The sequence below is a fragment of the Schistosoma haematobium genome, chromosome 4, assembly GCF_000699445.3.
Source record: "Schistosoma haematobium chromosome 4, whole genome shotgun sequence".
Classification (NCBI taxonomy): Eukaryota; Metazoa; Platyhelminthes; class Trematoda; order Strigeidida; family Schistosomatidae; genus Schistosoma; species Schistosoma haematobium.
Genome location: NC_067199.1, coordinates 37,106,402 through 37,212,603, shown reverse-complemented (window position 1 = coordinate 37,212,603; position 106,202 = coordinate 37,106,402). Strand labels below are relative to the sequence as shown.

The window sequence follows — 106,202 nt, the reverse complement described above, 5'->3', positions numbered from 1 at the left end:
ATGCCCACTGCTCATTGCACTATATAGCCACTATGTCGTATCAGCCACCCTTTGCAGTTTGTCACAGTCTAAACAAGTGTCAACTACAAACTCGGCAGGTCATCTACTGTGTCCCGGAGTACATGATTAAGTTTGCGACATGGTTATATCTAATTAGTGTCCAAACATTTAAATTGACTTGATGTTCTAATCCTCATTCTTTTATGCTGTGTGTAGGATTTTTTTGCGTGTCCTTCTCTATACCTCTGGTACAGACAACTATAAAAGGATTGTAGTAATCAGGGAGAACCAAGCTCTCCGTATGTACTGGTATAAGATCTTTCGGTATGCAATTGTGCATATATGTGTGACAACGAAAAATACCTACTATGTAACAACGTCAGCATTGTTTCTTTTTTATTACAGTGCTTCCAAACCAATAATCTGTTTTTTGTATGACATGTTAAACCTTTGATCTAGGACTGGTTTAAAGCTGGTACCTAGTTAAAACTGTCTTTTATTGCAATGTTATGACTGTTTTGTTATCTTATGGTTGATAGCTACTTTGCATTACTTGGCAATTGATCATAGCGACCGCCATGTTGATTAACCGTCTTCTGACCTCACTTGTTTGAGTTACTTGATATGAATTATTTTTGGAGTGAAGTACTTCTTCAGCCTATTGGAACAGCTTTTTAATCTATTTACTTGTTATCTTCCAGATTTGGTTTTTCACCTTTGCGTGGGTTAAAATAGACTAAACTTCACAAGACAATTCATTCTCTGAAAAGTAATAAGTTCTGGAGTTTCTAAGTATATCTGCAATTGATGTTTTACAATATATTTATATCAAGTTTTGAAAATATAAAACTGTTCAGTTAAACTGTTTATGTTGTACTTTTTTATGCTTTGCATCAAATTAGTACCAAACCTTTTAGTGACCTACTGTGTTTAAGCTATGCTAATCGATGTCCACCAGCAACCATAAAATTAGTTGCGCTGCTTCCTGTTAAGAAAGTCGAGCGTTTGTAGTCATTACAGCTAATATAGATGGTGCACCAATGAGATACACGCTAGCCAGAGCATTGTAGTTAATTCAGGAGTTATGTGATCAAAAATACTGTTTAAATTCCCAATCAAGCATTTGGTTGTGGACATAATAGTGAAATATCAATGGTGACTGGTCTTTGTCATTGTTGTACACATTTATGCTATGACGTTTGTTACTGTATCTATTCAAACAATAAGTCAACTTTCTCCCCTTGATATTTGCCAAGTGGAGCTCGGCTTAGTATAGTTGTAACAGCTTAGGTTGGTTGGTTAAGAGTTGACCTCAAACAACCAAGCATATGCCAAAACAGTATTGTTCAAGTATTCATTCACTTCCTTGTTTTGTATAAGCGTTATATTCCCTATTATCTTATATTGAATGTTGAGAGCCTTTGTTTGTCTGAACAGATAATCCCACGCTCCACTGTGACTGCGCTAAGATCGAAATAAAGACCTATTCACTACTTGTCTGGTTTCTTCTATCAATAGCACGAGGGTTACCTATAGACACGAAATTGGTGAGCCCTTTTGAACACAAATTTAACCTCATTTTTGTTATTAATATTATATTTTTTGTACTCAATCGTAAAAGTAGACCTGATTATCCGTAAACTAAGTTGGATATATAAATAGTTTTTTCTTTTTTTTAATTACCTTAAGTTATTCGTGTTATAGAAACCATTTTTTCGTGCTAACTTTATTGCTATATTTGTCACATACCTCATGTCAGACTCAATAGAAACCCATAATCTGGATGATTTGTCACCAGTGGAGATAGACACTGTTATGACTACGAAATCCCGACTTCCAGAATTTGATCGTAGTGATCCTGAGTTGTGGTTTGCTCAACTAGAGCATTATTTCACGAGACACAATATCAAATCTGAAGGGATTCGCTATAGAGGTTTGTGTTCTATCCTTCCTCCTTCAGTCGCCAAAGAAGTCCGTGACTTGATTTTAGATCCACCATCACCACAACCATACACCATCTTAAGACGAGAGATAATGAACCGTTTATCATTATCAGATAGTCAAATAATTCAAAGACTTGTAGCGGGGCGTCGAGTTGAGATTAACTATGAACACCGCTACCAAGAAACACGTGCCAAATAGATCAGAAGGCGTAAGAAGCTCGTTCCAAATGACTCCATAAAATCCTCGAGAAGCCAAATATCAGAAGGCAATTAATGGACCAAGTCGAGTTATATTTGCTGGCGATCTCGTGGCATCGAAAGGGTACCGAGATCGTGCCAGGATACAATCTTGGTTACAGAAGGTAACCGAATTCGCGCGAAGTTACAATCAAAGTGTAAGTATAAGAATGGAAGCACAAAATAGCTGTCATTAGCACAGTCAAACAAAAGCACATTAAAACAAACACTGGTACAGTTGGTCATAATAATAATTGTTTTTATTAAACCAGTCGCGTTCTCGTGATAAATGTGAGTCACTACAGGAGCCCCCCGCTAGAAAGGGTTTACACTTTCGATAAATAGCGGTTTGAATCGTGGGACTGATCGGCTGACGAGCGATTGTAGGACGGAAGAATTGGCGAACAGGAAAGCGATCGTTGGTCGTCGAGTTGCCAACGAAGGTCGTTTTCGGAGAACAGTACCAGGAGCGATGTGTTGTATTTATTGCTCGAGTTGGCATGCTACACCAGAGTGGTTTGTATCCAGAATCTGAAGAGGGCATTCGTAGGGGTCCGGACCAGAAACGCTGCAGACGTAGGACGAAACCATGTTGAGCCAAAAGACCAGAAGCGACCGTAACGACCAAGTTCGAGACCAAGCGTATGCCAAGCATTCGAAACCAATATATCGACTGAGTGCGTTGACAAGAGCATGGGTGATCAGGCCAGCTTTCGCCAAAGTTGACTGAAGTCGACGGAACCAAGCGGAGATGGTCGAAGGCGTGGGCTCAGGAAACAAAAAGAAAATCAAAAAAAGAAGAGTGTAGCATGCGTGTAGTATAGGAATAATCCTACACCGTATCGGTTGTTGACTGTGCGACTAGTCGCGGAAGCGTACGGGCAACCGTACTCGGCGACCGGAACGTGAGACGGCAGTCTCGTTCGTATCGCGTGAGCCTGCAATCTCATCCGAGGTCAGAGGCGGAGTGGTCTGCTGATCTGGACGTGAGACTATCGTCTCGTCCGTAGACGGTGCAGATGACGCGTGCTGTTGACCGTGACGTGAGAATGAGGTCTCAGATGTATCTAGCGTGGGACCTGAAGAAGATTTAAGGATCCCGCTAGGTTTAATAGGTCTAGCATTGAATCTCAGTGTGTCAGATAGGGCATTGTCATCGACGTGTGCTGGTTTGAGACGATCAACGCTGACGATCTCGACGCGTCCATATCGATCAACCTTGAAGGTCTTTTCGTGACGAGCGATCACGTGAAAAGGGCCTTCGTAAGGTTGTTGCCAAGGTTTGCGTACCGAATCTACTCGTACAAAAACATGTGAACAGGTAGATAACTCTCGAGGGGGAGCGACCTGTCGATGTTGTATTCGAGTTGACACCGGAGACAGCGTTCACATAAATGCAGACAGTCGACGGACGTTGTCTGATTTACCGAAATTAGGTCTGCTCCGTGGTGTGAAGAATTCTCCGGGCAGACGCAATGTCGTGTCGTATACCATTTCAGCGGCGGAACATTGTATATCTGCGTTCAAGCTCGTTCGAATACCTAAGAGGACGAGCGATAAGGTTTCGTACCAGTTGTCGTTCTCGTGTGCTCGTAGAGCACTTTTAAGTTGGCAATGAAACCGTTCAACTTAACCATTTGATACTGGGAGGTAGACGTTAATGCGTATGCGAATGCATTCCGTACCAAGCAGCCGGGTCAGCGAGGAGAATAGTTAATAGGGGAAAATTTCTCGAATAAAGCGTGGAATTCATCGTCACGCGAATAAAAAAGTAACAAGGATTCGGTACACATACATGTGAGTCTATTATATTAATACTATTCTTATCGTTATCCGTCATGTCGAGTATATTATATATCAAATATGAAAATATACGACAGACGTGGATAGATAAATCATAGACTCACCGAATTGGCTTCTTTGGAAGATTTGACCAGAAGCAGAGGCGTGTTCCAAAATACGGGTCACCAATTGTAGCGTGGCGTCGAGTTGAGATTAACTATGAACACCGCTACCAAGAAACACGTGCCAAATAGATCAGAAGGCGTAAGAAGCTCGTTCCAAATGACTCCATAAAATCCTCGAGAAGCCAAATATCAGAAGGCAATTAATGGACCAAGTCGAGTTATATTTGCTGGCGATCTCGTGGCATCGAAAGGGTACCGAGATCGTGCCAGGATACAATCTTGGTTACAGAAGGTAACCGAATTCGCGCGAAGTTACAATCAAAGTGTAAGTATAAGAATGGAAGCACAAAATAGCTGTCATTAGCACAGTCAAACAAAAGCACATTAAAACAAACACTGGTACAGTTGGTCATAATAATAATTGTTTTTATTAAACCAGTCGCGTTCTCGTGATAAATGTGAGTCACTACAGACTTTTTCAAGGTGAAACACTAGGTGATCGGTCGCCGTCACAGTTTTTACGTCACCTCCAAGTCTTAGTGGGTGATAACACAGTGGGTGAAGCAGTCCTAAAACAAGGATGGATACAAGCTCTCCCATGCCACGTCCAACACTGTTTGGATGCACAAGATCCTGAAACCTCATTATCTCATTTAGCGCGTATAGCCGACAGAATAATGGAAAGAGGTCCTCCAACTGGATCAGGCACAATAAATCACACACAAAAAGTAGAATCAGCAAAAGACCCCGTAATAGAAGGACTCATTGCGAGTGTTAAGAGTCTCACTGAGGCTGTCACCAGAATGTAAATGGGTCATAGAAACAGGAGCAGGTCACCACAACGACCACGAGCCAAGTCACAAAACAGGTCACAAATGTCCAGACAATCTGGGCAGTTTTGTTGGTACCACCGGAAGTTTGGTGTCAACTCAACCAAGTGCATGCGACCATGCGCCTGGCCTAAGCATAATCCTAAGGCAGCGGGAAACGAGTAACCCCTCCCCAGGTCGCGACGACTGAGGAGGGGCGCCTAAACAGTCGCTTGTTTTATGTTAGAGACAGAAACTCTGGCTTGAATTTCTTGGTGGATACTGGCGCTGCTCTTAGCATCATCCCTCAAAATAAAACTGAGATTAGTCGAGAAACATCATCAATTACACTTCAGGCTGCAAATAAAACTAAAATCGCGACATTTGGGCAGAAAACTTTAACCCTAGATTTGGGGTTCAGGAGGCAATTCCCTTGGGTTTTCACGGTAGCCGACTTAGATCTGGCAATACTGGGGATGGACTTTCTAGAGAGATACGAATTTCTAGTTGACACCAAGAAACGGCGATTAACACTAAAAGAAACTTCGTATTACACAAAAGGCAAAGAAAGTCACATCAGCTCTCTTAACTTGATTCAAACTCCCCCAGTAACAACAGCGAAATTCCAAGATATACTCGCGGAATTTCCAAACTTAACTAAACCAAACCCACAGCCTTCTAAAGACAAACTAAAAGTAAGTCACACCATCAAAACCGAAGGTGCACCGGTTTTTGCAAAACCCAGGAGACTAGCACCAGATAAGCTCAAAATCGCTAGGGCCGAGTTTGATTATATGCTACAATTGGGTATTATCCGTCCCTCTGATAGTCAATGGGCATCCCCTTTGCATATGGTCCCAAAGAAGAATGAAGGTGACTGGCGACCGTGCGGGGATTACAGAGCCCTAAACCGTCAAACCGTACCAGATAGGTACCCAATACCTCATATCCAAGATTTCACAAACGGTTTACAGGGTATGAACATATTCACTAAAATTGATTTAGTCAGGGCATATCACAATATCCCAGTGGCTGATGAAGATATTCCCAAGACAGCTATTACTACACCCTTTGGCTTATTCGAGTTTGTACGCATGCCATTCGGCCTGAGAAATGCGGCACAGACATTTCAAAGATTCATAGATAACCTACTTCGAGATATGCCATTTGCGCAGGGGTATATAGACGACTTGTTAATTGCCAGCCCCGATTTGCAATCACACGAACAGCATGTACAAGCAGTGTTGAAAAGACTGGATGAACATCGAATAAACATACATCAAAGTAAGTGTGTTTTCGGTGTTCAAACTTTAGAATTTCTCGGTCACACAATAAGCCCAGAAGGGATTAAACCTATCAAAAAAGAAGTGGATACCATCAAACAATACCCCGTACCTAGTTCTCTAACACAACTGAGAAGTTTTCTAGGTCTAATTAACTTTTATCGCAGATTCATACCAGGTTGTGCACAATTAATGCAACCTCTGACAGATTCACTTAAAGGAAAACCAAAAGAATTCAAACTGTCTTCTGACGCCATCGAAGCTATTAAACAGCTTAAAGATAAACTGGCTCAAGCAACTACGTTGACATATCCGAATTCTCTTTCCCCACTTGCTTTGATGGTGGATGCTTCAGATAAAGCAGTAGGCGGTACCCTTAACCAACCGGTTAAAAACGCCTGGAAACCAATTGCTTTCTTCTCGAAAAGACTCGCTCCAGCCGAAACAAGGTATTCTACCTTCGGGCGAGAACTTCTTGCAATCTACCTGACCATTAAACACTTCCGACACATGTTAGAAGGTAGGGAATTTATAGTCTTTACGGATCACAAACCACTGACGAATGCATTAAAAGCGAGAGCCGATAAATACTCACCTCGAGAAGTCCGACACCTTGACTATATATCACAGTTCACAAGCGATATCCGACATGTCAAAGGTCAGGACAATCAGGCGGCAGATGCTTTATCCAGACTAGAAATGAACGTGCTACAGCAGTCTACAGTAAACTTCGAAACGTTGAGACACGAACAAGAGCAGGACCTAGAATTACAAAACCTACTTAAAACAAACAATTCAAGTCCTAATTTAAAACAATTCCCATCACCTATCGATGGTATTCTAATTTATTGTGACACGACCAAGGCAATGCCGCGACCTTTCGTTCCCAAAAATATGCGAAAGTTGATATATAATAACTTTCATTCTTTGTCTCATCCTGGCGCAAAAGCTTCAACAAAACTAATCAATGCCAGATATATATGGCCGAATTTACAGAAGGATGTACACAAATGGGTTAGAGAGTGTTCAGCATGTCAACAATCAAAGATTAATCGTCACACAAATTCACCCATAGGTGTTTTCTCGCAACCAGATGCACGTTTTGCCCATGTGCATATCGACTTGGTAGGTCCTTTACCACGTTCAAACGGTTTCAATTATCTTTTTACATGCATAGATCGATTTACCAGATTCCCTATAGCCATCCCGATAGCGGACATCACAGCGGAAACAGTAGCCAAAGTTTTCATGCAGAACTGGGTAACCATTTTTGGTACACCCATAACAATAACGACGGATAGAGGAGCGCAATTCGAATCCGAACTATTTAATAACTTGGCTAAACTTCTAGGCTCCAATAGGATACGCTGCACTGCATATCATCCTCAGGCTAATGGGATGGTAGAACGTTTTCACCGTCAGCTAAAAACCGCCCTTATATCTCACTCAAACCCCAATCAGTGGACAGAATTCCTACCGTTAGTTATGTTGGGAATACGAACATCTGTCAAAACTGACGCACAGTGTTCAGCTGCGGAACTGGTTTTCGGAACAACTCTGAGACTACCAGGTGAATTTATTAACCCTAATACTAACAGTCAAAAACTTAATTTAGAAAATTATGTAGATCAACTACGGTACCACATGTCTAAAATTAAGCCGATTAATACTCGTGAACAATCGCGCGCCGTATATATACCTAAAGACCTAAGCAATTGCACGCACGTCTGGATAAGATGTGACAAAATAAAAGCACCACTCAGTCCTCCATTTGAAGGTCCTTTCAAAGTCATCTCAAGAAAATCTAAATATTTCGTGATAGAAAAACATGGAAACATCGACACAGTAAGTATTGATAGGCTAAAGCCGGCTTATCTAGATCATGAACCACCATACGTGTTGTTAGATCGTTTAACTGACAAATCCATTACGGAATCGAAATGTAAAGATAATAAATCTTTACAAATGACTAAAACGGTTCGCTGGGCACATCCAATTAGTCAGTCAAGGATGTTGACAGTTTCGGCTGCAGGATAAAATCTAACCACGCAGCTAATCACACCCTGCATCTACTTAAAAATATTTTTTTTCCTCATTCCGCCTCACCGACAACTCCCCAGACCTTTTACCTTTGATATATACGTGTTGTTAAATATTTTTTTAAAAATACTGGACACATAAGCTAGGTATTCCGAAACGATGGCTGAGGATTTTAATCAAACTCATACAACTAACACTGGCAAATACAACGAATTCTAAAAGCAACCCAGGCGAGTTTTATAATTTCTTTTTCTGGTTAATTAACTATGTTGGCTGTACTTCTTATATATTTATATACATTTTTCACGTAGACTGGCTATACAATATATACCATATGAACTACTTCTAAAAGTTTTCGGTTGAGGATATGTTTAGTAGCTTGATACGATTAATACTACTATTAATAAGTGGTTTTCTAGACAACATTTTGGATTAAACCATGGTCAAGTGCTTATTAAAGTTCTCATCATTTTTTTTTCATGTTTAGGAAACTTGCGTAATGACTTAACCAGTTTCCCTGCAGCATGCTTTTTAGTGTGATCATATAACCCATCTTTATTGGCAATATTCAGATTTTTTTAATTTCTGACATTTAAGAATCAATAACCGTGAAGATATAGTACAGTGCGTTACTGTAAGGTTACTATGTCAGCCGCATTGATTCCACATACCTAATTTTAAACAACTTATAAGGGAACTGTTTAGTAATCATAACATTGAACTGACAATATGAATATCACGACTATGCTAACGTTAAACCAATTATTATTAGTGGCCCATACAAAGTCCTGGAACTTAACATTAGCGTTATAAAAAAGACATTTTATGCCAATAACTGATATATATATATATTCTTTGGTTTAAATATAACGTAAAATGGAAATTTGCTAAACTTGTAGTTTTTTTTTTCTATAGTAATAATATTCATGTAAACAAAGAACTTATACTTTTCCAATATGGCACCTTGATATATCAATCTGTCCTCTTGTCATTTTTTCTCTCATATGTGCGCGACTTACGGGCAACAAACATCGTAATGAAGGTGGGTCTGGTGAACAAAAACGCAGGCCCCACACGCACTCGAACCTCTGCCCTCCTGAATGCCAGACCGTGCTTAGCCGTTAAGCCACATCAGACCACGGAGGAAGTGACTTCAATATTTCCTTACACCAATTAATCACTCGTAATACTAATGAGTAATAGGACTTACACACTTCTGAGGTGCAAACCAATTCGTTACTTGAATGAACTGACGAAATATTGCTTCAATATATCATGCATACCTAAATCAAACCAGAAAAGGGTATTTGACACAACTGTACTTGATCCGCATACTCTACACAATTTTTTTTGCTTCTTAACCGTGTATTCTTTTCCGTTTTGTGGAGTACTCTGATGCACCCTCGGTTACGCACCTAGTTGTAAAACGCGGTCATCACAGGCTCAAGGTCACGCGTTTGATCGATTTTGTTAAAGAGTCCAACTTCTAGCAAGTTCACCCTTTTACATATATGCATTACAAAAGAGTATTTTTTACATGGTTTTTCGTGCACAAGATATCTACACTATGTCTATTCCCTTCCAGAATACCAATCCGTTCTGGAGACCAAGCACTTACATGGAACCGAACAATTATCAATTACATTTATGTATTTCCATTTTGTATCTTATTATTTTATGCAGGCAGTGGAGCAGTTCTTCAGGTTTGCTTGATTTTCACCATTATTTTTGAAGTAGATTCTTCTTTACGTTTTACTTGAGGGCGACTCAAGAGGCAGGTGAGTAAACACCTGATAGCCGGTCTGAGCATGGAAAAATCGTACCTCACCAACATGGTGTTGGGTAGCCCGCTCGCGGCACTTCCTCAGATATTCTTATTCCACATTCTCACACTTTCTCTTGAAAGCACGCAGCAAACCGTCGGCGATAGTTGTAGAAGAAATCACGTGCTACAAAATAAGATGACAAGCTAGTAAATAAGAGACATCCATGGACTATCGTTGACAGCGTCAGTCGTCACTGATTGTAAGTCAAACAGTGAGCGAGTTGATAATTTTCCCTTGGGACGAGAAATAGAACTAAGGTGTTTTCGATAGTTAGGTTAATCGAACCGACGTTCCTACGGAAGTCGATTCTAGGGGGAAGCTAATGTAACAGCTTAGGTTGGTTGGTTAAGAGTTGACCTCAAACAACCAAGCATATGCCAAAACAGTATTGTTCAAGTATTCATTCACTTCCTTGTTTTGTATAAGCGTTATATTCCCTATTATCTTATATTGAATGTTGAGAGCCTTTGTTTGTCTGAACAGATAATCCCACGCTCCACTGTGACTGCGCTAAGATCGAAATAAAGACCTATTCACTACTTGTCTGGTTTCTTCTATCAATAGCACGAGGGTTACCTATAGACACGAAATAGTAATCCAAGTTTAATTCATTTCGCATTTTAAAGGTTGTGATAATAAAATAAAGTCTGAGACAACTGATAGACATTTCTCGAATAAAGTATTTACTGTATGGATCTCAGACCTCACTAAGAGATCCTGAAGTACTGTATTTAAATACATTTGGCTGTGCCGACTTATGTTCTCATTCATTACAACTCCTGCTAAAGTGTTAAACGTGGCACTTGCGTTAAATTAATTCAACTTGGTTAGCTCCGGTATTATTTGATGTTACAGAAGTGAAGAAATTTAACTGATTAAAAACTGTAATGCTGAATATGATTACTTTCACTGTGTTTTGGATTTATTTGATTTATTCAACTTATGAGCTTGTTTGGCTTCGGAAATCTTGGTTTCTTTTTGTCTTTGGCTTAGTATTTGAGTTTTTGCACCATGAACCAACAAATTAAAGGTTTGTTTCGTAATTATTATGACCATTTTTAGGACGATATTCGAGTTAATCATTTATAATTTTTGGATAAACTTTGATGCCCGAAATTGATTTTGGTCCTATTTTAATTTTGGAATCGTGATTTGCAAGTAAATCTATGTACTTTGGTCCAGTAACGAGTGAGAGCAAAAACTCTGACAACAATTCAGAACCTTCATTCCTCTGTATTTTGAGACACACTTTGTGCCACCCACACTGGTCAAAGTGATGAGGATCTTTTGGAACCAGTCTAGAGAATTTGAGCATAATGTTTTGGAAAATCAAGGAAAAAGCCTTGTGAAGATAGACTTCGTAGCGACTATAGTCCTCAAACGGTGGGAGGATAAGAGGTGACGCTTTCATGATAGACAACAAAATGAGTAGTCATGGCACGCAAGTGCGTTTCGTGGAGCAACTACTGAAAATCTCACTATAACTCAATAAGCATCGATAGCCTCTGGAGAACGGTGGATAAGGTCTTATGAAATCATCATATATTCTATTTCTCGTTGATGGCAATTGGATGTATGCGTACTAAGATTAGGAGGTCACTGTGCCCAATGATCTCTACCTCAGTTTGTCTTGTGAGTGATATCTCATCATGCTCTGTTGCCACCCAATAATCTGGTGAAATCACCCAAACCTTGGGCCAATCACGATCAATGATTACATCAAATCACAAATTCTGTTGCTAATTTGCATTACATTAAATTAGTAGTAATAAATAACATAAAAAACTTTTGAACTCCTCGACAATGCCGCCCACCCACTATGCAGTCAGAAGTTTACATGGCACAAATAAAGTACTGTGAAGCAAAAGGTGGTAAATAAATACAACTGTTAAGCACCCTAGAATCGGAAATAATATTCTTAGCAGAAAGTGATCAAGTTTTTGTCTCTAAGATTCAAGACAAACTGTAAACGTTTTCAGCAGACATTCTAAGATCGAAAAGAAGTAACTTCTTTGCTCCACAGCTTTGAGTTTAGACAAAAGTGACTTTATTACCTGTCGTTCTGAGCTACACAAATATAAACATAATGATAATCTTAACCAGAGTCAACTGGTAAACTTTCAGTTTAAAAAGCACTGAAAAATATGTAACAACTTAGGTTGATTACTTTAGAGTTGACCCCAAACAACTAAGTATATGTCAAAAAAATGGGGCTCAAGTATTCACTCACTCCCTCATTTTGTATGGGTATCATACTTCCTATTATCTTATTTCGAATGTTGGAAAGCTTTGTGTGTTTGAACAGATAACCCCCGATCCACGATGTGCTATATAAGGACCTACTCGCTACTAGTCTAGTTTTTTCTACCAATAGAACTAGGGTTACCTACCGGCTCGAGAAATGTGGTTCCACAAATGAAAATTTCACAAGAATAAATTCTAGACAACGGTTCAAGAAATAACAATACCAAACGAAACGTTTTTGAGGGATTTCCAGGACAATCATTCTGTTTCAATTCATGCGCACTTATGAAAATCCTCCATGTATACATTCTGTTTTGCTTCCGCCTATGTCTAACGTTACTTCCTTAATCCCGTTTATTCACGTATATCATGTTCATAAACTAATTAAGGGGGTTCTATTTAATTTTTTGTTTAGTTTTTATTTTCCAATGGTTTCCTTGATATTGTGTTTTTGATGAGTGAGTTAATTTTGTCTTGTCTGATTGGCTGAATTATTCTATCCAGTTTGTTGCTAGTGGATAAGTACGTTTGGTTCAAGTCAGGATCCTCTCGGTCACAATATATTTGTGTTATGGTTAAACGAGTCATATTAATCTTATCTCGCTGCAGACCGCTATACACATAAGTCGTTTCATGTGTAAATTAAATATTTGACGTTTATACTTGGTGGCTTACACCTTATCGTCTTGTGTTTGATTAGTATTTCTTATATATTTCCCTACTTGTTATTTTGTAGTCTAGCTGTAGTAATTCTTAAGGTAAAAGTCAATTCCTCTGACTGGCGGGAAACTGCATGGATTCGGGTCGGATATATGCAGAACAAAGCTGTTTAGATAACAAATAACTGAACAGTTACGTGTATCTTTGAGCTAGACAGTACTGCTATCATAACCGAATGTTTTTATTGCGTTTTCTTGGCGGTTTAAGCACTCCATGAACCAAGTGTATAAGATATAGAAATTTGTGATAATTAGGAGTATTTGAATTATTATGCAAGCTAGGAAACCCAGAAATAATACAACCCAACCAAGAATTACTAAGTAGACACGAACGAACGTATTGTATTTGGAATTCGAGATCAGGCAGATCAAGTACAAAGGAATCATTAGTTCATACAAACACCGCATACGCAAGAGCTTAAATGAGAATTCGAATTTTCGTAGTCAATTGTACCTCTTCTACCCAGGTTCATCATAAATCTATCCAATCGTGTACTGGATGTAGCCTCTGTATGATCTAGAATATACTCATTAGTATTAGAATTTACGCCTAAAGTGGGAACGGACTCGCCTGGGTCCTGGAGCCGTGTACAATCAACCTGTCGGTTGTGTACTGAAACAATTGATATCTAGAATTTGAAGCATAGATTTTCCTCCTTCATGAAATAATGTTGTATCTTCATATCCCTAAGTTTTCAATAATGTTACTTCATTTAAAACATATTTCTCACATTGACTTGTGTTCATTAGAAGTGACTTCATGATAAGGAGTAACAACAGTTGCTACTAAATCATCCTTATCGTAATCAAAATCGAGCTCTCTCGATACTCATGCTTCGCATTGAACACGTTTCCCACAAGTACCAAATACATCATGAGGATAAATAATATCTGATATGACATCAGGACGTGATTCTTCTGAAATATTTTCCTCAAATTTACTGAGAATTTATCAAAGAATAATGGATCGCTAGAAAAATCAGCATCTATCAAAAATGAATCAGATTTTCAATCATGACTTCATTCACTCAACATATTCTCCTCAGATTTATAAGAAATCTCATTAGAAATATGTGAATCGTTAGGACATACCATATTTGGTGTGTAGAGGTAAATAAACCTCCAAAATAAATTACCCTGTAAATCTTCGACACTGGATGCTCACAACATTAGTTTTAATGGACTCACCTGGCTGAAGGCTCTCGTTCATGCATCCGCACCGGGGCACGAGTGGGAACACCATGCTCAAATCATGCAATCGCTGGCCAGTTTGGATCGGTCGCTTCTCGATATACCAATATCCTATCAAACATATCACCGAGCCTCCTTGCTTCTGACATTTGACTTGACTATGTGGGCACGATTCATAGCAGGTATTACTGGTTAAAACGTTGTAAAACTCCAAATCCTGTGACATCAGGTGCAATAGCATGAAAAATCCGACAATAAGTTAATTAACTACAAGCATTTGTTTCACAATAACTCTGAAATTCATTCAACTCTGGACAACTCTATGACTTTGTAGTGACCTACTTTTATGAAAAGAACGCGACTGGTATAATGAAAACAATTAATATTACAACCAATTGCACCAGCGATTGTTTTACTGTACCCGTTTGTTTAACTGTACCGAAACCCTACATTCTTCCGTTGATTGTGACCTTGCACGAACTCGGTCACGCTCAGTAACCCCATTTGCAAAATTTGGCACGATCTCGGTAATATTTCAATACCACGAGATCGCAAACAAATATTTCTCGACTACAGCCATCAACTGCCTTCTGATACTTGGCCTACGGGGGGTCTGACGCAGTAACTGGCACGTAGTCTTCCTGTAGTGGTGATCAAAGTCGACCGCGAATCGATACCACACTACAACTTTACGCTGTTTCTCTAAGTCGAGGATAAAGATGATTGATCGTTAGAAACACACAACTTATTAGGACCAGAATCACAAAATTTATCATTGCTTGTATCGAAAAGAGTAGTAGTATAAGAAACTGCCTGTGTGTGTCTAATCATACCACACTTCAAGCATTTACAATTACGAAATACGCATAAATTACATGGGTGAAACTTACCACAGAACAAGCGCTTACCAAACTTGTGGTTATCTTCGTGACCTGCTTCGCAACTTCTCAATGAATAATCTTGATTACGCATTGGACTGGTATGACGTATAGATGTGGTGGAACTCCTGATGTCCTGACGAATCGTTTCTTCACTGTATTCGAAGATGTGTACACTTTACATGGTCTGAAAGTTACTTGAGAGTTGCATAAGGGAGTGAAATCGGCTTTTCTGGGATCGCCAAACTGTAGGCTTCTTTTCTTATGAATGTAAGGTAATGAACCACAATATTAACATCCTGAACATCTTCCTTGTCAACAGTTCAGGTGACTAAGTCAAAGATGTAAATTTACTGGGGTGAGGACAAGTTGATTAATGTCTCTTACTAGATACATAAATCTGGTCTGAGCTTTTTATTGCTACTACTCTGGCAAACCGAAGAGACACCGTGTATCTTCGTCTTATGTTAACTTCGGAAGATCGCAGTTATTGTAGGGAGATACCTGGTATGTCGAGTAATTGAACTACTTGAGGCTATTTCGACTCTCAACCTCAAATTCTTCCGAACGAGGTCCGGAAGGTTAACATATTTTTCTTCTCTGTTCTACCAATGTATGTGCTTTGGTACGTGCAAGTTAATCGGTAAATATGATTGCAAGTATTGATAAAAGAAGGCCTATCCAGCAGAATTTATTTAAACTACGACATCTTCTGTCCAATAAGCTGCCACAAGGGGATCTCATGAACCCTTTTTGGACACACTAGTAAACTCTGCGTGAAGGAAAACCTTAAAGAAAAGCATGCTTTCACTAATACATGTACTCATGTAAACCTATATTCGCCGAAATTCATAGAGAATTATACCGAAACCAAATGACATGTTGAATACAATTCAGGTGAAAATAAAACCCGCGATTACTTCAGGAGGAACATTGCCCTCCCGGAATATGTACAGAGACAAGTACTCAAAAGTGTGATCGAACTAAAAAGTAAACCCAATTAACTTGATGAACTCCTCACCGAAGATGATAAAGAAGATACTTTATGCAGAACCTTTCAAAAGGAGGCCAGACGTTTACGTCAGTTCCGTATGTACAGAGAATGGTTAGTCCAAGTGTTGCTTGCCGATCAGTTTCGCTACTAACTATTAACTTATTATACACCTCGGATCCAGAATCGATATGATTAGGACCACACTATTTCATTATCAAGAGTGCTTCACTACCATGAAGATGCATATGGCGAGTGATAACAGTTCGCTACTTCTGCCACGCGCTGTTTGAATCTATTGTCACACCAACGACACGAAGTGTCAAGTTTCAACTGCCAGATCAGAATATTCACCCCTCCGGAAGACACAAACTGCTTCTTTCCTTACTGGTAGACAAGCACAATGGCATATCTGTCAACCGTAATCATACCAAGGTTGAACCATTGTGTAATAGGCCTAGCCATGTCAATCGACTGCTCTCTTCTTAACTGTTTCAACTGTGAAATGTAGTGAGTCTCATTCGAACATACAACCTATGTAAAGTTACTGGGTTCACGCGAAGTTGTTGGGTAGAACAGTTAAAGGTTGTGCTGTGATTTTAAGTACCCTTTAAGCTTCATTCTTATGTAGCCTATATCCATTTGTTTTCACAATTTTCTATTTCGTAACTTAAGCCTTGTGCACTCAGTCCCTATACTGTTTCACATTCGACCCTTAGTCTACCGAATAAACCGCACGGTAATAGCATTTCTACCAGTACCTACACTATCATTACAAGGACGACTAGTGGAGGTTCTAATGCATGGGGCAAATAATAATTTAAAAAATCCCTTTTATCTGTCAACAAGCTTATAAGCAAATCTAAAATGACACAAGGTGACGAAACGTATAGCATTGTATACAGCATTGATTGTTCAACTCGGGCATCATAAACGAGTATCCAACTAATCACCCAAATCACACTCATACCTGGATTCCTACTCTTAGTCAGAGCAGTAAGCAATGACAAATTAGGAGGAAAGGACGTCACATACTCCGGTTAACACAGTCTACTGGGAAAACAAGACGGAAAAACGGTGGCGACTCAGCATTAAAATGCAGTTTGCGTGATAGCTGAGCTCACCGTTATTGTAATTTTTCGGTTCCTAGGCAATACGACGGGTTTATGCTAATAGTGTCGAAGGTAATAGAGGGACCAGTCGATGAAAATCTGAGAGAATACATGTATGAAAACAACATTATCCATGGACCCAACACAGGCTTAGTAAATGCAAGACCTGTGTGTTGAATCTCCTTATAACATGGGACAGTTGGTCGACCTTCTTGGAGTAAGGAATACCGATCCGTGTAATATTCCCTGATTTCACAGAGTCTTTGACACTGTCACATGTACTCCTTATAAGGAAGATTGCGAAAATGGGTTTCACTAACCCACTTCCGTTTTGGTAACGAAACCAGCCAAAAAACAGAATGTTCTGGACATAGGTGAATGGAGTGCACATCAGCTGCAGGCTTTTGAAACCAAGAGTTCCACAAAAGACAGTCTCTGACCTACCTCTGATTGCGATCTTCAACAACGACCCTTTAGCTCAGTAGCATTACCCTACACGGACTACTCAAAGATATGGACACCCACAAGAGGTGAAGGGGACTCATTTGAGCTCATCAAGATTGTGAAAACAACCTGTAATTGAGCAGTGGATATTGGGTTGAAAATCAACCTGTTGAAATGTCACATCATGGACGTTTTGCACCTGTGACATAGAGGACTATGTCCTCCGTGGAAATCCACTCCCAGCTGTCTCTTCAGAGTACGATCCTAGGCTGGTAATCTTGGAAAGCTTGTACACTAGTTCAAACTACACAGTGGAGGTAACCAAAGCAAACCCAACTCTTCAGTTTGTAAGAAGACAATCATCTCAAAATTGTTCTTAACTCTTTATAACGTACTCACGGCGCCATTGTGAAGTCCACTATACTGTCTCTCCACTTCTCTCAAAGAGAGACATAAGTCTCTTAGGAACAATGTAAAGACTGGCAATTAAGTGGATAACAGAGCTAAAGAGTAAATCTTACGAAGACAGACTTCAACAAGTCGGATTATCCTCTCTGAGCTACGAAAGAATGAGGGGTGACTTGATATTAGCAGGTGATGTACTAAGTACGCCAAATCACGCCAGATACGAGTATCCTACCAGAAAACCAACATCACACCCCTTAAGACAACCCTCAAAAGACTGCACATCAAAATGTGAAAACCAAGTTACGCTACCACTTTATCACAGCCGAAGTGCCCACGGCCCCCACAATGGATAACTTCAAGAAGAGACTTGATAAATATTTACGCGCTTATGGACTACCATCTCTCGCTTAGACCAGGTGTGCCTCACCTGAAGTTATCGTTGTAACACAAAACTAACGTATTCTTAACTCGCTTACCACCATCACTGTTTCCCATTTGTATCCTTATAATTCCTATATTGCATACCGTGTCTTACCAGGTAATTAAGTTACTTATTTATCTGTTTGCTTATTATTTCTTGGAACAATCGTCTCCTCTAAGCACTCTAGTTCTTTCCATTGTCACTTTTCACATTACGACCAACCGATCTTTTGCCTGGTAACATGATGGCTGCTGGTATCCAGAATTCCTACAGCCCTGAGACAAACCCACTCAAAGTTTAAACTATACATTTTGATAAATAACTAGTGAACTAACTAGAATTATTCCAGTCGAGTGACTAGACTACCAACCGTTGGGCATTACGGAAAATCTGGAACCGTACAGAAACAACAAGAAGTGATCCTAAAGAAATCAATCGGTCTATACAAGCTCTTAACAAAGGTAGTAGGTATTAACTGTTATCTTCACTTCACTTCTCTGAACTATACTTTATTCCTCAGCAAACCAATTTTAATCTCAGTAATGTGGCAGTTGCTGATCTTAGCAACCTTACACCCCTAGAACAAACCCACACATTTATATCCAAGAGAAATTAATCCCTTATCACCTATCAAATCCATTGGGGTTAGTGCAGTCGAATGGCTGGAATATCCACATTGGATGATACTAAAGGCTTGAGACCGTAGCGTAACATCAGGAAGCGGGCGCAAGGTAACCGGAATGTTCAAGCTGGATATAAAGATATTGGATACGGGCCTTTTGTTCACCCGCCCGATATGTTCACACTGTCTACAGTTTGGCGTAAATGCATTGTGACGAATTTAAGATCTCATACTAGCTTTCCTAGTTGTGATTGTCGAATTGACTTTGGTACATGCTGTTATTGATTGCTATCAGTTGTTTTCACTTATAAATGTAAGTGCATTCTACGAAATATCTGAGTCGTTGGTTCACTTTTTTGTCCTATTCTCAGATTCCCTCACACACACTGCTCCAAACACTTCCCTAAAACCCAGATTATTTAAGGCTAAACACGAACCAATATAGCATATTATAGTATTTCTTATAGTGAATTTGGGCTTGGTTTGTAATATATACTATAAAGGCTTCTTCACTGGGACAGTCACCGAAGCGCTCATGACTAAACCTTCAGACCAAAATTGCCACATGGAGACGAGAATTCAAATATCTAGGTTCGTATGTGACAATTTTCACATAGTATATGCACATCATAATGCAGAGAGCGTTTACTAATAACTTTGGGAGAATCATTGGTTGGCTGTGTTATGACTTAATTCTTTATATCTTACGAAAATACCAGAGACTACAAAAGGACTGTTTACGTGACTTGTGGTATTCCTGTGGAAAAACCCCTTTGGTAAAATGGACCTTAACTCACCCATGGTTCACGTAAAAATGGGCTGATATATCCAATCGTCTCTGCTTACTGATATTTAAAACTATCTACTTATCTATTCCCTACACGTCGTGCATAAAGAACGAATTAAGGTTACGAAGTAATCTGTATTTTTACTTGCTATATTTATGTTATTTTGGTCTAGGTACAAAGATGTGCTTAGCATTGCACAACCTCTTTACTATATCGAAAATGACCTCCAATACTAGTCAGCATATAAGATCCCTCTGTAAACTCAGTTGTGAAACGTTCATCAGAGCGTTCCATAGTTTTGAGCGGTTACTGATGTTCCGACGACTGGTAGTGTCCCAGAACTTTTGTTTCGTATTAAAATTAGGCTTATCCATTTCTAAGGGCAGTGTCAACTGGCCATATAGGCCGCTGGAGTTATTCTCAAGCCAATACATTAGCTATTAAACTAATCCATCTTCCAACTGAAGGTTTTTGCATCTATCCAGTTCACTAGATCTGAGTACTCAGTCCAACAAAATAGCATTTATCTCGATAACTGAAATTTATCAAGCTAGAACATTTTACGATGGCATATCGTAGTTAGCTAAATTGAATTCAGCTCTGTCCCTTTATGTTTTCTGTAGTTGTTTGTGTACTGCATTAGGCTCCGAAGATAGAAAATAACATCAGTGGCAGATACAATCTATCTGTCTAAGTATTCTCTGTTGGACAATTCAGTGACAGGCAAAAACAAAAGTAAGGAATGTTTATAAGAGTGGTAATACAGAACTAAAAATCAGATGGAATAGCATCACAAAATGGTAAAATTATTTACAGACTTTATTTGACCTAAACACAAACATTGGTACAAGGAGGCACCAAAGAGATATGCACCACATAAGTCATCCGATTTGTGTGAGGGCTGGGATATTGTCTGGGTGCCCAAACCGAAGCAAGTGGGTTTCTTACGGGAACACTTCCTGAGCCTTTGAAATAAAGGTCTAATCCACAAGACAGTGGAGCGAAGTTAGAAGATGCAGTCCCGTGGTAGCCGATGACCTACAATAGGTTCATACGCTTTTTGTTCCATCGGAATCCTGGAGCCCATCCACTCTATTGGTCTGAAATAAGTGTTTCCCGACTCCCCTAGGTGGATCCTCCGTACCCACCGATCCGGTTCAAGCCCCAAACATTCTCTTGTTGTCCTCTCAATTTCGTAAACAACACCGCTGTCGTGAGAAGGTAGTGAGTAGGACTTCCTTGGCAGTAGTTGTATGCACGTGGCCATGCGAGGTTATTTGGAGATGGAGAGCTTATTCTCCCCACTCTCGGTCGTATCAGGGCATTTGGGGTCTATTTACAGACTGATAAAGTATTAACTGTTTTAAAATTGTGAATGATGCTATGTAGACCAGTGCAATCAATTTTTATCCCAGCTGCAGAGACTTTTAATAACTTTAGCAGTCTCATATATACATCCAGAAAATCCAGTAACTAAAACTGCTAAAACCCTACAAATTGGTCTCAGTCAACCTTACATACCTATATACACAGATATGGATTACTTAATCTGCTACACACGCGTGTCACATTTGCTACATTCCTTTTTCCAACACATACATGACAATTTACGTTCACAAATTTCATCATTCCCTGCAATTTACACTGTCGATTCGTGTTCGTGTTCATGTTGATCTTAAGAATGTACACTATTGGTTGCCTCGGAGCTCACTAAAGTCATAAACGCTTGACGTCAAAGACAGTTTGAATAGCCTTTATCCTACCTCAAATTGTTCAGTAACGCAGTAATCCTAAAATATGAGTCGCTCACCAATGAGTGTAAAACTTCCAGATAGTTCAGAGTTTGATTGAATCGAGCGAAATGCTCTTAGCTAATATCTCTCTGGAAGGCTGAATAATGGCATACAACAGTGTGAAGATATTCACTTTCTAGTTGAATGTACTAAATCTGTTCTTATCATTATGGCATTTTTTATGAGTAATTTAAGGCTTTTTTCAAATATTCTAACATAAATATGTAACTATACAGAACTTATCGTCGTAGAATTGTACCTACTTCATTTGAATTTTCAGGTGTCATTGTCAGATTGCTTATATTTCTCACTCCTATCAAAACAACACTACAACTTGATTTCTTCCATTCATTAGAACATTAGAAACCACCTTACTTAACTATCAAGTTGAGTACACTCTCAATGGACTTTATATTGAAACCAGTTATTTCATGTAAGTCATTCGTAATATGAATTTCTCCACTAAACAACTGGTTAATATTATATTCCCAGAATTTTGTTACATTTGTTTCAAAGACTAACTTTTTAATTGATGTTTATTTTATAAATCACCTGAAGTAGAACTCACTATACTGTTTGTTTGCTTGCTAATTATATAATTTGTCTGTAATTTTGATGTTGTATTTCATCAGCAGTTGATTTTAGCCGGTAAACCTGTAAAAATCAAAATTTTGATAGATTTATTTTGAAATTTATCTTATTCTCATTGGTTTCACAATAGAGTCTAAATAGACTAGTGAAATGCTATAACATGAGCACTGTGGCCGAAACTCGTATCATTGTGTAAGATGGAAATATTGCAATGTTCCCCTCCTCTACAATATAGAGTTCGACACTAAGTAATATGGAAATATTACAAATAAATAAAACAGTAAAAGTAGTATGAAGTTTGAAATACAGATTCAGTAAGAAGTAAGTCTAAACCCTTACTGAATCATGGTTTCTACTATGTTCAGGCACCTTAATATATCACAACGTTACCATTTTGTTAACGTAGGTTCGTGTACTTCACAAACCTTAACACTTGCACCTAGGATTCATGAAGCAAGTGTAAGTACTATTCATAGGACCAACCTTTAATAATCGGTCCTTGCATGTGTGTGAAGGTAGTGTCACTGAAGTTGCTTTTTACTTGTGAAGAAGACCACGCTGCCGCCATTTTCCGCTACAACTTCACCGTCGGAATCGAAACGTGTTGCTTCTTGCCTTATCTTCAAGAAACCCCAAGAAGTGTTTGGTTAGGTCATGGCGATGATTAACCCCATCTAGTTCTTTAAGACGGTAGTTGTTTTCGGATCAGATTTTCATGAGTGTTGCTTGAGCTTTGTTGGAAAGGATGTCATTATTTTGTCATCGTTCATTTAAATTAATTTCAACTCATAAATACCTAGAGATCTATATTTATTTTAAATTTAGGTGCTGGTGATGAAAATCTTTTACCTTATTTCGAAAGCCGCTGTTTATCGACTTTGGGGAGTCAGCAGGTGGTATGGAAGCATCCCAAACTGTCAATGGTTCATTCTGTACGATTGGGAGCATGTTTTACAAGATTTCGTGTTAGCCAGTTACAGTCTAACGTCAAAGTTTTATCAAGTGGAAGACCTATTCGACCTGTCGGTACATTTCAACCATTACTTTATATTTATGTGACTTCAAATGTAAGTAACAATCACTGTTTTTATTCTATTTATTGTGATTCGCCTAACTTAAGTGGCTTTAGTAATTGCCCTAGTCGAAGCCTGAAAAATTGTTAAAAACCTAACTGATACAAATCTTTTAATGTGTTTAGTTGATCATGTTTAACTACATTTTAAGTGTGCCTGGAGATGCATTTTCGGTAGTGGGATGAATATTTGTCGACGTATGGGGTTGATAAAATGTGAATGTGCTCTACGTCTAATTAGATATCAAATCATATGACCGTTTGGTTAATTAAGTGGATAGGTCATAGTAAAGTACTCCGGTTCATTAACTTAAAATTCCTCTTTTATTCGCATAGAGAAGAGTGAATACTAAGTTCAAAGGTAAATATATGATTCTTAACTCAAGTATTACTCTTTTGTACATCTTAGTTTCTAAGAATGTAATACACTTTAAAGTGTAAAGAGAGATTTTAATCAGCTAAATCACGTAGTTATCCCACTAAAGTTGTATATAAACCTTTCTTTCTAGTTTTAGTAGGCTCAGTTAACTAATCACACATCTAAAGTGTTGGTGACCTAATGGTAATATCGAGGCAATCCTCACTGGGTGCACATATGTCAAGAGAGACTAACATCACTGGGAAGATTCGAATAACCAATACAAATGAAAATGTTTTGTTTGAAAAAAACTTTATCGTTTTGTTGGTTTAATGATGGACAACAAAATCTTACGGAATATCCGAACTGTATTAGTGATTACTAACAAGTTTTCTATTAAGATTCAAAAACCCTTTCCAACTTTTGGCCTTGGTTATTTGTACATATTCTAGCTGAATGTCATATGTGTTGTACATTACCGATCATATGTTGCGAATGTTCAGTTAGTGTTTATCTCGTAATGTATTATCATTTACAGTAAATCCCTAATAGTTATATGATTAAGTTGTATCATTCTATGAAGTAATTGACTGTAACTGGAACAGTATGTATAGAAGTATATATTTTCTGACCCATTTTTACTAGACAGTAGAAAGACTAATGGTGGAATAAATTAGTTGATGGCAATTGGCGGTAGTCAACAGTAAACCTTGGACTAGTGATTACATTGCAACTCAATCAATGCAATTCGATAAATAATAATAAGAATTTAACATACACGATATTGTTCACTATTCAATCAACTGTAAATTATTTGATGTATGACTAAAGATAAGTGGAACTGTTCTTCTATAATGCATTCTGACTGCTGACTATTTTACTTTTTAATATTCTGCTATCCATAATCTCTTCCCTTCCATTTTTTGATTCTGGCTTTTTTTGATGATTCTTTTCCTCAATCGAAGATTTCTGTGGTCTATTTATATGGTAGAGTTTTACGGATGGATAAAAAAATTTGGATACTCTGAACTATTCACGTTCAAAACTCCAGATTTGAATTCTAAAAAGTAAACTACCAACACATTAATGTGGATGTATGTTGTCAAAAGGACAATGTATGCTTCGAACTTCAAATATGTCATTATTTTTAATACTGTTATCATACATTGTTTTTGTTACTAAATGTTCAACAATTAACTAGAACTTTGATGTTTTTCGATTTTTCATTGAATATTTTAGGATGTTTCTCATTATACATCACATGGTGGACGGAATGCTATCGGTAGTTGGTTAGGCCATTTACGTGCCAGAAATGTATTTGACTGGCTTATTATTATGGTTAATTCTGATCCACAATATAACACACCAAAAATTCTACAAAAATCAAATGTACTTGACAAAATTAGAAGTGATTTTAACGTTCGTACAGGCGACCGGTAAGTCTTCTGATTGATGTTTTTCACTTTGTTTAATGTGTTATATCCAATTACTCAATATGTTAATTTCGAAGGAAAAAATATTTGAAATTAAAGTATTGGGTGTTTTTTTTCTAAAACTCATCAGTTATACCGTTCCCCGTGATTATCCCTCTTGATGTCAGGTGAACACATACTATTTTTCGAACGTTGATTGTATCAGTTAACACCTGCAATATCAGAACGCTCATAAGTATAATGATATTCGATTTACCAGTTTAAGATTCTGAAACCGTAAGATTATACTGTAGTCCATATTGTGTGTATATCTCATCTTGGATTATATTGGTCAAATGTGTATTCCATTTGCTGTCTTGTTATAGGACTGTGGAACTGTACAAAAGCCTGGTAATTGTATAGTTCTGTAGTATTTCGTGTGTAACGATAGATAAGAGTAATATGCTGGTTGCGTAGTGTCAAAAAAGACACTGGATTTTTTTTGTATTGAATAGAAATGATTCAGAAATGTTGCTGAGTTTTAATAACGGTCGATCAACCTCTGTTGCCATACATGTATCCTCAGCGAATCGTCTGTAAATTGTCTTTTTGGTATAGGACAAAAAACTTATCATGGGCTTTACTGCCAGCCACAGTTCAAATATACTGCCCCCAAATGCCCTGGTACAGCCGAGAGTGGGGAGAATAAGCTCTCCATCTCCAAATAACCTCGCATGGCCACGTGCATACAACTACTGCCAAGGAAGTCCTACTCACTACCTTCTCACGACAGCGGTGTTGTTTACGAAATTGAGAGGACAACAAGAGAATGTTTGGGGCTTGAACCGGATCGGTGGGTACGGAGGATCCACCTAGGGGAGTCGGAAAACACTTATTTCAGACCAATAGAGTGGATGGGCTCCAGGATTCCGATGGAACAAAAAGCGTATGAACCTATTGTAGGTCATCGGCTACCACGGGACTGCATCTTCTAACTTCGCTCCACTGTCTTGTGGATTAGACCTTTATTTCAAAGGCTCAGGAAGTGTTCCCGTAAGAAACCCACTTGCTTCGGTTTGGGCACCCAGACAATATCCCAGCCCTCACACAAATCGAATGACTTATGTGGTGCATATCTCTTTGGTGCCTCCTTGTATCAATATTCATGTGTTTAAATAAATAAAATAAAATAAAAGTTCAAATATACTAAAATATTTGTGCTTATTTCCATATTTCCTTGATTATCTGTCTACCTTATCTGTTGCTACTATCTCATGTACGGTGAAGTAATCAGTAACATCACTTCAAATTTTTTGACTAAATAGGTATATAAATCAACATTCCAGTTTCTCCAATTCGAGACATTAAACATATATTGAGAACTTTATTAGATCTTTGACCTGAATTGTCATAAGGTTTTACTTGCCAACATCGCATGATATATGTATTGTTTACGTTCTTGAAATTTAGTAAATCAGTCATTGAGAACTTTTGTATATAGACATAGTGAGACGAGAAACGGATATCCAGAGATCAGCATTATTTGAATCCAATCCACATATTAATGTTAAAGTTACTACTCAGCTGTATTCGATTGACTAGGCACCTTGTTTGTTTGGTGCTTTCTTCATTAACCATTTTGCTTCGAATCACTTTTGTAAACCGAATTTATTGCTATTCTCAGCCCAAAGAATCTGACTATTTTTTTAATTCTTCATCTCACGTAAGCTTGTTTTTACTTGACTACTTGCTTAGATAATCAGTTTATCAAAGCAAGCATATATTAATATGATATAATCCATGTATACAGTTTTTATATCTTTTAAAGACAATTTTTAGAAGTACCAGCACCTAATTCAACTGAAGAAAAACTATTCAATGAATCATGGGATCAGTTAACTTATCTTGTTCGTAAATCTATCATATCGGCTTGTATGTCAATTATTGCTGATTATGATATACATTTACAAATGCTGACCGATTCATGTTCAACCTTTACATGGGATTATTTTGAGTATTTAGATAGAAAGGTAATGACGATTATTGTGAAATTATACTATGATGATGAGTTTAAGTCAACTAATCAGATTGAAGATAACGGTTTTTGAAAATCGGCACGAAATTTAAAGCACAATCACGAATAGCCTATTACTCAAAGCAATGGTGTTTGACTATATTTCGTATTTTGACTGATTTTGAAGGGGATGTGATTGTATTGAAATTGGTTAGACCGTTATCCGTAAAAAAAGGTATAATAGAGGTAGAAATGTAAAAGTAGATTGGGCAAGTAGTAATTTCTTTAATTTAATTAACTGGTTTTCGAAATATGGGATAGGACGTTGCAGAAAGGTTATTTTGAGTATACTCCAAATAGAGTGACGTTAATTCTCACATCCATTACTAGAAGTTATATCCGGCTTGAAACAATGAAGAACATGGGCTATCAGATTTTTAGAAATGTTTTGGTTGTCTAAAGGCTCCATTGGAAGAATGCTATGAAGTCATATGGACAAATTCCTATATCGTTCTTACTATGAATTCAATCCTAATGGACTTAAACTTAAGCTGAATAAATTCACTGATCTTGTGGAAACTCTCTATGTATATTTCACTATTTCTGATTTTTTGTGGTTAATACTTCATTGTTATCACCTGCATTTTAATCGGGTAATAATAGTTTATCAAAATACTACCTGCTCAATCCGCTTTTACTTTTCTACCTCTATTATACCTTTTTTACGGATAATAGTTCCATCAATTTCAATACAATCACATCCCCTTCAAAATCAGTCAACATACGAAATATAGTCAAACACCATTGCTTTGAGTAATAGGCTATTCGTAATTGTGCTTTAAATTTCGTGCCGAATTTCAAAAACCGTTATCTTCAATCTGATTAGTTGACTTAAACTCATCAGTATCGTATTGTTTTACCTAATGTTTCTACGTATCTCCTCATTTATATTTTTATTTTACACAGTTATTGTTATTTTCTATTACTATACTAATGTCAAAGTTGAATTAATTTCTGTATAAATAAATAGGAATTATTCTAATAAGTAAATGCTTCTTGTATTTACCATTTATCCCTGTTATTATTCATTAGTAGTAACTTGGATTAACTAGAAATGACTAGTTCAATTGAAATGTTTCTTCTACTTTTTCCATAGATTATTAATACTGTTACTAAAAATTGTTTTGAATTCCCCCCCACAGATATCTATTTTGTCATAGTGTTTAAATTAAGTATGCTCATTTTCCAATATCTGATAAAATTCTATCTTGGATTCATAAATTTACTTGGAAGTGATAGTGTTTACCATATACATATAATTTGCGTTAATTATTGAATTAATATCAATTTATGTTTTGATGCATACCTATTTGTATTTTATATTGTTTAACAATTACACAGGAAGAATTAGCGCATATGTATTTGTTTCTTGGTGGACATGAACATGCTTTACATGAGTATCGTGAAGCAACCGAATTACTTTCTAAATGTATTAAAGCGTCAACACAATTAGGTAAGCAATTTTTTGTTTAAATTTTCAATAATTTTCTGGTGTTTTTTTTATAGTTTGATATGTTTATCTGTCAAAAGGATATTAAAACAGTATTGTGATGTTTACTGATAGATCTGTTAACATTTTATTTATCAAATAATCTGAATCTAATTTTATATTAATTAACGTATTCATTTAAACAAATATATAGAATTCGAACAAAAATGTAAGCAGTACGAATTGCCGAAAAGTGAAACGATTTGTAATCTTAACTTGTATCTACGCTATTCATGATTAAGATGAATCTCAAGAGACAAAATAATGTAATAAATGAACTAAAACTGATTTATCTTCAATACGAAATACAATAATGTTAAACTGGGCACTCGATCCATACATTACTTAATTAGTCTTAATTCATATATATATTAGTTGTTTAATACCTCCTATTGATGTTCAGGACTGCAATTGATCAGTCTTTTTCGGAATATGTGCATTCTGTATGGACCGTTTCGATATTGCCAGTAAGTCACAAGCATTTTTGGGCAGAGATGGATGGTGGATAACAGTGGAATCCAAGATGTGATTTTCGCCTTGTTTTGGACTCGTCAGCTGGATGTATCTGCATCCCAGAGTTGGTGTTCACTCCGGGACTTGAACCCGATACCTTTCACTTCAAACTCCATCGCTTTATGTACTGACCAATTGTAAATCCAGATGCTTAAAACGAAATTCTTAGTAAAAACTACACTTCAGTATGTAGTAATGATCCACTAAATGAACTGGAAAAATCACTACCAGTGCTTGGCACAACACACTAAGTGATCATTGAACACGTTGCAGATTATCCCAGTTCACTTGTAGATTAAACAATTTTAAAAGTATCAAATCCTTTTTGTTGATTTTCACAATCTCATGAATTTCTGTCTGCATCTGTCATTCTATTCAGGATCTAAACGTCCTCAATGGTTAGATCGATTAACACAATTATCATCATCGGATGAAGTATCACATTATGTGTGTGATTATTCTTTAGATGTGACTAATACAGAAATAAAACAGTCTAGTCGTTTAAAAACCCGTAACGCTACATTATTCGAATTGAAAAATTACCTTTTATCCAGACAAGCATCAATATTATGTATATGTGATCGATTAAATGAATTCCCTGCATTTGCTTATCATACCATTTGTTCTACATTGACTGAAATAAACATATTAGATGTAAGTAAATTCTTATTCTAACGATATAATAATTTCCGATATATATATATATATATATATCAGCCAAGACCTGATATGTCATATCCTTTTTCAAGACTACGTAGTATTTAAAAGTCAAGTGAGTACGGACCGTTGTGAGTTATTCATCTACACATGGTCGCTACCTACACATCCCTGTTCAGATAAGTTTAACTAACTATATATCTGTATACATATACTTGATTTGCAAGCATAAGTGTTCGGGCCTTGGCAAGAAAATTTCCTATTCAGTTATGATCTTTTTTGCATAGCTAAACTGATTAAGTATAAAGTGTAGCACACAACGTTTGTTAGTTTATACATAAGTCGAGTTGCATTGATGTGCATATCTGGCACGATACTAAATTTTTTATCCATAAAAATTCAAGAACTTTAACAAATGGATATCTGCAAATATGTTTAAGTTGTAGGTCTTCTGATTATTTCGCTCTAATATTAAAGGGTCACTTAGATATATTATGTATTCAATATAGTTGAAATAAGATCCAAGAAAAATGCGACAGACAAATCGATGTACATGTGATATTCAGTTTCTATTAAACAAAAAAGGAGAAGGCATGTAATAAACGAATACAACTGCCATGGAAATGTTTATTTTCTGCTCTATATCCAATCTATTCTCTCTCCAATGTTCAATTTTCTCTTACTAGTTATTTTCACTTAATACAATGGCAAAACGCTCAGCCAAAGTTTAAACAACATTATAAAATAATACTAACCTCTTCATTTTTGTGATTGGCTAATAACTAAGTAGTGATCAATGTCATGTTTGTTTAATCCCTTAGTGCTGAGCGTATGTTGTTGATCGAGTTGCCAAGTCACTCACCAGATACCTTAGTGGTAACGTCTCGAACTGTGAGGCTACAAAACACGGGTCCTAATCCTTCAGGAAATATCAGTTCTCTCAAGATCGCATGTACATCTCGCTGACGAGTGTCATCTATCACGAAACCTAGGTTTAAGGTTTTCTCCTGACTACTTCCAACTAACTAACATATTGATTTCTTGATAACTGTCGAATAGTGTTTGATTTGTCACTTGTCGCTAATATCTATCTCACTAGTGTCATTAGTATATCAAGAAAATCACCTGTATAATAACTGTATCTTCAGCCAACTTATTTTTTCTCAGTGTTTGTTTGATATGATTAATCTTAGTTAAAAAATTACTTAGTAAAACACCAATCATGTTAATAAATCGTTTTATTACTTTTTTTTCCCGATTTTTGTAAAAAAAATTCGTTTACTTTTGAAAAGTAGATTCAAATGGATAATTTATTTCGCGCTGTTTGGATTCTGTGTATTTGTTTAAATACACTGACAAATATCCGACTAGATTCAGATCGTTCAATGGATGATGTTAATAAATCAATTATTGAATTATTGGATACAGCTTTTTCATGCAATAATATTTTAGAGAATATTAATTTTACACGCCTTTCAAAGTTATCATTTAATAGGCAGTTGTCGTCGTCGTCATCATCATCTTCATCACCGACCATAACAACACAAAGTGTATTTATCGATGCTAACAAAGATTCAAATGTTACTATTTGGTATATGAGTCATTTAGTGGATAAAATTTTCACACATTTTCGTTGTTATGATTATCCATTATTACGTAATACTTCTCATTTATCACCTATCAATAATGTTACTAGTTCATCAACAGAAAATTCATCAATAATCCATAAATTTTCATTCAATAAAATCAATAATGAAAAAGATATATTTTGTTCAGAAAATTATTCTATTGAATTATGGTTAATTGTATTTAATTATATAAAACAAATTGGACAATTCATTGGTTTATGGTGTATCAAATCGAATTTATCTATTCATCGTGAAAAATATTCATTATTCAATAAAATAATTACTGATAGTTTAATTAATAATCAACAATCAATAATTAAAGATTCTATTCAACAACAACAACAAAATGATAATGGAAATCAATTAAAATTAGAAATAGATCAAATTAATATAGAACAAATACAATTAGATCATTCTATATTATTTGCTCATAATCATTTAATTCCATTATTTACATCATCATTAATTTATTCACAAATTTTTACATCAATTGGACAAACATTAATTGGCTTTTTAAAATTAATACATTGTCCTAAACGTGCATATGAAATTGTTTATGATTTGGCGGATTTCTTATTGTAAGTTCATGTATATATATATTAGTGATATTTTACTCTAGATTCATTTTTCAGATTGATCTCTGTTAGTAGGTATGACATTTGATATAAATGTTTTTTTATATGCTTGCTAAACCAAATTTATCCAAGTGAAAAGATTAATAAATAACTAAGGAGATGTAGTTGGAAAATTTGAACAAAGAGGTGTACATATCATCGATATATCTATATATATGTTTACACAATGTAGGTGGCCGAGTACTTAAGGCGATGGACAGCTAATCCATTCGGGTTTTCTCGCGTGGGTTCTAATCTCATCCCCGTCGAGTGTCGCGTTGCCCCCATATTCCCTGGTATGGCCGAGAGTGTGGAGAATAAGCTCTCCCTCTCGAAATGCTCTCACATGGCCACGCGTATATAGCCTCTGCCAGGGAAGTCCTACTCACTGCCTTCTCGTGGCGGGGGTGTTGTTTACGAAATTGAGAGGACGAAAAGCGAATACCCGGCGCTGTAACCAGGTTGGTTATAAAAAATCCACCTGGGGGAGTTGGAAAACCCTGATTCCAAACCAATGGTGCACATGGGCTCCAGTATCCTGAAGGAACAAATGGTGTATGAACCAATTGTTGGTCACCGGCTACCATGGGACTGCATCTCCTTACGTTCCTCCACTGCCTTGTGGATCAGACCCTTAGGTCGAAGATTCCGGGTGTGGCCCCCTAAGAAAACCACCTGCTTCGGTTGGGGCACCCGGGCAGTATCATAGCCCTCACACAAATCAGATGAGATTTGTGTGGCGCATATGTATTTGGTGCCTCCTTGTACCAATATCTATATGTTAAAATAAATAAATAACCCCTTTTTCTCCCTCCTAGAAATCATATTGTTCCTAATTAAACTTTCTCCTTTAAGCTTTAGATTGCGCCTCGGTTGTAAAACCACAAATATCACCCCCTTGTTTTAACGCTTCCATATTTTTGATTGGAACAGATTACTTTGTCGATCTTCTAGGGTCATGTAAGTCACAATTAAACGCTACTGTTTGCCTTTATTTTGGCATCTAGGTGCTTAGTTAGTTTTTTTCCTCAGTATTTTTTATTTTGTAGGGTTCTTTTGCTGCCTATTACAGTCGTATTATCATAGCTTACATCATAGACTAATCTTTATTAGACAACCATTGAAAGCAGATAATCACTAGATGCGTTGTTCCGTCCGAGTATTGGACTCTTCGATAATGTTCATCCATGACCCCACCGGCGATGAAACCCAACACTTTTAGTCTTGCAGCGAGCGCTTCACCTCTAGACCACTTAGCCAGCATCTAATCTTATTTTTTATTTTCTAAATTTTTAATGATCATTTAGTTCACAAGGAGCTCATGAATCAGCTTCATGGTTATATGAGTCACTAATAAATCATTATGATGAATCTTCGTGGATTGGTTTAGTAACAAGTACACGCATATGCTTGGCATGGTGCTACCATTCCTTATGTGTAAAGAAGCATTTTGAAACTAAAGATGATTATGAAATTGCTCGAAAGTAGGTGAACACGTGAAGTTTGTTCTTTTTCCTTTTGTGTACCTAAATCATTATCATATATTCAATAATTGTGCTTGTGTTTTCTTAGAACGGAAAGATTATTTCTGGTAGTGAAACCCACGTCTCGCGTTTCGTTCTTTTTGGGACTCGTCGGCTGGATGTACCTATCAAATCCCAGTATTGATATCCGTATTAGTACACCTAGCAATGTTAGCTACAATCCGTCTATTGTGAAAGGGGATTTATGTCAAAACGGCTATATCAGGCCATTCAACTCAGGGGATGCACATATACCAACAAAAAGATTGGTCAAAATTCAGTCCCGAATATCTACATTGTGATATTTCAAACTCTTACTAATAATGATATAAACTGCGTTCATGTTTATCGTTTGGTTAGAAAAAAATGTGTTCAATCTGTTTCATATATTGATTTATTTCTGTTGTACAATAAGGTCGAAAATTACATATCAAAAAATCAAACAGTGATTTAATAGCTCTTATATACGGTGTAATAATAGGGTTTTCCACCACTAATCTAATTTTTTTTACTTCGGTTACTAACGTTGGATCTTATATATTCAGCTCTATATTATTGTCACATTCTGTCACGTTTCATTTGGTTACAAAAAACTCACGCTTCCCATACGTTTACCCACAAAGCAGTGAAAGTGCAAAGACTAAGAAATTACTAGGAAGCTTTAATTGTCAGAACTGAATGATAATGTACACAAATAAATTATTTATACATTTATCCCTTCTGAACGAGATAACGACATGTTGGCTGAATAGGTGGATAATTAAATCCATCCAGTAACAAGCCTCGTTCATATTTTGTCGATTATCACCTAACTTTGAGACAGTATATGCGATACCTGGCTTTTGCACAGTCACGTACTATTACTTAACTCTCTCAATCTATCAGCCTTGAGCATTGGCTTATTGGTTAAGGTGCTCAATTTTCGACGACTAAGTCCTGGGCTCAAATCCAGCTACACCTGCTTTAATTTGGACAACTGGATAGTATCATTAGTTTTCACACTTAGAGTGTGGTTCATACCCAAGTAACCCAGTAAATAAGTTAATTTAATACATATTAATGTATCCATGTTCATCGAATTTTATATTCGTCTTTTTCTCTTAACTACAGCGTATGTGTTTAAAACAAAGAATAATTATCTGATTTGACAGTTAACTTCTCACGATATAAAACATGTTACAAATAGTAATAAATGATTATAGTCCAAAAGCATTCTTTTTTTACACTGTATAAAACTGGGAAACGAAATTAGTCATATTTATTTATGACTTAGTGAATTAGTGCCAGTCATTGCCATTTTCTTAAACACTACACAACATTGTATTAGTGTTTTGTAGAATAAGTACTAATTATATACTTACTTACTTACGTCTGTTACCCCTCGTGGAGGGGAATAGGCCGCCCATCAGTATTCTTCATCGAACTCTGTCCTGGGAAATCCTTTCCACTTATTATTCATCCTTTTCGTATCTGCTTCAGATTTTCGACATAGTGTGTTCTTTGACCTTCCTCTTTTTCGTTTCCTTTCAGGATTCCAAGTTTGCGCATGCTTCATGATGCCGTTTGGTGATTTCCATAATGTATTTCCTATTCACATTCATAGTTTTTTTTCCTAATTTCCTCTTTATCTAAGCGGGTTTGTTCTCTCCCATAGTAGGTTGTTACTGATGGTTTTCGACCAACGGACATTGAGTATCTCGCGTAAACAACTGTTTATAAATACTTGTACTTTGTTGATGATGGTTGTAGTAGACTAATTAAATAGTTTAACTGGAAAAAATATTTCATTATTAACATTTTCTAAAATGAATGTATATTCATTTTCAGTTTAATGATTTTCCTAATTTATATAGATACATTCAAATCTGTTTCATCTTAGCTGGTACAAAACACTCTGTATTACGTACAGCTGCTATTCATATTTACAATAAAATTCAATTTTGGTATCAAACAATAAATTTTACACAAATTTTATCGATACCATCATTTAATGATTCAATTAATCCAAATTATTGGTGGAAAGAAGCTGTTGAATTTCGTAATTCTTTATTAGCCTATCATCAATGTATTGTTTTGGATCCTTATCAAATGTCACCATTGTTTCGTTTAAAATCTGTTGAATTGGAAGGTGTTTGTAATTGTGGTTATCAATTGATTTTTATTCAATTAAAGTCTAATTCAAACAGAACATTTAAAGCATCGTATGTTATATTATGTTTAGTTTTTTTCCTTTAGAATAACTATTTTTCCTTTTTTTCTGAAATCACTTATGAAACACATCTTACTATTTCTAAGAGTTGGTGTTTATCGAAATTTCGGCACGGATTCAGAAAGCTGGGTTAATCTTTGCTAATTCGTGTCATATGTAGCATAGTTCAGATGTCTATCTGGAGATCAAGGGGCAAATGTACTGCTCACCAGTCCACTCTGTACTGTTCTATAGATGTGAAAAATAGTCTATATGAATAGAATATATGCATATACTGGACTTTTTCAAACCATTCATTGGGCATCACTAGAACGGCTGAGCTTTAATTAGTTCAATTCATAAAATGTTTATTTTTGACTACGTAAAGCAGCTATTAAACGTTTACCTAAGAAATGCTTAGGTTACAGTCCATTTTCCTCATAATCTCTAACTATTCACCATTCCAATGATCTGTATTCTTTGAAAATGTTTAAATCATCGTATTAACCGATAAGTCCTGTTTAATTTGCTCCCTGTCTATTCATAATTTACATCTGTTGCAGAGATATTTGTATTAGTTTATTGGGAAAAGGTAAATTGAATGAAGAGATAATTCATTTGAACGCTGGAATAGAAGTATGCTAACTGCTTTATAACAAAGATGTTATTTGAATCTATTTGTTGTGTGTGGAGCTTGTGGATATTGAGCATTATATCTTAAGTTGAAGTTTGACTCAACATATTTTCGTGTTAACGGTGTTATGATATCTTTAAGATTCAGATAGTAAATACAGCTGAAAACTTAGTGCTATAATTTGCTTTAGTTTCTCTATTTCGCCAAGGCTTATACTGTTCTTATGTTGCCACACCACCGTCTTAATATACGATGTTTGAGTATGGGTAGTACATGTCTCAACCACCTCATTTGATCAAGGTTCACTACTTCACTAAATGATTCGCCAATCTTTACCTTGTACTCTCCATCTTACCCCAGAATTGCTCACTCAGTGGTCCCAAAATACACAAGCGATATTTCTATAACGCTTATGATCGGATACTATGACATATGCTACTTAATTCTTAGTCTCTAATGATAAACCACAGATTATTGGGTGTATTAACAATATGTTCATTACTTCGACTAACTTCAAGTTGATAAATGTGAAGTAGGTACTGATAATTTTGTCCAGAACGACAATCGAAGTTCAGGAATTCAGTCATCTTTCTCAGATAACACAACACTACTTAAAGCTGCCATCTGATCTCCAAATCTCCATCATTTCAAAAGTGTTCATTGGTTTCTGTTTCCTGTTTGTGTAAACTCCGTTCAAATTAATCGTATCCCAAGAGTTTTCAATCAGTTTCTCAGTTATTCACGATATCATAAATTGTTTATGCATTATAAAGTTGTACACTTTATATATAGACAACTGATATTACTGTACAATTTTTTCTATGACTACAGAGTACACATTAGTGGATCAGAACCTTCGTACATTGACTGGCAAACATTGTTGAATCCAAATGAATTTCTGCCTTATCATGTAATGGATAAAACTAATCAATTATTGATACCACAGTTAGATAGCCAACTACATTTGATCAATTTGACTACTGCTCCTAGTATCTCTGTTGTCAAAAGCTTAGCAGGTAGTAATGTGAATAACCCGATAATTATTGGTAGTGGTAATAATAATAATCGTAATAGTAGTAATAATATTAGCACTGGCAGTCATAAAGTTATCTTACGTGGTCAATTCTCTACTTCATCTGAAAAAAATTCAAGACAATACAATAAGTACCATTTACCAACAACCGAAATAACTGTCTCGACACGTCGAAGTTATTCCAGTATACCAGATAGTTCTAAAGAATATCTGAATAAAAATTTAGCACTTAAAGGAAATCAATTGAAAATTAGTAAAATGAATAGTCAGTCACGTTTAGGTTCATTGTTAAACGTTGCTGCATCATTGGCCAGTAGACCAGCATGGAAATCTCAAGATACTATAGGCGTTATGAGTGATGAGCATAATAATACTCCTATTTCTACCCCACATATAATACAGAATGGCAGAATTACACGGATTCCTTCTGATGGTTTAATCGGTAAGCATAAAAATTATGAAGGCATTATAAGCATACATTTATACTATTTTATTATTTAAAATAAAATTTTAATGAAATAATGACTTTCGAAAATGTGAAAGGAAAAACATGAAATATATAATAACTATAACATAATTTATGGTGGTCTAATCAGAACTTGATTGAATTGAATACATTTGTTTTGCTACACGTTTATCTTATGAAAATATAAATTTTCTGCAGTGTCTTCATCATTTAAATGTATGACTTATTGGAAGCAAATAAACAAATTCTGATGTATTAACTTATACTTACATGACAAACATAGCTTTTCATTCTTTCGGTTTGTGCTTCCAATTCATGATGCAGTGTTGTTTTTTGGTCTACCTCTTTTCTTTTTGCCTTGACGATTCCAAGGTAGGGCTTACCTTGTGATACAGTTTGTTGGTTTTCGTAAAATCTGACCTATCCACTTCTAGTGTCTTTTCCCAATTTCCACTTCAACTGGAAGTTGTTTTGTTATCTGCTATAGTAGGTTATTGCTGATGCTGTCTGGCCAACGGATCCGGAGTGCCTTGCGTAGACAACTATTTATGAATACCTGTACTTTTTTGATGATGGTTGTGAACTAGAATATATGTAGGGATAACCGAATGTATTTCATTGCAAAATTACAGATTGTCTTAGTCAAGTCTGAGAACCACGTGCGAGCTGCTGAGGAGTCTCATACTAGGAAGAAACGGTCGTACAATACTTTCAGGTTTTTAATGGTTCTCTAACCTCGATTGGTTTATGATTCTGATGAAACTAGAATACTGTTCGATCTTTGAATATCATTTGTAATTTTAGGCTGTTCGGCCTGAAAATCCCTCATTAGAAGAGAGTTTCTTTAAGGAAAATATTAAATTAAGCTAATTTAGTCAACAGCGGAACAATATCACGAGTTACACTCATATGATAACTATTTTCCATTGGAATTTCATACATCATCCCGTGTAATCATAATTATGAAGTCCATATAGAGTTTCGCTGTTTTACCATTCCAGCTCCCAATTCTTTTTAGTTTCACATAGAAATTAATTCATGGATCGTATTCTTCAAATTTTAGATATACCATAATTTATTTCTTAAAAAAAAATGATTTCAGCAAAGAATAAGTTCGAATAATCTCTTAATAGCTAACTGATACTAGTCGTATGATTGCTAGAATATAACAGATTCTCAACAATATTTTTCGCGTATATTTAGCAATTATCATCTGTTAAAATAGATATTCTTATAAAACCATATATAATATTATTATTAGTGGCTTTATTCAATATTATACTTTTGGTACAATATATAATTCTCAGCACAAATTATTTTAACCAGTTTCTGTTTCCCATTTCTTGATCGATCTTGACGATCAGTATTAAGTGGTCGTCAGTTAGATATTAACATTACAGGAATCGATATTTGAATAATGTTCATTCTTTTCAATCCATATTGCCAGCAATCATGACGTCTCTGATTGGGCTTTTTTTGTAACTTGTAAAGCGAAAGGTCGTAAACTTTTCATCAACACACCTGGATACGTTATGAGACTAATAGGCATAATGATGTGTTAAGACAAACAAAAACAGATAACTTGTTGAAATATCTAGATGGCAGGAACAGGTAGCCCAGGTATTCAAACAGGCCGCCTTTATTATTAAATAGAGAATATTCATTATGTATAACTTAAAAGTTACTTTTATTCGTTTACTGTAATTCATCTTTTAACTAGTTGACATTATAAGTTACATACAATCACTCAATGTTTTTTCTTTCTTTTTGATTTATAGGACTACTATTGTTAAACCTCATAGGCCAACTGTTTGCATCATTAAGTCATAGTCATTTAAGAATCTCGGTCTGTATTCATCAAATCTAATGACTTATCCATTATTGTTGTGTTTTTGTTGTTGTTGTGTTAATTCTAAAACTATTTTTATACCGTAAATAATCGGGTATTTACATCCTTAGTGTCAGATTCTAACAATATTTCATTTAACCTGTTTAGTTAATGAGTATGCAATCTTTCTCGAATTGTGTGAAAGTTTCTTATTCGTTTTCATCAATGTCTTCAATCAAATATTTACTTTTGAATTGATAAACTAAAAATTAGTCATTCAATTCACACGATTAAACATTGATAATTGTTCCCTATTCTTTGTTGATGTAATAAAATATATCTTATTTGATTCAGACATTTTGGTGCATAATATTAGTGTGACCTTAGTCCTCTATGATTGAACCAAAAATATCAATGTCTCGAATAAGTTATCTGATATGCTAACACTTGTTGGTTCACACGAAATCCATATTCCTAAATGCTAATCAGAACAAAAGAATAATACAACCAATGTAACTATTGTTTATCCTAATCCAAAAACACAATCATGTAAATGAATTAAAGTACCACAAAGCACGATAAATAGTAAACTACAACGTTTACCAATCTGAATAAAGCCCCTAAATGCTCTCGTATGGCCAAGAATGGGGAGGGTTCACTCCTCATCTCGAACTGCTTTCATATAGCCACACGTATATGATCATTGCCAGATAAGTCCTATTCACTGTCTTCTCACAACCATGGTGTTGTTTACGAAATTTAGAGGATTAGAAGCGAATGTCTGGCGCTTAAACTGGGTTAGTGGGTACGGAGAATTCATTTAGGAAAGTTGGAAATCAGGCTTGTAATTAATTTACAATAATTTCAAGACAGTAAAAGATATGATAACAGTTGACTAGTCAAATCAAGATTTACAATTAAATGAATATAAAATTACAGATTGTTCACAAATTATCTTCTAAATTATCACATGTATTTGTTTCATTTTAACCGACATAGAAATGGAGTAATTCAGAGAAGTTTAAAATAAATACAATGAATGAATTCATTCGTTCCGACTAATATCTCTCTTCGTAATAATAAACTTTATGTATAAAGTTTAGTTTGAATGAATTAAAGAAATACCTGAAAAAATTTCATAGTTTGATTACTAATATATAACCATCTGACTAATTCATATGTCTTTGTTTTTCTTTCCAACTTAACTCTACTATTAACTATTTATCAAGGTGCTATATGCTTTGAAATTTGTCATTCATTTACAAAACCATAATTTCATGAAACATGTATACTTCATTTATTTGAAATCTTGTATGTTCTATCTTAACTTACTTATTTACGCCTGTTAGCCTTCATGGAGGAGCATAGGTGTTCGCACACCAGCTCGTTCTAAATGGACTTATTATAATGTATGAATGATCAATCAGTAAATTAAATTATACATGTATGTAATGAATAATGAGCTCATGAAAATCAAACAATGCTATAAAACATTCTTATCATATCTATGCTTAGCTCTTCCATTTTATCTTATAAACTAACTTGTGAATCTCTACGCTTGTAAATTCATCAGAAACCTTTTTTTTTAAAAAAAAACTTTATTACGTTTGATTATTACTTCCTTACAAAATCTATGCTTTACGAAAGTGATGCTATAATGTTGTTAGGAATGGGATCCAGAATGCACGTCTGAACCTATTCAAACTTGTCGTTAATATCAATAACAGGGAGACCTGAATCCGTACATCTGACTTAAAACTCATTAAACAACTTAAAGGTTTTATGAACTCAAATAGGTCAGTGAATAACATTGGCGTTTGAACTAAAAGGTACTGAGTGTGAGTCCCAATATGGATACCAACACGGGTATTCAGGTATATTCAACTGATGAGTCTTGAATAAGGCGAGAAGTACTTGCTGAATTCCACTAGTAGCTACAATCCAAATTTACTAAAAATTTACAACTAAAAGGCAATATCAAGGTAATCATCTCAAGATGTAAATATATATCGCAATATCAAGTTCAGTCCTTATTATCAACAACAGAAAGATTCAAACCCTTATATGTATTTATTTATTTTCTCTTTCAGAACCAAATATCCATAGTTCAGTACAAATTTTAAGACAACATTCACTCTGTCCAACGAAAAAACGATCACGTATATCATTCAGTATTAATGGTAAACACGATATGTTTGGAAATGAAAATAGGGAATCATCTACTCCTGTTTCAACTAAAAATCCACTTTTTATTTTAAATCATGGAGATTCTTTTGTAATGATAAAACCTGGGTTAAATAAATTGTCATTTATAGCTAACGTAAGTCTATTTGTTCTATTTTCTAATTCATTTGACTATTTATATCAATAATATTTTGTGATGATGTAGAGGATTTGTAGTTCAGCTGAATGATTTAGGTTGAATTTTGTTTTCTGAGCTGGTTGTTTAGTCCAGCTCAGAGAACAAAACTACATTTAAATGGTATTTTGTCTTTGAGAGAATACATTGTCAACTGACTGACTGCGTTGAAAATCAGTTATAAATTACAAAAAAACTAGTATGTTCGATCAGAGTAACCCGTGACTGGCTAATGAGTTTAAATAGACATACTATTATGCATCACATATATGTAATAATCGGGTCCGTCACCTGTCTCAACTTTGTGTCATTATACTCTTTTAATATCAATATATAATTCCTGAATAAACTGTCAGACTAATTGGCCGAGTACACGTGATTTAGACGACACTAACATACGTAGATTGCTAGTATTCTATCATAAATACTTTCGAGATCTTGCTTGAATATGATGAAATGATGGAATGGTGAATATGGGAGTTAGGTGTAAGGTTTTAGATGGAAGTACCAAGTTGATTGACGTGGCCATTGAGAATTTCGCTTGGATAACACACTCGAGGTCGGTTAAGTCAAATAACTATTTTTGCTGCTCAGAGATATTTATGTGTAGAACATATAAGAGATTATTTTGCAGCAAATCATAATTAGCATATGTTAAACTCACATTCAATGTGGTAAAAACAATTACAACGGTGTATTCGCAAAGCAGTCAAGCCAAAGAATGATAGGTTCAAAATGACTGCCCAAACAAAATATTTGTTAACCAACAAGAGAACAGTAGTTGATTTAACCAATAAGATGCAAGAAAAAGAAACAAATACTAATTACTGATAAATAGCAATTATAATATTAGAACTTCACAGTCTATACCGCCCAGAGATGAAGAATCTCTGAGTACTTCTGTCATTTCATCTTATCACTATTATCTTTAGTTTATAGATTGAGGTTAGAATTATGATAGATTCAATCACTATAATTTTAGTACGCAAGCTGATTGGTCTACCAGGGATCTTGGTACCAGTGAACTTGTACTCCAGGGTTAAGCTGTGCTATGCAGGTTATGTGAAAACCCAGAGTCTTTCGTTCTACTGAAAACCAATTTCAAATAATCCTATTGCAAGGTATATTTAGAACAAGCTGATATTCTTCGATCTTATGTTCGGACAAATATTTTATTGTTGAATGCTTTGTTTTTTTGATGTTCACGTCAGTTTTCGATTAGATCCTCATCAGGCTTTACTTTAATATACAGTATTGTATTTATATGCATATACGAAATTATTAAACCAATCAAGGTAGTTTATAAGTCAATGATAACAATGAAAACCGTTACATAATAAGTGAAATGGGAAAAGTACAAATTGATGGTATGACAACAGGTGCATTAGTTTTGATAAGAATAATAAAGGCTCAAATCAATGTTACATAATCGGAAATAGGTCAATGATTAGAATAATATAGAAACTGAGATAACATTATGAGATGACGTAATAAGAAATGTTCAGATAATTGGACCGTGAAACGTATAGCTGAGAGAAAATAAAGTGGTAGGAGGGGGTGAAGAAAAATAATAAACGAAGAGAAAGTTTGAAAAAAGAACAAATAAATTCATTTATTACTTAAGGCCAGGAGAGAGATGAGGGTGTTACAAATTTCTTCTGAACACAAAGACTTGGCTTGTTGGCTCGAATTCCTATAGCTTCTGCTATGTGTAAGAGACGAGATCGAACACCATAAGGAAAACTAATGGGAATACGATAAATAACTTTGAACGACTTGTTTCTGTCCACTATATGACCGCTATCGATCAAGTGTGATAGAACCGAGCTGCGTATTGTTTTGACGTAACCTTTTCCTAACCACAAAGGGAGGTGTTCACTAACTCTTTGGTTCAGTTGCCTGGTAGTGCGCCCAATATAGCTTTCTCCACAGGAGCAGCTGAACTCGTAAATACACATAGAAGTGGCATAACCAGGTAACTTATCCTTCAATTGGGGAATCACCATCGATTGGGTCGAATACGATAGGCAGAGGTTGGCAGCATTAAACGTTCTCTTTACTGCTCTAGTCAATCTATCCCGTAATACATCGCTAGCTACATCACCATTGAATTGCAGCTTCAACAAAAGCGGTTTCTTATTAGCCGTCAGAGTCACTATTTTCTTGTTTTGTACACGCAAGTGTTTCTTCAGGAAACCCTGTGGATATCCCAGTTCAATCAACATATTATGAATGTGTTGTAATTCCTTGTCAATTGTGTTGACTGAGCATATCTTAATAGCTCTATTTGCAAGACATTTGACTAAGTTTATCTTATAATGAAGAGGCACAAAGCTTAAAAAATGTGTGTATTAGCTTGGAGAAGAACTTTTTCTATACACACCTCTGCTGATAGAACCATTTTCTTTTCTACTTAACAAAACGTCCAGGAAATTTAGTTTGTTATCTATTTCCTTTTCACATGTAAGTTTAATTGCAGGATGTTTGTTATTAAGTAGTTCTAGTAGTTGTTCTTTTCTAATGTTCTGATCGGTAATGATGAAAGTGTCATCAACGTAACGACAGTAGAAATCCAGTTTATTGATAACCTCTTTGAGAGGTCCGTTTTCTAGTTTCGCCAGAAAAAAATCCGCAAGGATGGGACCTAGAGGCGAACCCATAGCTATACCATCAATTTGTCTATAATATGTGTTATTAAAGACAAAATGGACATTCATTGTGCATTTCAAAAGTAATTCTTTAAGACTAACCTCAGGAATTTCAATATTGATTTGCTTTTTCTGTATTTGTTGACACACAAAATCAATAGTCTCTGTTAACGGTACATTGGTGTACAGTAAAGCAACATCTAAAGATATCATTCGTTTCCCATTCAAATTTATATGTTCCACTTTAGAAATGAGGTCGAAGACGTCTTTCACGCTTGTATTGACGACCAATTCGTGTAAGGGGTTTAGGATACGAACTAGCCACTTTACAGTTTTATGATTGTTGGCAGATGTCTACCAACGTGGTCTCAAACCTGGTTAGTTCATCAGGAGAAATAGGCACCAAATCTGTTGTTTGTGTAAATAAATTTTCAAACTGTACATCTGTATCTAGTTGGTTTATTTTATTACTATTGTCACAAAACCTAGGGCCGAGTGACAATGCCTCTACTTGCAATATGTCTAACGTAACAGTAGAGAAATTATGAACGTACCTCTCAGGGTCCATAGGAAATTTTCTTTCAGGTTTACGAGGTTCCAGTGATTGAATTAGCTGACTAACTCACTGAAGGAATTAAAAAATGTAGGAATTTTTACTACTGACATACATGACTCACTCAAGCCTACTGGATCGAACACACCGCGACTATATGGTTTACCTCAAGTTTACAAGACAGGTCTTCCTCTTCGCCCAGTTTTAGATTTGTATAATTCGCCTTATCATAAAACTTCCCTGTTCACCAATGTACCGTTAACAGAGACTATTGATTTTGTGTGTCAACAAATACAGAAAAAGCAAATCAATATTGAAATTCCTGAGGTTAGTCTTAAAGAATTACTTTTGAAATGCACAATGAATGTCCATTTTGTCTTTAATAACACATATTATAGACAAATTGATGGTATAGCTATGGGTTCGCCTCTAGGTCCCATCCTTGCGGATTTTTTTCTGGCGAAACTAGAAAACGGACCTCTCAAAGAGGTTATCAATAAACTGGATTTCTACTGTCGTTACGTTGATGACACTTTCATCATTACCGATCAGAACATTAGAAAAGAACAACTACTAGAACTACTTAATAACAAACATCCTGCAATTAAACTTACATGTGAAAAGGAAATAGATAACAAACTAAATTTCCTGGACGTTTTGTTAAGTAGAAAAGAAAATGGTTCTATCAGCAGAGGTGTGTATAGAAAAAGTTCTTCTCCAAGCTAATACACACATTTTTTAAGCTTTGTGCCTCTTCATTATAAGAGAAACTTAGTCAAATGTCTTGCAAATAGAGCTATTAAGATATGCTCAGTCAACACAATTGACAAGGAATTACAACACATTCATAATATGTTGATTGAACTGGGATATCCACAGGGTTTCCTGAAGAAACACTTGCGTGTACAAAACAAGAAAATAGTGACTCTGACGGCTAATAAGAAACCGCTTTTGTTGAAGCTGCAATTCAATGGTGATGTAGCTAGCGATGTATTACGGGATAGATTGACTAGAGCAGTAAAGAGAACGTTTAATGCTGCCAACCTCTGCCTATCGTATTCGACCCAATCGATGGTGATTCCCCAATTGAAGGATAAGTTACCTGGTTATGCCACTTCTATGTGTATTTACGAGTTCAGCTGCTCCTGTGGAGAAAGCTATATTGGGCGCACTACCAGGCAACTGAACCAAAGAGTTAGTGAACACCTCCCTTTGTGGTTAGGAAAAGGTTACGTCAAAACAATACGCAGCTCGGTTCTATCACACTTGATCGATAGCGGTCATATAGTGGACAGAAACAAGTCGTTCAAAGTTATTTATCGTATTCCCATTAGTTTTCCTTATGGTGTTCGATCTCGTCTCTTACACATAGCAGAAGCTATAGGAATTCGAGCCAACAAGCCAAGTCTTTGTGTTCAGAAGAAATTTGTAACACCCTCATCTCTCTCCTGGCCTTAAGTAATAAATGAATTTATTTGTTCTTTTTTCAAACTTTCTCTTCGTTTATTATTTTTCTTCACCCCCTCCTACCACTTTATTTTCTCTCAGCTATACGTTTCACGGTCCAATTATCTGAACATTTCTTATTACGTCATCTCATAATGTTATCTCAGTTTCTATATTATTCTAATCATTGACCTATTTCCGATTATGTAACATTGATTTGAGCCTTTATTATTCTTATCAAAACTAATGCACCTGTTGTCATACCATCAATTTGTGCTTTTCCCATTTCACTTATTATGTAACGGTTTTCATTGTTATCATTGACTTATAAACTACCTTGATTGGTTTAATAATTTCGTATATGCATATAAATACAATACTGTATATTAAAGTAAAGCCTGATGAGGATCTTATCGAAAACAATATTGTTAGCTTATATATGTTGATCTCAATTAACAATATGGGAGTTTTTGAAGTTATTAATTAATAATGAAAATTGGGTGTACAAACCAACATATGAATGAGTGTTTTCCTAGTAGAACGGGTGGTGATTACTCGTGCTTCTGGTTGCTTACGGAATAAATTTCATCATCTCGAACATGAACTTCTCTCTCTCTAGTTAGCGGGACTGGGACGCATCATAATAGCTGGCTCATTGGTCTATGATCACAGAGTCTTAGTTCCGTTCGCAGATTAGGTAAACTCTTAATCCCTTCAAACATAGTAGACTACTAAATCCACACCCTTTGCACTAATGATTATCATTCTTGTTCTTCATCATGATATCTTCATCCCGAATTCTTCAAGTAAATTTTAAAGGCTGTTCAGTGTGTTTGTGGCGTCATTGGTGGCTTTTGTCATTAGACACAGGTTGTCAACATGTTTAATATATGAAAATTTCCATGTCTCTTTGGTGTTATGTGTCGGTTGTAATTCTATATTCGTTTCTTCGATAGTGGATCACTTGAAAATAAACTTGAGAAATGTATACCTTATTTATTACTCTGCTTTACTCCTCTATACATCGTGAGGTATGATTCATCTTCTTTTAGATAGCCTTTCAGCTCGTCAAGTAACCATTTAATACTATGTTGAATATTGGCAAAAGTAAAGATCTTTTCTTCATGGATTGCTATGGGAATTCTATTCACTTTCAGTTTTAGACGGTCATCTTTCTCAGATTCGAATAATAATTTTCCTCTTTGTTTTCACCGCTTAGGCATCTTGTTGAATCATAGCAACCAACTAGGCTAATTTTAAGATCAAGTATATTATTTACCGTAATTGTGACACATCTATTTATTCGTAATTCGAGACAAAATTTCCTTTTTCTTATTGACACTAAGTAGTTGGAGAATTCTAGTTGGCTTCCAATAAGTTTTTATTCATTTTCTTTCGCTTAGATATTAATTTTTAATCCTGATATTTTCTATTCGTTGTTAAAACTCCTTTTTTCGAAATATTATGATTGAGTTCAGCCTCATTCAATCACTGATATCGTTATAATTTTGGCTTTTCCACCTTACGTTGCTGTCCGAATTTATTGTGTCTTAATTTCAGTCAGTGCTCATTTGTCCAAGGCCCTGTGTTTAGCTCCTCAAGATTAATCCTATGGTGCTTTTCAACTCATTATTTAGCGATAGAGAAGAATGTGCGTTTATCATCTGCTCATATTAGATCACTGATATTTTCATTCGTTCTCAAATTAACGGTTAAAACTATGATATGTTTAACCTTATGATAGTGGGTTGGTTAACTAGTTATGATTAGTCTACTTCCAACGAAAAATTAGAATACACAATAGTAGGACGAAAATAACCGATTCTGGTAGTTACGTAACCTATAATATGTGTATGGTTTGTGATTTATGAATAGCATAGCGGTTAAACCAGTTGGTTTCTTGTGAATTTACTATAACGTCCATTAGAGAGTTATTAAACGTTAGTTGATTAATTATTAGTAACCAATGTCATATTTCTGGTCTAGTCCATAAAGCCGACCAAATTTTCTGATCAAGTCTCAGTATAACCGCCAGTCTAATTGATTCGATATCACATGCATTACGTTTTGATGTAACACGATTGAAAATAGTTAACTAAAAACACTATGGACCTAAATTTCTTGCTAGTTGATAATCGTCAACAATAGATACCTGAACAGATGTTTCCTATGGTAATAGAGTTTTCCGCCAACTTCCTTCAACCTAAGGATACTAAAGTTATTCAAGAATATGAAACAAAATACACCTGAATCGTTGTTTAGATGTCTAGAATATATCTAGATGAAGACCACTGATTAAAATGTCGCTATTTTTCACCGTATTGAAAATAATCATTCAAGGTTATAACATATTCATGAAACAAATAACTTAACAGCTTATACAATTTTTTCACAGAACATGTGATTTCACAGAAGCGTTTCTATCGCATTGTAGTGAATGAACACTCAGGTGAGGAAGACCAATTTACTAGTTAATTCAAAATTACACAATGTCTCCGTAAAATATGACAATCATAAATTAAATACTTCATTTGCACATCATCCACCAGTTTTCTCTTACAAACATCATGGTTACTTCATTCCTATTGTTATTACGATTACTGTATGTTTACATTTCTGCTCTTTTCAATTCGATCTTCTCAACCTTCTTTTGTCAGACATTCCACTTCTGAATGGTGTTGCATACTACTTACGTAGACAGACATAAGTAGTAGTAGTACCACAATATTACCTGGATAAAAATAAGATAATCACTTCACGTAGATTTTCTGTAAATTCTCTTCGTTTTTGTTCTCTAAGTTTTCGCAATTTATCATACAATGTATTTTTATTTGTTTCGGTATTCTTGGATTACCTTGATGACCAAGGACATTTGTAAAAAACTATTGTTCGTAAAGATAATTTAACAGTTTCTGAGAAGTTTCAACCTCATATAACAGCCAAACTTTCGTAAATGCATCTTATAGCAGGATGTATTTTCCAAATGCGCTTTCCTTTTAATCATAAATCTTTTGTATTTAATTGATGCATTTGTCATTGTCACCATTCACAAAGTGAAGTTTCTTATCGTGTCCGCCTTTTCTACTTCATTATTGTTGACAAATTGAAAATGTTTAAATACTTCACATACTAGAAGTCTAGTACATGTCATTCTACTTCTGACAACGTCATCAGAATTTATATGCAGATTATGTTAGAACTTTAAACACAATATATATGTGCTTGTGTTTTCGTTTGTCTTTTATATTCTGAAGTAGCTTACAGTGAATAATACAATTTATTCTTTGGTTTATATTTCCCAAATTATTCGATGCTTTTATACGCACATCAGAATAAAATATAGCAGCGTTTAGTGGGTTAGATCATGGAAACGTCATTATATATTTGTTAGATTGTTAATATTTGTCTTGTCGTTTTTTTCATATACTTTAGGCACCAGGATTTTTAATTCCTGAGAAAATATTCATTAATTGTCTTGATGAAATCAATACTGAATTAAAAGAAGCATTAACAGAACAAGAATATGTGGAACCGTCAATTAATAGTCGTTCCGAAGTAAATTTCGTATCAGATATAGATGGTGATGTTTTTGGATCTAGTTGGCGTGATACTGCAATGATGAAAACATTGTTACCTAAACCAGAGATTTCAATATCAAATAACTCGAGTGGTAAACGATATCCAGGTAATTTAGTGAATAAAAATAATGGGTAGTGGTCTTATATTTCTTCCAAAATTTCTCCATTTTCATTCAATATCTACGTATTTCACTACTTTGTGTTTTCACAGATACTACTAAAAACAGCTAAAGGTTTCATAATGAAGCTCCTTTTCTTTCAGCCTGGAATATAGTGTAGCTTAAGGTGAATAACTTGATCCAAATAAACAGTTATAAAACAAGATGTTCAATATCTATTAGCGTCATTATGACCAGCAATGGTTTAGTTATTGCCTGAACATTTCTAGCAACCAACTTTTTCTCATGAGTAATATAATTGGCTACTTTGCTTTTTACTACACAGCTCAAACCACTGACTTGACAGGATTTCTTTTTCTTGTACATGCCTTAAACTACTTTACTAAATTCATGTTAAAAATATATTTTTGTAATGGGTACTTATGATAATTAGTAGTATTTGAATTATAGTACGAACTAAGAATCTTAGAAATAACGCAATCGGATCAAGAAGTACTCAATAAGCACGAACGGAGTACAAAGGAATCATTAGTTCATTCAAACACCACAGTACTAAACCTGAATCATTTCAATGAGGAAGTCGAATTCACGTCATCGGTACCTTCTAATCGTATAATTAATCATTTAGTCTGTTGTTCACGCATAAATAACTTCCTAAAATTAGGGGCGACGGAATATTTTTCTGTCACCTTGCCAGGTTGGTCGAGTTTGTTTATATTGGTGACCCAATTTATCGATGTGGGTTGGAGTATTTGTTTCTTTAGTAGATCCAATCATTCCAGCCAGGTTGACTGGATAGCTAATTGTAAGACTAAGAGAAGCGACTTAAAGTTATTGGGTGGAGTTGCACTGCTGACTGTACTAGTGTGTGACAACTGTAAGGTGTTATCTTCATACATATCAGGTACAGAAGTTTAAGAAACCAACAAAATGGACCACTAGGAAATATTATTAGCAGTTGGACATTGTTTATACATTCCAGCTACATATCTGTTTAAGCAACTATTACGACAAAGTAAACAGGTTTTGTCGGTCCTATCCTGGACACTAGATACTCAATAATGATATCAGTGGGACTGGGCACTAGATTAATAGGCTTAACAAGACACAATACTCGATCAATCCAGCTACTCAACTCATTTATCCAACTACGATCAAGAACCAGATTAAGTCTGCAAATGGATTTATCAGCAGACCAGTTCAAAGTAATCAACAAGTGGAACGAGACTGAAATCGGTTTTATGTATGAAATAGTTTCGTATGTTTAGTGTCCTCGGATATGTTTGTCTTCTCTCATAAGCCAATCACGGTTTGATTTGACTGACTTATCAACGACCTCAACAGAATTATTGAGACATGTGAAAGATGTTTCACTTTTTTGATGTGAAACTTTTCAGTATCATGTCTAGATCAATTTACTTGTTTGCATTGTTTGAACTACTTTCATTTAGATATCCAACACCCAGATACTTAAAATATTAATTATCTACTCTATGAATCATTTTTGAACCTGTTCTTAATCTCTTAGTTTAAAGTATACTCTTGTTTACTTTAATTATTATCTATAGTTGTGTTTGGTACATGTCAACCAATTCCAATTCAATTAAGATTGGGCAAACTGGGCTTATCAGAAGATTGTAAGTTAAGCACAAGTCTATATCGTATTCGTTCAAATAATAAAAATTTTGTATTCAAGACTAAAGAGGAAACAAATTTCATTAAAACTTATAATAACACTAATGGTAATGATGGAAATGAAACAATTTTCAATAATCAATCCAGTACCACTGTTGATGGTGGTTATCAAATATGTAATCAATATAGTGAAAATGATTATTCATTAATTTCTAATTCATCGGAAAATCATCAAGATGAACATTTGCATAAAAAGCATCAAACTTTATTTAGTCAATTTATTTTAGAAGATGGACCAGTTGATTTTATACGAGAATATAATCCATTATCACAGAGTTTAAAATGTAAAATTAATCATCCTATGCCAACATTTCCACCTGGATGTTGTTTACAATTAAGTAGACCATTATATCTATCGGCTACATCTTGCAATGATCAAGTAAGTACATATATATATATGTGTATTTCTTTAAGTAAATTGATTATTTTTCATTGTAATGATGGTTTTTTATTTTCATTTACATTGAACCTTGTCATCAGTATATTGATTCTGTAAATAATTGGTTATTCATACCTTGCCATATCGTTTGTTTGATATGAAAACGTTTAAGTCTATAGAGAATTTAGACCATTGAAATTACCCTTAAAGACTTGTGAAATAAACTTATGCATCATCATAATAGCTTATAGTCAAGTTATCGTATGTATGAGTACCTGACCATTATCAAACAGCACATCCCTCTTCATTTTTCAATGATAGCTCTTGTTCTCTAAAACCAGCTTTGAATATGCGGAATTTCCGTAATCGAACTTCATGCTTCATGTCTTTCATACGCTTTACATCTTTTTTTACTGGTTGAACCAAGAAAATCATCAGGATAAAATTTACTAACTTTGTCTGACAGACTATGCACATGTGATGCGAGAGTCGTCATTTTTAAGTACTTATCCACCCCATAATAGGGAAAAGCCGTGCATTTCTCTTTAAACATCCTTATACGACCGTGAATTGATAGTCTCTTTAAGAGAAGTGCTTTTCTGCTCGCTTAACGTGACAGGATTCTTTCGACAAAAACTAAAGAATCAAGGTAGATGATATATCTTGCTCCTTGATTCTCAACACATCGGTTTCAAGATACGTAGGAATTGAATCTACTGTTGTTGGTCTTTTGTCTTATAGATTGTTTCTGTGACTTGGTTATTTCCTAGGAAAACCCAGTGATTCAATTTGACCATTTGGTATGTATCACAAGCCCCTCCTACAATAAGGTGTATTATTTATTCAAATTATTTGCAATTTACTTATAATCATACTCGGTTTATACTGTTTTTGTACTCAATAGTTAAATAATAGATTTTAGTGTAAACGAATGAATGTTCATTATAATCAATAAAGAACTTTTTTGTTTTAGTTTGCACTTACAATGCCTAGTGGACATTATTGTATTCTACCAGTAGATATTATCAAACCACTTGGATTCAATTTGAATATATTCCCTTTACCTAAAACATAGTGAGTGAATAATAATATGCTTACTAGTTATATATTTATTGTTAACAAACATTACTTCTTGTAGTGTTGGGAAGAATATATGCCTCAGAAATGAATGTGCTCTAAATTGTCTTGCATTTTTTGTACTGAATGTTACATTAAGAAGTTTTCATTATTGTTGGACATCATGTGAAGAACAGCGCATACGCCTACTTGAAGGTTATTTACCCAAATTATTATTGATTGAGTCAAGGCTTACGGTACACCATCATCTGTACTGGCCACGTTATATGTACGCTCCTAGAGATCGTCTGACTTCTTAGGGAATGACATACTATTAGGATATTCAATTATATACCTGAAATACGAAGACGATGCAGTCATGTTGACAAATTAAGTACTTACTTACTTACTTACTTACTTACGCCTGTTACTCCCAATAGAGCATAGGCCGCCGACCATCATTCTCCATCCCACTCTGCACGAATTCTCGAGTTTCATTAATCCTGCTTTAACTGCAGAATGTTGCTTCAGAGCTCAACATTGTTAACTCAGTCTGACTATAAGCTATGCAATTATGAAAAGCTAACCTGGCTGCCACCAACTTACGTCATGTGCTTATTCACGAGAACCTCACAGCTTAGAACGTCTATCAATAATGACAAACCCATACTTCATCAACCAATCTTCACTACTACAAATATTTAATCTATATAATAGTTAACTCACTTGGTAAGTCGTAAATAAAAGTCAGGCAGCTCAGAAACTCCATACATATTCAAGAAATGACAAAAATCCAAGCCGATTTATAAATGTCACTAAGTTAACTAGACCGAAACAATCGTATTTAAACTTGTGACAAGGTAGTTAAGATTCAGATGAATGAATTTCTAAACGTCTACACCATCTGCAGTTCATTCTGATATCCTAAAGACTTTACAATGCATTCTACAACCCTCAATAATTTTCATATGCTCAAGCCAGTACTTTATCTTTTCGACAAACAGAGTTTCAAGTATAAATAGAGAATAAGTTGACGACAATCACATTTTGTTACGTACTAGTTCAGATAAGCGTTGTACATGTTGAAAAGATTTTCACTGTTACATTCTCTTTGGGAAAAATGATATTTAGAAGCAACTGTGAAGCGTTATTAAATTTAATTTGTTGGGATTATAAAATAATACAATAGTATTTAAAGGATATGTACTGCTTTTAATGTGTGGTATTTATCTGACCCTAAATATATGTATCAATATGTTAGTTCTCGTACATATTTCGTGCTACGCGATAAACCATCCACAATCCTGAATTAGGATTAGAATGAATTAGTGTTTCTGGATGTCTTATGTTGAAGTGAAACAATCTGAAAAGATTTTAGGAACTATTACTTAATAAGTTATGACATCAAAAAGCCTATCATGATATTTACCCAGAGAATATTAACAATCTGATGCACCGATACATATGTAAAGGGACTGTTTGACAAAGCAAGGCAAACATTCCTACAATTGAAGAACATATGGAACTCAAAATAACTTAGACAACACCAAAGTTAAAATTTTCAATACAAACATCAAGACAGTCCTATTGTACTGAGCTGAAATTAAGAGAACTACTACAACCATCATCAAAGATGTACAGGTATTCATATATCGTTACCTATACAAGATACTGCGGATCCGTTGGGCAGGCACCATCAGCAATAACCTACTATGGCAGAGAACAAAGCAACTTCCAGTTGAAGTAGAAATTGGGAAAAGACACTAGAAGTGGATAGGTCAAATTTTACAAAGACCAACAAACTATATCACAAGGCAAACCTTACCTTGGAATCGTCAAGGCAAGAAGAAAAGAGGCGGATTGAAGAGGACAGTGCGTCGTGAATTGCAGGCAGACACCAAAAGAATGAATAGCACTTGCGAATGACCGGAAAATGAAGTCCAGGGCAGAGTTGGTTGGAAATTACTGTTCAGTGGCCTATACTCCACGAGGGTTAACAGACGTACGTAAGTAAGCTGTACCGAATAGTTCTAATTCAATTGATAAACATATTGAATATATCTACCGACGCAAACGCTTGGTCAGTTTTTCTCCTGTTACATGCGTTTCCTAAATTTTTCAGCTCCTTATACTGCCATGACCTGAGATAGTTAAAAAAGACGCTCATTCATTTGTGTCTATTGTTTTCAGGAAGATACAACTTTTCATCACATACTTCCTAACCAAAATTAAAACTTTCTCTGTTGTTCATTCTTATCCACACTTTGACTTTAGCGTTATCTTCAGTCTAAACATTACTTGTGTTGACACTGACCCAGATTCAACTATAACACCAGAAGCATACTGCAGTCAAAATCTACTTTGCAAAGACCCAATAACATTTGAATTGTCTAATATGCGATTCTATATTTGTGCTTCAAAACTTTACTTATCCAGACGTCTAGCACTAAGTAGTTCCTTTTCAAATGGTCAGAACCAACCTTATAATCGTCAACTGAAATCACATAGCTATCTCTCGGTGGAAGATAATCATCAAATTACTGGGAACTTTACTAAGAATGATGTCCTAGAAACAGGTTCCGCGGACAAATTATACGATACTGTCAACGAAACCATTGAGTCTTTAACTGGTGACCTTCTGGACAATAGAATCACTAAGGCTGTATGTTTATCTTGTTACTGTATTGTTATTGTTTTTTTTTAATTCTCCAAATATCTATAACTCAGTGCTACCTTATGGTGTAGGCAGTGGTTATCATCCGCATCCTAATATTTCGGATCACCACATACTTTAATTAACGATATTTATTGGTTGAAACTTTTTCACAATATCCAAGTTATACATCTTCAAGACATGAAAATGCTGAGTTGGCTATAGGAAAACTTCTAAATTGCACATATCAAGAAGATATGTTCAATTTTTTAATCGCCAAAATTATTTTTAATTGTGAATACTAGATCATTCCTTCTTTGGTTAAGATTAGAGAATGATATACTGAAGAAATTTTGAAAAGTTCTTCCTTCCTTTGACCGATAAGTTTGATCATTGTAGATAGCCATCTATTTGTCGTTTCAGTAAAATATCAAAATAGTACAATTTCATAGTTCGCCTCGGAACTCTTTTGTTGTTAAAAAGATTATCCAAGTAACTGAGATAATTGTTCTCTTAAACAATGATTCGGTCGATGGATGTAAGTTAAAAACTAGTAATTATAATCCTTTCAATTCTTTGTTTGTACAGTTTCATCATAGAGTAATGAGTAGTTTAAACATCCCCTTTTAGTCAAATATAAACAACAAACTGTAAATGTTAAAATTAAAAGTTTTAATTATAAGCACAGATAGATAGTGGCTAGAAGTGGAATCCAGGACGCGCGTTTCGTCTCACCTGGGACTCGTCAGTTGGATGTACACCGGGACTCGAGCCCAGTACCGTTCGTTGCCAACGCCATCGCGTTATCCACTTAGCTCAGTCAGTCAGTAACAACATAGAACTTTGTACGTACGTACATCAGTCCGGGTTGCCATACTACATTAGCACACAGACACTTAGCTATTGAGTCTTGATAGCTACTTGTTTGTACAATGGGGTGAAGTTTAAATTCAATTGGTATTGTTTAATTGAATCTTCCCATTGATGATTGGGACTGCAATTGATCAGTCTCTTATTGGCATATGTGCACATAAAAGTTTTGTTTTATTTGCGATGTTAATCACTTTTATAGAATCATGAAATATTGTTGTACGTTATCTATATAGGGAGATAAAAAGAATAATCTCTTATTCAGGTTAATTCTTCAATATGAATCGAATATATGGATGTTGTCGCGTTAACTGGGTATTTTTTTGTTAACTTGGGCCAATTCTTTTAATAGTCCTATGAATATTTACTCAAGAATATGCAGAAGCCAGAACATTAATTATTGAGAGAGTTTGTGTTGTTACTATTTGGTTAATTCGACAAACACTCTATGAGCAAGCACCACCGGAAAGGAAATGAGTCCAAAGAATTGAATGTATATTTTCTGAATGGTGATCAATAAGTGGGTAGAGTTTTCACTGATTATCTGTGTTTACAACCAACGAAAGGATAGATAAATATTAAAGTGCAGACATATGTTCAATCAGATTCAAAAAAAGTTATGAAAAGTGAATCAATTGTGTGAATTACAGTAATTAGTTAATGTTAAACTATAATAGGTTTTTCTTGTGACTTGGAAAAATAGGTTGTACAAATAAACTGTAATAATAAAGGCTTACTATCCTATGTATTTTATGTTTGTTATTTTGCTGAATGCTGATTCATATTCATGTAGGAGAGGATTTTCATGTAAGGATTTTATTTTCAGAAATAGTCATTTATTTAAGGTATCTGATTTTCATTGTTGTTCTAATTAAGACCATCTCATGATTTAAACTATGAAAAAAACTACAATCTCCACATAATCATGTATACACTAGTGACTAGCTTCAAATAGTAATTATAGGGTTCTAGTAAGAGTCTGTGATCAATAGATTTTAATCATGTTAGGTGTCAGATAGTGATCCATTGCAAACAATGGGAGATATACACGTAATACATTGGAATGATTTAACTTAGACATACCATTGGATGCGCCGGGTCAGTGATCTAGGGGTTAATGTGTCTCGCATGAAAACGAAAGTTCCAAGTTCGGCTAACTTTGGGTGGGGGGTCGTCGGTGCGAATTGTTGAAGAGTTCCACACTAAAAGGAAACAACTATCCAGTGCTTTCTCGTTTTTAGTAGTGACCTAGTTAAAAACAGTACGTGATTTAGACTATGGTAATTCTACAATCTCCACAAATCCCTTTATACTGTATCTATTATTTACTTACCAAAGTAACTAATCTAATGAAAATTCTTCTTCATGTTTTTTTATAACACAGTATGTCACTCATTTAACACCGTTTTCAATACCTTGGCGTTTCAAATCACTAGAATATAATAATTTTATGAAAGTTTGTAAAGAATCTCATTGTCAACCAATTGGACGTTTCGAATGTACAATGAATCGAATTGGTAGTATTAAAAAAGTTAATCAGGATATAAGAGTGGATTGTGCTATTAGACAACAGATATAACTGGTCAGTCAGTCAGTAACAACGTAGAACTTCGCACGTACGTATATCAGTTCGAGTTGCCACACCACATTAGCACAGAGACGCAGTGGTCGATGATATAACTGGAATTCATCATTTAAGCCTGGTATATTTTTTTCTTAGTACTTTTGATATAATTACCTTTTAAGTGCATTATATTCAAGTATTCAATACTGACCTTATCAATTTAAGAAATCTTACTTCTTATATGTGATATGAAATAAGACATTTTTATCTGATTTCGAACTTAATTTCAAATTCATGATTTTTAAATATTTGACTTATTACTTATGATTGTTTATCATGCAAAAAAAAAGAAGAAATATTGTGATGCATATCTATCTATTCCATTTATCTGTGATACTATGATAACTTGAATTGTTCACTAGGACTCTATTTTGTATATACACACAATTTGAGATATTCTGTTTTCTAATATAACATCCTCTCATTATCTTTTAAAACGAAACTACTATTCTTTTAACACATAAAGTATTTGCAGCGCATGCATCATTTTGATTACAAATGACTATTTGGGCAAATTCCATGGATTTCAGTTAGATACGTATATTACTGAGTACGTGTGTTCGTAAAATGTTAATTACAAATAGATTTGATAGACTAAAATACACTAAATATAACCATTTAATGCAACAAACTGATACTTTCTTTCAAGATGGCGTTAAAAAAGTGTAGTAATCCAACTGCTACTAAATTTCTAATGTTTTTTTCTTTCATGTAAAATGAACAAATTACCACATCAGTTTTGATATTTTACAACAACAGAGATCAATTCGTAAATACATTACCGTATAAAATATTTTGGATTTATGTTTATACATATATGCAATAGGCAATAACGACTAATGAAGCAAAGCAACATTTCATCATTTGTAGGTTATATTCGTCATAGATTGAGCTCAGTTGGGGTACCATTAAAAGGCACTAGGGTGCGCTGGACATGTCTCGTTATAGTGTGCACTTCAGTGTTCGAAATTATGACATGCGGTCTACGATTAACTATCATTCATTATTTGTGCGCTTAACAAAAATATATGACTACAAATTCCCAGCATCTTCCTCCGAGAGAAATAACCACTGAAGCGGGATGAGTTTTGAATATTTATAAGTACACATACTACCAAAGACAAAGGCTAATAATAAAAATCTATGAAATTCAATATGGATGATTGAAAGAAGAATACCACTTGACACATTGACAATTGAATGCGTTTTCCACTTAGACATACAAAAGATTTACATACTTTAGAAGAGAAATATTGTACATTATGAAGATTTACCTTCTTACAATAGGTTGTAAACTATAGTTGGACTGTTATTAAAGTGTGGAAATGTGTTACTCATAAGCTGGAAAGAAATGAATCTCGTAAGATATAACAATACCTCCGCCTCAATGTATATATATATATATATATATATATATATATATATATATATATATAGCTTAAAAGCAAACGGTAAAACGATCTTTTATTCTGAAACGATATACCTTACATACTCATGAACTTATAAAAATAGATTCATCAAAACGAATACAATCAGTTTACTCATGGTTAAATGTACTGAAGTAAAACAAACAATTTACACATGAAAGTATCATTATTATTAAAATTCTACTGAACCAGTTATCATAGATACAGTATGAGTTTCTATCGGATGACAATAGAGTATAGTCATATTGTATTGTATTTCGCTTTCTGAATGTCGGAAATCGTATAATTCCTTGACAAACCATGGAAATGTTGGTGGACCATAAAAAATAAATGTTTGAGGACCACGAATTTTTCGCCTGCATTTATAAAATAAATATAAAACAATTAGAAGAACTAATTTTTATTAAATAACGAAATAGACGGTCAAGACTCCAGTTTACATTAATAAACTAAGATATTAAAAGAAATTGAAAAAAAGCCTTTAATGGCTTTGTAACTACATTGTGGCTTTTTTCCCCTCAATTATTTAAGTAGGACTCCGAAAAGTAACTGAGACATTACTTTCTAAACAAAAGTAGGTCACCTAACAAACCCAAATTATTCTTGATTATAAATGACAAATTTAAAGAACATTTGCTTATTGGTCTACGAAATTTAGCGTTTATGTAATCTCCACTCAGTGTACAGTTGTTTTTGCTAAAAAAAGAAAGACAATTAGGAGGATTAAATCCCTTGATATGGATATTTCCCTTTGTTCTATGAGATCAGTTGGCTGTTCCATATAGTTGTTGGCTAGCTCATGTCACAATTATCTATCGTATGGGTAAACATGTATTCATCCCCATTGAGCAACCTCTGGTTATTATGAATTGTTTCCTTACTTTTCAGGAAATCTCAGAGTTCTATTCACATAATACATTATTAGTAAAAAAAGTCTTGATTTACTATCAACCTCTAATTAACGTAATTTGGTTTATACCATCAAGATAAGCAAAAATAAGTACTCAGGAATAAAAAATCAATATAATTGGATAATCAGTCAGCTAAATGCACCATAGAACCTAGTACATGAGTACATCGGTTCATGTTACCATACCCTATTAACACTGAGATGAAATTGTTAGAACAAATCTCAGTTATTTATTTATTTATTTCACTACGACGTAAATTGATTTTCCATACTCAACATTCTGCGTCTAACCTTATAATTGCTAACTCGATGGTCTCGAAATATACGAGCAATGTTTAGTAGACACCTATGGTCGTATACCAGTAACCTACGAATATCCTAATTCTAAAGCTATGTCTGACATTTGTAAAGAAGAACAGAGCGAACTGCTGCATGGTGAACTCGTCCTTTCGTTGGGAAACCGATATTTACCTTACGCCACGAATGAAAATTTGGCATAAGTCAGCCGGGTTTTTTGAATCCGTGCTGAGGTTTCAGATATAAGTGACGTGATCGACACACTTAACTACTTCACTCCATATCATGAGTTCAGCTGCTATCACAAACTAGTCAGCCCTGAAGCAATATTTGCATTCAAATGATGAGGTGCATCCCAAATATAACAGCATTCTTGTTTAAGGTGGTCAGAAGATAGTGTATTTTCAGTTTCTTCACCAAACAAAATTATACCACCTGATAGAAGATCGACTCCTGATAAATTAGACAACGAGTGTTATCTCTAAAACCATGTGTATGACAAAATTAAATAGAAATGGGGAGAGCGGACAACCTTAACGAACACCACTTAAAGTTATCAACTCCGACGACAGTTCGTCAGAAGCTCTAACTTGACGAATAATGCTTGAGTAGAGAACATGTGTTTGTTTGGTACGCCTTTCAATGAAAGACACTGTCATAAAACCTATCGATTTACAGAATCAAATGTTGCCATTAGGTCGAGAAATACAACTATGATTGAGGGTCTGTAGGTATGTCTGTGCTCCAGAGCCTGGAGAGGTGAAAATACTTTGTCCACACATCCACATGTAAATCTTAAACCAGTTTTCCCGAGTTCGCTTCTCACAAGCCCTAGTTAAGAACTGGAGTATTATTGAGGATAATATTTTAGACACTATGTTAGCAAAACTTATTCCTCTGTGGTCGTCTATAAGAGGATTTTTCCCTTTCTCATAGACTGCAGCGATCATGATCAGTCAGATGGGATTATATCCAGTTTTCAAACTCCAGCTAAAATCTCATTCAACCTAAAAGCTAAAACTGGACCACCATCCATAAACATCTCAGGGGATAATTTACCCGAGCCTACTACTATTTTAACTAAAAATGCTCGGTTTCCGAGGAGAGTATACGTTATTCACAAACCATTGAGATGGTAGTGAATTATTGTACTCAACTGAGTTAAGATATACCACTAGGCATATTTCGTTATTCAAGTTACCGTTTTAACTTTACAATTTAACGACCCTAACAAGCAGTAAATGTACAATTTAAACTGAAATACAACACAACAGTACAAAGAAAAAACATGTGAAGTGATGGTAGAAACGAACAGTAAAATCAATACTGGCGTACAATAATAGGAATAGTAAGTACTCACCTTCGAAAGAAGTAATAGCGCTCAGTTATTAACAAAATACGAATACGACCATCACCAAACAAGGTACGAAATCGTTCAGCTTCTGAGTCTTCTGTATATCTGAAGAAAAATGTAAAAAACCCTAGCAAAGTAATTTGAAGCTACAGTAATGCAACAGAGACAAATATCAATCACATAGGGTCTGGGCACAGATATGTGCGTTGGTCTGAGCTGCAAAATGTCCTATGTCTAGCCCCGACAGTACTTTCTTGGTCATCTCACCATACGCGAGCAATGCTTTCAAGGGACCTACGATCAAATACTAGTAAAGGCCATGTTTCATACCCATAAAGTAGAAAAGGGGGAACTGATGAACAATATAAAAGCCCTTTGCTTGGCAGACGGATATCTTGCCTATGCCACAAGTGATACAAATTGTCAAACCCCAACCGGCCCTTCTGAATCCGAGCCCAGATTTCTCCAGACACCAATCTACCAGACCTGAGACGTCTAAGGTAAGTGAAGTGGTTGGTGCACTCATATACTTCAACGAAAATACGAGATGTACAAACCGAATAAAAATATTTGGCAACATATTTATGCTCGTGCACGCTAATATGTTGAACACCACTTTAAAATAATTAAGACCTTTTCACCGATGAGAAAGTTTTCACCTCCTTAAAGTGATAGACTGATGCTTTGTCTTCTTTAGGCTATCAGCTCATTTAACTAGAAGATTCTACTACGCACAAATTTTTAAATAATAATGATTGATAAGGTAGCTGTGGTAACAGAAATATGTCTAATCAGCTATAAAATAACAAATATACTTAAAAACATGATCTATACATATGCAAGATGTGAGCTTAGGACGACTTACGCATATGTTGTGAATAATCGAACACCTTTATTTCAACGGGATCAAGTTTTATCAACCTATAGAGCCGCTACTGTCATGATAATGTAAACTGGTGGTTTTGTTCCCAAAATGACCTACATCAGTATATACTAATCAGACTTTTACAACGAATCCCATACTTGGACGAAACGACCGTCCAGTGCTTCAAGGCTTTCAATGATGGTCTAACATTGATCGGTTCGTGGTCTCAATTAAAATTGAAGGATCTCCACAACCTTATACTGGTAATAAGTAAACCGACATTTTCCTGCTATACTCTCAGTAGCACTTCTAAAACTGGTCAGATACACGAACAGTTTTATTACTTCTATAAGTCGACTATTAAGAGTGAATCCAAACAAAAGGCCGTTTTATATGTACATTTCACTTGAATAGTGTTAATCACATAACATCTACATAATCTGGGACTTGATACGTTTACACTGTATCCCAGAGTAAAATGATATTGTCCATCCACTCTCTATAGAACAAGTCTACATTATCGCTATACAATTCAGTTTAACGATGTTTCTAGCATTTTTAATGGTAGGTTTAAATGGAAATGGTAATATGTGAGGTAGTTAAGACCATTTTGTAAGCCTGTTGACGATGATAAGAAACTGACTACCAAGTTGTTCTCCACCTTTTACTTCATTTCATTAACAAGCTAAAAAGATAGGGCAAAACATCCACTTGAAAATTTATACGGTAAATAGTGATAAATGTGTTTATATTGTGTAAAAAAAGGCTTTGAGACTACCTCCTACGTAATATCATAAGGCATTAGTAACTATGTAGATTATTTACCTAGTACAGTATCCAACATTAATCCACGCATTTTTAATGAGGGTTACTGATATTGTAAAGCTACCCAAACCAGGGTAAACAGAACAGGGTTTGAACCTTCAGCTTACTGAGGTTGAAAGTCGAATATATTACACAAAAATATCCAACTTCACATCGTAATGTGTAAGAAGGGTATGATACTCCCTGAACACCTGGAGAGAAGCAAGCTTACCTTTCACCTTAATAGTAAAATAAGATTAGTTAACAACAGGGTAACTAACGTTAATTTTTTTTTAAAAGAACCCACTCATTAATACAACAAAAATCCAAAGACTCAGCAATTAAAATTTGGCGCAATTCTTCAAGATCGTAGAAATCTGGCACATATATAAGAACACGAGGATCTGAACCTCGACGTAGCCTAGGTAATATTCGTTGTTTAAAGGCATTTAATCGAGCTATAGAAACATTACGTCCTGCTGAGTAAAAAAATGTAATACAGAAGAGAGGAATAAAGATTATGTAAATTTATAAACAAAAACAGTCATTAAAACTCAAAGCTTACATTGAACTATATGAAGTGATGTAAAAAAAAACGTAACCATGTATATTGAATAAAAGAAAGAGAAATCAGAAATTTGGGTTTCCATTCTTCTAGAAAAATTAACATGTACGTTTACTAGTCGTCTTATGATACTTTTTATATAGTAGTAATTAATAAGCTACTTTTTAATCGATTATTTGTCATCGTAGTATTACCGTTCATACTAATTGTAATCAACTAACTATAAGACTTTTACTCAACTTTGTATCAACAATATTTCAGTTATTTTTACCTATAAGAGATCTATTAACTAGAATATTATAGTTTATTCATAGAAACATGTGAGTAATATGTGTAAATAATAATTAATTGGCTTTCTAATGTTCTGATTAGAGGGTATGAGTATGTGAGGATTTGAGTAGTATATCGATCGCGTGTGTGATGAATACAATTAACAAGAATAATGTGAACTTAATGGTATAGATGAGAACACATCAATATTCTAATAAGATTATAGTCTTTTCAGGACAAACTACATTAGTTTGTTTAGTTCAGTCATTTAACAATGAACACTGAAAATGAAATGGTGAGCTACACCACTTATACGAGATCATAATCCAATCTTATCGAGTTTTTTCAATTTTCTAACTGATACTACCAATAATAAGATGATAATTAACATTCCGAACGACAACTTACATAAATATGCGTAATCAGTGAATCCAAGTGTTTTAGTAGATAATAATAGTGAATTTGTTGATGAATCTATTTTTAAGGAATTAGAAAGGCAATGAAGAGAATTATCAGTTGTCGTCTTAGGTGATATTTCTGTCTCATCGTCTGAATCTGATTGATTATTTTCACTGACCAATTTTGTACAAGATGATTTAACAGAAACTTGTCCAGGAACTACAAATGAAATTAAATGTAACTTGAAGTTATAATTTGTTAATGATTTATCTTCTTCCTTTATAGCATTCATATCTGAATGTTGACGTTTCTGTCCAGTTCGAATAGATGCTTTCAGTCCAGGAACACGTACCCAATCGGGTAAAAATGTTGGATACAAATCAGGGTAATATGATAATGGTGGTATATAATTCATGCCTTGAAAATCTAAAATTCAATGAGAATAAAAGAAAACCTCTAAAATTGATAAAATGCCCAAGAATCAAGTCTTAATTGATTAGAGATTAAGTGTGATCTACAAACTAATACCCTATGACATTTCATCGTGTTTATTCTTGTATTCCATATTTTGTGGATAAGCATATATCAAAAACAAAAGAACTATTTATTGATGATGTCTCTAATTTCTGATCAATCGACCAACTTTATCATTTCTCGGCTATTCTATTTTATCTATGAATAAGTGTTCTTTGCATTCATTCTAACACAAAGAAAAATTCATTCATCAAATTATTAAATCTTAATTCATAACGTTGACGATGGGAATGAGTTCGATCAATTCACTATGGATGCATAGAAACTATTATGAATTCAGTTAATAATAGAATCGTAGATGTAACTTATAGAAACGCTACTAAATGACTTAAAAATTTGAAAATCACTCACAAACTATCAATTTAGAATCAAATATAACTCAGAAGAAAGAATGCATTATCGAGGAAGATCTAAGTTCATGGAACAGTATAACTGTCGTTGGAGTATCTCAAAGTTACTGTTTATCCATATATAGTCATAGTATTACAGTCAAAGTTTCCTAGAAGTTCCTCTCCAAACTCAATTCACAACAGAAATACAGATAAGTATGAAAAATCCTATATATACAGAAAAGATATATGACGATTTAAAAAAATGGTCTATAATTTACCTTACATAAGCGTATCCAATACATGATACACAGTACATACTCGTACCTTAATTTTAAGAGCATTTTCGATTTTGGATGACTAATTACAAACATTTAACTAAGGAAAGGGTAGTGGTAGTTGTGTATGTGGAGAGAACATGATTGACATACTTATTGAATATATTATCTAGTGAACCATTAATGTTCCACAACATCCATTTCTTATTCACATATATGTACTGGAGCCAACTTTTTTTAAAAGAAAACCCAATATGTAAATCTATCAATCATATTTTAGCATTTATAATCATATTATTATACTATTTTATGAAGATCATGGGCCGATCTAAATTAAACAAACATTGAAAACTTGGATGCACTGGATGGCAATTTCATCGTAGTATGGAACTAATCAACAGTGCCGTCCAGTGCTTTATGGTTTTCAATGGTTGTCTAACTTAGATCAGTTCATGAGATCCCAATAAAACCTAGTAATCTCTCCAACTCCATACTGATTATTCTAAATATATTCGGAACAGATTTTTTGACCAGACTTTAACACATCAACCTTTATGATGATCATGACGATGATCTGTCATTTCATAATGAAAATTAATCGATTATATTTTAGCATTGATAATTATATTTCTTGATTGTTTTTTGGTTAAATAAACTTACTTTCACATTCACCTGATAATAATGTGATCAAAAAATTTGATACGGCAGAGAATAGTAGAGTTTGACGATAACGTTTACCATAACCAGCTAAGTAACATAATCGAATACGTGCAGCTGATGCAAACACAGGAACAGTTGGACGTTGATTGAGTAAAGAGACAATCTGTTGTACAGTAGCCCAATTTTGCATTAATAACACTTCAGCTTGATCGATAATCAACAATTCGATAGATGCTATGATATATTGAACATCAGCTTCTTTCTCTCTAATATATTATGGAATATGTGTAAATTAGTAAACATACAAGAAAACGATAACAAATGAAAAGTTTCTGGCTACAACTATAGCTGAGTAATACGTAGTTTACTGTTAAAGAAGTTAACGAGTTCTAGGTAGTGACAGGATCATAAAATATGATAATTAACTATGAATACAATAAATGAATTACTCAAGATATGGTTGTACATGCAAACAGTGAACGGAAAAATCAATCTAACTCAATGATTAGTTATATCGTTGTATTGCACAGTGTAGAGTAAATTTGCTGTGCAGAGAAAGAATTATATTGTCCAAGTGCTCAGATAGATATAGAAATTTAATAGATTTAAACTTTTATCTCAATATTTGAGAATTCTCATGTGTTTATTGTGTTAGATTCAAACAAAACAAGTTACAAAAACAATCATCATGTGATATGAGACAAAACTAAAATCAATACCATCTATAAAAAATGTTGCACTCAGGATCATGTTAGCATTTGCTTAGTAACCGCCTTTCAACTGTAGCGTAAACAGTGTCAAGAGTATCAAGTGGTTCCGATCGCATCACTGAAACTACATTTATATAGAAATAAACTATAACCAGCGCAAACGACTAACGTCAGTTCATTTAATCTAGGTCTAGTCCCTCACAAAGTTTTCATACTTCATTGAAACAATAGCACGAAATATTCTTATTTTGAAGATACATGCTCAGTGTTTTAGTAACCTTTAAAGATTGTTAGTAATTTTACTAACATCAGATTATCATTTCACCATAAGTGACTCAAATAATTTGGAGTAGTTGAAAGTTTTTAGATTCAGCTCCTGCTGTCATTACCAGATATTACATTCCATGTTTAGAGATTGCGAAATGATCTGAAGGAAATGACGGGTACTACTGTACTTCCTGTCCACTAGAATGAACTGATTATAAAGCGCTTGTAAATACTTAACGTTTATAAGCAGGATCCTGTATAGATACTTTAGGAAGAGCGGTAGTTACATGTACACTTATACCATCAGGAGCTGATTAGATTATAACTTCATTGGTTCAAGTATCAGATACAAAGAACGCAGGCTAGGTAGTATTTTGGTGATGAGTATGCCGGATATTCATAATACATAGTTTTGTACGTTTCATCTGATATTGTGAACATAAATTGATTATGTCAATAAGGTACAACTGCAATTGCTTTCAATTTATATACCATTCAATAATGCCACTTTCCCTCCATATTTAATCTTGACTTTAGTCGAATTAACTAGTCTAAGAGTGAAGAGATAAGTGTTAAAGGGGATTCAAACTAACTGATTTGAATTAGACTTCAAAAATAAGCATTTATGAAACTTTAACTTGTTACCAAGATTCCTAGTGATTAACCTGAAGAACACATTTTTTAACATTTCCATGATTCATAAAGACCAGATAACAATCGAGATCAAAAGCTGAATTCAAAAGACAATGTAGTATGACACAAAGCGAAAATTGACATCCATTTCAGAAAAGTCTAGAGTAGTGGAGAACATTAATATGCTTTGATGATGATCTTAAGCTATTGTGTTCTCTAATCAATGTAGCAAAAAACTGAATTTTTTATCGTATTTATGGGTATCATCAGAACATACTTAAGAAAGATATGAGAAGTACACTAAATGGTCTAATTGAATAAAAGATAAGTTACGTAGGTACTTGAAATACAACAAGCACTATATCACATACACACACACACAAAATAAACTATTGAGGGATAACATAAACCAATACAACAGAAAAAAACCTTACACTTCATCATCGAGAACAGTTTTAATTCCCAAAGGAGAAGCTAGAATTATATCGGAATCACGGAATGCAGAATACAATTTTACGGACTTTTTAGAAAATGCCATACCAATACGAAAATTGTCACTTGAATTACCTAGCAAATTATTTTGAAAAAAGGGTGTAAAGTAATCAAAAGTTACATAATCTACAGTGAAAAATATTCACTTGCAAATTCACTTCTGCTTACATTATTTATATACCTAATGACTTTTTACGATAGTAGTGTGATGAACGAAGTCCTGGATAGTAAATCAATTTACTGTATTATGCAAACTTATGCACTTTGTAAAATATGAAATCAATACATTAAATGCACTATTTCCCTGTTTTCCTTGAGTTGTACCTTCCATTCCTGTTGTTATTTGGATTGCTTTCTATTTCCCTTTCTCTTCTCCTTATTTTCCTCTTCTGTTTATAAGAATTATATTTTCAATTTCTTCTACATACTACTTATAACTGTCTGTACAAGTAGTACAAACCACGGTAGGATGATCCAATTGCGTAAAACATTACCCAATGTTATTGTAGAATATCTATGGTCAAACGTAATGCAATGTAGCATAGATGTTAATTTTACAAAATGTTTTGTACGATTCAGTAGAAAATATTAAAATCTCATATCCACACATAATATGAAATTCGGTTGATTTATAGCTGATGATGAAACAAAATATTCAGATGATAATATTTTACTTCAAAGACTTTTCAAACACTTAAGGCGACTACTCGCTTAGGAACATGTAACAAAGAGCGACTTTTTATGCAGAATTTAGTTAAAGGTACAACGACTTGTAATGCTACTCACTCCTTGTCTTAAGTAGTAATGCGAACAGGAAAAAATAGCTGAAAATTGTACTTAATATGATGAAAAGATATCACATGTATGATAATTTTAAAGAGTAGATTTACTTAAGGCTTTTACATGGCAAATTTTTTTTAAGATCTGACATGCAAAGGATATTCGTGAACTCAACACGTTTGTATAGCAGAATTGCCTGTATTCAATCTACATGAGATGGGAAATATTTACAATTTAGACTGTGGGTATGTCTGCACAATTATCTATATGTATTTAATTAACTTCAGGTCCTTAAAAGAAAATCAATACTCTATAAACCCAACCTTACATCACTGTTAATTCTGTCATTTACCTTACACCTAATGACACAGTCTAATAGGCAAAAACACCTAGTTATAGCATCCATAACATGTTAACATTAGTGAATCAGTCTTATTCGATATCTTCTCTCTATAAGAATTACGTTACCAGTAAATTTTCGAAACACTGGAACAATTTGCCGCAAAATGTTCATGAAACAAAATCACTCCCATTATTTTTTCATTGTATCGATGGTTACTTTTCTGGAATTGACTTAAGTAATTTTACACCTTGAAATATATCACATTCCACTAGTGAAATTATACGAACATTAAATGTTCAATCATTATTATTACGAAGTCCATTCATTAAATTTCGATTCCTGTTCATATTTTACACTTCGTCCCTGGAAAACTTAACTAATTTAAATAGTATTTATCCGGAACAGTAGATCATAAAACAACTTGGCACATGTGTAACGGTAGAGCTACCATAGTAATTATTCCTGTTGTTGTCCTGTGCCTTCTGTTTCCATTTTATTTTCTCTAGTTGTAGATGATTATAATTACTTTGTAATGGTACTGGAAACGAACTTGGATACACTGTTTATGTAACAATGGGATGTCCTAGTCCCCTTACAAAGAATTAATGTGTTAGTAAGTCATAGATTGGAGTGATGCATGTTCCATGCAGGATGATGTTGGAGCACGCTAACTGACCCATTTTTAGGCAATCAGCGCTAGAAGATGCGTGAAGATTCTAGAATATTCCTATGTACAAATTATAGGTCCGAAAACGGTTTTCGTGTTGTAACTACTACTCCCAATCAACTTTGTTCATTTGGAATGTAATTCCATTCCTGATCAACCGTGTTCGAATGTGTATACTAGTTGAGTGGTGTCCGAAAAATATCAAGTAATAAGAGTAGCTGGATCGGTTAATGAAGGAATTAACGTAATAATTCCCAAATAATGCCTCACATTGTTGTAATCCATGTTTTTTTTTTAAATGTACTTCATGGACAATCTTTGAACTATAACACTTCAAACAACCTAAAATCATAAATCTGTGTTTTATATGAAGCATTACTACTTGGATCGACCTAACTACGCCTGTGGTTCGGTATGCATTCTGTAAACATTTTCAGAACAATATTATTGTTTCTTGAATGGTTATTTTATTCGTTTGATGCTCATAGGTGAAGTATAATTTTAAAATTTTTACCCAGTACTACAAAGTATCTGTAATGAAACAGACTTCTTTATTTGGATGTATTTTTCAAAGTGCCGTAAAGTCATAAGATAGGATCAAATTTCGGAAGAACTTAGAAGTGCGTTTATTTCAAATTTGGCCAACGATCAACACTGTCTAAAACATACTCAAAATATAACTGAGTCACAGGATAAATAGATCCTTAAATGATTAGTCTAAAGGTCAATCGTCATAATTTCCCAATTCCATTCAAATGCTGATAGCTTCGTATTTACGAAAATGAGAAGAAAATTATTTAACAGAAACTTGCCACTGAACCATTCTTCATAATCTTTAGGTTTTCTACCCTTTTTCTTCTCTTTGTCGGTATCTCCAGGTTGTGGACCAAAATCTCGTTCAAAACGTCGTCGGTGACTTACTGTGGAGCCTTTAGGCATTAAATGGAAAAATGTATGAACTATTCGCCTAGCCGCTTCTTTAGTTGGTGCTAAAATAAGAGTACGTGCCCGGTGAAATCCTTGATCTCGTAAAGAACTAGAAATAGATTTATTTTAAATAGAATAGAAAAAATTAAGAGGAATGATGAATAAAAACCACTGGATATTTAATATGCAACAAAGAATTGAGAATAAAGTAGTCTTAAATAGAGTAATTTACATTGATGGAGGTCATACTCTCCTGAGTTATTGTTCTGCGTTTTGATGGGCACGACAAATTATGATCTAGTTCGTTTACACTTACTTTGATTGTTTAGAACAATCATATTTGTAATGATTGTAATCGAGAAGTGTGAATTTCAAAAACACTTTAATTCGCATGGATTGATCAGATAAAAATAGAGCAGGTTCATTATATTTTCTCTCACAGTATTAATGATAAACATATTTTTAATCAGCCCTGAGACAGTTCAAAAGTAGGTAAGATTTTAGTACTTCAGAATCGACCATCAAATAGCATAATAAACAACTGGTTGAACATATACGAGTATTTGTAAAGGGATGAGTTATAATTTGGATTATTATTTATTTATTCATTTAAACACATAAATATTGGTACAAGAGGGCACCAAATATATATGCGCCACACAAAACAATGAAAATGGGAAGAGAAAAAAAGAAGGTAAGGAGCGTAAAAAAAGAACAAACACGACCAGATTAGTGTAAGGTAGTGTAATAATAATAATAATAATAATAATAATAATAATAATAATGGGGGAAACGGAATGGTGCAACCAGAAGAAATCTTTCAGTTAAGGAAGATACAAACACTTTTATGTAGAAAGTAAAAGAAGGTTACATCACGATCGCCACTGGCTTTTATTCTGAACTATATCTGATAACGTCTCTAGCCACTGTGTAGCACCATCTCTCGGACCCCAGCCAAGGAGTCGTGAAGGGCCAACACAAGACAGCCCTTTGGAGCTTTCTTTCATACCACGACACCATGTCATACTCTGACCACAACTCCACTTTTTCCAACCATTCGCAGCGTCGGCAAGTGATGCACGAAGTGGAATTCTTTGGGACGACATTCGTAGAACATATCTAAGCCACCGAAGTCGATGTTTCAAGATGTTGGCACCAATTGAATTATCGTCACTGAGCCCGAACACACTATGCCGAGCCTCTACATTACTAACACGGTGTTGCCACTGGATGTCAGCAATCCTTCGGAGACAACGATGATCGAACACAGAGAGTCGTCTAATGTCCTCAACTCGGAGAGGCCAGGTTTCACAAGCATAGAGCAGAACTGCTCTCACCGACGCGTTGTAGATCCGACCTTTTACAGTCAGACTAACATCACGAAGGCGCCAAAGATGGCCCGGATTGGCATAAGCCGCTCTAGTTTTCACTATACGTGCATTGATCTCACCACTCCCGCCACCACCAGCACTTATGCAGCTACCCAGATACATGAACATCTCGACTACTTCTATCTGCTCACCATCCAGGGTGAGTACGGGATTGGAATCCTGCCAGTCTTGTAGAAGTACTTTGCACTTCGAAGGTGCAAAGCACATACCATACCTACGGACACTGATTGCCAACTGATTAAGTGCGGATTGCATGCCTTGGGCATTATCGCACAGTAAGACAATATCACCCGCATACTCAAGGTCGAGAAGTCTTTCTCCAGGCAACAGATCCACACCACCATTACTTACATTCATCAGAGCTGTTTCCAGAATGTCATCGATGGCAAAGTTGAAGAGGAATGGTGAGATTGGGCAACCCTGCCTAACCCCATTGCTCGAATGGAACGATGGAGAAAGGTGGTTGTATGCCCTCATTCTGCCTGAGGTGTTTGTATATAGGGCTTTTAGGATGTTAATAAACTTCTCAGGTACACCCTTCTTCAATAGACAATCCCGGAGAACAGTCCTATCCAACGAATCGAAGGCAGCCCTGATGTCAAGAAACACCACGATCGTTGGCCTTTGAAAAATAGAGGTGGTTGTTACAGAAACGACGTGAACCCTTTTTAAAGATAGAGACAATTATCGACTCATTCCATGACGTTGGTACACTCTCTAGCTCCCACACCTTTCTAAACAACGCCATTAGTTCCTTAGTCAGAAAGTCACCACCATCTTTAAAAAGAGCCGGAGGTAAGTCATCTGGGCCAGGTGATTTGTAACGCTTCAAGAGTTGGAGTTCCTTGTGGACTTCCTCCTCATTTGGTGGATCAGTCGCCACCGGCCATGGAGGGCAGGACAGTCTGACCGATGTTGCCCGAGCAGCAGGCCATTTGAACTGCCCTTCGAAAAATTCTTCCCATCGTCCAAGACTTCGATGGATGTTAGTGATTGGCATCCCATCATCCTCGCAGATTGTTTCGCTCACATCAGACTTATTGCTGCCAGTGGCTCGGATGAGTTGGAAGAGCTTCCGGTAGTTACCAGATGCAACTGCTGCTTCCAACTCATTAGCACGCTCCGACCACCAGGCTTCTCGGTCCTTACGCAAGCTTTCACGATTTCATTAAGTAACATCCTTCATTTGTGGTCAAACTCACGGTCACCCGGAGTAGATTGACGGGCTTCAATGAGTTGTAAGGAACCAGAAGAAACCCAGTGCTTATAAGCGGGACGTCTCGCAAACCCACAACTGACTGTACCCGCCATTTTCATGGCGTCATGCAATTGCAACCAATGCTCATCTATACTTTTCGGTGGAATGGTAGCTAGCCTAGAAGCTAGCTTGGTTCGATACTTACTAGCAACAGGAGTTGCAACCAGCTTGCTAATATCAATCCGTTAATGGCGGTCACTTTGTTGGCCACTGAAAAGTAAGGTAAGATTAACGCAAACCAAGGCATGATCAGAGTCCAGATAGGTACTCCGAAAGGAGCCGCAGTCTTGTACACAACCACGCCAGCGGTAGCTGATCGCGATGTGATCAATCTAAGTCCAGGCTTGAGATGCAGAGGGAGGACGCCAGGTGGCACATCGGCGATGACTGTGCCGGAAGTTAGTGCTAGCCAGAAACAGGTTGTGGTCTGTGCACAGTTGCAGTAGACTGTCCCCGTTATCTGTCCTGCGACCAACGAGTCCCCATCGGCCACCTAAACGACTCTCTTCTGTTCCTAGACCCCCGACCTGAGGATCCAAGTCTCCGGCTAGTACTACAATATCTGTCGAACGCACTTTCTGGAGAATAACAGATAACTGGTGGTAAAACTCATCCTTGATTGCATCCGGACTGCAATCTCGGAGCGTAGGCGGAGATGACGAAAAGACATCGTTTCTCACGCCGATTTCTTCTCACTTTGATGGAACTCTCTAATCTAACAGCACATAACCGACTGTTAATGGGGATCCGATCGATTAATGCTGCCTCAGCTCTAGCACTTAGTGCGACACCAACTCCAGCAAGGCCAGACGAAGATGCCTCAGGGTCCCCGGATAAGCGCACGTAAAACAAGCTTTTTGAAGCGACAGATGGAGAGCGAATTTTTAGTACTTCACCAGGGTCTTGAATATGGGTCTCGGATAGACGACAAACGTCGATATTAAGACTTTCCAAAAACATGGCCAGCCCTATCTGTTGTCCGACCTACATAAGTGTGAGAACGTTGAAGGCAGCCAGTTTGAATGGTGCACGTGGTTTCAGAAAAAGTGCTTCAGTACTCGTATTCGGTGGTAGCATACAATTTTCAACCAGGCAGTGACTCGAGAACATTTAGATAGAGCTGAATTTCTACCACAGGCGAGCTGCTGTATAAGTCGAAAAATAAGTATACACAGAGTGGGAATGAAAGAGGGTGAATAAATGACGTAGTAAATAATAATAATAATGTGAATTATTTGACTGTAAATCGAAGCGAGAATAGAATTTTATTCAATATCATCATTTTCATTTTATTTGTTTGTGGGCTGTGGTATTGCCCGGGTGCCCAGACCGAAGCAGGTGGTTTTCTTAGGGCACCACACCCCGAACCTTTGACCTAAAGGTCTGACCCACAAGGCAGTGGAGCATCGTGAGAAGATGCAGTCCCATGGTAGTCGGTGACCAACAATTGGTTCTTACTCCATTTATTCCGTCAGGATACTGTAGCCCATGTGCACCATTGGTTTGGAATCAGGGTTTTCCGACTCCCCTAGGTGAACTCTTCGTGTTTACCAACCCGGTTAAAGCGCCGGACATCCGCTTTTCGTCCTCTCATTTTCGTAGACAACACCGCCGCCACGAGAAGGCAGTGAGTAGGACTTCCCTGGTAGAGGCTGTATACGCGTGGCCGTGTGAGAGCATGTTGAGAGGGAGGGCGGATTACAAAAAAACAATATAGTGTAATTGGTCTTGACTGTCCATCATCACAAAATACTGACTACGCAATCATTTATTTCTAACTGTAACGTCCATAGAGCAAACATTCGATAGTAGCTGCTGCATTGACGTGGTGGTCAGGCTTACCTATCTTGATGATTCAACCGAGCTATATTGGCTGGAACACATGTTCCTTCAGGCCCTGTCATGCCATCCAGGTTGGTTGGAGAACGGTAAGACTGAAAGCAGCAACTTAGGATCCCAGGGTTAAATCGTTCTGCCGATTGTAGAGAGGTGTGACAGCAATAAGGTGTTTCCCTCGGATAACCAGCATTTGCAGCGAAGATGCCTTCTCCCAACGGAGGGAAGGGGTTAGAAAAGGTCAATTATAAATATGTCACACCTCACCTTACCCCCACGGATTTCCGTCTCCGAGAGTAAGGCTTTTTGAAGTGAAGAGCTAACACATCAAAAACCTTCCATAAAAAGGCTGTGCGCAACCGGCCTCAAGCAACTGTCCCTTGAACTCTGTGATCACGCTCCCAAGTCACTAAGATCACCACTGATTCCGCTTCCGTCTCAGGTCCCTTAAGAAATATCCTCCCACAGTGGGGGCGACCAGGAAATGACAACTGCCCTCATACCTCTACCAGCAACCAAGATCAACTTGTTGACGATTAAATCACTCCCTCACCTCGGGTAGCTATGACTAGAGCTATCTGAGGGGTTACTATGTTGATAATCATTTGCTGCCTCCCAGGGATTGTGCCCAGTTTATGAACTAGCTCTGTAGGATTAAATAATAGCACGTTTGGTTATCATCTGTTTATGCACTAAGGCTTAATAAATGTGTTATGTCTTTATGGCCCGCTAGTTATTACGTGATTTATCCACCAATCGAAATACGACTGTACAATTTTCACACTGTGCTAAACCAACGACGTTTGACCGGTATGAGCAACCTAGCGTCCTTATTGGTCCTATGTCCGCCTAGCCCGTCTAGTTGATTCCAGAACACCAATACAGCTTCCACTATGCGAATCACTTATTTCAGACATACTGGGTTTATATATCAACCAAACAGACCACAACACACCATAAAACAGGAAATGACATTTGAACAAGATCAGGTCAAAAGTGGCTATGAACGTGGGAAACTGTAATCAATAAACTGAGTATAACTTAAGAACGGTAAACTGTACAATAATAATCTATTGTTCAAAACGAAGCTTATAATAAGATGAATATAAATATACACAATCTAATTACTGAATAGTTGTACCATAAGAATATATAGATAATATTGGTCAATTAACATGTCTCAGAAGTTACTCGTGATTTAATCTTCGTTAGGATATAACAAAATGAGGTTCTAAATTCTCTGGAATTAAGTAACATGAGATGGTAAAATATTTGGCAAAACAGTCAGTGGGATATCAGTAGCTCTGTCATTCTCAACGGCTGTGACGAACAATCAGAGGTTTTCGATTCCTTCGTAAATGATTGTACTGATCATTCTCACTATTGTTACACTCTCCCGTTCTGTTTTCGTAATATTATACTTGTTTGTAGGATACATATATCCTGGCATATATGTTGCCCGAAGTGACAAGATGAACAGAATTAATTTACTCATCTCACATAATGCACAAAAATGTGTATACAAAGATTATATGAATACAAAGTAATTGAAGTTTAAATTGATATACAATGATAAATATTTTATGAAGTACAAGTAGACGCATAACTCACTCAGATGCACCAAATTGTTTTTCTTTTTCATTATTCTTCGATACAAGCGTCTGACACCTATATTAACGAATTTTTTCCATTTCTACCCAGAAGAATGACCTACCTAAGTGAATGATTTAAAGCATGAGAACAGTACAGCAGACGTATTGATTCGTTTTCAGGTGTACGACGGCAATAAAATACATCCTAGATTTATGAATAGAATACACTTCTTGTAGAAGAGATAACCACCTCATAATTTGTTACCATCTTGTATAAAATACAATCCTCTGCTTTGATATCTGGTTCGATTGGCTAAAATTAGTCAGTAACTGTTATACACATTGATAAGCTTACTAACATTCTTTGTACTGAGAAACGGAAACATTTTACGGTCAGCACTTGATTTATACCATCCTATATGCGGATTCTGAAAAACATACTGCTTTCATGTGATTATTTACTTACTACAGCAATAGTTACTTCCGGACATCGTTGATCTTTTACTTGTTCATAAGGTATAGAAAAATGACGCGAAAAGGAAGATGCTAGTTTATATGAAAAGTTAAAAAGCTTAATAACTAACCATTTATTGGAGTAACAACTGTTGCTTCCATATTATGTTAGAGATTATCACGGTCATAAAGATATCAAAGCCTTTAAATGAAAAGTATCAATAAAATAAATTATCCATCTAAGACGAAATTTTATGAAAATTAAATCAGTTATTTCATCCACAAATATAGAATATGAAGATAATCAGTGAAAGGTTTCAGTAAGACATTCGTTACAAGTGAAGTCATGTCCCGGCACTTTTAACGGTTGCCAATAAATAAAATCCATTTCAATGAACAGAACTACCCATATACAATACGAGCCTGTGATAGTTTTCATGCACCTCTAAATGCTCAACTTTGTACAATTACATTGTAAAACAAGTTACACATATACACGTAATCGGTGGCCAATCACTAGCTGTTTATCCCTCAAAAAAAGGTATATAAGATAGGCCAAGACACGCACCAAACAATGAAAGATAATTTTGTTATGAAGCAGGATAGGGGAAGGGCATTACAAAGACGTATAAGAACTAAGAGAAGATATATTTCAAACTCCAAAACAACAGAGACCGGTTTCGTTTCTTTTAAAGTAACATTCTGCTGTTCATAAAATACAAGACTATAGCAGAATAGTAACCATATCCTTTCTGACCCATACCTCATAAAGTTTTAAGTATCTCAAGTTACCACAACTGTTAACAGTAATCTGTCTTCTTGTTGAGCCCACCAATAAAAACATCTTAATGTGCGGATACTCGAGAAGTGACCATCAATTACGCGCTTTCAACAGCTATCGATTCTACCACGGTAATTATTAGACCTTTTCATCATCCAAACTACTTTCATATTCCTTGTAGCAAACTTCTTTTAGCCCCAACACCCATACTTGAAATTAGTGCATGCGACTCGAGACTATAGTATTGGAGTCAACTACGATCAAACATTATTATAAAGTCTTAATCCTGAGGTAGCTTCACATACATATTCGGCAGAACTCATACAGCTGCGACTAAATAGCATAAATCCCATAATTGGCTAAGAATAATCTCGAATTCTCACCTTAGAAAACGATTGGCAGTCCTAAAAAGGTGTGTTGGAATTTATGACTGAATACAAGCCTACAAAAGTATGCGGAGACTTTTTTCTACCAGAAACCGCCCAGGACACAGTTCGATATAGAATGATGGTGGGCGGCCTATGCTTCTCCACGAAGGGTAGCAGGCGTAAGTTTGTATCAGAAAGGTTGTTAACACTATGTTTTAGAAACGATCTATAAAACTAGCAAAGTGAGTGTTATGTCCAAAACTTCACATGTAGTCTGTGGATATAAACTCTTTAATTCCTGTGATAGCTCTCTGCTTATAATTAAGCACCAACCCAAGCATGGAAGACCACAGTGTCATGGCACGTTAAAATAATGGCAGTTGGAGTAAGTCGGGAATAAATAAACCTAAGACACCAACCACCTTAGCACCGACCAAGTCAACTAATAACCGTGTTATGCACTATACGAACACACAGATTTATTGAGATTAATACTAACCTTGGTTTTGAAAATACATGCAAGCTAGTTATTATAGATGGCGCATCTCCGTTATGAAGTTCCCTCCGTTTCAAAACTTAGGTAAACTAACCACCCCGTCTACAATCTGCAGAATTCTGAATTGTGAGTTAATAAACGGTGCTTTGTTTAGAAGCAAAAGTTAATTAATACTAGTTAACAGTAGGCTAGTATTTTTCATAATCTTGGAGCTTACAAAGTTGTACACCTCTGCTGAACAAATAATGCAGTGATACGCGAAATGCTGCAAATATGATAGCAGTTATTTTTAATTATATGGCAGACGTAATACTAACAACAAACCAATATTTCAGAACATCTAGTTCCCATATATACTAAACAATCTGAGATGTTCAAACTTACATCTACCATATCAAATACAAATATAAATTGCAATTAGGCAAATCAATGTATATATAATATACAGCTGATGGAAACAAAAATGTAATCAACAACTCATACTACACGAGGATTAGTAGCGCATACGTCTAATATTGCGCATCTTCGGGATTCGTAAAAACGAATTTCTTAGTGTTAACCCTTGAAACGATTGCTCTTTCCCACTAAAGGGGGTTTATTCAATTGTCCCACGAGAGCTTTTTACAGTCCAGCAACGGGATACAGTATCCTGTAAATCCGGTATTTTTATGGCAAACTAATACGCACCAGCTAACTTCTGTGAGATCGCTACTTCGTGTTACTGTGGGATGTAACTAAGTGAATTCCCAAGATAAAAATCTTTGAAGGCCACTGATGATGAATTTTATAGCTTTACTGTTGTAGCATCAGCAACAGAGGCGTTATGGTAATCCCTGCTGCGCAACTTCTACGACACGTAATCAGCTTAGATCGCATATACCCTGATACATCGACCTTTGTTCAAACATATATCAACATCTTTTTATTGTGAACTTCTGCTCTCGTATTTCATCCATTAGAGCTGTCACACATAGCTGTTGTATATCTTGGATATTAGTGATTTATCAGGTTCGTAATTTTTCTGAAACCATCAAATACCACGTTTTCGGGGGGAAAGATTTGTTGGTTTCAATGTAAAAATTACTAAACCTGGGTGCAAAGGATCAGAGAGAAGACAGTTGTCAAAAGTAGACTAACAACATACATTAACAAACTATTGGAATATCAGTAAAACGGAGATGTCAAGGGTTGACTTGGGTACACGGGGATTAATGATAATGATCCTATTATTGGTGGTAATTCTAATCACTCATCAGGCGCAGTTACTACGACTGAAAGACTGTAAGATATAGGGAATTACGTGGTTACCAGGCCTTCGCCAGGATCTGCTTAATAGCAGAGCTATTGTGGTTCGTGACACCTTTTGAGACAAAAAAAGTTGAGTAATTATGGATGGAAAAGATGAAACACAAACAAACACCATAATTACTTACTGACTGACGTTTTTTACTCCCCCCAAGGGAGCATAAGCCTCTAACCGGTATTCCCCACCCAACTCTGTCCTGGGCAATCCTTTTCATGTTTGCTACCGATTCCAGACGTGGTGTTATTTTCGGTCTTCCCCTTTTCCGTTTCCCTTCACGATTCCAAGTTTAAATTTGCTTCGTGATGCAGGTTCGTGATTTCCTCAGTGTATCTCCTGTCTACCTCCATTGTCTTTTCCTAATTTCCTCCTCAGCTTGAGCCTGATTTGTTCTCTCCCACAGTAGGTTGTTGCTGATGGTTTCCGGCCAACAGACATTTAGTATCTTGCACAGTCAACTGCTTATAGATATTTGTACCTTTTTGATGATGATTGCGACAGTTCTTCAAGTTTCGGCTCTGTACAGTAGGACTGTCTTAACATTCATGTTGAAGATCCTGACTTTGATATTGGCTGATAGTTATTTTGAGTTCTATGTGTTCTTCAACTGTAGGAATGCTGTCCTTGCTTTGAGAACCCTTGCTTTTATGTCTGCGCCGAAGCCTCCTTGTTTTTAAATAATGCCGTGCAGGTATGTGAAAGATTTCACTCCTTCCAGAGTTTACCTATCATGTGTGATTGGTTTAGAAGTAAACCTCTAGTTTTCAATTAAAATTCTGAGTGATGACTCAAAACCTCGTTTCACGTTAAGTTTTATACGAATTCGAAGTAATATAGCGAAATATTATTAATATAAGCAAACGTAGAGCATCGATAAGACACAACCAAGTACTCAAATTCGAAGTACTCAGTGTGGAATTGTATCGTATCTTCTTGATAGGTTTGTAGTGACTCACAATTATCACGAGAACACGACTGGTTTAATAAAAACAATTATTATTATAACCAACTGTACCAGTGCTTGTTTTAATGTGCTTTTGTTTGACTGTGCTAATGACAGCTATTTTGTGCTTCCATTCTTATTCTTACACTTTGATTGTGACCTCGCGCGAATTCGGTTACGTTCTGTAACCAAGGTTGTATCCTGGCACGATCTCGGTATCCTTTCGATACCACGAGATCGCCAGCGAATATATCTCGATTTGGTCCATTAATTGCCTTCTGATATTTGGCTTCTCGGGGATTTTATGGATTTATTTGGTTACGTTCAACCTACGCCTTCTGATTTATATGGCACGTGTTTCTTGGTAGCGGTGTTCATAGTTAACCTCAACTCGACACCACGCTACAGGTTCAAAAACAACATCAAATATTGCACTGCACTGTAAATGTATTGATTATACACCATATCTGCCACACGTTGGTTGTTCGTTTGTTTCTGTAATATTATTTGGGTCTACTTCAATTCCACTAGCATTTCTTAGGTGTTTAGCATTCGGATTTTTTTCGTCAATCTGAAATTCAGGACTCCCTAGAGATTCATTGACAAGGGCATCTTTAGAATTCAACTAAAGATCTCGTGGAGCTGTAATTAAATGTTGGCATGCAATATCAGTAAGCTGGATGTCGAACTCTTTCTGTTACGTGGGTTCCATTATGCGTTACTGATGCACTAGTTTTTCCTTCATGAATAAATATCTTCCTCATTGCTCTTTGAGTGAATTATCCGCTAGTATTGTTCGTGAGTACCACTTCTAGCCATTTAGAATATGAATCAGTAATAACTAAATTTTAATATGAGTTTAAACATTAGACAGTAATCCACGTGAATACGTTCCTATGATTCATAAGATGTAGGCCAAGGATTCCAAGTTAGTTTATTATACGATAGCTCATGCAAACAGTCAAAACAGTTTTTCAGTCTTCGACTTATATGAAGATCATTTAACACTGCAGATATGAATGTAAGGCAAATGGTTATTCTACAATGGAAGCACAAAAAGCTTTCTCGATGTACCAATATGTTCTCCATGTTTCTGTAAAACTCAGGAAACCCACGCTTGCACTGAATATTTTAACCACATTTCACTGCACTTGTAACAGCCTCAAAATATTTACGAGTATCCTTCACAAGCTCTTTAACATCAACAGATAATGGTAAAAACAACATACAATCACTTTCGTTAGATGACCTTAATGATGTCACAGGTATTCAGTGTTTGACAACGCTTCTACCAGTAACACCTTCTAATATATTTCGTTCCCACCCAGAGAAATCAAAAGACAGAGTCGAGGAGATCGGAAGAGTGTATTTGGCGATAACCAATATATCGGAATTCTCTGATCTAATCTGGCTAGCGATTGCGGTTGATGTTGAGCACGGCGTTACCACACGTGATCTGGTGCGGATGCCTGACCGAGCGCCTTCAGCTAGATGAGTCCACTAAAACATATGGTCAGCATCCAATGTCGAAAACTTACAGAGCTATTTATTTTGGGGATTTATTTACCGCTACAGATCACTCCCCCCTAGTGGGGCAGTGACCACCCTAAGACGTGGCCAGCCAGAAGTTTAAACCCAACGAGTTTGTCGTTGGTAAACACTCCTCTGATAGCTTACTAAGTGTAGCAGCGTCTGGTCGTCTTTCCTTACTATATGGGACGGAGGTACAACATAGTAAAAAAAGAAAAAGTTACAACGAAAATTTCGACTCCTCGTAAACTGCATCGTTCTTTTCCAGCCGTCCTGGAAAAGAAAAAAGAAAATGTAAGTGCGTGTCAAAATACACTCGTATGTGTGTAAAAACACAATGTCGGCGAAACAAAATGGAAAATAAACTCAAGCACACGTAATAGCGTTAAAAAAATAATTTTTTCGTTTTTTGTTTTTTTTAAATAAAAATATAAATATATAGGCATATTAAAATTGTTTTTCTTCTTAAATATTATATATCTTAAAAAGAAAAATCGAGATAATATAAAATGTCGAGTAGTGCCTTACGTGCAGTAGTCGTTTAAATGTTCTGGAAATCTTACTCTTCTTCCAGAACGCGTCGTTTCAGGTTTATTTTCAGATACATTCGGAGTATCATCACTAGTGTTGGTTGTCGGTTGAAGAATTATGAGTGTAGGAGTCGTGTTGTGCGATTGTAACGAAGGAAAATCGACGTGAATAGGATTTCCTTCTAAATACGATGCTTTTAAGCGATCGATGCTGATGCTATCGTTTGTTCCGTTCTTATCGACTATATAGTACTTAGGTTTACATTGAAGAACTTTGAAGGGTCCTTCGTATGCTGATTCGAATGGTCGTCGATGCGAGTCTCGACGAACGAAAACGTGTCTACTATATCGTAAGTCAGTTTGAACGAAAACATCAGTTGATTGAGGTCGAGTGGAAGCAGGTTTAACTGAACGCATTGCGTTTGTAAGCCTGTTCGTGTAGGAGGTTAGATCCATGTTCATTGAAGAGGACGAAGGATCCACGAATTCTCCTGGAAGTCGAAGTGTCGTTCCATAAACGAGTTGAGCCGCAGTGTATCCAATGTCAGCTTTCACTGCATTGCGGATACCTAGTAAGACAAGTGGAAGAGCGTCGGTCCACTGTGAAACGTTTGCAGCTGATAGTGAAGCTTTTAGTTGTCGGTGAAAACGTTCTACCAACCCGTTTGCTTGTGGATGGTAGGCGGTCGTTCGGAATCGAGTGATTCCTAAAAGTGTGGTCAGACGACGGAAAAGATCAGATTCAAATTGACGTCCGCGGTCTGTAGTGATGGTTGAAGGGCAACCGAAGTTTGCTACCCATCGTTCGACGAAGGTGCGAGCCACTGTTTCAGCAGTGATGTCCTTAATAGGTACTGCTTCTGGCCATCGAGTGAAACGGTCTACGCAGGTTAAGAGATAAGAGTATCCATTTGAATCTGGTAAAGGTCCTACCAAATCCAAATGAACATGGTCGAAACGAGCATCGGGAGTTTTAAACGAGCCTAAGGAGGATTTATTGTGTCTGATAACCCTAGATTTTTGGCAGCTTACACAGGAGCGTGCCCACTCCCTCACGTCTTTATTCATTCCAGGCCAGCAAAACCGTTCTGCTATAAGCTTGATGGTTGCACGGATACCTGGATGAGAAAGTTTGTGCAGTGTATTGAAGACATTGCGTCGATAATGTTTCAGCACGATTGGGCGATCCCTACCTGTAGATGTGTCACAAAGTAAGGTTTCCTTACCTGTTCCTATCTGTTTGATGCGTAGTTTAAGTGTTGTGGACGATAACTCGTGCTGAAGATCACTGTCTTCTTTTTGAAGCTCGGCGAGTTTGAGAAGGTCGATTCCTTGGAAACTGTTCAAGGAAGTTATGCGAGACAAAGCGTCTGCAACTACATTGTTTGCTCCAGAGATGTGTTGAATATCTGAAGTAAACTGCGAAATGTAGTCCAGTTGTCGAGACTCACGGGAGAGTACTTGTCTGAAGGAGAGCTTAACGAGAAAGTGAGCGGTTTATGGTCCGTGAAAAGAGTGAATTCACGGCCTTCGATATAGTGTTGGAAATGCCGCACAGCACAATACATAGCTAGGAGTTCCCTACCGAATGTGCTGTACCTCGATTCGGTGTCTAGCAACCTTCTAGAGAAAAATGCCAAGGGTTGCCAGGAGTTGTTAATCCATTGTTGTAAGACGCCACCGATTGCCGAGTCCGATGCGTCTACTGCGATACTAATGGGTGCTTCGGTGTCCTGATGTGCGAGCATTGTTGCTTTAGCGATCAGTTCCTTAACTGTGGAGAATGCTTTTCGTGCGGTGTCGTCCAAATTAATGGATTTCGCATTTCCACGAAGTTGGTCGGTCAGAGGTTTCATAAGTAATGCGCATTTCGGTATGAACGTCTGTAGAAACTTACGAGGCCGTTAAACGTGCGTAATTGCTTGACGGTGGTCGGTTCTGGGTAATCCAGAATGGCCGCCACTTTGGTTCTAAGGGGTCGGATACCTTGAGCATCGATAGTGTGTCCCAGAAAGTCTAATGAGTCGGTTCCAATTTGGCATTTCTGAACGTTTACAGTAATGCCATGTTTTTGTAGTCGTTCGAAAACAAGATCCAAATGCTTGAGATGTGTTTCTCTGTCCGGACTTGCGATTAGACAGTCATCAACATATGCGTGTACGAAGTTGAGACCTCGAAAAACGTCGTCTATGAATCTTTGGAATGTTTGAGCAGCGTTCCTTAGACCGAAAGGCATTCGCAAAAATTCATAGAGTCCGAAGGGAGTTATGATAGCTGTTTTCGGTATGTCGTCAGTAGCCATAGGGATTTGATTATACGCTTTAACCAAGTCGATTTTCGAAAAGACAGTTGTACCTTTCAAGGTAGCTGTCAAATCGTGAATGTGAGGCAACGGGTAACGATCGGGAATGGTTTTCGCGTTCAATCGCCGATAGTCACCAGTTGGACGCCAATCGTTGCTGTCCTTTTTAAGGACCATGTGCAACGGAGATGCATATGGACTACTTGACGGTCGTATGATTCCTAAGTCTATCATATGGTCAAACTCGTTTTTCGCCAACCTCAGCTTTTCGGGAGCTAGTCGTCGTGCTTTAGAAAATACAGGTGGTCCTGTAGTCGTGATGTGATGTGTAACGTTGCTGGTTACACACGGTAATCTCGGTTGCGTTTGTTGTATCCCAGGATACTTATCGAGAAGTGGCTGATAGAGTGGGTCTATCATATGTTTAATTGTGACTGGGGATAATTTGCAACCAGTAAAAGAAGTTACGCAAACGGATAAATTAGTGTTTCCGTCTACTAGCCTCCGTTTGCGCGTGTCGATGATCAGATTATGGTGTTGTAGAAGATCCATACCAATGATTGGCATAGAAACATCAGCAACAACGAAGATCCAGTGAATGGGTTTGCGTAAACCCACGTTAAGGTAAACGTACCTTTTGCCATACGTAGCGATCGGTTTTCCGTTTGCCGCCTGTAAGTTTAGGGTCGATTCGTGAAGTCGGTCGTTAGGATTTGCTGGGAGAACGCTAACTTCTGCGCCAGTGTCGACGAGGTAGCGAACTCTCGTTGTCACATCTGTGACGAATAACAGACGGCTTTGTTCGCCGGCTACGGTTGCCGTCGGGGTTATCTGTCTCTCGTGGTCTAGAGACAGATCGCTTACATGAAATGCTTCTACGTGGAGTGCGCGATCTCTTACGGTCGGTACGAAGATTAAGACAACGCGTGAGTGTATGACATAACTCGGTTATGTCATTCTGAGTCGTTTGAGGTTTTTCTTTGACTGAAAATACCTCGGTAGTAGAAGGTTTCGTAATTTCTAAAATGCGGTCGGCAGATGCAGCTAGCTCGTCTAAGGCGTTGTTCTGGAACGAGACCAGAACTGCTTGCACCTGTTGGGGAAGTTTTGACAAGAAGAGTTGTTTGAATAGACCTTCGTCGAAAGTTCTTGGGCCTATTACCTCTCTCATCCGTTGCAACATGTCCGTCGCAGAACCGTGTTGCAGGTCGATGTTATTGAAGAGTTGATCTAACCTTTGTCGATCGGTTAGGTCTCCTCGTTTAAGAATCGAGCGTTTTAAGATTTCGTAAGGATCGGAAACATCACTAGTAAACATACTAGGTGTTACGTACCTGTTGAATTCGCGTGGTAGTGCCTTGACTACTGCGAGGAATTGTGCACGTGTGTCGATCACGCCGTGCTCGTGGAAGTTGGCTTCTGCGTAGCAGAACCAGGCTTCGATATTGTATGGCCAGAAAGGCATCAGTTGAAACGAAGGTGGGGACAAAGCCTTAGGCTTGAGTACTTTGGGTGTCTGTTCAGTCATAATGAAGTATGAAGTACGATAATGAACGAGGGGAAAATATATATATATATCCAAGCAAAAAATACGAAAAAAATCACAATGTTTAAAAAATAAGGCAATGATATATAAAAATCCCAAAAAGGAACAGACTCACAATCACAATTAGGTGTACCAGATCACGTCGGTCTCACCAATGATGATGTCACAGGTATTCAGTGTTTGACAACGCTTCTACCAGTAACACCTTCTAATATATTTCGTTCCCACCCAGAGAAATCAAAAGACAGAGTCGAGGAGATCGGAAGAGTGTATTTGGCGATAACCAATATATCGGAATTCTCTGATCTAATCTGGCTAGCGATTGCGGTTGATGTTGAGCACGGCGTTACCACACGTGATCTGGTGCGGATGCCTGACCGAGCGCCTTCAGCTAGATGAGTCCACTAAAACATATGGTCAGCATCCAATGTCGAAAACTTACAGAGCTATTTATTTTGGGGATTTATTTACCGCTACAACCTTATAAAATGTGGTTAGCGTGATATAGAATATGCATACGACATGCATTTGGCCCCTCGGTGCCCGATGATAAATTCATGGGCAGTTAAATTTTAATTCTATCTCTAGACCAAGACAGTAGTTGACTGATGCAGTGACTTGGTTAGATGGTAAATAAACGTCTGGTGATCAGTTATAATAAAGAATTTTACACCAAACAAATATTTGTGCAGTCGTTTTGGTATAAAGACATACTTGTTTTTCTTTTTATCTAAATGTCTCGAAATAAAAACAACAGGTTTGCCATTCTGTTCCGGAACACCACCTGACACCAGTGAAGGTTTATCACCAGTGAAGATAAATTTTTCAGCTGTCGTCTAAGGACTGAAAAAGCAACGATATTCAAAAACTATTTCTTGTCGTATCCTCATCGAAACTGTTTACTTAGAAATCAAGTCAAAACACGACGATAACAATTGTATAAATTTAGGGGTAAACATGGAATAAAATTGAAAAGCAACAATTCATAACCTGAGTGCAGAGATATTCGTAGGTGGCGTTGCTTGAATCGGTAGAGCTAGACGACTCATATGATGTTTACAACCCTTAGTATCTACGGCATAGTCAAGACAATTGATGGAACTGGGTTGGAACTGACACATTTACGGCCATATTTGTGTCACAAAGCGTCTGATTAACTTTAAAAAACGTTCATTATGGAGCCCCATATTATTAGCATGAACTGCGATATCAAGCTGATACGATTCACACCATCAAGGATGGTGATAATCTGATTTGCAAGCTTCTGAAATATCACAAATGAACGTTTGATGCGAACATTAAGAATTTTTTTCTGAACACTCCGAATGATGTTTTAATAGTAGTTAGTTCGCTAAATATTCTTTCTAGTTTAATTCGGAAGTACTCATGTTCCAGGTCTATTTTAGAGAGATACCTTAACCCTCATAATTTATTTGTGGCATCTCTAGTTTCTTTAGTGGCGCAGCTCCGTTGCAATAGCGGAAGAGTTTGTGTCGGGCGGTAGTCAGCACAAATTCCAGATGTCTTCTCCATCCGCCTTTAATTGAGTCATAATGACGGTAGCCCGGTCCACCCCAGTTGGCCAACCAGACTGCTCAAATAGATTTTTTTATCCTTTTTCGACTCATTCCACTTAACTTGATCTTCAAACGCCCCCTAAACGGTGGTGAAATTAGTCAATGCTTCAAGAAGACAGGTTCCCTCTTTACTTCTGAGTGTGTTAGTTGAATTTCGAAACCTCCAACGGATTTTCGAAATAGGAGTGATTACCCAGCGCCCTATCTCAGTCTTCCAGAATGAAAACGTTTATTGCTACACTAAAATCCAAGACTTATCAGACATTTCACACGAGTTATAGATTTTATAATGTGCAACTCTCTCAGATATCTGGAATTATCATTGGAGTAAATCCCCCAATCAGATGAGTGTAAACATTTTGCTTATTAAGTGTCTGTTTAACGAAAACTGCTTTATCAACAGCATCGGCTCAATTGATTGATAAATCAGGAATTTTTGATTACCAATCTCATCGATAATCTTTCCTATGTTGTACATTGCTCAATCTCAGTAATTGTGCGCCGTTTCGACGTTTGAACCCCCACTGTTTTTGGATAATCAGTAACAAGTGGCTTGTCGTTTAAAAGATGAATGGTTATACTTGAGACTAAACTGAACAAAATTTCAGTGAGAGGATTAGTTAGTACTAGCAATATGTGGGTAAGATAACTTGGTTGCGTGTTAGTACATCAAAAACGAGTTGTATTGTCTCTGAAATTTCTCATTTGAATTAGCCTTAACAATGTTTTTTTGTGCACAACCACGGCCATCACATCTTGACTCACTGAGTCATGAAATTTCAGAAAATCTTGAAAAATTAACATTCCATTGAGACGTTAGAAGTGCATTATTTCTAATAACAAGAATAGCATTTGTTGGTACAACACTTCGTCTTTCAAACAGTTTAATTTTTATGTTAACTACGGTAAGTTTGTATACAAAGTACAAATTCGAACCATCATATATCTGATATGTATTTGTATAGTCTGTAGTGATGTAACGTTGCATTAAAAACAACTAACTCAATAAATTCTCTGTGGTAACATTTTTAATTGTGCAACCATTCTCTATCTACCTTTACGCATGTCATTATAAAGTGTATATACCCCAAATGTAAATTTGTATGTCCTACTAGTTTAGTCAAGAAGCCTACTATTAAGGACAAGTCACCACGCAAACGTTCAGAGGAAAAAGAAGATATGAAATGTGGAGAGGTCGAAATAAAAGCATCATTAGTAGTGTGAACGAGACAGAATATAGCTAGAACTAAAATAATTACATCAAGAGGAAATTATGAGTAAGCATTGGAACTCGTTACTTAGCGGAGTTTAAAGAACGAATGTACATTCTTTACTTCGACCGAAATACAGCTTAGTACCAAAATGTAGGCTAACGGATAGTTACTGTGTTGGGATAAAAAAAAACTGGATTAGTATTAATTATGGATCTGGGAGCCTAATAGACAATTATTTGAATCCCATTACGAGAAATCTTTAGGACAAGTTTCTGTGGTCAATGTGTATTTTTAATCTGGACACAAAACCTCGTTTGGGAGGAGCTGTGATTTGTTTAGTTACGACTTTTTCTAGCCCCGCTTCACATACGAGTAGGCGGCATAGCTCGTAGTGTTGGCTCCGTGAGAATCATTTAATTATCGTCTAACCAAGGTAGTCAGCAATACGTTTATCCTCATACATGAGTTATTTTATCTCCAACCCTACCGTTTTTCGTTTTACCCGTCAGGCATAGTAAAATATCAAGTTATTTGTTAAGATATGATTATAATAGGCTGTCATGGTGACTGCACCAAGAAGGCAGCTCCGGTTGGTACGATGTTTAAAGCCACTGGTGATAGTCAGTTTCTAATTCAGGAAGCTTGCTATGCAACACAGGTTTCGGTATTGTGTATTCAGTCCCTGTAGTATTCATATCAGTCATCTCTATGAACAATAGAAAATTGGTCCGTTTTTTGACCTTGTGATCCTAATTGACTTCTAAATACTGAATAGATGTGGGATGCAAAATGAAGGGCACTAGTAGCTGAATAAATTCACAAAAAGCTAGGTACTTTTTAGTTTTTCAACGTTAAACGTCTTATGGTTTGTTATCAACTGATATTTATCAAATGTACTCTATTCTATGCACGTTTTATTTTGATTTTCAGACCGCTCAAAACCCATAAAATGATCCGTTCTGACTGTCATCAATGCCAACAATTTATTTTATTTCGTATCTCCTAGTTCTAAATTCATGAAATTCGAGAACCAGACCAAACGTTTCTCTCATCACGTCAAAGTGGGTCCATGTTTCACTCGCCCTGCTTATCGAGACGGTAGGCGTAAAACAGCCGTAAAGGTAACTCGTAGCTTTTTTATTTCCCAGGTCTTCACCGTAGCTGATGAGTCATGTTGTCTCCTGATATTTGGAGTCCCATCTCTGGACCTGGAGCACCCTTTAAAGGAGAAGTGTAAACAGTATGGGAATGTCCAAAGTGTGGTGAAAATTATTGATTATCCAGATAAAGAGACATTTACTGATGTTTTTGTCGTAAAATATGATAATCTCAAAGCCGCAAGGTGTGAACGTATTCCTTTTACATATTTGTGAGAATTAAACTTGATAACTCACTTCTTTTTCGTAGAGAAAATTTATGAGATTTTTCCTTAAATGTTATCTAGATATGCCAAGCGTCTATTAGATGATTCTTCTTTCTACGGAGGTTCTTTACACGTCTGTTATGCACCTGAATATGAAACTGTGGCTGAATGTCGTTTGAAGCTGTACGAATGCAGGCATTTAAATGCAAGAATTTCCAGGAAAGTGGGTAAGACTATCGGATGAACTCGAACTCCACACTGGTTATTATTTTAAACCGCTGGACGTTTATCACTTGTCTGTCGTGGTTGGTATAATAAGTTTTAATAAGATATTTTTCTGGGCTTCTTGATTGTTAACGAGTGGTTGGTGTGAAGAGACAAATAGAAATAATCCATTGGACTTTATCAAATAAAGTGTATATATCTTAAATCTTTAGTCAGGGTTAACAATAATATTTGATTTTCATTACTAAAAAAATCCGTAACATTTGAACATATGATTCTGTGGATTAACTTGGTGTGCTATTAAAATCTATTTCAATGCCTGGATTTTCCGTCTGTTTATTTTAAATAAGGTCAAGAGAAGTCGTTTAAAAATCCATTAAACGTCAGGATTATCAAGAGGTAAAGTTTGAATTTAAACAATCGGTTGGCTAGAAATTATAAAATAATATATGGTAATGTAACGAAGAACAACTAGTGCTACTAAGTAAAATCCCGAGTAATGTAAAGCAGTGCACCTATTTCGAGTCTCTTTATTGCCAATGTCTTGTAATTGCATACGCTTTTACATGTCGTTCGGTTCAATGGTTATATGGGTTATGTTCTGTTACTACAGGTTTAGGTCAACTTGATTATTAAACAGCTGTATTGTGTAACATATTTAGTCCTTAAATTATAATTGTGCTTACAGTCACTTTCGCAACAGAAAAACCGTATGGTTAAAATATATACTTGCAATTTTTTGTTGCAATATATATAGATGGTGATTTTTGAAGTCACGTTTTTTCTCATAAATTTTAGTCAATCCTCATTGTTTTATAGTATGGTCCGTCTGCTAAGAATAGCTAACTGTTAGATAAAACTATTTTGGCATATTCTTTTCTCACTAAATCATCAATTTAGATTCACAGAGAAAATTCATCTAACTGTTCGCCGTCTAATTTATGGTTCATCCGTGACTATAAACTGTCGGTTAGCTAGTGCTTATTGTATAGTAGGCACTATTCAAATTGTTCAGTCTTCTATACGAGGTTATTTAACGATTTTGCGTATTTCTGCTTGTTCATATAAGATTATCAAGCAACTAAGTTGTACATTTTTCAGTATTTTTCATTTCAATGAATTATTTTTACTACGACTTACTTTTGTTTGATATTACCTTTAAGTTAAATATATTATTTATGGTCACATTTTGTTGATATTGGGCTGTTTATTTACATTTGACCGATAATTATTATATGATGCGAAAGGCTTCTTGTTAAGTTGTCTAATACTAGTAATCTCTTGGGGTGTGTTTAAAATAAACTGCGTGTTACTTAATGTCTTTCTGCACATTATTTTTATGCAGAACATGATTATCTTCAGAAATTCTCTACTAAATGTCAAACATCAGATCCGGATTCTTCAGTTCTTCCATCACCATCTGTATCATCATCAGTAAAATCTGATTTGTCAGAATCTATAAAATTAGAAATACCAACTAATCGGGATATAACTGTTTTACCGGTTTTACAAGAAAACACAGTTCATTCCAATGAGTCCGCCACCTACCAATCATATGACGCTTTAGATGACTCTCGGCTTTATTGGAGGAAACTTGGAATTACATTATTTGACAAATATCAAACAGCCTGTAATCTCGGTGCTTCTTGTCCTACTACTGCTGCTACTACTACTACCACCAATTATCCATCTATTTCTACACCTTGTGATTTGTCAGTTGCCCCAAAGTGAGTGGATTGCACACTATAGGTTTTACTGTGTTTTTGCTACATTTTTCTTTATCGTCTTAGCAGCAGTAACTTTTGATTCTTTTAATGGGAATACTCATTTTCGTCCTAGTTTCACGACAAGAGTAAAGTGATCGTACTTTTTTGTGATGGTCGGATTTTCCCTCCTTGGTTTCATTATATAATCGTCAGTAACCATTCAATATAACTACCCCATTTTAAATCTAATAAACTTAACACTGCTGATAAAAATATTACGTTAACACAGATATGGATCAGGTTTTTATTAGGTGAGATATTATATCCTGATTCTAATTTGTGTTTGCTAAAAATAAACGATTGTCTGAGCATAATTGCAGCAGACGATCACCATTATCTGTTCGCTGTGTCGGAATACTAAAATATCCACCTAAATGCCTTTCTGTTTGGTTTAAACTACCTGTCTGAGCATTAAAGTCGCCCCCTACGAGTACTATGTCTGAGCGTTTAGCTTTCTGTAGAAGTTCGGACAGCTTTCTGTAAAATTCATCTTTCACTTCATCTGAGCTGTAGTCAGTGGGAGCGTAGGCAGAAACGACAAAAAGGCAACGACGTGTGTCCCTATCCTTCCGAGTTCTTACGTAGCCGTTTAGCCGAACAGCACATAGACGACTGTTGACGGGGATCCACTCTAGCAGTGCTTGTTCGGCCCTCATGCTTAGTGCTATGCCTACACCTGCCAGTCCACGAGAACTGGCCATCGGGTCACCAGATACACGGAGGGTGTATCTCGTTGGCTCTCCGTTTTGACGAGGTGAGGTCAAGTGAATGACCACACTGGAATCCTGTATGTGTGTTTCGGAGACACAGCATAAATCAATAGTAAGAGACTCTAGGGTTTTAGCCAAGGAAGCCTGCTGACCGATTTGACATAGGGTTCGTACGTTGAAGGCTTCAATGTGTAGTGTGGAGCGAGGTTTCAGTAGACCTGGGACAGTGTTTTGAGCACTAGAATCGTTGGCTATAGTGACACTTGAGGAGGAAGCCGAAAGAGGAAATTTAGAGTTGAAAGTCGATGTAGGAGGAATAATAGGAATTGAAGATGGAGGTTGATTATGAATACAGTGGTCTTGAGTGCTGTTAGAGGTATGAGGGCGGTTATCACTTCCCGGTTGCTCACACCATGGAAGGGTTGTTCTGGAGGTAGCTGAAAACGGAATTGGATTAGAGGTGGTCTTAGTGACCTGAGAGCGTGACCGCAGTGCCCAAGGGACAACTGTTTGAGGTCGATCACACACGACCTTTTTATGGGTAATTTTTGTGTTAGCTCCGTACTTGTTGAGACCTTACCGCCGGAGACGGATATCCGTGGGATAAGGCGAGGTGTGCATTTTCAGGGTCGACCTTTTCTAACCCCACCCTTCCTTGTGGGAAGGCAGCATCGCTGTCATGCTGGTTGTCTGAAGGAAACACCTTACTGCTGTCACACCTCTGTACAGTCAGCAGTACGACTTCGCCTTCGGACCTTGGGTTTGTTGCTTTTAGTCTTACCGCTCTTCAACCGACCTGTCTGACATGGTAGGACCTTGAGGAACGGTTGTTCCAGCCAGTATAGCTCGGTTGCTTCATCACGATAGGTGTCTAGACTTCACAATCAGAGAATAGAACTTCGCTTACAGAGTTGTTACTTACCTGAGGTTTTACAACCAAATAAACGTCTTATCGATCCTAACGTTCCTGTTGCTTGCTTATCTTGCTGTAAATTCCATTGTGCAAAAATATCTCTCCTGCTATTTTTTAAAGGGTCTCTACCAAAGATATGTGCAATTAAAAAATTATTTTCAGTTTAAAACTTTAAATGCTTGATATTCATATTGTTGTGACATGCAGAGTGCGATTTGATACTGGCACACAATCTTCCTTTACACGAGCCCAATCGGCTACTCAAGTAAAAGGACTGAGAACGGAGAAGTTTATTGAGGAAACCGAATTGGGAATGTGTGTATACTTTATATATATATATATATATATATATATATATATATATATATATATATATATATATATATATATATATATATCTTAAGATCGTAAAAATAGTCATATGATCTAATACATAAGTATCAATCAAAGGATCTAATGCTGTCTTGCAAATTAGGTAAATGTAAACTAGTTTCTGAAAATACGTTATGATAAGAACCGATTTAGAGTGGGATCAAAGATTAATCCTATGTGATAATCGCTCAGTTTAACATTCGACTGTATTTCGACAAGTACAAATCATTAATTTTCTCAGTGTGTTATACTCCACTGTATTCTAGTAATTATTTCACGCTGTTTTAACACTTATTCAGCGTAAAATCCGTTTTGAGTAAGCTATGATTATTCAAATTTAATTATTGATCACTGGGAAAGAAATCTGTATGTAATGAATGTTGTTTTCCCATAAGATGTCTTTTCATTATCTGGGGTCTGGGTTGAAAGTATTGCGGGTGCTAAGTAACCGCATTTACTGCTGCGGCAATATCATCAAATAATTTAACTAAGTGCAGATTACAGTAGCAATAAATCCTCTTCCTACCCGAGATACCACGTACTTTGATGCAGATTACAAATAAGCATGAAAGCTTCACTCATGACCTTCAACTGAATAAATGTAGCATTTCATATTTTACCTTGTATGGAATAGTTAGAGTATTTGTAATTTATTTGTTAAATTGTTTCTTTTCCAATTTTTTTTTTGTTTAGACGTTCAATACCCCTTTCTGTCCAACAGGCTTTAAGTTGTCGACCATACTTGGAGAATATTTCGAAACCTAATACATCGTTGTCAGTCAGCAAGGTATCCTCTGACACTAACAAAACAGTGAAGCACTACCCATCTAACTCCTTAATCCCACGCGTTATAATTAGTAAAGAATATAGAAGAAAACACTCAACAAACTCAGAAGCTCTTCCACAAGTATCAAAGTCAACAGCCCCTATTTCTGTAGGTGAATTAAAACGATTAGCCTATTCATTAGGTCCCAAACAAGGACCAAGTTTACCGCCAACACAAGATCAAGGGGAAAATAATATTGATCGAACAAGGTTAGTCAACGATTTTTACTACGACTGTAAGCTTCAAAAAGTGACGTTAAGAAAGGAGATTAAGAAACTTTGCTACTGCTGTTTTCGGGTTACTTCTTGTACTTTCACTAAAAGAAATCAATTCTACCTATTTTTGCTGATTTCTTCAGTTAATATTACCATCCATAATACAAGTTGGTCTCATATAAAGTGCTTAGATGATAGGCACGTTTTCCTGTACATTGATCGAAATGCCCTTCACATTTAATCACTAGAAGTTTGGTTTAAAATGCCATATTTGTAGGTGAATCATGCACATTCGAACGATTTTGTTCATATTCCGGTCTGATTATATTTTTGTTCACTTGTATACTATAGCTAATTTGTTGGATATCGATATTTCCAACGGTGTAAATATATATTCATTTTGCTGTGAAACGTTTTTCATGATTTTATGAGCGAAATAAAAGGAACGAATGCTGATTAATAGGCAATATCCAATAATGCAAAGTGACAGAGTGCTGACTACTAACGGGAAGGAATTGGCGTAATCCCTCGACTACTATCTAGAAATAAAAACTTCTTATGTCATAAAATGAAATGCTTATACACAAAATATTCACGTAAAATAAACATGATAAATTGGAAGAAATCAGTTTGCAGGTCACTCACTCCCTAATCACTTAAGATCTGATTGTTAGAACTAACTTTTGGGCATCATATCTCATTTTTAGAGACCGTGTCATATGCCATATTTATTTATTTACTTATAAGTGTATTTGAATTGATCAACTGAATTTATCTAGTTATTCAAGAGATATATATGCCCCTCATTCTATATCTAACAACCAACAGCGTTTCACTATTAATGGTTTTGGGGTTCTATTAGAACGAGAGCCTAGTTAGGAATCCTTGAGTTCTCAACATCGATCTTATAGTCAGTAAGCTAGTCTTATGCACAGAGATAAACTTTATTATGCTTATTAGACTAAGCTTTCTAAAATTTATCTACACTTTAAACAAAATTGTACCTTATATGTTAGGCAGCGATTATGTGTGCGCAGCATTGGTATAAACTCAGAAGACGGGCTTCGAAGGTTGAAATTTATCAATTAAAGAATATACTGAATTTTATTCTAAATTATACATTACATTGATAAAAAGATTTATCATCTTGATAAATATATAGTCAAATATTAATCTTGAAGACTCAAAATTCCTCAGTTTGACTATAGTGTAAATGTATTCTGGTTTATTTAAACTGTACTAAGTATTACCAGTAGAAATAGTGTTAAAGGAAATCGTATTTCAAACATTTTTCTAATTTTTTTTACTTCACTTTATTGATCACCCATGCATGTGAGTAAAATCTTCACTTGTTATTACATTGCCTTTTATAATTAGGATTGTATTTCATCGTTCAAATTCCAAACGACATTGTACACATCCTTCAGAATCTACAGACAATTGAATATGTGATACTCATTTTGTCGTTCATAATCTTCAGGTAATTTCTGGTATAATTTGTGCTGAAAGTAGTCGATAATCGGATTCCCCAGATATTTTATTAACTGAATCATCATTTATGCGTATGATTGTTATAACTTGAGCTGAGACTTGATGGACAGAACACAATAATATAACTCGAAATGAAATTTCTTATGGCTTGACCCGAAATACAGAACAAGTACTGTTGCATACGAACATTGATTTGTTCATTCTAAATCAAAACATCGTTTAACAAAACACAACTTAAAACGAGTGTTACGTCTCGCGCTGTGTATTCCAATTATTTTTGCGAAGTGGCTACCGGTTCCACACAAGACTGTGTTAACTAAAATGGGAGTTCATAAGAGGATGGTAATCTATAGTAATCCAGATTCGAGGGATTTAGGGAACTGTATCAATCTGAAAGCTTGTCAGATGCTCGGAATTGAAATATGTAAATAAATTGGTCAAATAATCAGGTCGTCAGAAAATACTTTTCCGGTCACCCATCACAATACGAGGTATTATATTATCGTAACGAATATGATGTAGTGCAGCTACTCTTTCAAATATGGAATGCGATTATCATGTCGGTATCTGATTGATTAGGCTATTCAGTTTAGTGATACGGTCAGTCGAACTGGCTTATATGAGAGACGGTTGGTTTTGTCTAGTGGATATGTGAAGCTCGATAAATGCTGAATACAACAGTATACAAACAACCGACTGGACTCGATATAACGAAAGATATCATCCAGATGTTGAATAATCATCAAAATTTCTGGTTGATCATATACTTTCTGTGACATATTTCGTCTGCTTCTATCCAGTCCCTGGTGACCTGGGTCTAGTTTTAGAATTTCACTTTCATTTTGGATAACTCTGTATGTAGGATTACTTTGTACCAGCAGCACTCGTCTAAATGCTGTGATCGACTTTTCCATTCCGCTAAACATGTTATCTTGAAGATACATAAAAAATATGAGACTTTCTTCAAAGTTCTGTAAGTTAGAACGAAATATACAAAAATCAATGTCACTGGGATAGGTCTATGTTTACCGTTTGGTGCTTTTCGTGTACATCAGACGCAGATAGAATCGAAATTTGCTAGCTGAAATATTTTGTTAAAAATCATGTTAACATAATGAAATGAACGCGCCCACCGAAGAACGTTGCGTTTAAAATGAACAGGGTGCAATACATAGTGTGTTTCTGGGAAATTGGTGGATGGGGCAATTTTCGTGACGGGATTTTCTTCACCGATGAAAAATCCCAGCCAAAACACTACATCGAACAAAAGCTGGAAGCGTGGAAATCATTTTGGAAGTTCTGACTAGGAATCTCAACACCACAGGTATCACCTTCATAGAGTCATTTAATGTGACAAACTCGTATAGCGATGTTCCCTCCCTGCTGCAATTTTATGTACCATCAGTATATGTGAAGTCCGAGAATCGGTGGGTTTCATTTTGCTGATCTGTTGTTTAAAAAAGCACCATTCAAAATCACCATATACATCACGATGCTTCTAAGCTTCATCCCCAAGATCAAGGATATTTTAATATAATGTTTCAAAACGACCTACTAACAAAAGTTTACAAAGTCTATCACAGCCGTTATCTTTTTGTTCAGTAATAAAAGGTAAAGAGACTGGAGTAAAATGTCTTTTATAGAAAACTCGAGGTAGTACAAAATGAAATCCAAGAAAACATTATACTGAACAAAATACTTTACTAGATTATTTACGTGACTTCATATTTGACCCCTTTCTAACAATGATGAAGCTATCCGGTGATCAACATTATGGTTTAAATGCAGTTCAAGGTATAGAGGTTAGGTGATCGATAAATTAGTGGGTTTATGAGCCTTCAGTTACTCATTATTAACTATGAGTTCTGGATAGAGGTGGACATACGTTTTGGAAATTCATTGCTGATTCCTACTGAACGTTATGAAAAAATTAGGCATTAACTTTATTATCTGAATAGATTTTGAATTATACTAAGAACTATTCAATTATACAACTTGCTTAACTTATATATAATCATTTTAAAAGGTATAATTAGTGAATATGCTGCGAATAATTAATTGGACCATCACTTTACACTATGTCTTCAATGCAAGTACTGAAGATTTAAAGAATTGAATGGGATTTATCTAGTGGTTCTGTGAATATTTGTTTCTGTTTTCTTTGAACTTACTTAGCACATATTTTGTTTTTCCTGATAAAATGATCAAATATAAGAGCATTAAAATGTTGTTTGTTATTTGTTACTTAGATGATGAGAAAGGGGATTGTTGAATAAGAGTGTTATAGACATATGTTTTCTTTTGAAGTCACTTTGTTTGATGTTTCAAATGGTGATTATCATTACAGTCCATAATCTATCTATCGATTGATTATCAAATATGTCTACATTCGCCTTCAACTAAAATCAATGTACCGTAACGTTAATCCGGCACAATATAGAGCAAGCGTCTAAAATTTAGTCTCATAATAAGTACCATCCTAAAAGTTTTATCATGTATGCCAATCTTATTGTTCAAGGAATGGTATTATTGTGCAGAATTAATTTGTGTTAAACGAATTTAATGTCATTAGGTTTAAAGTTTGCAGTTTTCTATCACCGAATCAGAATGAAAATGATTTTGATTCGTTCACATTTATGATCCAAAATTTATGACATGAATCACCAACTGATACCACAACATATTTCTACAAGATGAAGATCTCATGATACCTGAATCAGAGCCATATATGGTTTGAATTATGTTTTCTGGTTAGCGTTTTTTAGCGAGTTATTTTTCTACGGGTTGGGGACGCTAACCCTATGCCCAACCCTCCTCCTTTACCCGGGCTTGGGACCGGCAGTAACTCTAGAAGAGCTACAGGTGGAGTTAGAGCCATATGTACCATTCTATTATTGACCTGCAATTTTTAGTTACAAACCTTCAAGATATTCGATTCCACTGAAGTTTCGAAGATCAGGAGTCTCATGTATGGTTATTGTTGATCAAACAAACCAGGTTATTTACTAAAAATAATTTTAGGACCCTGGATGATCGGCATCATAAATGAATGATTACAGGCTGTAAACATCTATTTAAGTATCTTAAACAGACATAAAAGTTTTGAAATCCAATGTCTTTTAAACTACCAACATTTCATATTGTTTGTTATAAGCATTCCTTTAATTAAACCATTACATCAAAGTAGTGATATAGTTGTCTCACTAGTGAAGCGTTGGCTAAGTGATTAAAGTACGCAACTTTCAGTCTCTAAACCTCAGGTTCGAACTTCTCTCCACCTAATTTAGTCTTGGGAACCGGATAGTATTTCTAACCTCGAAGTTAATTCCACGAATTTGCACCTGGTGACTCAATAAAAATGGTAGGAGTCAGTTTAATGATCAAGATCCTCATTAATTTACATTATTACAGAAAAAATTACTTTGAGAAATAATCCACTTGCCTGTATTCAATTGATATGAAACGTTGATAAATATTAGGAGAATTTCGGGGCTTGAAGGGAACCATAATAATATCAATACATAGAAATCATCTAATGAAGTATGAAATCTAAATTAATCACTTAGTAACAGTAAATGGATAAGTTATTTAACGAAATTACAAAAAAGAATCACAAATGCGTACTGTTTATCACAAATATTCTAATAACTAGTAAATAGCAAAATTAATTGTTCACCATATGTTTCCAGACATCTAAACATCTGGTTGTTAAATTCAAATGACCTATTTTCATGAAAACCAATACTAACTACTGAATATTAATCAACCTATAATTTTTCTTGTTAACGATCCATTAATTAAAATGTTTCATTTTTCACAACAGAACACGAACCATCAATATTAGGATTATATAGCACGAATCTGTGCTGTACCAACTAAATTTTTCTTAATCGGTAAGAGATTTTGGAGGTTGTTGAATTTTAGTTAAATCGTGAACTAATCTAGATTACACCACCACCATTGAGAATTTGGATGCACTAGACAGCCGTTTCCCCCTAGTATAGGACTCAGCTTTGCGTATACATGACCTTGTACACGGTACTCGAACCCAGGATCTTTGGTCTCGCACGCCGAAGCTTAACCTCTAGACCACTGAGTCGGCACCCAACTGTATTAATATCTAACTTCAATCAGTCCACGACATTGCTCGACCATCGTTCATTGTCTTCGGTAGGTAACTGCCTTATATCCGACATGGTTTATCTCCACTGTTCACGACATACATTTGTATTATTTATTTTGATATACTGTTAGACGATTCAATAATTTACACGTTTCGACGTTTTCATAGATCGTAAAAAACATAATAAAACTATCTTTCGAAGTGAATATTTTGAGATTAGTTACATTATAGCCGACAAAACGGGAGTGTTATACTTATCTCTAATTTACGCCGGATATTCGAGGTTTATTAGTTATTCTACTAGATTTAATCAAATAAATATTCAAGTGATAACAAGGTATTCAGTACAAGAAATCTCCAAGGAGTAGGCAGTTTTTGTATGCATCTATCAATGTGGATCAGTGTCATCTATCATAGAACACAGTACGTCATTATTATTGGAAGTAGTTACTGGTTTTAAAAAGACATTTCTTTTTATTGCACGCACATTTTTTAAGAGGAAGCTAGATGCATTTTTATTTGTTATGTGAATAGTCTGAGTATGTTTAACCAGCGGATAAGTTTTGTAAATGTCTGCTGCTCGAACCCTTAATACTGACGTCCTCAGACTCCTCTTCCACAAAAGCCCCGAATGTAGAGCGAAGGTGACCAGCAAAAACAGGAACTTTATTCTGAAGCTCGTTAATTTACAGAAAGTAACCGTATTTATATGTTTACTAGTAACGTTCGACACCCAGAAACTTCTGGGAATGCGCTACATTTCGCGACAGAGTAAGGAATCATTCAATCAGATTGTGGCATGTAACCCATCAATCTTCGTGGTATATGCTGAATTGATGAAATGTTCTCAGTCTTTTCTTGACTTTTCAAGACCTTGTCGAAGAATTCTTGAGAAATCCCAACAATTATGAAACTTGCTGCTTTATACTTTAAGACAAAGAAGCTGAGATCAGCTGGAACTATCCGATATGAGAATATCAGAATATTGTAACATGACGTACAAGAATAAAAACATGAATACAGTAAAAATGAGCTCTTGAAATGGAATCCTTAATAAAAATTACACTTCACTATCCAGCACTCACTCGTTAAACGAAGAGAAACATGGCCGATGTTGTATGAAACTGATTAGTAAACACTGAATACGTTATAAATAACCACAGACAGACTGATTTTTATATACAGTGGTACTTAACCATCTCTATTTACAAAAAAAAGACGGAAAACATTTTGCTGATTATATCAATATTAACATTTATCAACAGTTATCCCATTTAACAAGTTATTCATTTTAATACTACCATAATTTCAAAATATTTCCAATTAAACGGGAGAGAAAATAACCGGTAAACGTTGCAAAACGTGCAAAATAGAAAGGAGAGAGAAAGAAAGAATAAGATACAATATATTTTTATATGAATATATGATAGTTTCTAAGGCGAAACGAGTCACGTTATTGAATTGTTGATATAAATCAGTGAATTGTTTTATATTCATGACAATATTTATTTGAACATTATATATGTGTGTGCATGTTTACCAGTTAACCTACCTACTGTTTCATAACATTCATATATCATTAAGAAAAGAATGATATTTCATAATATAGAAAACAGTTTTCATTAATCAACGGAATAATCAGTTTTTTAATGGTAACTGGAATGTTCAACACATTAATTAAAATTAATAATTTGAAGTTCTTAGGAAAGTATGTTATTAATAAGGGTATTAGGTCTCTTTTGTGTAGTATAGGGAGGTCTATAGAACCTTGTAGTGTACATCACTAAGTGATTTGATTTAGATAATCTTTGAAATCCAGAAAGTATTGGACAGTTATTTTGATCAAGTATGGAACTGATTATCGGTTTCCATTCAAAAACCTACCTGATGTCAAATTCAGGACTCACGAATAGAGCTTAAGATTTAGAACTATGAGTTAGTATCCAATGGTTTGAATGTTTGGTTTTAATCAACTGAGGATATTGAGCAACTGTCTTTTAATCTCATTACTGGGTAATTGCTCCATACCCAAAATGACTGAATTTCACTCGTTACAACACTTCACTAGAACTCCAAGAATTTCCTCCTCACTGATGAGCACATGATGGCTTTTGATATTTAGTATTTAGTCCCTTTTATTCAGCTGAATAGATAATTTATGATGATATTTATATTGATGAAAGTATTATGCACTCTTTTCATGTAAAGTCTCTATGTGCTTGCAGATTTTTAATTACAACTGTTGATATCCATTGTGTGACTATTTTCCGCATTCTGTTTTCTACCTTGAACTATTGAAACAGTCACTTGTATGTTGATATGGATCGTCTTACGTTTAGTTGTAACCATTTTTAGCAAGTCAAAGTAGTCACTTAAGACTGCTTTTAGCCACTGTTGAAAATATGAATGAACTGATCTGTTAATTTACTTTAGATAGAAGATATGTGGTTGGTATATTAGTTATGTTCGATACGAACTTTGATGTGGCTCAGTTAGTAGATAGATATAATAATGTTCGTTGTTATACATGTGAGGCTTGGTGATATGAGCTAAAGCACCTTTAAAACTTCATACAGTGAATGTCAATGGTTCACTCATAGGTTTATTAAAACTTCATCACTGGAGACTGAATCTTCCTCTACGTGTTCAAAAACAATTAGTCGTCAACTAGAGCCTACTCTGGTAATTTTAATCCATTTAAACCCCGGAGTAAACGATCTGACAATTTATCTCACAGTATATCATCTCTCTATCTGCCTTCTATTTTCAATTATCGATTTTGATCAACATCGAGGTACACAGGATAAGCTGTGACCCACATGTGAAGAAATTCGAACACCTCACTTTTACC

General features: G+C 35.8%; 3 protein-coding genes across 6 annotated transcripts; 2 read left to right on the top strand and 1 right to left on the bottom strand.

Annotated features, from left to right (window-relative positions):
- Positions 1-19,157: 19,157 nt before the first annotated feature.
- On the top strand, positions 19,158-60,023 carry TRAPPC10_1 (Trafficking protein particle complex subunit 10). Of its 2 annotated transcripts, XM_035729729.2 has the most exons (17): positions 19,158-19,388; positions 21,937-22,089; positions 23,073-23,314; positions 24,917-25,113; positions 26,918-27,119; positions 28,505-28,616; positions 29,545-29,819; positions 31,118-32,028; positions 33,372-33,548; positions 35,441-35,788; positions 37,241-37,884; positions 41,827-42,056; positions 50,175-50,427; positions 52,008-52,513; positions 53,487-53,587; positions 55,844-56,231; positions 58,477-59,197. In XM_035729729.2, the coding sequence occupies exons 2-17, from the start codon at positions 22,059-22,061 to the stop codon at positions 58,669-58,671; spliced, it is 4,812 nt and encodes a 1,603-aa protein (XP_035585587.2). In that variant the 5' UTR covers positions 19,158-19,388; positions 21,937-22,058; the 3' UTR covers positions 58,672-59,197. The 2 variants fall into 2 exon arrangements, with proteins under 2 accessions (XP_035585587.2, XP_051066903.1); XM_051216326.1 differs by having other exon boundaries at positions 55,844-60,023.
- A 267-nt stretch (positions 60,024-60,290) lies between these two features.
- On the bottom strand, positions 60,291-80,919 carry MS3_00007988 (uncharacterized protein). 2 transcript variants are annotated; one of them, XM_035729730.2, is made up of 14 exons: positions 80,787-80,919; positions 78,889-78,959; positions 78,771-78,850; positions 78,664-78,732; positions 78,555-78,617; positions 78,427-78,509; positions 78,324-78,380; positions 72,113-72,336; positions 69,453-69,585; positions 67,409-67,674; positions 65,617-66,033; positions 64,681-64,852; positions 62,711-62,809; positions 60,291-60,499 (listed from the first exon to the last, which is right to left on the bottom strand). In XM_035729730.2, the coding sequence occupies exons 2-14, from the start codon at positions 78,917-78,919 to the stop codon at positions 60,316-60,318; spliced, it is 1,878 nt and encodes a 625-aa protein (XP_035585588.1). In that variant the 5' UTR covers positions 78,920-78,959; positions 80,787-80,919; the 3' UTR covers positions 60,291-60,315. The 2 variants fall into 2 exon arrangements, with proteins under 2 accessions (XP_035585588.1, XP_051066902.1); XM_051216325.1 differs by having other exon boundaries at positions 80,886-80,919.
- Positions 80,920-90,625: 9,706 nt separating this feature from the next.
- On the top strand, positions 90,626-101,458 carry RBM48_1 (RNA-binding protein 48). 2 transcript variants are annotated; one of them, XM_051216324.1, is made up of 7 exons: positions 90,626-91,038; positions 92,278-92,689; positions 92,792-92,937; positions 94,281-94,662; positions 97,390-97,731; positions 99,115-99,217; positions 101,255-101,458. In XM_051216324.1, the coding sequence occupies exons 2-6, from the start codon at positions 92,364-92,366 to the stop codon at positions 99,179-99,181; spliced, it is 1,263 nt and encodes a 420-aa protein (XP_051066901.1). In that variant the 5' UTR covers positions 90,626-91,038; positions 92,278-92,363; the 3' UTR covers positions 99,182-99,217; positions 101,255-101,458. The 2 variants fall into 2 exon arrangements, with proteins under 2 accessions (XP_051066901.1, XP_051066900.1); XM_051216323.1 differs by having other exon boundaries at positions 92,278-92,937.
- Positions 101,459-106,202: the final 4,744 nt, after the last annotated feature.

Bases quoted from the DNA above. Each gene is read 5' to 3' on its own strand.
- TRAPPC10_1 (XM_035729729.2), top strand. From the start codon at position 22,059: ATGGACTTTATATTGAAACCAGTTATTTCAT. The intron at 32,029-33,371 runs GTAAGTTCATGT...ATGATCATTTAG, and splicing joins GATTTGGCGGATTTCTTATT to TTCACAAGGAGCTCATGAAT. The intron at 37,885-41,826 runs GTAAGCATAAAA...TTTCTCTTTCAG, and splicing joins TCCTTCTGATGGTTTAATCG to AACCAAATATCCATAGTTCA.
- MS3_00007988 (XM_035729730.2), bottom strand. From the start codon at position 78,919: ATGGAAGCAACAGTTGTTACTCCAATAAATG. The intron at 78,733-78,770 runs GTAAGTAAATAA...TATGTTTTTCAG, and splicing joins CGGAAGTAACTATTGCTGTA to AATCCGCATATAGGATGGTA. The intron at 64,853-65,616 runs GTAAGTTGTCGT...TTTTTTACTCAG, and splicing joins CACTGATTACGCATATTTAT to CAGGACGTAATGTTTCTATA.
- RBM48_1 (XM_051216324.1), top strand. From the start codon at position 92,364: ATGAAATTCGAGAACCAGACCAAACGTTTCTCTCATCACGTCAAAGTG. The intron at 92,938-94,280 runs GTAAGACTATCG...ATTTTTATGCAG, and splicing joins AAGAATTTCCAGGAAAGTGG to AACATGATTATCTTCAGAAA. The intron at 94,663-97,389 runs GTGAGTGGATTG...TTTTTTGTTTAG, and splicing joins GATTTGTCAGTTGCCCCAAA to ACGTTCAATACCCCTTTCTG.